At 38.0% G+C, this 135980-nt stretch overlaps 18 protein-coding genes, 2 long non-coding RNA genes, 9 other non-coding genes and 2 pseudogenes across 40 annotated transcripts; 21 read left to right on the top strand and 10 right to left on the bottom strand.

Annotated features, from left to right (window-relative positions):
* Positions 1–6095: 6095 nt before the first annotated feature.
* Positions 6096–9021, bottom strand: LOC110770093 (uncharacterized). Its single transcript, XR_015833148.1, has 5 exons — positions 8748–9021; positions 7479–7565; positions 6627–6694; positions 6458–6542; positions 6096–6312 (listed from the first exon to the last, which is right to left on the bottom strand). It is a non-coding gene; the product is annotated as an uncharacterized LOC110770093 (long non-coding RNA).
* Positions 9022–9798: 777 nt separating this feature from the next.
* Positions 9799–15281, top strand: EMB2004 (RNI-like superfamily protein). The gene is made up of 18 exons (XM_088250453.1): positions 9799–10023; positions 10099–10396; positions 10773–10985; positions 11343–11401; positions 11528–11665; positions 11900–11974; positions 12101–12184; positions 12291–12352; positions 12534–12603; positions 12999–13074; positions 13164–13294; positions 13658–13717; positions 13844–13918; positions 14008–14112; positions 14223–14318; positions 14419–14499; positions 14585–14686; positions 14798–15281. Exons 1-18 carry the CDS (start codon positions 9982–9984, stop codon positions 14864–14866), a joined length of 1836 nt encoding a protein of 611 aa, XP_088106579.1. The 5' UTR covers positions 9799–9981; the 3' UTR covers positions 14867–15281.
* A 783-nt stretch (positions 15282–16064) lies between these two features.
* LOC110770090 (snakin-2-like) lies at positions 16065–17372 on the top strand. 2 transcript variants are annotated; one of them, XM_021974180.2, is made up of 4 exons: positions 16065–16307; positions 16605–16643; positions 16761–16800; positions 16950–17372. In XM_021974180.2, exons 1-4 carry the CDS (start codon positions 16296–16298, stop codon positions 17132–17134), a joined length of 276 nt encoding a protein of 91 aa, XP_021829872.2. In that variant the 5' UTR covers positions 16065–16295; the 3' UTR covers positions 17135–17372. The 2 variants fall into 2 exon arrangements, with proteins under 2 accessions (XP_021829872.2, XP_021829871.2); XM_021974179.2 differs by lacking the exon at positions 16065–16307 and adding an exon at positions 16364–16495.
* Positions 17373–26585: 9213 nt separating this feature from the next.
* On the top strand, positions 26586–29314 carry UGT74B1 (UDP-glucosyl transferase 74B1). Its single transcript, XM_021974176.2, has 2 exons — positions 26586–27367; positions 27995–29314. Exons 1-2 carry the CDS (start codon positions 26729–26731, stop codon positions 28748–28750), a joined length of 1395 nt encoding a protein of 464 aa, XP_021829868.2. The 5' UTR covers positions 26586–26728; the 3' UTR covers positions 28751–29314.
* Positions 29315–29442: 128 nt separating this feature from the next.
* On the bottom strand, positions 29443–32906 carry EMB3108 (DEA(D/H)-box RNA helicase family protein). 4 transcript variants are annotated; one of them, XM_021974170.2, is made up of 9 exons: positions 32413–32906; positions 31997–32287; positions 31729–31842; positions 31186–31607; positions 30751–31069; positions 30249–30401; positions 30020–30071; positions 29746–29807; positions 29443–29648 (listed from the first exon to the last, which is right to left on the bottom strand). In XM_021974170.2, exons 1-8 carry the CDS (start codon positions 32719–32721, stop codon positions 29755–29757), a joined length of 1713 nt encoding a protein of 570 aa, XP_021829862.2. In that variant the 5' UTR covers positions 32722–32906; the 3' UTR covers positions 29443–29648; positions 29746–29754. The 4 variants fall into 4 exon arrangements, with proteins under 4 accessions (XP_021829862.2, XP_021829861.2, XP_021829860.2 ...); XM_021974169.2 differs by having other exon boundaries at positions 29443–29645; positions 32413–32905; XM_021974168.2 differs by having other exon boundaries at positions 29746–29810; positions 32413–32904.
* Positions 32907–42394: 9488 nt separating this feature from the next.
* LOC110770091 (uncharacterized) lies at positions 42395–43480 on the bottom strand. The gene is made up of 2 exons (XR_002528685.2): positions 43249–43480; positions 42395–42562 (listed from the first exon to the last, which is right to left on the bottom strand). It is a non-coding gene; the product is annotated as an uncharacterized LOC110770091 (long non-coding RNA).
* A 455-nt stretch (positions 43481–43935) lies between these two features.
* POL{LAMBDA} (DNA polymerase lambda (POLL)) lies at positions 43936–48510 on the top strand. 4 transcript variants are annotated; one of them, XR_002528684.2, is made up of 13 exons: positions 43936–44237; positions 44330–44467; positions 44584–44896; positions 44989–45119; positions 45521–45583; positions 45836–46015; positions 46113–46166; positions 46472–46560; positions 46871–46961; positions 47341–47428; positions 47637–47704; positions 48065–48152; positions 48242–48294. XR_002528684.2 is itself a non-coding variant. In XM_021974171.2 (13 exons), exons 1-13 carry the CDS (start codon positions 44127–44129, stop codon positions 48338–48340), a joined length of 1506 nt encoding a protein of 501 aa, XP_021829863.1. In that variant the 5' UTR covers positions 43940–44126; the 3' UTR covers positions 48341–48510. The 4 variants fall into 4 exon arrangements, 3 of the variants coding, with proteins under 3 accessions (XP_088107846.1, XP_021829863.1, XP_021829864.1); XM_021974171.2 differs by having other exon boundaries at positions 43940–44237; positions 47341–47421; positions 48242–48510; XM_021974172.2 differs by having other exon boundaries at positions 44098–44237; positions 44323–44467; positions 47341–47421; positions 48242–48510.
* A 449-nt stretch (positions 48511–48959) lies between these two features.
* PRIN2 (Serine/Threonine-kinase) lies at positions 48960–50551 on the top strand. The gene is made up of 3 exons (XM_021974177.2): positions 48960–49337; positions 49420–49515; positions 50101–50551. The coding sequence occupies exons 1-3, from the start codon at positions 49086–49088 to the stop codon at positions 50290–50292; spliced, it is 540 nt and encodes a 179-aa protein (XP_021829869.2). The 5' UTR covers positions 48960–49085; the 3' UTR covers positions 50293–50551.
* Positions 50552–51218: 667 nt separating this feature from the next.
* Positions 51219–51338, top strand: LOC148297818 (U5 spliceosomal RNA). Its single transcript, XR_015833351.1, has one exon. It is a non-coding gene; the product is annotated as a U5 spliceosomal RNA (small nuclear RNA).
* A 1677-nt stretch (positions 51339–53015) lies between these two features.
* On the top strand, positions 53016–53134 carry LOC148297817 (U5 spliceosomal RNA). Its single transcript, XR_015833352.1, has one exon. It is a non-coding gene; the product is annotated as a U5 spliceosomal RNA (small nuclear RNA).
* An 831-nt stretch (positions 53135–53965) lies between these two features.
* LOC148297816 (U5 spliceosomal RNA) lies at positions 53966–54080 on the top strand. Its single transcript, XR_015833350.1, has one exon. It is a non-coding gene; the product is annotated as a U5 spliceosomal RNA (small nuclear RNA).
* Positions 54081–54617: 537 nt separating this feature from the next.
* LOC148297815 (U5 spliceosomal RNA) lies at positions 54618–54737 on the top strand. Its single transcript, XR_015833349.1, has one exon. It is a non-coding gene; the product is annotated as a U5 spliceosomal RNA (small nuclear RNA).
* Positions 54738–54862: 125 nt separating this feature from the next.
* LOC148297814 (Putative thiol-disulfide oxidoreductase DCC) lies at positions 54863–57218 on the bottom strand. The gene is made up of 3 exons (XM_088247219.1): positions 56828–57218; positions 56506–56673; positions 54863–55233 (listed from the first exon to the last, which is right to left on the bottom strand). Exons 1-3 carry the CDS (start codon positions 57123–57125, stop codon positions 55010–55012), a joined length of 690 nt encoding a protein of 229 aa, XP_088103345.1. The 5' UTR covers positions 57126–57218; the 3' UTR covers positions 54863–55009.
* A 220-nt stretch (positions 57219–57438) lies between these two features.
* Positions 57439–61140, bottom strand: LOC110770085 (uncharacterized). 2 transcript variants are annotated; one of them, XM_021974174.2, is made up of 10 exons: positions 60730–61140; positions 60476–60634; positions 59915–59998; positions 59448–59537; positions 59109–59201; positions 58888–59031; positions 58383–58490; positions 58179–58230; positions 58022–58079; positions 57439–57932 (listed from the first exon to the last, which is right to left on the bottom strand). In XM_021974174.2, the coding sequence occupies exons 1-9, from the start codon at positions 61084–61086 to the stop codon at positions 58045–58047; spliced, it is 1122 nt and encodes a 373-aa protein (XP_021829866.2). In that variant the 5' UTR covers positions 61087–61140; the 3' UTR covers positions 57439–57932; positions 58022–58044. The 2 variants fall into 2 exon arrangements, with proteins under 2 accessions (XP_021829866.2, XP_088103344.1); XM_088247218.1 differs by having other exon boundaries at positions 58179–58490.
* Positions 61141–62881: 1741 nt separating this feature from the next.
* On the bottom strand, positions 62882–65128 carry LOC110770100 (RNA-binding (RRM/RBD/RNP motifs) family protein). The gene is made up of 4 exons (XM_021974186.2): positions 64468–65128; positions 64165–64372; positions 63191–63850; positions 62882–63100 (listed from the first exon to the last, which is right to left on the bottom strand). The coding sequence occupies exons 1-4, from the start codon at positions 65063–65065 to the stop codon at positions 63013–63015; spliced, it is 1554 nt and encodes a 517-aa protein (XP_021829878.2). The 5' UTR covers positions 65066–65128; the 3' UTR covers positions 62882–63012.
* A 78-nt stretch (positions 65129–65206) lies between these two features.
* TRNAV-AAC (transfer RNA valine (anticodon AAC)) lies at positions 65207–65280 on the top strand. The gene has a single exon. It is a non-coding gene; the product is annotated as a tRNA-Val (tRNA).
* A 264-nt stretch (positions 65281–65544) lies between these two features.
* TRNAV-AAC (transfer RNA valine (anticodon AAC)) lies at positions 65545–65618 on the top strand. Its single transcript has one exon. It is a non-coding gene; the product is annotated as a tRNA-Val (tRNA).
* Positions 65619–66018: 400 nt separating this feature from the next.
* TRNAV-AAC (transfer RNA valine (anticodon AAC)) lies at positions 66019–66092 on the top strand. Its single transcript has one exon. It is a non-coding gene; the product is annotated as a tRNA-Val (tRNA).
* A 103-nt stretch (positions 66093–66195) lies between these two features.
* Positions 66196–66269, top strand: TRNAV-AAC (transfer RNA valine (anticodon AAC)). Its single transcript has one exon. It is a non-coding gene; the product is annotated as a tRNA-Val (tRNA).
* A 102-nt stretch (positions 66270–66371) lies between these two features.
* Positions 66372–66445, top strand: TRNAV-AAC (transfer RNA valine (anticodon AAC)). The gene has a single exon. It is a non-coding gene; the product is annotated as a tRNA-Val (tRNA).
* A 5658-nt stretch (positions 66446–72103) lies between these two features.
* On the top strand, positions 72104–75366 carry CYCD1;1 (CYCLIN D1;1). The gene is made up of 6 exons (XM_021974185.2): positions 72104–72581; positions 72863–72949; positions 73432–73530; positions 73627–73828; positions 73960–74090; positions 74173–75366. The coding sequence occupies exons 1-6, from the start codon at positions 72330–72332 to the stop codon at positions 74410–74412; spliced, it is 1011 nt and encodes a 336-aa protein (XP_021829877.1). The 5' UTR covers positions 72104–72329; the 3' UTR covers positions 74413–75366.
* Positions 75367–80344: 4978 nt separating this feature from the next.
* On the top strand, positions 80345–82464 carry LOC110770078 (putative amino-acid acetyltransferase NAGS2, chloroplastic pseudogene; annotated as a pseudogene).
* A 451-nt stretch (positions 82465–82915) lies between these two features.
* Positions 82916–84809, top strand: LOC110770074 (protein PLASTID REDOX INSENSITIVE 2, chloroplastic). Its single transcript, XM_021974155.2, has 3 exons — positions 82916–83182; positions 83295–83393; positions 84459–84809. Exons 1-3 carry the CDS (start codon positions 82952–82954, stop codon positions 84651–84653), a joined length of 525 nt encoding a protein of 174 aa, XP_021829847.1. The 5' UTR covers positions 82916–82951; the 3' UTR covers positions 84654–84809.
* Positions 84764–86133, bottom strand: LOC110770072 (uncharacterized). The gene is made up of 3 exons (XM_021974154.2): positions 85607–86133; positions 85358–85509; positions 84764–85167 (listed from the first exon to the last, which is right to left on the bottom strand). The coding sequence occupies exons 1-3, from the start codon at positions 85884–85886 to the stop codon at positions 85048–85050; spliced, it is 552 nt and encodes a 183-aa protein (XP_021829846.2). The 5' UTR covers positions 85887–86133; the 3' UTR covers positions 84764–85047.
* Positions 86134–90422: 4289 nt separating this feature from the next.
* Positions 90423–95458, bottom strand: LOC110770096 (nucleobase-ascorbate transporter 6). 2 transcript variants are annotated; one of them, XM_021974183.2, is made up of 15 exons: positions 95332–95458; positions 94287–94430; positions 93807–93904; positions 93503–93679; positions 93309–93409; positions 92893–92968; positions 92732–92791; positions 92416–92600; positions 92035–92131; positions 91811–91897; positions 91567–91625; positions 91366–91457; positions 91213–91290; positions 90962–91122; positions 90423–90846 (listed from the first exon to the last, which is right to left on the bottom strand). In XM_021974183.2, the coding sequence occupies exons 2-15, from the start codon at positions 94396–94398 to the stop codon at positions 90628–90630; spliced, it is 1602 nt and encodes a 533-aa protein (XP_021829875.2). In that variant the 5' UTR covers positions 94399–94430; positions 95332–95458; the 3' UTR covers positions 90423–90627. The 2 variants fall into 2 exon arrangements, with proteins under 2 accessions (XP_021829875.2, XP_021829874.2); XM_021974182.2 differs by lacking the exon at positions 95332–95458 and adding an exon at positions 94704–95007.
* A 919-nt stretch (positions 95459–96377) lies between these two features.
* On the top strand, positions 96378–99056 carry LOC148297813 (uncharacterized; annotated as a pseudogene).
* An 8554-nt stretch (positions 99057–107610) lies between these two features.
* On the bottom strand, positions 107611–109505 carry LOC110770098 (uncharacterized). The gene is made up of 5 exons (XM_088251186.1): positions 109327–109505; positions 109038–109198; positions 108845–108925; positions 108224–108347; positions 107611–108058 (listed from the first exon to the last, which is right to left on the bottom strand). The coding sequence occupies exons 1-5, from the start codon at positions 109453–109455 to the stop codon at positions 108011–108013; spliced, it is 543 nt and encodes a 180-aa protein (XP_088107312.1). The 5' UTR covers positions 109456–109505; the 3' UTR covers positions 107611–108010.
* Positions 109506–112082: 2577 nt separating this feature from the next.
* On the top strand, positions 112083–114312 carry TBL27 (TRICHOME BIREFRINGENCE-LIKE 27). Its single transcript, XM_021974162.2, has 2 exons — positions 112083–112615; positions 112752–114312. Exons 1-2 carry the CDS (start codon positions 112381–112383, stop codon positions 113849–113851), a joined length of 1335 nt encoding a protein of 444 aa, XP_021829854.1. The 5' UTR covers positions 112083–112380; the 3' UTR covers positions 113852–114312.
* Positions 114313–114443: 131 nt separating this feature from the next.
* Positions 114444–117973, top strand: LOC110770082 (Acyl-CoA N-acyltransferases (NAT) superfamily protein). 3 transcript variants are annotated; one of them, XR_002528683.2, is made up of 4 exons: positions 114444–115629; positions 115989–116294; positions 116471–116609; positions 117330–117973. XR_002528683.2 is itself a non-coding variant. In XM_021974165.2 (3 exons), the coding sequence occupies exons 1-2, from the start codon at positions 114854–114856 to the stop codon at positions 116257–116259; spliced, it is 1047 nt and encodes a 348-aa protein (XP_021829857.2). In that variant the 5' UTR covers positions 114444–114853; the 3' UTR covers positions 116260–116294; positions 116471–117973. The 3 variants fall into 3 exon arrangements, 1 of the variants encoding a protein (XP_021829857.2); XR_002528682.2 differs by having other exon boundaries at positions 117323–117973; XM_021974165.2 differs by having other exon boundaries at positions 116471–117973.
* On the bottom strand, positions 117374–119765 carry LOC110770081 (Protein kinase superfamily protein). The gene is made up of 8 exons (XM_021974164.2): positions 119602–119765; positions 119281–119377; positions 119001–119191; positions 118707–118905; positions 118451–118614; positions 118236–118340; positions 117744–117866; positions 117374–117655 (listed from the first exon to the last, which is right to left on the bottom strand). Exons 2-8 carry the CDS (start codon positions 119348–119350, stop codon positions 117416–117418), a joined length of 1092 nt encoding a protein of 363 aa, XP_021829856.1. The 5' UTR covers positions 119351–119377; positions 119602–119765; the 3' UTR covers positions 117374–117415.
* Positions 119766–122871: 3106 nt separating this feature from the next.
* On the top strand, positions 122872–123708 carry MLP423 (MLP-like protein 423). Its single transcript, XM_021974156.2, has 2 exons — positions 122872–123146; positions 123249–123708. Exons 1-2 carry the CDS (start codon positions 122957–122959, stop codon positions 123518–123520), a joined length of 462 nt encoding a protein of 153 aa, XP_021829848.1. The 5' UTR covers positions 122872–122956; the 3' UTR covers positions 123521–123708.
* The last annotated feature ends 12272 nt before the right edge of the window (positions 123709–135980 follow it).

Raw genomic sequence — 135980 nt, 5'->3', positions numbered from 1 at the left:
TGGGCTTCGCCTGCCGTTGAGCCATTCGGTGCAGAAGATCCTGGCAGCGCTTGGATATGCACCGGAGCAATATAATCCGAACTTTTGGAATACATTGCTCAGGACGATCGCTGCGTTCGGCATAGCTGATGAGGGAGAGCCGAGCTATCTGCAGTTCGCCCAACTGTATAGCGTGACGAGGGTGAAGAGTGCCGATCAATGGAGTGGGTTCAATCCAACTGTCTTTCGGTAGGGCAGCATGGACATTTTGTAGTAGGGGTGCCGAGCTCCCAAAAGACCTGGTGCAAGCGTCGAGTGATTGTGTCTGGTGCTTGGGAATCGGCGCCAGGGGTGATCGTGGAGAGGGCGATCCCTACGACTTTTCAAACAGTCAGTAGGTTAAAACCAGCCATTCGGCATGATTTTTTTTTTTTTTTTTTGGACCTTTGGCGGATCTGTTTCAGTGTCTTTGAAACGGCCTGCTGCGCCGATCAGAGAAGTGGAAGCGATCGAGCGTGTCCAAGTGAAAATCACTGAAGAAGATCATTTTTTTAAGACTCTGCTGGCCTTCCGGAATCTGTACAAGGCGGGCTTGATCGGCAAGGCGGAACACGACCGAAGAGTGAAGGAGGAAGAGGAAGAAGAAAAAAGACAAAGTAAGTGATGCCGTTCGGCAGCTTTCATTTTGTTTGTCTGACTGCCGTTTCGTATCTAACTTGTGTGCGTATGCAGTGACAGGAGGGAGGCCCATGAGCGAGGCGACGAGACGGCGTCTGGAGGGCCATGGGGCGCCGAAGCAGAAGAAGGGTGAGTCCCCTCGACCGAAGAAGAAGAAGGCTGCAGGGGCGTCCGGAGGGGCTTCGGCAAACGAGACGACGATGGCCGATCGTCGCCGGGAGAAGAGGGTGGCTGAAGCCGAGGCCATTCTGGAGGTCCACCTCCAGGTGACGGGGAAAAGGCAAATCAAAGGTCCCCTCGATGTGACGCCGTTGCCGAAAAGGCCTAGGGGGCCAAATGAGGGGACCTCCGTACTGATCCCCGATGACGGAGAGGGGGAGGAGGGGCCGGTAAACATAGCATGCCCTTGGAACACGGTGCCGTTCATCAACTCAATGATCGATGGCGCCCAAATGGAGCTTTCCAAGATAGAGCAGCTGTCGATGAAGACGGTGCGTGAACAGACCGGTCGGACCTTCCGACTTCAGGCTGCGGTAAGTTTGTAGAAGTTTTTGTTTTCAAGTGTTTGTGGGTTCGGCATGTACTAAACTTTTGATGTGTTACAGGCTGATCGGTTGGTGCTGGTTTGCTTGGCGGTGCCGAAGCTGTTCCTCTGGAGTTGAAATGTTCGGCTTTGGCGTAGATAGCCGCCTGTTTTATCAGCTCGGCATAGGTGGTCCAGTTGCTGCTGTGAACTAGATAGCGAAACTGAGATGACCGAAGGCCACTTTTGAAGGCGCCGAAGGCCGCCCTATCGTCAGTTTCAGGGCATCGGGAATATTCATGGCTGAACCTAGCTACATATTCTCTTAAGAGCTCATCGTCTTGTTACCGAACGGTATAGAGGTCATCGGCAGAATACAGGCGATCGGTTTGAATCATAAAATGGTTGAGGAAAGTTTGTTTCAACTGATCGAAAGAATCAACCGTACCTGGCTCCAATCGGTAGTACCAATTCAAAGCGGCTCCGGCCAGTGTGGAGGGGAATAGTAAGCATTGGCCTTCATCGATGAGCCCTTTGCAACCCAAGGCCGATTGAAAAGTGTGGATGTGAGTTACGAGGTCTTCCACCCCTGAGTAGAACGATATTCGGAGTGCTTGGACCTCTTTTTCGTGTATGAACGTTCGGATGCGACTGGTGAATGGTCTCGGTTGTACATTTCCCCACGTTGGTGTCCGGGCTTGATTCTATTCTTCCTCAATGCGGTTCATCTTCTGGAGGAGAAGACTAATTGTGGGATCGGTGGAGGGGAGATCGTCACCGAAGGGTTCTATTGTTCGGTCACCAATGTGTCGGCCAGCATTGTGGCCTTGAGTCTGTTGGTCTGCCGTTCGGCTGGAGTTTCTCTCGTAGCCTCCATTATGCCGATCGTTTTCTTTATTCTATCGGAGGCTATCGTGATCTTTTGAAGGTCCTGCCGATCGGTGGGAGATTGTAGTTCCTGGTGATGTTGGAACGTAATCTGATTCATCCGTTTCCTCCAGGCCGATTGCATCGTACCTTCGGTATATGGGGGATTTTGGTCCGAGTGCTTCCAGACGTCGATCGTTTAAGTTTGGCTTGGATCGGAATGGGCGAATGCTGCCGCTCTTTACGCCGATCGTTGATCCTATAGCGGCAATCGGAGTAAACTTGGTATTCTGAGCGATGCTCCCTTGGGGAGGGTACGAATAGCTTTCGGGTGGCAGATGGCTTGCCGACGGCCTTGAGTGCTAGGCTTCTGCACGCTTTTAAATGAATTCTCTTGCCGAAGCTGCATGTTCCGATCCAGACCGTCCTGTAGCTGGGTCGAGTGCGTTTACTGATCATGCAGTTGCCTCTGGGTGTCATCAAGTTTAGAGGCGAGGATATTGTTGTGCTCCTGCATTCTTGTCATTTCCCGTTGTAGAGTTTCCACGCGGGCTTCCAAGGTATTTGGCCGAACAGGCGTCTCTGTCCGCGGTGTGTGAAGCAGGGGAGCAGGGCTTGGCTCGCAGCCGATGCCGAGGATGAGGCCATCGGCAGGGAGGGATGAAGGTGGATTCATTTTTTGGTCTCAGAGTTTTGAGATATGGGTTGATTGATAAGCACTTCCCACAGACGGCGCCAATCTGTTGGCACTAAAACTGAACAGATAGAGATGAGTGCAACTTACTAGTGATGTGAACGATCTAGAGATCGATTGAGTGTTAGACGCAGATTCTTCCTGTCCATGGATGCTGATCCTGAATAGAAGGAAGTCGAGGCTTGTGAGGTCTATGGAACCGGTGTGGAACCAGCCTAAGACCCTCCGATGCCCAAGTAAGTTTGTTTCTAAGAGCTTTTGCTACTGACAATGTATTTAGCATAAAAGTCAAGCTGAAAAGTCTTACCCTTCTATTGTAGTGAAGATGCCTTTTTATAGAGGGCATTTGGTATGCTCTTAGTACTTAATTTCGATGTGGGACTCGTGGGAGGGCCCTACGAGGTTGACACGAGTCTTTAGATATTTCGGGCGGGCCCTTCGAGGTTGATTTTGCAGAATCGGTAGGGGGTACCAATTGTTCGGAGCCTTGGGCGCTTGGGGAGTTTCATCAATCCACGTGTCACTGAATGAGTGAAGGGTCAGATATGGTACAAACAGATTTAGTGATGCGATAACTTATTAGTATGCGAAAGACTTGAAAGCCAGTGTTTTGTTTCACCCTTTTGAACTGCAAAGTTTTCAATGTGGCTGGGTCTATCCATATGGACTACTGGGAGGCTAATTAATCTCAACCCATGATGTGTATGTTAGTATGTTACTTTGGCTGGAGCTAAGAAGATTGGTGATGTCTCTGTTACATTTGTGGAATGTTTATCTCTTAGAGATGGGTTAGCTTATGCTATTTCTATGGGTTGGTGGAAGATTTTGGTTGAAGGGTATTCTAAGCTTGTCATTGACTCAGTCCTGCAACGCTGCTCCATCCCTTGGTGCATCGTTCGACTTGTCCAAGACATTATGCCCCTTGCAACTAGTTGTTGATGCGAAGCCAGTGTTGATGCCTTAGCTTCGCTTGGGCATTCCCTCTCGCCTTCAAAGCTATGGGAAGACTATCTTCCTCTCTTGGTTGTTTCACTTTTATCTAGACCTTTTTGTGCCTGCGTGCCCTGGAGGGTCTCGCCTTTGTTCGTTCTTCTTTTTCGCATTAAAAAAAAGGATTACAATATTCTTGAGATGTAAGAAAATCGAGCTACTGTTACAAATAAAATAACTTGGATCTTCCAGCCAAATGCTGCATATGTTACAAACTCATCTTATGTTTATCCAGGCAACTAGAAATTTATCCATGGCCACTCATTGCTGTTGCAATGGCATACTTAATAAATCATAGCTAGTTCATATGTACAGAACAATGACTAGGTATGAGGAGGGTTATGTTGTATCATTTCACTGGCCATTTTGGTAGGCTTCTGATATTACATATTCTATTTCATATAGATATTCAAGGAAGAAGAGGATGGATATGAGAGTTGTTTGTACAATATCTGGCCAAGCACTCCCCAAACACTCCCAAGCCAAAGGGAAGGGAGTCCCACATCGACAAAACACAAGAGGAGGGGACTCTCCCTTCTTTATAAAAGGAGACCTCTCCCTTTCAAGAAGGAGGGAGTTAGGGCAGGCTACTTGGGCCTCATGGGCTTACCCATGAGCCCATTTACAAGCCCACGGATTATTGGCCTTCAGCCAGATCCTCAGCCTTCGGCCATCAGCCTTCGGCCTTCGGCGCCATCAGCCTTCAGCCTTCAACTATTAGCCATCGGCCATCAGCCTTCGGCCATCAGCCATAGGCCATCAGCCTTCGGTACTCTTCCTCTTCTCCTTGGGTCAAATCCTATGTGCATTGTATACAACATTATCGTAATGAGAACATACTTCTCCGTGGACGTAGCCCATTATTCGGGTGAACCACGTACATTTGTCTTCTGTATGCATGTCCATTTATCTACCGAATGCTCTTACATACTAAGGGTCCTCACCTTCAATATCCACCTCATCTTTAAATTGGCCTAATTACTACCCGTCTAGTTTTAGCGCTAACAAAGTGTGTCACAAACCGCAGCTGATCCACAATTACCATCATCTCCAGCTTTGACTAATCAGGGTGGGAAGGTCTCTAAAATACATATTCCATGCAGAACCTAGTTGCATATCAGAAAAAGACCACACTCAGCAATAACATCAATGAAAAATACCTTCTTCAGGTGTAGCTTGCTGCTTAGCATTCATTAACTATAGGATTGTAGTAGTTTAGATCTTTTTAATCTCCTTTAGATTAGCTGTGCATGGAGTTTTTCAGTTTCCCAAACCATAAACTCAACCAGTGACCCACGAAATCGTTCCACCGAGAAGGCATCATGGTCGTATGTGTCTGCATTATAACAATACTGAACCATCCCAAAGGCTAAATATTATGCTACCCCCTTGTCGAATTAAAGAGTCTTATACTTTCTAGAGTTAATGTTTCACTCTTGTTAGCGCTAAAACTAGACGGGTAGTAATTAGGCCAACTTAAAGATGAGATGGATGTTGAAGGTGAGGACCCTCAATATGTAAGAGCATTCGGTAGATAAATGGACATGCATACAGAAGACAAATGTACGTGGTTCACCCGAATAATGGGCTACGTCCACGGAGAAGTATGTTCTCATTACGATAATGTTGTATACAATGCACATAGGATTTGACCCAAGGAGAAGAGGAAGAGTACCGAAGGCTGATGGCTGAAGTCTGAAGGCTGATGGCGCCGAAGGCCGAAGGCTGAGGATCTGGCTGAAGGCCAATAATCCGTGGGCTTGTAAATGGGCTCATGGGTAAGCCCATGAGGCCCAAGTAGCCTACCCTAACTCCCTCCTTCTTGAAGGGGAGAGGTCTCCTTTTATAAAGAAGGGAGAGTCCCCTCCTCTTGTGTTTTGTCGATGTGGGACTCCTTTCCCTTTGGCTTGGGAGTGTTTGGAGAGTGCTTGGCCAGATATTGTACAAACACACTTTGTTTGCAGGTAAGCCATTCAGCTACTCTTAACTGAATTGTGTAGATCTTCGCGCTGACTTGTGTAAATTTACTTTTTAAACACAGGATACGATAAAAACTACTACAAGAAAAACACCCTTTAGTGACGGCTAAAAAGTGTCAGGAAACATAATACTTGACGGCTCATAAAATGTCAAGGATGTCACTGTTAGGAAAGGGGTACCCAATTTATTGACACCTTTGAACCATCAAGTAATCGTTCCCCTTGACAGCTTTTAACCATCAACTAATCTCTCTTTTCTTGACATAGTTTAGCCATCAAGAAACAAAAGACTAATAATAAATAAATAAAAATTAAATAAGCTTCTTGACCAAAAAGGCTGGAAATTGTACACTTACTGTAATAATATGAAATGAATGTTACAACATTCAAGTTATATAGTAAATACTATTACAATTACTATATGAATTAAAATTCAAATTAAATATGCTAAAAATAAACAAGTTATCTAGTAATATAGTCTCAAATCTCAATTATAAGGACTTCATCCCTTAGAAGCTTTACTTTCCTCATAACACTTCCAAGTAAGCCCATTACCAGCCTAACACTTCCTTCACGGTTGGAGCCACCCAAATCATACCAATCTAAGAACATATGACTTTATGGATCAAAGAGTTATCAAGGCAAAATCAATTGACTAAATGAATTTGATGAACAACCTATTTTCAATTAGTAGTCCCTTGCTTCAAACATGTTGTACACAATAAGAAAGAAGACAACCCATATTACCTTGATCAACATATATCACATGAAAATTGCATCCTCTTCATATATGGCTGCAGAAGTTCAAATGGGGCTGCTGATTTCAATTGCCCTATGATTAAATTAACCAAAACAACCATTTCAATAATTTTTCTTTATAAATAAAATACAAAATAAGGAAAAATGGGGAGCTCACCACTCTTTCTGCAGTACAACACCAAGTAAACATCCAATTGTCAGTTAGTTGCTTTTATTTGCCTTGCACTTGATGTACACCAAAAACAGAAAGCACAAGGTTAGCCAAAAATTTCAGAGACTAAAAGGAAACTAAAGAAACTAACAGATTAATTGGGAATTCTCTTGGATAAAGACAAAATGAATTGACTAAAACATAATTTAAAATACAAATAAATATTCATACGCTTACCCAACAAAAAACAGAGAGTTAAATCTGCATAGAGATCATTAGATTTGTGGGAAGAAAATAACAGTCTCTTGACAGAACAAGTCATACTAGCATCTGCATGCTCAAATGAAGCAAGAAAAATAGTTTTAAAGTAAATGTGCAAATCAATCATAGCATGAGAACATTGTACCCGACATAGAAACAAGACAAGAATAACAAGAAATTAACAACTTTAACTCCTGGGTGTATAAGAGTACCAAAATTTGTAGTTTGACTCCTGTTGCAAATGATGATGCATAATTAATTTTAAAAAATTACCCATCATTTTCTTTTACATTTCAAAAGAAGAAAAGGGAAGATGAGCACAAATGCCTCATTAAAGGGTTAGTGGCAGAATATTTGGTTTCTTTGAGTCAGTTTAGATCGTGGTAACAAATACATGATATTTTAAGTAGTTACATGATTAGTGTCATAAAAACATATCCGTTACAATATGGATCATTGAAAAGTTATTCATCTACACAAGGAAAAAGTATTGTTTTAATGGAAAGCAAGGAAATTAACTCATTAAAACATATATGACAATCCAAAATTCAAAGCACTTGAACAAGCTTGAAAGCATTGAAAACAATGTATACCCACTTTTTGGTTTGCTGAAGGTTTAAGATTGATAGCGAGTCGCACTTGTTGTTTGGCTAGCTCAAACTTCATAATCCTCATCATCTAAAACTTGTGAAAAAATCAGAGTAATAAAAATCTTCATTTATTAGTATAAAATCCTCAGCCATACACAAGCTACACCCGAGAATAACTAGTCCACGAGTATTGTATGCTTTCTCTAAATAGAAATTGACAAACTGAAAAATCCGCAAAAATCTCAGCTAGAGACTGAAATCTCATATCAAATTGTAAATTAAAAAAAACTCAAATCCTAAGTGGTAAAAGTTGTAACATGTCATATCATAAATTAAAAAACAATAACATTATAACATGCCTGAACAAAGTTGTCTGACCCCAAACACATAAAAACTCAAATAAGAAGAAGAAACAAAGAATGGCACAATCTCAGTCCCTAATTATTTTTCATCTCCTGCATTATTAATATATAACACAAGGCTCAGAAATAATTTGACTACAAATAACATAGCAAAAACACACATGCAATGGAACAGAGGATTCTCATGACAATATAAGCAAAGTAATATAAAAACCATAAGGGTTTCAGACCTCAATCACAAGAAAGTCAATAGACAAATCTAAGTATGGAAGATGGGACAATGATGTTTAAGCACTCAACTATACAGGTATACAAATCATAACAACCACTAATGTCTGTGTGTCTCTCCAAATGCCAAAACCTTAGTGGATCCAATTTTCATAAACCAAAGGCGCAAGGCTTTTTGTTTTCAACAACCACTGATCACATTCCACCCATGTTCCTACCACAAATTTTCAAAAAAAACAAATGGAAACAAGAGATACTTTGACCGCACAAAAATAAAAGAGGAGTCAGTTTCCAGTGAAAAGGAAAAAATTTAAAGAAATAGAAACAAAAAAGGAGATCCAGTTTTGTGGTGGGCTAAGATGGAACAAACAAAAAACAAAGGGAAAAATAGTTTGATGTGGTCTATTGCATAAGAAAAAGAGGGAAATCAGCCACTGCTCCCATTAAAAGGAAAGGAAAAGCAAACCTAAAATAGAACGAAGCATTTCATACAACCAAGACCCACAACAAAAATAACAAGCAATTATGAGAATACCTGGCCTGAAGTTTCTAGACAATAAAGAACCCAGTTCTACAAGGTAAAAGGGGGTGTTAAAAGTCCCAGATTTTCGCTATTATCAAGACCCTCTAGTTCAATCTTCCTAAATATCTAGAGATTGAGACATATCTGAGGAATGAAGGCTTACCCATAAAGTTGTATGAGATTGAGACAAGAAAAAAGCTAATTGTTGCCATCTAAGAGCAAGAAGCCCCTTAAATTTGTGTGTTAGATCCTCTGCTTTGTGTCTTTAATTTGGGAATTGAACAAATAGTGGAAGAAGTTAGGGATTCTGATATTTAGGTTTGAATTTGAAATGCACGAAATGAAAGAATGATATGAGTGTTTCTGAAGAGAGAATGAAAAGGAGCGACACTTAAAAATATTTGGATCAAAATAGAGAGATGTCGCGCACAGCTCTAGCCTCCATAGTTGATGGTTACAAATAAACGTCAAGTATAGATAGTGTAAATTGATGTTTTCCTTATAAATGTCAAGTATATATAATGCGAATTGACCTCATAAAAAATAAAAAAAATAATGCGAATTGACGTTTTCTTATAAATGTCACCATAACATGATGTATAGTTGATGCTTTTTAAAAAGCGTCAAAGCATAGTAACAAAGTTGATGGTTTTGACAAAAACGTCACTAATGAAGTGTCAACTAAAGCATGTTTTCTTGTAGTAGTTAAACACACATATAATAGTTTAGAGAGTTTAGTGTCGCATTTTAAGAGGCTTCTTTACATAAACACTCCCAAATTGGCATTAATGTTTTGGTTCACGTTGACACCACGTGGAGCTTCTATAACACTAGGGCTACGTTGAGGAGGTGTGTTGAGAATTTTAATCTAGTTGGCTGTCCAATAATATGAAGGAATTATTGAACTTAATTATTTTCATTAATCGTCTCTATAAAAATAAATAAATTTTTTTTAAAAAAGGAAATATTTTCATTGATCGGTGAATATTAAAGATCCCCTCATTGTAGTATCATTTGACACGTGTCATCTATACATTGTTTGGAAAATAACATAAATGAGAGAAATTAGCAAGGCCCAATTGGAGACTGTTGGTTTTGGGCCTCAAAGGCAAACAGTCCAATAAAATTCAGATAAGCCCTACAATGTATGTATCCAATAATAGCAAGGCCCAAGAGAGCTGTGACTGAACAGGGGAAGCAAATTTTGGACAGTGTCTTGGTAGTTGATACTTGATAGACTGATCGCCTGCTGCTGGTTTGTTCGATAACAATCTCAGAGACCCCGCCGCTGCAGAATACTATCAACTCTGCAACACAAACCTCCATAGCCATATCCGTACATACGTCGCCAAGAACAACCCTCTCTATGCCCTTCTAACTTCTATCTCACTCACCCTATGGGCTCCGCTTCCGCCATCTCTCTCTGCTCTCATCCCAAGGTACTCTTTCTCTCCCTCTCTCTCTCTCTGTTATCCTCTTTTACTTGAATAATGAAATTCCTGTTGGGTTCTCAGATTCTGCTGCGGCCCCTCACGAACAAGCAGAGGCTGCAATCTCAATGCCAATCCCAAGGTTCGGGGAGTGCTTGGCTGGGCTATCGTACGCAGGGTGTGTTTTTACCTCCTATCCTTCCGCGAAGGAGGAGATGCTTGGTGGTAAGAGCGGCTGCGGCTGAGGGAGGTTCTAGAAGGCCCGCCAGTGCTCGGAGAGTGTATAGAGAATCACAGAGCGCGAGCTCGTTGCCTGTTGCTCCAGTCAGGCAGCTCGCTTCCTTCGTCGTTCCCGCCGCCTCATTCTTTGCCGTCACTTTCGGTACTGAATTTGCTTTCAATTCCTCCTTTTCTTTTTTTTTTTTCTTTTTTTTTTTTTTTTTTTGTGTGTTTCTTCTTGAAAAACTCTAACTTGGTTGAAATGTGGGTTAGAAATCAGAAAGTAGAAGCCTTTATAATTGATTATTAGCAAATTTCAACTGGCAAAAAGCATTGTTCTTTCTCTGTTTCTGTCTTAATCTGGTCCATATATAAATGCCGAATGTAGATGGGGATGACACTCCCCCTACCTGTCGATAAATACCCTTTATTGCGCTTGAGATAATCAAAGTCATTTTTTTGTTCCGGCATTATAATTTCATCTTTATATTTACCGTGCCTCCCAAATTGGTGCACTAATTTATGTCTTCAGCTGACAGTTTTGTGGAAATTGGTGGAGAAAATCCTTGTTCCAAAGCGGCAGAGGACTTCATCTGTTGAAAACAAAACGCCTGCCGAAGGAATGAAGTGGTCTTTTGCCGCCGGTTCAAATTTGCTTACAGGTTTTGGTGCAAAGATTGAAAGAGAGTCCAAGCTGAAGCTCAATGACTTCGCCAAGGAACTTAGGTCATTCAGAAGTGTCGACTTGTCAGGTAGTTCTAGATGCTTTAGTGCTCGTGCATGCAGCTTCTCTATTTTTACGGACTTTTAGGAAAAACACTGGCTAAAATTTATATTCTACTTTACGTTCTTATTTTCCATTATTCGTATCGATTTCATTTAGATGCCAATTTCATTCGTGTTAATTTCTGTAACAATTCATATTTCAAGTTATATGTTTTCATAAGAGGTTTGTTATTGTTTGTTAACTTTCTCACTTGATTGTATCTTTCTTTCTTTCTTTTGAATACAAACTTGGGTTTATTGTTCAATCAATGTAATGATTGTACTGTACTTCCAAACAAAATGTAAAAACTCATGTATATTTTGGCAACACTTTATTTTGACAGGGCGTAATTTTGGAGATGAAGGATTATTTTTTCTTTCCGAGAGTTTAGGTTACAATCAGGTTTGAGTTCTTTAGTCAAATATTTCCACTATCTGTTTTTATTATATATATAATAAAAAATTCATCTTATTAATTATCAAATATTGTGACTTTGGACAATTATTGTGTGCTTTTATTGTGTTTCAGACTGCTGAAGAAGTGAGTCTTGCTGCAAATGGAATAACTGGAACTGGAATGAAAGCCTTTGACGGTGTTCTTCAATCTAACATTATGTTAAAGACTCTTAATCTTTCTGGAAACCCCATTGGAGATGAAGGCGTTAAGGTCAGTCCAAATTCCACCTGTTTATGATAAAGTTGTCTTGTTAGTTTGCTTGCAAGATTGAGGTGTCAGAAATTTTTTCTTTTGAACATCAAATGCTCCCTGCTCCCTGTGCAAAATAACATTTTTCAACCATGGGAGTGCAAAGACAAAGTTTGTAGCTCAGTTGCATGTGTATATTATTGCTTATTCTTGAATCTGAGAGCTTAATGTTGTGTGATGTACTCTTCTTCACAGTGCCTATGTGATATATTGGTGAATAATAATGGTATTCAAAAGCTCCAGCTCAACAGTACTGACTTAGGGGATGAGGTTAGCTTACTTCTTTTTATCAAAGCTGGTGCCCTGATGAGTACAGACACGTGCCTTCAAAATCTGCAAGAGGAAAGGATTGTCCATGAATGATATGCCTAACAAGCTGACGGCTTCACTGTGCAGGGTGCAAAGGCTATTGCAGAAATGTTGAAGAATAATTCAAGCTTGCGTGCTCTCGAACTTAACAACAATATGATCGACTACTCTGTAAGTAGTTGCCTCCAGATATTCTAAGATTGTAGGTTTTAATGACTTCAATCACAGTTGAATAACTGGTTCTATTTATGATTTGTTCTTTGCAAAATGGAGGTAGGGATTTACAAGTCTTGCTGGAGCTCTTGTTGAGAACAACACAATACGGAATATACATCTGAAGTTAGTGCACCCTCCTCTTTTTTCTTATATAATACAATTTCTTGTTTATATGTACCGTTGGTTTGTTTGTATTGCTTGTCTATGGCTATTCTTGAGCACACTAAGTTAAAAATTCTATTGTAGCGGTACTTAACTTTTATTCTTTTTAGAAATTCTGATGTCAATTTATTATTTTTTATAGTGGCAATTATGGTGGTGCCCTGGGGGCCAATGCTTTAGCGAAAGGACTTGAGGGGAACAAGTCTTTAAGGGTACATGTTTCGTCACTTCCACTCTTTTTCTGTTTTGCATTGAGACAAATTAATTTACCACTCTATGTTGATGATCCCTCAGAATTTTGTATAAATTTGGAAGGTATTTTACATCCTCTGTTAACTGGAAAATACAAGTAGTTAGATAGCTGAACTGACTATGTAATAAGAAGCCTTAAAAAGACATTCAGTCACAATGGATTCACAAAATCTGCTCTTCATCAGCACTTTTAGAGATTGACAAAACCCTATTTAGTGTTGCCAAGAAATGGTGATCATTGTTCTTCTTTGATATGTCACAATATTGCTGCATATAAATATATGAGCTCTCAACAGAATGGATTAAGTTCTTCATTGTAAAGGATCTGAGGTTAATAGCTATGTTTTATATGCAGGAACTTCATTTGCATGGAAATTCTATCGGAGATGAAGGAGTGGCTGCTTTGATGTCAGGTTTATCATTACATAAAGGTTTGCATTTCACCATATCAATTGCCAACGTTAGTGAGCTATTTTATTTTATTTTTTCAGCTATTGATCTGATATGCATATTTGCTCAGGTAAACTTACACTTCTAGATATTGGCAACAATTCTTTTAGTGCAAAAGGCTCCTTTCATGTTGGTGGATATGTCAAAAAGACCAAGAGCTTGTTATGGTTGAACGTTTACATGAATGATATAGGTGATGAGGTATAGTATTTTCAAGTTGTTAACCATTTCTGCCGCACTCTTATGCGAACTCGTACTTTTATTTGGTTCCCTGTTCATTGGTTAAAATCACTTAACATAGAATGTTTAGGATTTTTGTATATGAAATTAGATTGATGGATCAAGTCCTCCATTAAGTGTCGTTTCAAGGTTGTCAGCTTGCTTTGAACTACTGCTACTGCGACAGCTATCACTGTTTAGATGTTTCTGGCATTTGACAATCTTAAGACATAAAAGAGAATTGAAAACTAATTTTGATCTACTTACTTATTTTGGAACTTAGTTCATTGTTTGTGCTAAAACTTAGGTCATCCTTGCTGATGTGTAAATCCTGTTCATGTTTAGGGAGCTGAAAACATTGCAGATGCTTTGAAGCAAAACCGGACAATAACAACCATAGACCTGGTGAGAGGAGCATGCTTCTTTGTTAGCATAACTTTTTATGTACATGTTTTATTCTATTTTATTTAAAAACGAAAAAAGAGAGGTCCTGAACATACTAATTTAAAAAACATTGGGTCGCTCTCAAAGGGAGGAAATAACATCCATGCCAAGGGAGTCACTGCCATAGCTGAAGCATTGAAAGATAATTCTGTCATTACATTTGTAAGTCTCTAATCTGTACCCTTTTCCTTTTTTTTCTTTTTTCATTTCTATTCATGAATGTAATGGCAGAAACTTCTCTGTTCTCTCAGTTGGAGCTTGGTTATAATCCCATGGGACCTGATGGGGTGAAGGCTTTATCCGAAGTTCTCAAGTTTCACGGAAACATAGAAACCCTTAAGCTTGGCTGGTGCCAGGTAATCTATAGTTTTTCACACATGCTTATCTATTTCTAGATCTTTGATCTGGGTTTTCTGTATCCATTTGAGAGGATCTTGTAACAATGTAATATAAAAATCTTTTGCAGATTGGTGCAAAGGGTGCAGAGTTCATTGCGGATATGTTAAAATATAATACTACAATACGCGTTCTGGACTTGCGGGCAAATGGACTTCGAAATGAAGTTAGTTCCTGTAGATAAGCAATGTCTTTATACTCCATTTGGGTCGTTTTGATCTCTCCAATCTAATGTTATTTTCCTTTTTATGCATTGGAAAATGCAGGGTGCATCCTGCCTGGCTCGTAGCTTAAAAGTGGTTAATGAAGCTTTAAGTTCATTAGACTTAGGGTTCAATGAAATCAGGGTATGTATTGACTTTGTGTTTTCGGTATGCTTTTTTTCACATTTTAGCAGTATTTTGCACAATTTGAAAATGGTTTTGTATTCAGGATGACGGGGCGTTTGCAATTGCTCAAGCACTGAAGGCCAATGAAGATGTGACAGTCACATCTCTGAACCTTGCGAGTAATTTCCTCACCAAATTTGGGCAGGTAACCTTCTCATCCTCTTAAGGGTTTTTTTTTCTCTCTTTCACTATTTTGGCATTTTATTTTGTGCTGCTTGTTTTCACATGTGGCTTAATGAACTTTTGCATGATGCAGAGTGCTTTGACAGATGCAAGAGACCATGTATATGAGATGAGTGAAAAAGAAATCAACATTTTTTTCTAGAAGGCTTACTTATTAGACTAGAAATGTGGGTGGTATGTGGGAAACAAATCAACATCTTTTGGTTTATTCTTTTTCCCAGGAAGCATGGGTAAGAACTCCAATATCCAAACTTCTGGTTGAAAATTTTGAGTTCTTATCGACTTCCACTTACTGAGGAACAAATTGGAAATTTTGACATTGAGAAATCATAGTTAGCTCTTCAGTGATAGATAGGTACTGTTCTTAAGGCTTTTCTTTTTCATTTCATGGTTGGGGGTTGGGGGTGGTGTTATTCACTAGAGAGTTGAAATATAAGTCTACAAAGCTTTGTATCTTTCAATGTACTGATAAATTCAGAGAAGTTTTTGTAATGATTTATTATTAGTCTTTATACCAATACCAACCAAGAAAAGATGAGTGGTGGTGCCTTTATAAATTAGAGAAGTGAGTTTTGAGGGTGCCGATGCAATGCAATGCCATATAGCCTTGGATGGATGATTTTATTGAACTGTTAAGCGGTGTAGCGTGTGCGTGTCTCACTTTGGAAACAACATTCATGTCGTGGCTGGGACCATGGACTTTTGTGTCACCGCTCCACCGCCTCATCGTCTAGTGAGCTAGCTGGTCCTTTTGGAAATTTAAGTGCTGGCCACACCCACCGTTTCAATTTCTGTGCCGAGGCCAACTTTTTTATTTTTGTTCTGCACTCGTGGTTAGTCCAGTTGGCGAAAGCAGTGCGTCAACTCTTTGCACTCGAGTTCCATCACTTTCTTTGTACATTAGAGTAATTTAAAATATCACTTTGTTTGAAAGGAAAAAAAATGACACAATAATTCAGACGTGTTCGACATTATTGATTCAAAATCCGTCTTGTAACAAAAGATTGATTCAAAACCCATCCTGTAACAAAATATGGATTATGACGTTCTCTTATATGATACATGCATGCATTATGCATACAATACAACTAGAGCTGAGCTGTCTCCTGTGTACATGCATACTTCCAATCCATACATCCAGCCAGCTTGGCAGCCTGCCTCCTGCATCCTGCTGCCCATCACCATTTTTATTTCAAATTCCTTTTTTATGATCTTATCTTATCCTAAGTAGTTATGTTATGCATGCATGCTGTTACTGGTTTACATCCAAAAAGGAGAGAGAGAGAGAGAGAGAGAGAGAGAGAGAGAGAGAGAGAGAGAGAGAGAGAGAGAGAGAGAGAGAGAGAGAGAGAGAGAGAAGAGCATATCTACTTCTTGTAAGATATCATATGTTTGTATTATAAAACATAGTCAGCTAATGCCAAAATGGGGTCTGTCATGGTTTCAGACCCCGATGGCGTCGTACTTAGTTGAAAACAAAATCACAAAATAAAACGACACTGTTGTGTTCATCATCTAATTAAACGCAGAAGAGTAGAAGACAAAGACATGCGCAATATGGGAGAGGATACATGGGCAATAAGGTAACTATATTATTAAGAGGCAACTGCTATGCTATATATATATATATATATATATATATATATATATATCAAGAGCTTTGCCTTTCAGTTTCGGATATATACAACACTGCTTCTGCTTGTGTTTAAATTAAATGGCTTTACGCTTGCTTCTTGTTATGGCGGTTTTGCTCTTCTGCATGGCGACGCAGGTAAGAATAAAAGCCTTAAAAGTTCCACTCCCTTCCCTTTATTACTCACTCTTTTCCTCTGGAGATCATGCCTTCACCAAAATATTTACATGTTTTTCCATACATACAGGTTTCATCTGATTCGAATATACAAGACCATGAAACCCAGGTTTAGACTAATCACCACGACCTTTCTCTTTTCTTTTTTTTTCTTTTTTTCTTTTTTTTTGGGGGTTTGTTTTGTGTGCTGGATATTTAATTAATTAATTCTTACCGATTACTCTAGGTGGTGAAAGGAGCAAACAGAAGGCTTTTACCCTACCTGAGTATGCCCTTTTCTCATTCCCTTGCCCTTGTTGATGATGCATGCATGTAGTTCATTTAGAGTTTAATAAATAACATAAGTTAACACAGCGGTGTGCGTTAATTAAATGTGTTTTGTTTTGTATTAATTTGATAATTAATAATAATGCAGATTGTGATGAGTTATGCAACTCGGGGTGCAGGTTGCACTCAAGGCCAAACGTGTGCACAAGGGCATGCGGTACCTGCTGCGTGAGGTGCAAGTGTGTTCCTCCGGGTACCTCCGGCAACCGGGAGGCCTGTGGAAGGTGCTACACTGATATGACCACCCATGGCAATCGCCTCAAGTGCCCGTAATTACTACTATATTTCCACTTAAGGCCAATTACTGAAAAAACCAAAACAAAAAAAAAAATCACAGTAGGAAATAAATTTCGGATATTTAATCAGTGAGTGTTGTGTTTTGTATGATGTTGTTGTATATGTGTCTCCTCTACTATTTTCTTTCTTTGTATCAATGTTGAGTTCAGTTTCTGAGTCTTGTGTTATTTGTTGTAAGTTGTAGCGAACAATAATAAACTAAATATTGCAGACTTGTGTATCTGTATGATTGTATCTCCTCCTCTCACGTCCAATGCTCTTAAAACCCAACTCTTTTTGTTCTTTTTTCAATCATAAAACCCAACCTTTTTGGCCCATTTCATTACTGGCCACAGAACAACCGATACACCATTTAGGAAATATATATATCTCGGGTTTTATCCACAGTGGGTCAAAAATCTAAAATTATTCTCATTTCAACAAGTGGAGGAAAATAAAAGATTTGTAGCTTGATTGACTAAGAAGTATTTATTTTTGCACTCGAGATCTTATAATTGAATGTGATGCTCCTCTCCTCTACCCCGATAGTGCTTGTAAGAAAGAAAAAAAAACCTGGTGGAGGGAAATTCTTCATACCAATCGTATCCCTTCCTTTCACGTTCACGAGAACGGCTTTACATCTTTGGTTAAAGGTCACTCAAAGTTGATCTGACATGTCCTTTCCAAAGGAGCAGAACCTGTCCATCAACGCCCCCCTATTGTTTTTGCTGCTGCACAGCACTAAGATCAACTATTATTTGTTCTCCTCCTGGGTTCACATGACAGGACTGCCATGGAAATATGGATGTGTATAACGTGAGCAATTTACTATAATATTGGGTTGGGTAAATTTACTATAACAAAATTTTCAACTGTATCTAGCAACTGCTCTTGTTTTACCCTTTTAATGGGTAAACTCAACCTTGCACATCAAATTACCTTTTGTAAAACACACAATTTGGACCACCCCATCTATTTAGTTTTATAACTATCGTTATAATTAGAATGATACATGTTGTGACAAATGCACTTTTGTCCACATTTTTCATCATTATTATTGGCCTTTTATAAAAATACAAACCTAAAAACAAAAATAACAAACCAAAGCCCTCCTATTGTTTTTGCTACTGCACAATCTCTACCACCCAATTTGCTCACGTTATACACATCCATATTTCCATGGCAGTCCTGTCATGTGAACCCAGGAGGAGAACAAATAATAGTTGATCTTAGTGCTGTGCAAGATTCAAATCAATTCGCTAAAACCGACCAATCCAATTCAATTTTATTGGTTTTGACGACATTGGCGAGATTTGATTGGATCAGAAAAATAGAAATCCAATTGGATCGGTTCGGAACAAAAATTGAACATCCAACCTAAATTGAACCAATCCAATATACACATTAATATACATTCATATTGTGTAGATAATATCTACACGTTCATTTTGTTTCTCATTGATATATTAATCTTACTTTCAAAAAAATTAAAACATTAACATATTAAATATATTATTATATTAATTTATATTAAAATTAATATATTAATGTCATATCTTTGATTATATTAAAGAGTGCTGCTAAACGAACCCTAAAATTAACTGAGTACACCCTATGGTCTAAGTACACCCTAATATTTTAAACAAAATGTAAAATTAACTAAGTACACCTTATTTAACTACAAAAAATACCCTTGGTACACCATAATCCTAAACTTTTACATAAATTCGTATCCTCTTTTTAGATTTTGGATTTGCATCAAAATCTATAATTTTGTAAGCTGCTGTGAGAATAAATTTGTTAACTCCTTCAATTCAAAGCTTAATTCTTGTAAATTCTTGTAACTCTCCACTTGAAGTAGGAACCAAATTTGAACGCGCCTGATTCTTAATTCTATCAAGTTGAATAATGTTGGCCATTTCAACACCACTGTCAAAAATTTCTGATACGTCAGAGCAAGTCCACCCATGAAGGCAAAGGCAAGGCTAAGGCAAGGCAAGGGCTGCCACTATTCATGTGAATAGTGTCAGCCTTGCCTTAGTTGGTTCCACCCATTGAAGGCTAGGGCAAGGGCAAATACTATTCATTGTACTTTATTTTCAATTTTTTAATACTTTAAACCATTAATTAATTTTGTCAGATAATATTTTCGGTTGCCACGTGTCACTATTTATTATAAAATTATCACCTCAAATTTCAGATAACATTTTTAGATAAAATTTTCGGATAATATATTTGGTTGCCACGTGTCCATGTCAGATAAGATTTTAAGTTTTTTTTTTAAAGATTATAATCTCATATTTCAGATGAGATTTTGACCCTATAAAATTACGCCATGTGTCCCATGTCAGATAAGATTTTCAAATTTATTTAAAAAATTATAATCTCATATTTTAGATAGATTTTCACCCTCTAAAATTGCGCCACGTGTCCCATGTCAGATAAGGTTTTCAAATTTTTTTAAAAAAATCATAATGTCATATTTCAGATAAGATTTCCATCCTATAAAATTGCGCCACGTGTCATCTCTATCTTCTCAATCCTTCTATATAACTACATCATCAACTCATACATCTCACACCACATCTTCTCTTTTCCTTCAATTCTCAGATTTTACAATACATATTTTACTCTCAATGTCAAACTTGAGGAGGTTGTTGGAGAGGCAAGAGAGAGAAGAGGAAGAAATCCGGCGGAGACGTGCTGAGGAAGATCAGGAGGCCGATGAAGAAGAGGACGAAATGCTTGTAGCCTTCGCTATGCTTAATGAATCAAGGCAACACCACCGTCGTCGTGCCCATAATGTGGATAGACGCAGGCAATCTCGGGGTAAGAATCTCATGGAAGATTACTTTATCCCAAATTCCTTATATCCTGTTTCTAAGTTTCGAGAGAGATATAGAATGCAGCCACATTTGTTCCAAAAAATCATGCATGATATTTGTAATTACGACACATACTTCATTCAAAAGAATGATGCTTGTGGAGTTTTGGGTCTTCTCCCGGAGCAAAAACTTACAGCTGCTTTGCGGATGCTTGCTTATGGGGCATCTGCAGAGCAGGTGGATGAGATTGCAAGGATGGGAAAATCAACTATCCTAGAGTGCTTGGTGAGATTTTGTGATGCAGTAGAAAATCTCTACACAAGGGAGTACCTTCGCAGACCTTCTCCAAGGGACCTCCAAAGGCTTCTACAAAAAGCTGAGACTCGAGGTTTCCCAGGAATGATTGGAAGCATCGATTGCATGCATTGGCAGTGGAAGAATTGCCCAACAGCTTGGCAAGGAGATTATGGGAATCGAAAGGGCCAAAAAAGTATAATTCTGGAGGCCGTAGCTTCATTCGACACTTGGGTTTTGCATGCCTTCTTCGGAGTGGCCGGATCTCAAAATGACCTCAATGTGCTTGGTCAATCTCCAGTGTTTAATGATGTATTGCGAGGTCATTCTCCCCAGATCACGTACCAAATCAACAACATTGTATACTCTGGTGCGTACTACCTTGCCGACGGAATTTATCCTAGGTGGACGACATTCGTGAAAACAATTCCGAATCCTCAATCCCAGAAGGAAAAAAGCTTTGCTGCTTTTCAAGAAGGTTACAGGAAAGACGTGGAAAGGTGTTTCGGTATCTTGCAAGCTCGTTGGGCTATTATTAGGGGCGCTGCTCGGATGTATGATGAAGAGGTGCTGCGAAGCATTATGATGACTTGCATCATCCTCCATAACATGATTGTGGAGGATGAGTATGATTATGAAGCTCCAGAGGAGCACGAACCGGATCCCATGAACACGGCCTTGACAAGAATTTATGAAAGGCCGATGGGACCAAATGGACATCCATTGGAGCACGAACCGTTAGTTCGAGATGGTCGATTCAACAACCCCATGATTGATCGTTACCAAGCAATGCAATCTTCGTATGTTCATGAGAGGCGTCATATTGACTTGATCGAGCACTTGTGGGAGATGAAAGGCAATCACAATGGATGAAGACAAGATTAGTGCTTTGTTTGGAATTATGCTTTGTTTTTAATTATGCTTTATTTTGTGTGTGGTGTGTTTTGGAATTATGCTTGTTTTAATTATTATGCTTTTATGTATGGTTTGTTTTGTGTGTTGTTTCCAATAAATTAAGGTGTGTTTTTAATTAATCTTTGTGTTGATGCTCAAAGGTTTTTAATAAATAGTAATATTATTTAATGCTTTGTTTATTGAATAAAAAGGAAACAATACAACAAATTAAAGGATAATACAACAATACAACAAATTAAAGGATAATACAACAATACAACAAATTAAAGGATAATCCAACAATACAACAATACAACAATACAACATATGGCAAAGGTGTTTCAATACAACCTAATGGTTTTCATCATTTAACCAATCCGTATTGCTAGGTCCGTCGTCTTGGAAAAGTTTTCTTCTCATCACATCCCTTCGTTTTATTTTCCAGTATGACTTTGTGTCAGGAGACATATGGGTGGTATCCATGGACATGATTTTCATCTCTCTATCCTCCATGTCTTGTTCTTCTGCCTTCGCCCTTTGAATTGAAAATGCTTCTTGTCGTGCCTTGTCCATTTCTTCTCGTTTCAACTCTCTCTCAAGTCTCAGTGCACTATTCTTAGCCATTTGCTCCAAAAATTGTGCACATTCATTGTTCGAAGTGCTCCCTCTCTTTGCCTTTGCCGCCTTTCTCCCAATAGGTCTTGGCGCACGTGGGAGTGGTGAGTCTTGATCCATTGGGGAGTCCAATGGCGAATCGGTTGTCGACGAATCGTGAAGCGGCGTCTCATTCAACATAACCGGCGGAGTAGTGCAAATGATTTTGAATCTCGAACAATTCTTCACAATTTCCCAACATTCGTGACTATGGAAAGTTTTTTTGCCTTGCCCCGTCGCTCCGAACCACATTTGTGCTTGTACGATCTATTAAAAATAAATAGTTGCAAATGCAACAAAAAAAAATGAATATAGAAGAAAATATAAATAATTTGGAAATGCAAGAAAATAATTGATTATGCAACAAATTATAAACATTTTATAAATGCAATAAATAAAATGATTATACAACAAAACAATAAATATGTAAGAAAATATAAAGCATTTACAAATGCAAGCAAAAAAATTATTATGCAACAAAATATAAATAAATTAGAAATGCAAGAAAAAAAAATTATAATATGCAAGAAAAAAAATTGATACATTAAATTAAATAAAACGAGAATTATAAATATTTTACCTCATCGGTAAGATTTTGACCGCTTCTATGGTTCTCCCTAGCTTTTGCCAAGGCATCCCTCCATTTGCCTAACTCTTTATTCAAAATTTTCCACCTGGAGGCTAAGGCCATTTCCGTGCGCCCCGAACCAAATCTTTCAACAAATTCTTCATGAATTTTTTTCCACATTTGAGAAAACTTCATCTCATTGCCGGATATAGGGCAATGACTAACTTTCACCCAACACTCACACAACACAACATCTTCAACAGTACTCCAAGAGCCTCGGGCTTCGACAGAAGAGGCCATTTGTTTTTTTGATACAAATGGAAACTTGTAGAAAAATGTGAGTGGAATGGAAAAAATATTGCAAGGAGAAGAGTTGGTATGAAGATTTGGTGTGGAAGGTAAGTTAAATTGATAGGTATTTATAGGGAAAAAATACATAATTTTTTGGTATTTTTTAAAAAAAAATTTGAATTTTTTTCGATTTTTTTTGCAATTTTTTTGGCGGAAAAAATGAGGATCGTCGGATTTCTGCAAAAAAAATGATCGGAGAGCTGGGGAATCGCCACGTGGCTTCTGCCCGTTGGGACCTGCAGGCGCTGACGTCACGCTGACGTCAGCGAGCGGAAGTGAAATTTTTTTACTGTTGGCGCGTGAAATTCACGCGCCAACGGTAAAAAAAATTTGAATTGGTGAGGGCTGACGTCAGCGTGACGTCACGCATGACGTCAGCGTGACGTCACGCATGACGTCAGCGTGACGTCACGCATGACGTCAGCGCCTTCGGGCTTCAGCCCAGGCAAGATCTGCCCGTGGGCTTGCCCAGGTACGTAGGACCCACCACTTGCCCAGGCTTCATTTCTTCCGCTGGAGCTGCAATGGGCTAGCCCGAGGGGCCTTTTGCCCGGTTTTGGTGCATGGCTGGAGGAGCTCTCAGTGACTTGTTGGGGCTTTCTTCCCAAGTTGATACGTCTAATGATATGCTGGTCTTTTTGGTGGTGTTGCACTTTTATTTAAATCTTCTCTTTGATTGATATAGCCAGCTGTCTTCTAATGTTCATCATTTGTTTCCTGCACTAACTTTGTAGCTATCCCTAGGTTTTCTTCCCTTTAATTTGTGTGGGTCTCTACTGGGACCAGGAAGTTGTTTCAACATCTTTTCTACAAATCTCTAATATTTCGATGGAGGTTGATAAGTGTTTGTTTGCATTTTTTCCTCATGGCTTCGCCATTTCGTTCTCCACTTGTTTCTTTCGGTGGCCTTTTTTTATATATTTAAAACTAGAGTCTATTTATTAAAATTACATTTGTTTCATAATTTAATATATATTTTTTGGTAATTTAATATTAGGGTACATTAGTAATTCAATAAATAGTTTGGTAATAGAGTGTACTCAGTTAATTTTAGGGTTTGTTTAGCGGCATTCATATTGAATTTTGTATTATATGTAATGAAAGATTATAAAGTTTTTTGTGATGATTATTTTTTCATACAAACCGATCATTCAATTTAATCTAATCCAATGTATATTAGATCAGATTGGATGGATCTTGACATCTGACCATATTGGATTGAATTATAAAATTTATAATCCAATAAAAGATTGGATTTAATTGAATTGGTAAAAAACCACTGGTTTTGAACCGATAGGGGTTAATCTCAACTAAATCTCAACTACTCCTTTTAAGTTTCTTTCCCGTTTCGTGTTGTACGTGTCTCTTTTTGAAGCCGCAATAATATGAATGGCCTGAGTGCTTTCATGCGTCAGCAGCAGCTACCAGCTTCTTTAATAATTATATGGCACTTTTCTCCTGTCGATGACCTAGAGGTGTCAAACAGGCCGTGCCGGGCCGGCCCGTCCCATTTAAACTCGTGCTTTTAATATTTTTGTGGCGTGCCGGGCCGGCCCATTTAATTTATCGGGCCATGCCGTGCCGGCCCATTTAATAAAATCATTGATCCCGGCCCGGCCCAAAGCCCATGTCCATATTCAAACGGGCCGGGCCGGGCTCGTGCCGTGCCCTTGCTCGTGCTCGTGCTCGTGCCGTGCTCGGGCCCAAGAACCAACCCATTTAATTTGATTTTCTTTCACTTGATTTTTTTTTTCCACTAGATAATTCAAATTATAAACATTAAAAATATAATTAGAGGCAAGAAATTATGAACTATTTGAAAACATTAATCAATCAAACATCCAAACAATATGAAGGGGCGGAGGACAAAAAGTGTCCAACTCCACAAAGTCCACTTGAACTTTTCATCTTTAAACAACTTATTATTTTATATGTGAAGAAATGTTTTGCTTTGATTATAAGAGAAGCATATATGTCATATGTATTGATTAGATATCAAGTACAATGTTGTTTAATTAATTTGTAGTTGATATGTTTAATTAACTAAGGACCCAAGTAATTTCCATAAAATGAAAGACATCAAATATATGTTTATGATTTTTTTTTATTTTAAAAACATATAAACAATGACATTAGATGTCAAATTATTGCATTTTGACTTTTTGAGAAGAAAAAAAGCTAAATGGGCCGTGCTTGGGCTCGTGCCGTGCTTGAAGCGGGCTCGGGCCATGGGCCGGCCCGGTCCATTGGACCTATTTTTGAATCCCGGCCCAGCCCAAGTTTTCGTGCCGTGCTGGGCACGGCCCATTAATATTTGTGCTCGTGCCATGCCGTGCCTCATTTAAACGGGCTGGGCTCGTGCCGTGCTGTGCTGGGCCGGCCCGTCCTGTTTGACACCTCTACGATGACCCCATGGGCAATCATGGAGTTTTCATATGAAAGTACAACCCTTATAATCCATGCAATTGCAATATCCCACACTAACATTTTATCGCTTTAGAGCATTTCCACCCCTCTTTTGTTATTGCAAGAACACCCCCTCGAAAGGAAAGTCCATGATAAAAAGTGGGCCCCGAAATTGAACAAGCTCTGAGGCAAGGCTTGTCTAAGCAAGCTGACGTCATATTGATATCAACGATCAATTTAAATACTAAAAATAAAATATCAAAAATTTCAGAATTTTTTTTTTATAAATGCCTAGCCACATATCTCATGTAAATAGCTATTGCCCTTAAATTGCCATGGCAATGAGTGGGAATTAGGCCTGTAAAACAGGCCGGGCCGGGCCAGCCCGGCCCTAAGAAGTGTGAGCCCAGGCCCTAACTAGTAACGGGCCTTTTCAGCCCTAAGGAGTTATCGGGCCGGGCCGGGCTAGCCCTATATCAAATATACAAAGCCCAGGCCTTGCCCATGGGCCTAACATTTTCGGGCTTATGATCGGGCCAATGAGTCGGGCCTATTTAGCCCTATAAAACACACGGGAACCGCTGTTCTTCGGTGTCTACAGTTTCTGATCAGAGCTTGAATTTCCTGAACTGGTTGGTGATTCAAGGTCCAAAGGAAGCTTCATTTTTGCCAAAGACTCGGTAAATTGCTGCATGCTTTTCATGTACATGTCTACAAAATCCTGCTGCACCACCTGCTGCTCAGGAACGGTGACAGTGACAGTAGGTTTTGCAAAAGAGGGAGAAGAGAGAGCGATGGAAAAAAAGAGAGAGCGATGGAAAAAAATAGAAAAAAGAGAGAGATATGGAAGATGACGCAAAAGAGGGAGAAGAGAAAAAAAAATTGCAGAGACTAACAGAGGAAGAAGGAGGAAAAATAGAAAGAGAGAGGGAGAGAAGAAGAAGGAAAAAAGAAATAAAAGAGAGGGAGAGATGGAAAGCAACGGAAGGAAGAAGAAGATGGGAAAAAATAAAAAATGAAGGTGTTGAGAGAGATGAGATATGGGAAGAAGAAAAGGAATAAAAATTAGAAAAGAAAGAAAAAGAGGCGTTGGTTTCGGTGCATCTTCAGATGCAAGTGCATGCTCTCTACATTTTCAGTTTCATCATAAGCTTTTGATGAGACAAAGCATGCTTTCAACTTTCAAGAAAGAAAGTTGCCGACAAACTATTAATATTATATATAATATAACTATATTAATTCAATTAAATAATTATAATCGGGCCGGGCCGGGCTTTGAAAGGGCTTAAAAATGAGGCCCAAGCCCTACTCATTAGACTTCGGGCCGGGCCAAGCCCGCCCATTACTTCGGGCCGGGTAAGCCCATGCATTAAAAAATAGGGCCGGATTCGGGCCGGATTCGGGCCAGCCCATCGGGCCCGGGCTTTATTTACAGGCCTAGTGGGAATGCATCAAAAAGTAGCTAGAGTAGTTACTATTCACATGAATAGTATTTGCCCTTATTCTTTACCGTGCCACAATGGGATGGAAGTTCTCGTAGCTTATAAATAAACAGCGCCAGTTTTAGAAGAAACCAAGCACAGAACAGAAGCAAAAGAAATGCATAACGAATATAGAGGTCATGTTGTGGTGCTTCCATATCCAAGCCAAGGCCACATCAACCCTCTCCTTCAGTTTGCAAAACGCCTGGCCTCTAAAGGCGTTAAGGCCACATTGGCCACAACCAGTTCAACTGTCAACTCCATTTGTGTCCCGAACGTTGGGATCGAGCCCATCTCCGATGGGTTCGGCCAGGCCGGCTTTGCTCAAGCCGCAGATGAGGACACTTTCCTTCAATCATTCAAAACCAATGGCTCAAGAACCCTATCTCAAGTCTTGGATAAATACCAAAACTCCGACTTTCCTGTCAATTGTGTAGTTTATGATTCTTTTTTGCCATGGGCTCTTGATGTGGCCAAGAAACATCGCATATATGGAGCTTCATTCTTTACCAATTCGGCCACGGTGTGCAGCCTCTTTTTCCGCGTTCATCATGGCTTGCTTTCTCTTCCATGTAAGCTGGAAGATATGCCCTTGTTGGTTCCTGGCCTGCCTCCACTCAACTTTCCTGACCTGCCTAGTTTTCTTAAGAAGCCAGATAGCTACCCAGCTTACTTGAAGATGAAGCTGAACCAGTATCCTGACTTGGACAAGGCTGATTGGGTCTTTGTAAACACATTCGAGGCGCTAGAAGGCCAGGTACGAATGCTAATCTAGACAACTGTACATGTTATGTTGTAAGTGGAGGAGGGAGGCCCAGGGTGGGCATGTGCCCCCTCTCAAATTCTATTTTAGGCTATTGTATTATTAATATAATCATACTTTTCTAACCAAAATTTGAAATGCCCATGTATTTCTTTCTTTGTATTTTTCTAATTTTCCTTTTCTCATTATCATTGCTACCCTTTCACATTTTTTATAGTCGTACTTCGATTTGTAGTGATAAATTACCGTTCAAATTTTCTTACTGTGTATTTTTAATAAATTACATTTCATTTGATTTTTTTCTAGGATCGATGTTGAGTAGATAGTTAATATAATATGTAAAATAATGGAGTACAAAAATTAGGGATTTTGTATCAAGTAAAAAATTAGTTTAATTGTCACCCTAAAGAAAAATATATTTCAATATATGAGGTGCCCCTCTGTGAAAATTTTCTGGCTCTGTTGTTCAACTATCAATCTCTTTCCATTAATCAAGTACAATATGCTAGGCATTTGGTGTCCATAGGCGAGCTTTCTTATCAGCATTGCATGCATTTGTGCAAGCTGATCAATTAAATATCATGTTGCCAAATTCCAATTCTAATTTTAGTTCAATAAAAGGCTGCAAACGGATTATCAAAGCTGTTCTCTGGGAAGTTGATTGGCCCCATGGTCCCTTCAGCTTATTTGGATGGGCAGATTACGGGAGATAGAGGATATGGAGCAAGCCTATGGAAGCCTCTTGGCGAAGAATGCAACAAATGGTTAGAAGCAAAGCCACCCAAATCGGTTGTTTATGTCTCCTTCGGAAGTATGGTGTCTTTGACAGAAAAGCAGATGGAAGAGTTAGCATTGGGGTTGAAAGAAAGTGGGGTGCATTTCTTGTGGGTGGTGAGAGAATCTGAACGCAGCAAGTTGCCCAAAGAAATCTCTGACTCAGCAAAGGAAAAGGGTCTGTTTGTGAAATGGTGCAACCAGCTAGAAGCACTTGCACACGAAGCTATTGGGTGCTTTGTGACTCATTGTGGCTGGAACTCAATACTTGAAGGGCTCAGCCTCGGAGTGCCTATGGTGGCAGTGTCGCAGTGGGCCGACCAGCTCACTAATGCTAAGTTCGTGGAGGAGATATGGGAGGTTGGGGTCAGAGCCAAGGAAGATGAGCAGGGTGTTGTGAGGAAAGAAGAGTTTGTTGGGTGTTTGAAGAAAGTAATGGAGGGAGAGAGAAGCCAAGAGATTAGGAAGAATTCAAGTAAGTGGAGGGAGTTGGCTAAGAAAGAATTTAGTGAAGGGGGGAGCTCTGAAAAGAATATTACTGGATTTGTAGAGCATTTGAGGCTTGCTAACAAGAAAGGAGAGGCAAATTTATGGTCTACCTAACTATTGCAATTGAGAATTTATTTTTTCTCTCAAACCCTAGCGCTGCAACCTCTCTCTCAAACCCTCAGTCTTTCAACGCAGCAAGGGGGAGGTGGTCACTACCTCTCCTTCCCTCCCCCCTTATACCTCTTTCAATTTCCAATTTCCAATTTCCATCTTCCGTCTTCCTCTTCATTCCATCTCGGTTATCTTCTTCTTCATTCCATTTCAAATTTGTAGTTTTTGTATTTGTTTTGTGTGTTTTGGTGTGTTTGCAGTTATTTCACTCATCATTAGTCCTGGTGGCGACGTCTCGGTCTTCATAGAAGCTATGGCAGCGGTACTTTGGCTTTTGGTGGTGTTTCTGCTTTTGGTTGGCTCTGGCTTTATGCCAGTTGTAAACTTTATGCCTATTTGAGTTTTATTTCTAGTGGGCTTTTACTATTGCATTTGTTTGGACTCATTTTTATGAGTTTCACTATCTTGTAATTCTATCAAGGAAACTCGATTCCGGCCCTGAAAAAAAAAAAAAAGAAAGGAGATGCAAAGCAATTCTTGAATGGCACAGATTAAACTTTATTATGACTGCTATGTGTGAGAAAGTCAAGCATAAAGTGGTAGATTGTGTTCGTTGTCGTGTGTTTAGCTCCTATTTTTATATGTAAAAGACTTGTTCTTCAACTTAAATTTCTTACCTTGTTTTTATGAGAGTGTGACAGATTCACCTTGTGTCATTTCCGTATTAATAATCAAATGCAATTGAGATGTTACTGAAGCACAAAATCATTGTTGAAAAAAGTAAAAAATCTATAAAGATCAACAGTGTATGCTTCTTTATACATAAATATCATCAGAACCTGCTTTTTTATGCTAGAACATCCTCATCAACATATAATGAGCTTGATTTTCGTAAAACCTGCTAAAATATAAAAATGATAGTCAGTCCCGTATATCATATAACCAACATGAAATCTATCATAACGAAATTATTCAAGATGTAAGTTTGTTCCACTAACCTAGCCCTTCTATGCTAGAACACGCTCTTCATCAGCTCGTGAATCTGTGATCCTTTGCAAAGCTGCTGAAAGAACAAAAATGATAGAATCAGGCCCCCTGTATATCATAACCAATCTGTCCCCAATCATAACAAAACCATTGAAGACGCAAGTGAACCAAAACTCAAATTCTGCTTTACTACAGATTTTTCAGGGTGTAGGCTTGATTTATTTTTTATTTTTTCATCTTGACTTTTGATTTTGAATTTTACGCAGTTGAAGATCTGAACTTTACCTCTTTTCTTAAGCTTATTTCGAAAGCTTCTTTTCCTGCTAAATGCTGTCTCCTGTAATAAGAAAGCAAACTAGTTACCAAGGTGCAACTAAAAGATTCCATCGTCAACCAGAACACTAGAAACATAAACATATGCAATTCATTATCTAAAATCCAGGACTAGGAGGTTTCAAAACTGTTGAATCACAACCAGGCATATCTCGTTGGAAATAGCAAGTTCAATAGTTACCACAGGCTGACTAAGTTCCCCCGCTCGACGAACTGCAGCAACCAGATCTCGGTTGGATTCAGTATACATGCTAGTTACAAGTCCGTATTGACCAGCTCTGGCTGTGCGACCAACCCTGTGTATAAAATCCACAGCAGAAGTAGCAAAATCTGCCTGGATAAGTAAACAATGCCAAGTGTTAGCTCCTGTTCATACTACTAATAAATAGCATCACAGCGGCCAATGAATAAATAGATCACAACTAGAAAGAAAAAAAAAAAAAAAAAATCTTAAGAATGCATGCTAGATAAAATAGTGTCAGAGAGCACATAATGAAAGAGGAAAAAAATCATCCAGAGTTCCATCTAGAGTCTCAAGCGGCCTGCAGCAAGTAAATGGGGAATTCATTTGTCCCTTCCCAACACCAAACCAACTCCCCCCCTACCCCCACCTCCCCACCCCAAAACCAAAACTAATGTTTTTTGTTGGTCTTCAAGCTAATTATTTAAAAACTAACACGCACCTGGATAACATGTGATACGTTTGGAATGTCAATGCCACGTGCAGCAGCATCTGTGCACACAAGAATACCACCTTTCTCTTGGAAATCAGCCAATGTCTTTGCTCGGTCTTCCAAGGAGAAATCTTTATGGTAATGGTAGCATTCAATGCCACCTCTCATCAATATCTTTGCCACTGATTCCACAGCCTCCACAGTATTTGCAAATACCATTGTTCGGCACTGACCAGAAACTGATCTCGACTCAAATCCATGCTTCACAGCCTTTATAAGTTCATCCACTTGAGTATCAAAAGTAACTTCAATCCACCTTTGCTTTAATCTGAAATATAACAGAAGCAACCAAAAAATGTTGTGAAATGAACACAACACAACAGTTGACTAGTGAGGAGGTAAAGAAAATTACAAACAGTAACTGGTAGCTAAAACATGGTGTACCTGGGGTTGTGACAATGGAGGTAGTTTCCACTAACCCAATTGGCCTCGGGAAACATCTTTTTCAACACTGCCCCGGCAGTTCTCTTTCCATTTACTGGAAGAGTGGCTGCAACAAAAATGTATTGTTTGCTGCGCTTATAAACTTTTCTCACTCTCCTCCAGTCTGTACTTTTGACATGCCCTGCCTCAAGCTCCTCATCTAAGTCATCATTTTCCACAGCATCTCCCTCTTCTTCCGACAAATCTTCATCCTGCAGATTCTCTTCATCTTCTGAACTGAAATGTGATGAAGTTTCAGATTCTGGTAGATTTTGTTCATTTGACCGTGACAATAGCTTTTCGTCAAAGCGGAGCATGTGTATGAGACGGATAACCTTATTCTGGTAGCCCCCAGAGAGAAGCATATCCGCTTCATCAAACACCTGCAAATGCCATATTAGTCATAAATCATGTGATTTTTCTATTTATATGCATGCAATTTCACATATGCGATTTTGAAAACAAAAAATAATCATACAGAGTATGAATGAAACTAAAACATACCACATATTTTACACTCCGTATAAAATCCGTTCGACGGAAATTTTTTGGGTCAATATTATTCAGAAGAGCGGCTGGTGTTGAAACAATAATATCAGGTTCATTAACCGGCCATCCCTGCAGTCAAAGTTTCTTATTTGTGAGAACCTCATTACAAAAAATTAATACGCAAAGCCAAAGAGAAAGAGAATTGCATCCTTCAGTAATAGAAGTAACACCATATAAATACAGAATTCTATACCCAGAACAGAATAATAAGAACAATCAATACCTGTCTCCCACATAGGGATACAACACTTAGAAGTGGTTTGCCATTTTCGTCACAAAGACCGTCCGCCATCCGAACCACTTGCTCAGACAGTGTTACATTTGGACACAAAACAAGAGAAATCTTACGGGGTTGGGAGACTCCTTGATCAGAAGAAGCAATATTCGCAGAGTCGTTCTGTTCATTGCATAGCTTATCAATTAGAGGGACAAGGAAGCTATGCGTTTTGCCACTACCAGTTTCAGCTGCAACCACCACATCCTTTTCTGAAAGTATAGATGGTATGCTAGCAGCCTAAAATGCAAAAAACAAAAACAAACGTTTCAATAAAAAGTTCAAACTTTTTAAATGATTTGAGAAATCGAACCAATACATCGAGAAATTAAAGAGTATATTAGGGTTAGGACTGAACTTGGCACCTGAACCAGAGATGGTTGGCCGAGGCCGGCATTGTAGAGAGCCTGAGAAACCTTATCGGATACGCCAAGGGAAGTCCATGAAACGCTTTCTTCAGTGAAAAACGTATCTCCTCCTTCTTTCCGATACGCAGCGGTAGTGACGGTTCCGAAACGGCGGGGGTGGCTCAGCCAAAGCAAGTTAATCCGGAACGAAGATGAAGAATTGGAGAGAACAGAGTAGGAATATCTGAATTGAGAGAAGAGTGTAGGGGGAGATGACGATAGTTTGTAGAGTGGAAGCATTGTTGTTGCTGAGCGATGGAGTATCATTTGGGATTTTGTGTTAGGGTTTATGGGATATGGATAAACCCTTTGCTGTAAGAAGATTGGGTTTAGGGATGGAGGGAGAGGTTTATGAAGATGATAGAGCGACAGCGATAGTGAAAGCAATTCCTGACTGACGCATTTGAGTCCGTTGGATAATTCCTGGATTAAGGAACGCTAATCTTGTAATTCCTTTCTTCTTCTGTTTTTTTTTCAATTCTTTGGAATTTACCTCCAAACTGTAAATATAAGCAGAAAACGAATATGAATATTGGGAAAACGTTTTCCATCACAAAAGGCTTTATACATACATGAGGATGATGGTATCATGGTAGTATGATTTTTATTTTTATTTTCAGTAAAGATGGTGCATAGTATGATTTTTTATTCAAGGAAAAAGGATATTCGAGTCTTCTTGTGTTACAAGTGAGAAATATCTAATGAAAATGCTACGTTAGTAGTAGTGCGTAGATATGCAAGAGTGTGTGTGTCTAGGTTAGATCCTTAAGTCAAAGACAATTTAAATCTCAACTTAAAAATGTGAAACCACAAATAAATTTGCATATAATAGGCTCCGTATGTACTTGTAATAGACTCTTCAATATTCTTTTACTTTTCAATATACTTATTCATGTATTATAGACATATATAGTTTACTAATTTGGAAAATAGGAATACAATTTCATCTAATTAGCATAAGGCCAAAGACCAAAATGTAGTACCTAATTTTACAAAAATATCAAAATTACACACAATATCACTCCTTTTAAGGCAAGTATACTATGCCACATGTCCATATCTAGCCAACGCGGGGCACCTGCCACCGTCTACAAGGGACCAACTCCGTTGCCTTTATTCACCTTTAAAAAAATTGGTGAGGTTGAAGGCCAAGGAAAGAACAAAAACAATGCAGTTTCCAAAAGTTCAATTTTGAGTTCCCTTGCTCTTGGGTAGTTCTACTCTTCTCTTACCCACCCAATTCCTCATATGGGTAGCCTCTACTCTTCAAATTGGTGAGGTTGAATGCCAATGAAAGAGCAAAAATCCAATTGTCATTACCAAAACTGCAATGCATAACCTGTATAAGAAGTTGCAACTAAATTAGATCATTGCCTAACATACATGCATACATATATTTGATCACAAACTCTCACATACCAAAGAACCCTAAGATTAAAGTCATCCTTTCACTTTAGAAATATACAGTAACAAAAAGAAAACTAATTTATTAAGCTGCACTAGAGGTTATAGAGATGTAAAAACTATATCTGAACACTACTATTTAGCATATTCAAATGTTTGAAAGTAAATCACAACATTGGCTTAAACTAACCACTAAGGGTCCTCATTCTTTTCCCACCCCATGTGCATTATTGTATACTTCAGGAAGAAAAATAAAACAAAAAACAAGAGAAAGAGTTCATCAAAAAAAATGCTCGGAGAGTGGTATTTCATGGAAATCACAATCCCCAACCATCATATGCCTCCAACGCTTCTTAAAATGAACAAGCAAACCTTATGCATATTTTTCAGCAGTAGAGAAACAACATAGGTTAACGATTAAATTTCACAAGAACCAGTGAAGGCAAAATAAGCAAATGGTAATCCCAAAAATTGAATAAAGAAGATTGCAAAGGATATATTACCCAAGCCACAAAGAAATAATCTGAGCAATTGCAATCTTCAAATAACCAGAACCAAATGGATAAACTTGCCATTTTAGATATTCAAACTATGCACTTGATATTGAAATGCTAGTATGCCCAACCAGAAAAGAAACTAATGTCGAAGTAGTAATCGTACAAATACTTGTATTAGTACTAGTAGTAGCATGCTATAACAAAATGATCTAAGCATGCACTAAAAATGACAGAAGATACCATATTTATGTTGTTATTGGCTCATCGTTTCAATTGAAAACAGAAGCTTAACAAACACTTACCGACAAGGGATAAAACAATCAAAACGCATGTGTAATACCCCGAAAAAATTCAAGGTGGATTTTCATATTTTAGTGAAAAATAATATAATTGTGAAGAATGATTATGGGAATTTTATCAAGAGATTTTGGATTGAGATTACTAAATTAAGTGTGTTTAATTTCAAGTTGGACAAACATGACCAAAATACCCCTATGTGTGAAAGATTACCAAAATACCCTTGTAGAAAGAAAGTAGGAGGCAACGTGTAAGCCAAGCATTTCTTCCCTCCTTCATTCTTCCCCCCTTCCCACTTACATTCTCTTCAAAAAAAAATCTAATTTTGGGGTTGAGTTGTAAACCTATGTTGGATGAGTCACCTAGTCTAAAAATGGTGACTCACCTAGCCTAACCTAAGATTCCTTATTATTCTCTTCCTTCCCAATCATTGTATTATCACCATCTTCTAAATGGATGACTCACCTAGTCTAATTAAGGCTCTTCAATCATGAATTTTACTCTTATCCTCATCATTCATTGTATCATCTTTTTCTTCCTCATTCATCTTAGTTTCATCCTTATTTTTCTTTTGTTCCTCTTCAAAAATCCAAAATTCGTCACTTCCTTGGAGCAGCCGAGAACTCAAATTTCGGAAGCTCAAATGAGAAAACTTTCTTCATAAAAGTTGTTCATTTACGTGATTCCTATAACATACTCAAATATCAGCTCAATCTGACTCGTATAGGCTCTGAAACGTTGGTATGATCACAATGAGTTTACCATTTCCTGATTTCACAGCAGTATGCTCGGTTTCAGTTTGTTTCTGTGATTTCCTGTACTCAAATGACTTTGGTTCCTTCATCAAAGTTGTTTGAAATGCTGTCTATTATAACATATCAAAATTGCAGATTGATCGGACTTCTCTAGCCACCTTGGGAAAGTTTAGAGTGGAACTTGTTTATAGTCTTCAACCTTAGGTCCTTCCCTCGTTTTCAGTCCAAAACACTCATTTCAAAAGCTCAAAATTCTATGGTTTCTTCATGATAGTTACTCCAAATTCTCCTCTTTATAACATATCCAAAGATCATCCAAACGCAATCATTATAACTCTCTAAAAATTGGTGTGAACAAAACTTGTTATTATGTTGAATTTCTTGTTATAGATATGTACTTTCTCTCAAATGGCTTATCATTCAATTGCTCAAATTAGCCACTATCATCTCAAGTAAATGATTCTTTGAAGGGTTGAAGCTCATCTTTTTATTGTCTCTTTGAGTACTAATTTTAAACCAAGTGTTGGTTAGAATGCCTCAAGTATATATATATATATATCTTTCAAAGGGTGTTTTTGTGAAGTTCTAGATTATTTCGATGTGATTTTTGTTCAAATTTCATTTTGGGGTTTTGTTACATCAAAATGGATATCTCAAGGGTTATTTCAAAGTTGTTTTTGTGCCATTTGAATTTAAATTGATTTTTTTGTGAAATTTCAAAGTACAGACTATCCTGCCGGAATTGTTTTGATTATGCTGCATACCATGTTTTGAAGTAAGTGTTTAAAAACGTCCTAAACTTGGATTTTCATGAAATTTTAGTATGTTTTATTTTCTCGTATTTTCTTCAGATCTGGAAAGTTTTATCCAGTTTGGTTGTAAATTGTAATTTTGGTGATTTTTCAAAATAAAGTGTACAAACCTGAAAAAAAAAAAAAAAAAGGAACGTTATGCAGCCTAGTCTGTTTTGGTTTCTATTTTGACATGCTTCCTTAACCCTAATTTTTATCAAATTTTGACATCTTTAATGTTTCTATGTCTAGTTGTGATCTGGAAAGTTTTACATTATTTTGATATAAACTCAATATTTAGTGAATTTTCACAGTTAACGTGTTCCAACCCAAACGTTCAGCAAAACTGAAATTTTAGTTTTAAATTGATGTTTTAAATTTTCTTTATGAGTCTAGAGCCGAACCACCTGATTTTAAACATCCCAAAGAGTAGAACTATTATAGGAGGGGAATAGATTAGTTTTTCCTTAACGCTTGGTTCTATGCTTGCTTGGATGTGAGGTTAAGGGAGTAACAATCGGGTCAAACAACTTGTCAAGTGTATTTTGGGATTTTAGGTCTACGTGCGCTAGTAGGACACTCAACTTTGTTTCCTTATTTCCAATGAATTTTAATCAGTAAATTATCTTAACTAGGTGTTCTACTCTATGTACTTTCGAGAACGAAACCGCACAAGGTTTTAAGCTAGCTGGACTTGAGGTAGGGTTTCCTGATTTCCCAATGATTGGGCTATGTCACTTCTAATCTTGGTGCTTATATATAGTATTATAAATATGAATATTATTGTTGCTTTGCTCGATGAATATTATTTGATGTTATGTGAATGTTATTATTGATGTTTTTCCGTGAATATTATTTGATGTTATGTAAATATTATTATTGATTTTTTCCATGGATATTATTTGATGTTTTGTGAATATTATTATTCATGTGATTAAGCCTGATATATTATTGTTATTATCTGTGGCATTATTCAGCAGAAATAAATGATGGTTGTGCTGCACTACATATGCATCAGAAATACAGTAGTGTTTGGAGTGTGTGTGTGTGTCGTTTGAGATATATTTAAGGGGTGGGAGAAGGCTTTAGATATATCTGAATAAAATGTGGAATATATTCAGGTGACGAGAGCAGAGCTTGAATATATTGAGGTGATGGAAGCAGGGCCTCTAATGATAAGTGAAAGTTGAGAAATTCGTAAACAAAAGAAAAATGGGTTAAGGGACGGATGGGCGCTAGTTCATATTTTAGGGTATTCGGAGCCACAGTGGTAAAACGCATGGTATGGGACATGCAGGCTTGTTGCCCTAGGATATGAATTAGTGGGATTAGAAGGGAGTGAGTTTATGACATCATCGCATATGTAAATTTATTTATCTGGTCTGATTACATAATTATCATATACCTTGTGTTGCTTGATGTATGACACTTTGATTAATTGTGATAGCTGACTTTGAGGGGTTTAACGGTACTCTACTGGGCATTAGAATGCTCATACCCTAATGGATTGTGCAGGATTAAAGAAGAAATTTGAGGAAGCGGGTTCAACTAAGCTGCTGGGCTTTTATTGTTGATTTGTGTAATTAATATTTGTAAGTAGTCAACCGTTTGTTAAAGATCCTAGTGTTTAGTTAACTACAAGCTACTGCGACTCTGATTTTGTAATGTTAAGTAAATTTGTAATTATTTGTGGCTCTATTTTTCATCATATCATGGTTGTAGGATTTTATTCTTATGACTATGGTATGACTCACACCATGGTTCGGGAATATTCCTTATTTTCTAATCGGGTCGTGACAGCATGCGTCCAATTCAACAGCTCTACGGCTTCCCATCTTAGTGACAACTAGTGTGCGCACATTTTCAGTTAAACATGTGGAGCCTGTTCCTAATCAGTTCATAATTGTATATCAGTTTGTACCCCTCTAGCTTATGATTTGGTTATGTTATTGAGTTAAACTTGTGCTTTTAATCCATTTTCTGTTTATCATTCAGTTCATTGGGCCTTAGGTAGCAATGGTGGCTTTGGATAGGAAAAGATGGTGCAAAAACGAGCAGACTGAGTTAGCAATTTGTTTCGGCCTTATCTTCCTCCTCCCAACTTGTATTGGCCCAATTTATATGTGGTTGGAAAGAAGAGATTCTGAACTGCAAGATGGACTGCTAAAACTTATCAATTGATGAAGTCAAGCCCAATCCGTGGGCCCATCAAAATGCACACCATACATTCCAGTCTATTTTCGGCAGTCAACTTGCAAGGCCCAAAACGTACACTTGTACTGCTCAGATGGGAATGCATTCTTCATACAAGTTGTTCCAATGGGTGTCTATTATGACATATCCAAATTTGAGCCCCATTGGATACATATTGAAACCTCAGGGCTTCCTACACCAAGCCTGGTTCAGAAGAATCTTTTATTTCCAGCAACCAAAAGAAAACCCACATGGGTTGGCAGCAAAAGGCAGCCACAATTGAACACCTTTGAACACCCATGTGAAGAAAGCTTGAGGTGCAGCAAAAGAAGTATGGGATGGGATTGATTCCAACCACACTAACATAGACAAGATAAAGTGGGAGTTATGGATTGTATTAAAGGAGGAATGGTGGTGTTGGATTTCATCATGATGTTCCTCCCTCTTAGCCCTATAAATAGAGAAGTCTTCAAGCTACAAAATTCACTTCAGCCATCCTCCACACTTCCATCATTCCTTCAACATATCTAGAAATCATCCTCATACATTCCCACAACCCTAAACACTCCAGCAATCAACACAATACTCTAAACTGCCCCAAAATCACCAAAACAGCTCCAGAAAACCTCCCTTCCATTTCCCTACGAATTTCCTCTTTCTCAACCATCACCACTCACCCGAACTCATCCCAAATCACCTAATAGCTGTCATACATCATTCTAGACGTGGGGAAGCTCTTGGAGAAGCATTAGACGTGGAGAAGCACTTGAAGAAGTCTTGGACACCACAAGAACTTCAGAAAAGGGGTTTTTCTACTCTTATTGCATTCCTTATGTTTTCTCATTTCTATCTAAGTTTATTTTTCATTATGAGCAGCTAATTTCATAACTAGAGCTTCGATGTAACCTAACATGAATATTCTGGGTTTATAAGTTTGAAGTTTGGAGTTTCAAGTTTGATTCATGATTCATGTTTTTATTCATTATGCTTATCAGTTAATATACTTGTTTGAATGATTGATCACCATTAGAACTTGTATGTTAGCTATCTTGGTTTGAATCAAGAGTAGACACCATGCTTTGATTCAAATTGAACTATGAATAGGAAGAGTATGTATGGACATTCGACAACAGGGATTAGATACATGCTTGGTTGTTTAAATTATTCTTCTAGGCTTAATGGGTTCCTAATACTTAATTTAGGTTAGACAACAAATGATCAAATTAGGGATTAGATACGTTAGCTATAATCAATCTTTGAATATGAATTAGACTTGTTACTTGACTCCTTATAACCCAGAATTGAATAGTTATAGTGATTCGAATGCCCTAGTCTCCAAATCTGTTTTTCAACTCTTAAAACCACTCTTTGTTACATTTGTTTACTTGTTTTTGTTTGCAATTTCATTTTGCTTCTTTTGTTCAACAATCACAACCACTCTTACTTTAAATTCTGTTTTAGATATAACCTCCTACTTTCTTGAATTTGGTAATCTAAGTACATAACTAGTTTTAACTTCTCAGTCTTCGTGGGTACGACCTCGTACTTGTCTTGCTATACTATTAATTGCCCTGTACAATTGCGAGTTAACATAATATTAACAACAGTTCCAGTACCCCATTGACCAGCCAAGACACTAGAAAGACCTTCCAGGCCAATCCATCAACTAAGAACACCAGGTGTTAGATAAAAAATGTAATAAAGTAATTAAAATTTCACCCAACATAATCTCACTCTTATTTACAAATAAGAGTTTTTATTATTAATTGAGTATGACCCATTCAAGATGAAAATATCTCTTAATTATAATCTCTTTGGAAAGAGAAAACCCTTTGATTCCAATATGAAGAATGAAATAAATAATGGAACTTGATTTGATGTTATGGCTACATCCAGGAAACCCTAGACTGCCTACATACCCCCTGTTGGGGATCAAGCCTTTTGTAGTTCACTGGAGAATTTGATTGGACTTTCAAGGAATGAATGACCCCTTTGAAAGAATTTGTAGTGTGAGAAATATTTTATGGAATTTATATGAATGTGGTTGGACCAGGGATTCAATTTCATTTTTGTGGTTGGAAAAGTGTTTGGGGTGAATTTGGTTAAGGTAAACCAGGGATTCTGTTTGGGCTTGCGGTTGTATTTGGATTGAATTTCCAAATTGCCTACGTATCCTTGGTGGAATCAAACCGAACGTAGTTCAGAAAATTTGATTGGACTTTCAAGGAATGAATGACTCCTTGAAAGAATTTGTGGTGTGAGAAATTTGAATTTGATCTCATTAAAATTTGCGTGGGTGGATGACCCATGAGAAAATTTGGAATGGTTTTGTACCATTTGGGTTTTGGCGTGGTTTTGTACCATTTGAGAAATTTGGGATTTTCGTATCAATTATTTGCTAATTGATACATTTTTATTTTGAAGGGAATTTTGGACGGACCAATTTTGATTTGAGGAAAAGGTCCATCAAATTTTATTTGATGGTTATACCAATTATTTGTTAACTGGTATTTTCTAGCACTTGAGAATTGTCAATGGTTGGCTCCGTTAAACATGTGGGAGTTGTTATACTGTTTAAACACTTGAATTTGGAAGATGAACCACTTGCCCTTCATCCTTCTTTGACAATTTTTTTGGGGGAATTGCCCTTGTCCCACTGATTAAGCATTATTTTATTTTATGCTTCCCAGATAGATCAAATTGGCGTTTCAGGAGTTAAGACTTCTTCTTGGATATTTGGCTAGGAACATGCGAGTCTCTGCATGTCCAGCAAAACCAATTGGTTGGGCTTTGGGTTTGCTATTATCACATCTTCACCAAACAACAAACTCTCCACCCCACTTTCTTCCTTTACATTTTTACTAAGCAACAGCAGTGCATTCTTTCTTTGATTTGTGACTGGAGCTTTTGCTGGGGCAAAGTCCCATTTAGCTTGGCCTGCAGGACACCAGAGAAAGGCTTGCCCACTTGTGTCTTCATTTTATTCTTTATTTGTTAAAGACTCCAAGGCTCCAGGGAAATTGAGGGGTGCAAATTAATTCTCTTGTGCTTGACTTGGAGAAGTTTTGGTCTGACAAGAAAACAGTTTTCTTTTTGTACAGAAACCTCTTGAATATCTTTGTCTTTCTATTTGTTACTCAAAAGCACTGCATTATTTTCATCGAGTATGTCTATAAACACCTGCAAGGTGCTCATAGCACTTAATACAGTGGAGTTCTTGCAGAAGCCCATCTGAATATTTTCACAGAAAAGAGATCCTTGCTTGCGAGAGCTCTCTTTGTGTAAGTTGTGCTGCCATCACCAATTTGGAAGGATTAATACAGTGGAGTTCTTGCAGAAGTCCTCTGTATATTTTCACAGAAAAGAGGTCCTTGCGAGAGGTCTTTCTATGCAATGTTGCAGTGACACCACCATTTTATGTTTGGGAGGGATCTAATCCTTTCCCTTGCAATTTCTTGAGATCTCTGTGACAAATTGACAGCAAGGGCATGGAGGAATTTCGCACTGCACATTCTCAAAGCCTTGACTTGCTGCTGTCTTGACGTCATTATGGTGGCTGCAATTGTTGACAACCAAAGCTCTTTTTGCTCGCAAGTTAAATTAACAACAAAGAGCACAGAACCTACAAATATATTGATACCTTGCCAATGATGCTTTTGATTTGCTTTTCTGGTAACCTTTGGAGCACTTAGTTCCTTCTTTTATTTTCTGGCGTTTTAGAATTTCAGCAACCTGACTCTTTCTTCTTTGCAGCACTTTGGATTTTCTCCTTTTGCTTCTTGCCTTCAATTTCTGCAGCCCTTCGTTCCTCCTTCAGATTTCTCGCCTCTGCTTTTTTTTCCCCCCCTTTGCCTCTGTACGTTCATGACTTTTATAGGCAAAAGATCAATAGCAGTTGGGGAAGCACGTTTGCTAAGTAAGCGGCCTCTGTGCTGAATGGATTTGCAGAGGATAAACACGATCTCTTCCCACCTTTTATTTTTTTATTTGTTTGATTTTCTATTTCTTTTGAAAACTGACCTTAAGGGACAATCAGCAGCCTTAAAGATCAACCTTCATGTCTTGGGCTTTTATCCTGGGCCCCTTTCCTTATCATGTAATTTTTTGTGTTCAACACCAGGGGTTAGAGGTCTGGAAGCCACCAATAACGAAATGCATGATAGGAGCCAACCTGACATGTTCATACACAAGGCAAATTCAGCAACCCAAGGAATCAAACAGCATTGCATGACAAATCAAATAAGCAGCTTGATGGAACAGAGAATAATGCCTAATGTTGTAACTAATAATTTAGTATTAGTTCAATATTTCCGTTACACAAGTGTAGAGGGCACTCTCAAGGAGGAATTTTCATACAGTGATGTAATTGGGATCTTTAAAGAGTATTATATGCAATTGAACTGATGCTTCTCTAAGAGGAAAATTCAGAACATGGAACAATAGTTTTTCACCTTAAAAAAAACAACTAGTACGGAGTTTCTGTTAGCTTACATTCCTACCAACTACATTGTTACAATTTGCAATCTCTTCAATCTCAAAAGTTCTATGAGACCAATATTAGACTAATGAAGATGAAAAATGACCAAGAATTAGTCTAGAACTAGTATGTATGTCCAAACCTTCCATTTAGGCAATCAAGCAGAGTTCAAAACTTATTTATAAATGTGAATTAAAGCCAAATCATTTCACCCCACACTAATGACAAGGCTAGCCTAACGGATCTATTGTTAGATCCATATAGTCTTAATAAATCAATAGATACAGAAACTGAACTTCGCATGAGAAGAATCTGATCTAGAAAATTGAAATAACGGATCTAGAAAATTGAAATAAGAATTTGATGTAGAAAACACATACCTCACCAGATGAAAAACAGAGCTTCGCGTGAGAAGAAGGAAGATGAGAGAGAGGGTGTCGTTGTCGATGGAGCAAATAAGGAAGAGGAGAGAGAGCGGGTGTTGTCATCATTGATTGAGTGAAGAAGGAAGAGGAGAAAGAGAGGGCATCGTATCGTCGATGGAGAGAAGTGGGAAGATGAGAGAGAGGGCGTCGTCATTGATGGAGTGAATAAGGAAGAGGAGAGAGAGAGAGAGACTGAGATCTGGTTTTAAACAAAAGGGTAAAATTGTATTTTTACCTTTATAATTTAAACAGGCCCAACGAATCTAGGCCTCCTGCCTAATCCAAAATAACAATCTTTCCTAGGTATTAAAACCCAAACAAAAATGCCCAATGTCTCAAATACTAATTAGTAAAGTTAATTATGTCTAATACCTATTTTTTTTTACTAATTATGTCTAATACCTAATTTTTCTTATAATAAAATACATGTTGTTCTTGTACTATTGAAAATAACTAAAAATACTTTTACCAAAAAAAAATAACTAAAAATATTTAAATTTTGATATAATTGCCAAATTTGTTATCGTATATTTTTTAAATATCTACAGAATAATACGCATCGTTCCAACAAAAAAAAATTCACATCGCATATTTTATCTGTTACGTATTTGATTGTCACCCATCAAAAGGAAAAAACGGTGTTTGATCTTCCTCGAAACACACGTGTCCTCCAACGATCAGGATTGAGAATTTGACAGCATTGATTGCGGTTGCACGCAAAGCTCGCAGATGACGAGCTCGCCCAATTCAAACGTAAAACTGTAAAAAGCCCTCCTCGGCTAGTTGTAGAAGGCCCCCGACACACCCAGAATAAACGAAACCCGGTCAAAGTAATGGCGCCAAAGGCAACCAGAAATCAAAGTCCACCGTCCGATCCTCAGGGAATGTTCGCTGGATTGGTCGTCTTCTTAGTCGAAAAACGAGTTCAGAGCCGTCGTTTACAGGTAAAACACTCATAGCTTCTCGACTCCATGGCCCATGCGTTTTTATTGTAGCTTCTTCTTCATATTTTGAGCATTGGTGCCTAAGTTTTCAGATTTGGAAGCAAAAATTGGTCCAAATGGGGGCTAGAATCGAAGACAGCCTAACCAAAAGGGTCACTCATATACTTGCTATGGACCCAGAAGCCCTCTTACAACAACTGGGTAGTGAGCGCTTGGCTCACTTTAAAGGAGTGAGTTTTCATTCACCATTTCATTTTCTTTAAGGCTTTGATTAATTGAATAAGATTCAATTCAGTGTTAGAATGGACTATAATCTTCCAAGTTTCAAACTTGTGGTGGTTTGCAGACAGTTGTAGTTTATCAGTGGCTGGAGGATAGTTTGAGCTCAGGAGAGAAGGTATCTGAGGATATGTACCATCTAAAATTGGAAGCAGACAAGTCCTCCAATGATTACATTTCTAGCGATGATGAACTACCAAAACCCAAAAAGACAAGATCATCTTCTCCAGATGACTTGGCTCACACTTCAATACCCAAAACCCCTGAATCTCCAAATAAGGATCAGGTCACTGCATTGCAATCGGCTGTGCCCTACAGCCCACCTGACTTGAATAAGAACATAACCCAGATATTCGGCAAACTTATCAATATTTATAGAGGTGGGATTTCTTTAACATCTGTTTGTTCACTTTGCACTTTTGATTTCCAGAATTCTGATGTTTGGTGGTAATCTTGTGCGTTTCAATTAAAGCATTGGGTGATGACCGAAGATCATTTAGCTATTACAAGGCTATACCAGTTATAGAGAAGTTGCCTTTCAAGATTCAAAGTGTGGACCAAGTTAAAAACCTACCCAACATTGGAAAGTCTATGCAAGATCATGTAAGACACACATGCCTAAGTTTAAATTTTGTATTGGGAGGATTCTGTTCTGATATGGGTTTGTATATAGAGGAGGATTTGCTAGTTCTCTGAATATGTTTTGTGTCAAGTACATGTTACTAGGTGCACTTTGTGAAGCCACAAGCCTTATGATATTATTCTTACTATTTATCAGTGTTTTGAAATTTAGTATGGTCTATGCTTCCATCATGAAAGGATAGTCGATTAGGAATTGTTTTCAGTTACTTAAACTATAATTAGATATCAGTCAGCTACGTGAGAGATTATATTTCATTTGGAGCTTCCTATTCTGAAAGTTTGCATATTCCTCTCTGTGAGGAATGGTGAATTCTTCCTACTTTGTCCACCTGATAACAGAAGCTTTTGATCTGTGATTGCAGATTCATGAGATCGTGACTACTGGGAAGTTATCCAAGTTGGAGCACTTTGAAACAGATGAAAAGGTGTTGGAAAGGTTCTCAGTAAATCTATGGTTTCAGTATTCTGCTGCTAATTTGAAATTTGAATTCTTCTTTTTGTTAAACTCATGCTCCAGTAGTTGTTTCCTTTTTTTAAAGTGTAAAGACACTGATTCACTTATGATTTATGTTTGTGTGTGCAAGGGGAATGCACTATTTTATCAAATTCTAAGGCTATAACTTCATATCTTTATTGTTTGACGGTTCTGGTTTCTTCATTTGGTTAATGAATTGCAGGTACGAACAATCGCCTTATTTGAGGAAATTTGGGGTGTTGGTCCAGCTACTGCACTGAAATTATATGAGAAAGGACACCGCACATTAGATGATTTGAAGAATGAAGATTCATTAACAAATTCGCAAAAGTTGGGGTTAAGATATTATGACGATATCAAACAGAGGATCCCACGCCATGAGGTCTAATTATAATATTTGTTTTCCCGATTTCTATGCTAACCTGATTCCTTTGCATCTACTTACCCACAACAAACTGGTTTTTTTTAAAATTCAATAGGCTGAAGAGATGGAACATCTTCTACAGAAAGTCGGAGAGAATGTTTTGCCTGGGGTGAGCATATAATAATGTTTGAACTAACTGCCATGTGAGGCAAAAAAGAACTGGTGTATTTAGGGGAAATGTGCTTAACTTGGGTTTGCATGTTCACACTGGCATGGCACTACTACTATATACTGGATTTAATTGAGCCAAATTGAACGCATGCTTTTTCTAATTCCTTGTTTAAGTATGACCTTTTAGAGGAATGAATGTGGATCAATGTAACATTCAGTGACCCATTCTTTAAAAGAATTAGTCTTGCTCTTCTCTTCTAGTGTGTAGCTTGATATTTGTATGTGGGCTATATCTACCTGTAGGTGGTCATTGTATGTGGTGGATCATATAGACGCGGGAAAGCTTCTTGTGGGGATCTAGACATTGTAATTACACATCCTGATGGAACGAGGTATGAAGCCATTGTTTCTCATCCCTATTTGAAAAAAACTAAAAAATACATGTATTCTGGAATAATGATGTATACCAGCTAAAGGGAGCTCTCATTATATCCTGGGCTCAATTTGGTTAGATGCTACTTAATTTTCCTGTAATTTTCCTTGTGGATAGCTTGCATTTTTCTTTTTTATCCATGTTTTTCATCATTGTCTCAGATCCCATTATTTGATACTACTACTATAGTTGTGTTCTTGCTATTTACCAGTAAAATTCCTACTGGTTTTAGTTTTGAAAGGATTACTTACTTTGGTCTGTGTTTTCAGTCATAAAGGTTTTCTACCAAAATATGTAAAGCAGTTAAAGGATATGAAGTTCCTACGAGAGGATTTGATTTTCAGTACGCATAGTGAGGAGGTAACGTGATATATATGTATAAAAAAAAAATTTCTCTGTTTTAGCATACATATATATTTTTTTCTCTGTTTTAGCCATTTCTTCTCATGATTTTTGTAGTGTACATATGTCAGTGTTACACACATGCTGTCATAAATTGAACTCAGGTTTTCGTTAACTAGTTGAGTGGTGATAATTTTAAGACGCATTTGGTTTGTGTCAAGTTAGAATGCTGCAAAATGTATTACACACTCGTTGAACATTAGAGTCATCTGACTTCTTAAAATATCTTTTAATGTTCTCTTAATATTTTTCTTGTTTATGATGCTATGATATTATTATTCACTTGCCATGACATAAATTTGCTTGCATTAAGTTCTTTTTTCAATAACATGAGCAGGGTACTGATTCTGGCGTTGACACATATTTCGGACTTTGCACATATCCAGGAAGAGAGTTGCGACATCGCATAGATCTTAAGGTTTTTGGTGATCTCTCTATCATTTTTTATTATATCAGACAAAGTTAGCAGAAAGTCTTTATTTTTTGATTTTTCATTTCATACTTGTGTAGTTTGTCCCTCCTCCCAGGCAGGGACACTATGGCCTGCTTTTTGTGATTGTTTATGGGAGAGTCACATTAATATATAGGATCAATTTTCTGATATATTCTAATGTCTTTGGTTTGTTTTTATAGGTTTACCCATTGGAGATATATGCATTTGGACTAATAGCTTGGACAGGGAATGATGTATTGAATAGGAGGTTCGTTTTCTTTATTGACTTCTATACTATGTTAGGCATAGTATCATATTTTTGAAGCATCCTCTCAATTTAGAGGGAAAAAGCAAGGCTCTTAATTTCTCAGTCTTGTAGTTTCTATAAACATCATGACTCGATGATCCGTGTTACTTGAACATTCTCCATATCTACTTTTTCCCTCATACCAATTAGAATCTGTACATAGTTATCATTCACTTCTTTACTTTCTGATATGCTATTGGGGTAAAGTGTTATTCACCCAAATGCTAAGTCGAAAAGTTTGTAAAATTTTATCTATTTTGTTCCTTTTGTTGGTGAGAAATTCAATACACCATCTTTAAGTTTGTCACAATCTAAATGCAGGTTGAGATTACTAGCTGAATCTAAAGGATTCCGGCTTGATGATACGGGGCTGTTTCCAGCTACTCATGGCTCTTCCGGCAGTAAACGGGTAATGGCTTGTTGGTTTTTGTACCTTTTCCCCCACTTTGTATCTCTTCATGGTTCACTGAATGCATGCTTGTATCTTTTATGTTACAGGGGGTGAGAGCTAGCGCAAGCTTGAAATTTGACACAGAAAAGGAGGTGTTTGATTTCCTTGGGTTTCCTTGGCTTGAACCACATGAGAGAAATCTGTGACGTGTGAATGTTTTGTATGAGTAATGTGTACATGTGAACTAACAAACTCGGCCTTGTAAGGGAAACACACTTCAGTTCCAATTTTGCAGACAAGGAGAGAGGGAAAGTCTTGTTCACATACAAACCCTTTCAATTTTTTTGCGAATTCAAATGTATATTACTTTAGTACACTCTGTCACAATTCTTCTCAACCTTGAATTTAACTTCGTATCGCCACCAAAAAAAAAAAAAACCCTTGATTTTAACTTTTTTCCTTATTACAACTCGAAGATTTGCCCTGAGTCTGTCGAATGATATTGTTATGATTATCTTTCGACAAAAAAAAAGAAGATATTGTTATGATTATCTTCAATTAATCCGAAGAACTATTTAAATACAGTGTAATGATCCGAATGATGAGCTTCTCATTTTTTTAGGGACACAAATCACAACTGCTAGATGAAAAAAAAATATATTCAAATGGGACATAAAAATGAAAATTACTGTTAAAATTCAATAAAATGCGAAAATAAAAAAAGTTCAGAGTCTACAATTTTTGCTGTCGTTCGCATTGGCACGATATGGATAATGGATAATACATTCTCTTGTCCTAAATTGTGAAAATGGCAGGTCTCTCCTCCCTGGGGCAGGGGTGAAATTGTAATATCAGAATAGTGAGGCTATCAGCCTTATAATAAAATCCCATAATTCCAAGAGCAGACATTGTTAAGATTTTGAGGAGGTTTTAGATAAGAGAAGGAAAGAGATGAGCTGGAGTAGTGTAGCTCCGCTTCTATCTGTAACTCCTTCAAAACTTGACTCATCCTCTTCCTTCCTGCCTTCTTCTTCCTCTTCGGTTTCAAGTGTTAGGGTTTCATTAAGCTTGTCATGGAGATTTAGACCAACTAGTATCAGATACCTTTCTTCACCTTCGTCATCTTTGTCGTTAAGAAAGCAAATATGCAGAGCAGCAGCAGAATACAAATTTCCGGACCCAATTCCTGAATTTGCTGATGAGGTGAGTCTCTTACAACTCACCATCTTTTCCTTCTCTAAAAAGAATTGATTTTTATTCGATTTATGGTTTTTTGGGGGTCCAGGAGACAGAAAAGTTTAGGACCCATCTCCTGAATAAGCTTTCCAAGAAAGATTTGTATGAAGACTTTGTTGAAGAGGTCGTTGGGATCTGCACTGAGGTACTGAGTTAACTTCCCTTGTAATTGTATGCCTCATTTTGTAATTGTAAGAGAGAGACTGGAGCTTAAAACGACTTTGCCTGCTTAACACCAAATATTTTGCTTAGGCTGTTTAAAGTTTATCAGTTTATGTTTTGGAATTTACTCAGGGCAAGCGACTAAGTAGCTTGGAGAACAAAAAATCCTTGCTTGAATTAAGTTTGGCATTGTATATCCATAAACTTGATATTTCTTTTGTAATGACAAATTTGCGTTGGGAGTTCTCAATCGTTGCCAGATATGTTGGTAATCATAATGTTCTTCACATTGCATCATTGTCTAGCACGTTCTTTGCCGTTATATTCGGCCTACAATAGTGTACAATTTTATCAATGATTCCTTATTTTCCTATTTGAAGCTGTTCATAGAAATGCTTCTGCACTGAAATGTTGTCATTTCAGAGCTTCTACTTTCAAAGCCACTTCTTTTGTGTATGGATTTGGATACTTTGTGTTATATACCGTCTCATTGGGGATAAGATTCTTGTTGATTTGAATGGAAGTATATGGGCACTAAACTGTTTTCCCTAATGATTCTTTGCCACAGATATTCAGTACTTTCTTGCACACCGAGTATGGTGGTCCTGGGACACTCTTGGTAGTTCCTTTCATTGATATGGCTGATACTCTGAATGAGCGTGGATTACCTGGTGGACAGCAAGCTGCGCGTGCAGCAATCAAATGGGCACAAAATCATGTTGACAAGGACTGGAATGAATGGACTGGTGACGAAAATTAACAGAAAGCTCATGTTCTGCAAGATTGTTTCTCTGTAGTTTGCTAGTGTAAGCATAGGTTATATATAGAGTTAGCCAAGCAGTTTTGATTCCTGTTATGCTTGTAAAACTGATGACGAGGGAAAAATTCGAAAGTCAATTAGTTGCCCTTTGTTGTAATGTTATGCAGTGAAAATGTACTCCTAGGTCCTGGGGGATGGGAGTGTCTACTTGAAGGCTTTTGGTCCAAGCGTCAATGAAAAGCTGTTCTTTTTGCCTTAAGATCTCATCTTCTGCTTCTTGTCTTTGAGTTTTATCTTTGTCCAATAGTCAAAGTACTCAGGGTTGCAAATTTGAAAGGCGACTAAGTTTTCTCATTGTTGGTCTTCTATGCAAATATCATACTGACCACCCTGGGATCCAGTCATGAGGGAATATCATTCAAATTCTGCGTTCTTGTTTTGAATCAATTTTCTTAAACCCAAAGGCTTAATCCGATTTCATGGAAATTGTCCAATTTTGGTATCTGACCCTAACCTTGGCGTGCAAGGGGATGGAAAGCTACTGCTCAGTTTAACACATTCGTGGTGAGGCTGGATAGCTTCATAATATAAATATAAAGATTAAAGACAGGCCATGAGACCTCCAAAGGACAAAAAGGAAAGGAAAGAAGGATATTGAAAGATGGTTTTAAAGTCTTACAGAATAGACCCCAATTTGATATAGGTTGGTTTCTGATATAAACAAGTTGAATTTTGAACCACCCAATCAATGTATCAAACATCCCATGAGGTTTTCGAATGCAATCTATAGAAACTCGTATAGGACAAGACAAATGTAAGGTGTTGAAAGATAATTGCAACGAAAGTCCCACATCGACTAGGGGAGTTGCACAACCTACCACAGAGCTACTACATTATGCTTCTTGAGCTGACGCCGAAAAGGCACGGAGCCGTGCGGTGAGCACAAAGCGAACTATTCTTTCGCCTTTTACTAAAGAATACCGTGTGCTCGCCGCTAATATTGGCATACGCCTATTTTTTCAAGGGTGCATCATTCTTGTGGTGCCCTACAAGAAGAGTCTAATCTTGTAATTGAAATGTTATAACTTTAATGCGATCAAAATTGCTTCGAGCCTTTTTCATATTCTTATGTCATGGTTTTTCAAGTGAAAATCTAACTTCTAGTTGTAGAAGTGCTTTATCAATCAACACGAAATTAAGTACATCTCGGAGTGAAGAAGCTTATAGACATTGTAAGTCAAATAATTGGTTTTATATGAGAAGCAGTGAGCAACATTTTAACTAATATTATATTCCTGCCTTTTTGAAATCAGCTTTTAAGTGCTACAAAAAATATAGTCGCACTCTGGTGGTCCCTTTTTTTTTTTTGTTGACAACCAACTGCAAGGAAGTCCCTTCCTCTCCTCATCTCCCCTTCTTTTTCTCCCATCTTTTCCCTTCCTCTTATCCCCTCTTCTCCTCCTCCCATCTCCAGATAGTCTAGATCTGTTTGTCTATTTGTTTTGTTTGATTGTTTTTGCAGTGTTCTAGGTGGCTAGTGTTGTCTTTGTCTCAACGGAGGCTACAGTAGTGATGCTAAATTGTGTCTCTCCTCGGGAGAGTTGTGATACCTGGTGGCTGATGTTTTGTCTTTGTTTCAACAGTGGCGGCAGTAGCGACACTGGTGGTAGTTGTTGGGATGTAGTGCTATTCTCTACTCTACACCGACCAAATAACTATTTTTGGTCATAGGAGGTTTTCTTTGTTCGGTTATGAGTTGAAGTGGAGTGCTTCTTAGGGGTCCTTTTATCGTTGTTTATGTGGTGACACTGGATTGTGTCTCTCCTCAGGAGAGTTGTGATATCTGGTGGCTGATGTTTTGTCTTTGTTTCAACGATAGCGGTAGCAGCGACGCTAGTGGTAGTTGTTGGGATGTGGTGCTCTTCTCTACTCTGCACCGATCAAAGAATTATACTTGGTCATATGAGGTTTTCTTTGTCTGGTTCTGAGTTGAATTGGAGTGCTTCTCAGGGGTCCTTTTACTGTTGTTTATATGTTCCTCCTGCATATTCTCTCCTAGTTTCTGCTATGATATGTCTTGCAGTTTGTGTGGATGTCAAAGAACTATGATTTTGCTCATAGAAGGCTTCTTTTGACCGTTGGAATGTTCTGCGGTCCTCTTATGTGGGTTTACTGTGTTGGTCTATAGTTGCAATTCTCGTTGGAGGTCTATGTGTGAGTTTTCATTTTTTATTTGTTCTTTTATTGTAATGGTCCAAAGTGACTTGAATCTGACTCTCTTATTAGTCCATAACATATGTGGTACTTTTTCCTCTCCTGGGGTTTATCCCATGAGGTTGTCCTAGGAAGGTTTTAACGAGCCCACTGTATCATGGCGTTCTTTGTACGTCTTTGGTTCTATGAATGAATTCTATTTCTTAAAAAAAAATATTTAAAAAAAACTATCATCACAGACGTAGAGAAAGTTTCAACACACCACCTGATTCACCCATATATATATTATTTCAAAATTTATATAGTTTTTCTTCGATTATCTGTGAGAAAAGTGATGGTCGTTACGAAATACAGAGGAAAGGTTTCCAAATGAAAATGCTCTTAAAGTCCGATTAGGTAGGAAGTGAAGATAGGGATGGTTTAACAAAGTCCCACATCGGAAAGAACGACAAGCCAACGACTGAGAAGCTAATATATTAAGCAGCTTGAGGTTCGAGTAAAAATCACGGAGCCGTGCAGTGAGCACAAAGCGAACTATTCTTTCGCCTTTTACTAAAGAATACCGTGTGAGCACTGCGATTAGCGGCATACGCCCATTTTTGGAGGACTTGGCCGTTATTGGCTGAGCCCTATAATTCAAGTTCTAAAATTGTAGTTTGAACGAGCAACAGCAATTTACGTCATTCTCTGTCCATGCACTGTGTAGGCAACCTAATGCGTGTTTCTGTCAAATTCGAAAAGTATCTACCAATGATATTTATACTATCTTAACTCTGTCTTAACGAGAGAAAAATAGGATATAGTGAGGCTGGAAAACGAAAGAAAATTAGACCAATTGAGACATTGTCTCTCAGTTTTTTTTTTTTTTTTTTTTAAATACATACCGGATTCAAATCAGCAAGAACTTGAATAAATGGACTAATGTAGACAGTAGTTAAGATAAATTTCCAAGGAGTGAAATATCTACTTTGTTTGGTTCATTTTGAATCAGTGTACTGCGAACTTGTAGTGTTGTATGAAAATGGCTTCGAGACTGTTGCATCTTCTTCCGTGAAAACCAGAAATGGCTCTGTGCCAAGTCTACCAATTTGCCAAAGGGAAAGAATGTGAAGTTTGTTTTTGAAGTGAAAATCATGTAATCTTTCAAACCATTTGTAGTGGTGGTAGAAGGGCTTTATCAATCAACATGGAATTCATGGTTCATAGTATGTACTGAAATATTGATATTGCCAAGAATTTGAATCGATTAACGAAGATTTTGAGGGAATAAGTTCATCTCGAGTGAAGTACAGACATTCCACAAGTTTCTGCTCGATTATCTAAGAGAAAGGTAATGGCCTAATAGGCATGGAAGTGAAGATGAGAATGATGTACAAAAATCCCACATCAAAAAGAAGGACAAACCAACAACTCAGAAGCTAATATATTAAGCAGCTTGAGCTTCACTTAGAAACCACGGAGCCGTGCAGTGGGCACAGAGCGAACTATTCTTTCGCCTTTTACTAAAGAATACCGTGTGCTCGCTGCAATTAGCGGCATACGCCCATTTTTGGAGGACTTAGTCATCTTTGGCTGAGCCCTATAATTCAAGTTCCAAGGTTGATAATGTGAACGAGCAAGAACGTTCCATGGCATTCTCTTTGCCTTGCATTCTGTGTAATGGGTGATTCAGTTTTAATTCGATAGCTTCTTCTATGATATTCAAGGTTCGTTAATGAAATAGGATATAGTGAGGCTGGAAGAGGTAAAAGGTTTCCTGCGGGTATTTTTATTACGGATTTTAATCAGCAAGAACTTGAATGAATGGACTAATGGAGACAGTTGTTGAGAGAAGTTTCAAAGGAGAAATATGAACCTGGTCTGGTTCATTTTGAATCAGTGTTTAACTCACCTTTCAATACTTTCTATGACCTGAATGGACTAACGAAGACAGTTGTTGGGCATAAAATGTATTTTTTATTCCTTTCAAGGAGAAAAAGTTGAGAACTATGCTTCTGAAGTCCAGCTGGCGGGATGATGGAAACCTTAAATCCCACATCGCCGGAGAAAGACAAAACTAGCATCGAAGAGCAAGTATATATGCGTACTGAGCCCTCTCTTGTAAACCACGGAGCCCTGCGGTGAGCACAAAGCGAACTATTCTTTCGCCTTTTACTAAAGAATACCGTGTGCGCGCCGCATATTGGGGCATACGCCTATTTTTGGAGGGCTCCTCATTCTTTGTTGAGCCCTATAACACCAGTAGAAGCGTTTTTTGTTTGCATATGCTTTTTCTGTTAAAACGTTCGAGGCTTTCTTATGGACTCTGCCCAAACCAAGATTTTTATCTAGCTTATAAACGATCAGAATGCAGAAATGCCACACCTCAAAGCTGCAATCTATGACTGAACTGTTGTAATCAAAATAGCCACATTGTATACAGAATGATATATTTTATTTCATTTCTTTACATCAACCATATAACCAAAACTTAGGTGATGATAGCTAGCTCTATGGGAGCTAATTAAAAATCTGATCGAGCTCGATACATTATCTCTTCCCTATCAATGAAACGCTCCAGCAACTCTTTCTCTTGCAAGACTAAGCAATCTTCAGATTTGCCGAAGAAGTCATAGCGCCGTTTGGCAACATAATCATAGACAATCTCTCTCAGAGGAGTTGGGATGACCATGAATGCGCTTAAAGCAGAGTAAGGGAGAGGCAAGTATGACAATACTTTCAGTGCAGCTGCAGAAACATATAAACTGAGGAATTTAGACCACATTTTCAAAAGCTTACAAGCGAAAAATATGAGATGCAGGCTAAAAGGAAAAGCATTTGCAACTGACATGATTTGCATTCATACATTCATATGCATAAAAATCTGCCCAAAATCTATTAGTTTATCATGATTAAAGTCTTGTTCACTCGAAGCCAAGAGCCAAAAGTTTCTCTCAAACAACAAAGTTTAGAACTGGAACTACGCACAGAATAATGAGTCAAGTTTGAAACTAAGTTTCTTGCTACGATTTTTATCAGAAAAAGAAAGAAGAATCCCTAGAATCTTAAAGACATCCATCCTGAGGAACCTAATGGTATCAACCTTCAGAAATGGTGTGGACGTAAGGTTCAAAAGTTTTCCTCTGCGTTTTCAATTATTATGGCCAAAGAAAGTCTACTAAAGGGAAACTAAAACCGAGTTCCTTTGATTTGGAAAGATGGGCTATGGAATGGTTGCAGTAAGACTATTACTTTTACAAGGATCAAGGATGTCTACCTAACCCCAAACCCAAACCCAAATATCTGGGAAGTTACTTAGTTCATTCCTGTTTTAATCATAGCTGTAAAACAAAAATCCAACATGTTTATTATAAAGCGCATGCAAAGAGCCATGACTAACAGATCTAAATTCAAAGTGTATAAATTGTGTCCTTTGATTTGGAAAGATGGGCTTTTCTAATCTTGTGTCTGTCTCTCTCATATACAATTTTCATTTTCCCTCAAAGTTTTCATAATTGGTTTTATTTACCGAACAGCATTGACAGAATTATGGGTGCAAATAAAACAGGGTTAGTTTACAAAAGCAAAATATCAAAATCCCCATGTACAATCCAGAATCAAACACTGAAAGAATGTGGAATGTCTAGTATGGGTTATAGTCTTTACTCAGATTTTGCAATTTCATTCAATATTATTCCTTGTCACACCATACTAAGAAAACCAACCCTTCTGTGCTTCCTATCTAGGAGATGTCTAAAACAGAAGAGTTACAGATACCAAGTCCCACATTATTATTAGTACCCATTTTTAGTTTTGTTACTTTACTAAGACTGGTAACTAAGCAATGAATTAATTTTTCAAACAAGGGCAAGCCCATGAATAAAGATGTGAACTTGAGGTGAGTGTCATGAGAATACATAGAAACCCAAAACCAACCTCAATGCAAAGTACTAGTAACAGGCAAATCCATCATCTAAAGCATACGAATTGCAAAGTTGAAGAATGGTGAGAGGTACTAACCAGTAGAGCCTTGATGGTATAGCCCCGGGCCTTCAACAAACAAAAAGCGACGAAGAACATCCTCTCGATCAAGACCACACAATCTCAAATAAGGCTCAGCAGTCTCCGATTGAAGGCAACAGAATTTGATCTTCCTGTACTTGTCTGCTTTAATCACCCACTTCACCCCTGTTTATCAGTTTTTCGGGGAGAGAAGGAAAGAAAGAAAACCACTTTAGACAGAACAGAACCCATCTGACAAATTGGACCGAAATGAAAACCTAGAAATTCAGAGCCCAAAATACACAAGAAAAGGGTGAAGAGAAAAAGGGATTTCTGAAACCTCCATGGCAGAGATGGCAGACCCCATCGTAGACCACAACGCGTGGCTGAAGAAGAGTGGGTATCACGGGCTTAACCCCCGAAGTAGCAGTTGGGTTAGAGTAGATGGGTACATCATCTTCTTCTTCATCACCAAGATCAACAGCATCAGCAGCAGTGCTCGAAACGACGTCGGACGAAGACGGTGATGATGATGATTTGGAAGAAAATACACATTTTAATGGAAAAGATGAAGAAGCAAGCGAGGGTCTTGTCGTTGTTAGTTTTGGCAGCAATCTCATTAACCTTGTCACCGTCATCTTTAGCAGTAGCGCCGACTAGCGACCGCTGTATTTCAAGAGTTATATTTTCCAACTCAACTTAAGAAGAAAGTTTAATGGGATCGCATCATTTAAACAATTGCCTTTTGCTTGGTTTCCAAGTATTCGGCTTTTAAAACTTCAAATGAATTTTAATTTGATTGTTTCAAGTAAAAAGTTTTAATTTCATTGTTTTTTTCGCCACTTGTTTGTATAATTCTATTGATGAAATTTATCACCATTGAACCTAATGTGTGGCATTGAGATAGTATCAAATTCAATCGAATTTGCGAGAAACAATTTAGACATCAAATTATGACAATTAAATGGTAAGAAAATCACATTGTATATGCTTTATCGCTTCATTTTTATCATTGTATACACAGTAAGTTACAACATTAAGATTTCTCCTAACTGTTCGTAAAATGCATAAAAACTATAAGAATATTGAAACAATTATTACCTAATGCTATAATAACACATTTCTCCTATGCATTTTTCCTTTTCTGTATGCTGAGGCTTGCAAATCCCAATGTTTGCCGGATCAGAGTTTGTGAAACTGAGTCTCCTTTCTATCATGAATTATTTCACCCCGGTGCCAAACCCTGGCTCCACCTCAAAGATTGATTAACAGAAACGCTACGAGTCAGACACAGTTTCACAGCTGAAATCATGGCTGTGCTGCTAATTCATGCCCAATGAACCACATAATAGCAAACCACCAAGCCACAGTGCTCATCGTACACTCAGCTGGAAGCCCAAATATCCTGAACTTATCAGGGTCTAACCCTCAAAAACTCAGGTCACCTGCATTAGCATTCAACTTTAGGCCAAAGAATAAGAAAACTTTGTGATTATTGTCTTAACTTTCTGTTTAATACCAACCCAAAACATACCCAGCAGTAGACTATCATTTAACCTACTTCCTGAACTCCTCCTCCTGGACTTGACCATCTGCATAGCGAACAGGCCCCATAGACATTGATAAATTAGATTGACCATAGACAGAATCCAGAAACTGCATAAACGCAAACTCAGATTTGAAAGCCTCACCCATAAGACGGACTGCCAAGTTTGCTTGAGCATCTGCCTCAGAATTGAGTTCCTTTTGGGTATACAACAAAGTCTCAGAATGTTATAAGCAGCCCAAATGAGGTGGTGGATTAATGGGATGGACGAGCATTTAACAAGAATTGTAATACAAACCCACAAAAGTATCGTAGAGCACAAATTATAAACAGAATCGACTTTACCCACCCTGAGAACATGACTGATCTCAAAGGAGAGAAATTTATCCTTCAGTTCCTTCACCTCTTCACACAAATCAGACATGTTCTGGTTTCTGACCCTCCATAACCCCTGCACCTGTTCCAGTAACATCACAGTTACAGAGTTGCAGAAAAGGAAATAACAAATACAGAACGCCTGAAGCATCAAACACCATAAACACTGGATGGAAGGAAAGGCCCTTTGAGAAATTACAACACTGCACACAGTGTTTTAAGCTTAAAGACCCTAACAGAGCATATGTCAAATCAAATTTTCTTTTTCAAAATCAATAAGGACAACTTAAAGATGGTGGCATTGGCATCTAAAAACATTAACCAGTACCAAAATAATGACTGAAGGTGCAGCAGAGATCCCTGGAGTTTGATTAAAACCATTTTAAACAGAAAAAGAAGTTCAAAATATAAGAATCCAAGACAGAAACAGATATAAGGTAAACCACCCTTAGCAGAAGATAACAAAAATAATAACATACCTGCATACAGATGAGTTTGGAGTCACCTTTGACACGAATCTTAGTAAAACCTTTCTTAAGAGCATATTTTAGCCCCAGAATCAGAGCTCGGTACTCAGCAACATTATTGGTTCTAACACCCAGACCTTCATGAAGTTTACAGATCTACAGAAGAAGCATGGTCAAGGAGAAGATTCTTCGTGTGTTTTAAAATATGCAAACCCCGAAGCTAAAATGCATACCAAACTTCCATCATCAGCTCGCAGCACAGCTCCAGCACCAGCTAGTCCAGGATTTCCTTTTGATGCACCATCAAACTCAAGAGTACAGAAGCCCTAAAAATATAAGATGACCACCAAATCATTTTCCATTTCTTTTTTTTTCTTTTTTTTTTGGTTATACAACACAAGTGCAAAGAAATGATAATAATGTACAGAACTCCAGAATGTGAAAGATCACTAGAGAGACACCAAAAAGTGGGCAAAGGGGTTTATATTTATAGTATCTTTAAAAAAATAAAAAAATAAAAGCTTGTTTTCCAATCATCAGACATCATTGGCATTACAACGAATTCAACTTACAGAATCTAAGGGTGATGATTGAGTGGAATGATCTATCTTGACATGCTTTCTCAATGGATCATCTGCTATGGAAGGTGAACAAATTACTTCCTGCAAAGCATTGAAACAAGTAGAAATTAAAGCAGCAAAATCAAAATGCATCTGACGCACAAGGCACAGAATATAATCAACCTACAACGTCTTTAAGTTGTAGTTATATCATATTATACACAAACCAAAACAATTAACAATACAGAATAATCTGAACATTTGAATAGGGATAAACATGAAACAAAATAGAAAATGCCCAGAAACACACGAGATAAAGTATCTTTATTGTCTATATAGAAATAGAAACACTCAAGAATACAACAAATTTTACTAGTAGATAGTCGGAAATAAGAAAGTTAGCATTTCCAAGACAATTGTTCTTCATTTTCTCCAATGAGGGTATTCCAGTCCAGAGATAGCCATGATTATGAACTCACCAAATTATCTGATGCAGGCACTTCATGGGATCTCTTTTTGAGCGCATCTGTGACAGATGCTCCACCTTGCAAAGATGCTGGATCCTGAAGTGAAAAAGAAATAAATTATACTCCCAATCTATAGATAATTAGTACGAGATGCATGGAGAAGCAACTCAAATTAATTCAAAAACATATGTCCAAAAAAGCTTGAGCTCAGAATAATTATTACATTCTTCAACCTCAAAGTTAAAAGTGTCTCTGTTGCGCATAGTACATTGTTTATCTTACTCCAGAACATGCAAAGGAGCTGACAATTACTAAAAATAATCTATAATACAAGATACAAGCACAATCAACTGCTATGCCATAAAGGATAAATCTCACTGGTCCATTGGAAGCATAATTAGGAGTTGAATTTCAAATGGGGACTTTTGAAATTGAAATTGGAAGCCTAAATCTCACTAGTCCATTGGAAGCCTAATTAGGAGTTTAATTCCAAATGGGCACACAGTAAAAAATTTGCCTTTCTGAAATCGAAATCGGAAAACGAAATGCAGAGGGTAGCAAGTGAACTCTTACTTGAAAAGGGCAATGCATAAGCTTGCCAAAAATATCATCCTTCAAATCTGCAGCCGCGATTGTGTAAATGGCATTCGTAAGTCCACATGAACCAAGATACTCTTCAGTGTCCTTAGGCAAAGAGTATCCTTTGTACACACTAACCGGAGGATCAAATATCTACCACAATTCCAAACAAAAAAGAAAGAGTGAAGTGAAGTGAAGTTCAAGCACATTAACCCATTTAACCCAGAAAAAGAAAAATGTAAAATTACCGAAGAACTAAGCTGAGCCTGACAATCGCTGAAACTCTTATAAACACCAACAATATCTCCTTTGCGCACTACATAGAAGGCATCTTTTTCCAGCTCCACAACCGGTTCAGCTTCTGACTTCCTCTGTGAACGAGACGACGTCGTCTTGCTGCTGATGCTGCTGCTGGCTTTGCTTCGAGACGAGTAGAGCTGAACATGGAATCTCGTTGATTCTAAGTTGATGCACTTAACCCCACACGAAAGGTCCAATTTTCTTTTCCACGAGCAAGGTCTGTACAGAAAACTCGTCGCCACGAAACGACCCTTCCTCCTGAAAATGGCGGTTGTGTATGACGAAACGTGCGACAAGCAGTTCATCACACACGCAGCGTCAGGATGGATTGTCCAGGTTTCTGAAACAGAGCCAGAAACCCAGAGACAGAGAGATAGAAAAGGATTTGGGTTTGACTGGGCCGGCAAACTATCGGTTGTGGGCCACGGCCCATATGACAATACGACATCATTTAACGTTTTTCTTTCTTTTTCTCTTTTTATACGATAGATATTGGGAGGAGAGAATCGAACATATAGGAATCTCCTCTATAATTTCTGTCTGCTACGCTTAGGAAAGAATAAGGAAATAACGCAAAACCATTAACAAATTTAGGAGAATTTAGTATGATATTTAGATTCGAACTAATCGAATGGCATGTGTCTTTCATTGTGAGACAATTTGACATGTTATATTATAAAACTGTAATAATATTTGATTGAATTAACTGCTATGCAGGGTCTTGTACAGAAAGCCGGCAGCGAAGGGAGGATGTTTTGCCTATAATAATGTTTGAATTAACTGCTATATCTGGCCAAAAACAAGTGGTGTATTATTAGGGAGAATAATGAGCTTAACTTGGGTTTCCATGTTCACAGTGGCACGGCACAACTACCGTATACTGGATCTAATTGAGCCAAATTGAATTCAATTATGCTTTTGTAATTCCTTGTTTAAGTATGACTATTAGAGGAAATTGAATTTATAAAATAAAAACATAAACACAACATGACAATGCTGAAAAGAGAACATCCCGAATGAAATAAGGAAGATTGCCACAAAAGGTTAATAAGTTTCAGGAAAGAATTTATTAGTATTGAAGCACTTTGTAGTGTTAAAACCGTCGCAGCCATTGCCATCAACAGATGTTCCAGAAGTAGTCAAAAGAACCAACAACTTGCAGAGGATGCCAATCTTATTACTTATGCCCTTGAATGACATGCCGTATCTAGCCTTCACCCGAAGAGCAAGCTGCAAGTCAATACTATAGACACCAGCAACCAGGGGCGAATCCACATAGGGGCAAGAGGGGTTGACCCCTGCAACCCCGGAATCCATCATTGGAGGCGAAGATGTTGACCGCTGCAAATTGCCCATAAACTACTTAATGAAATGCTCCAGAGAGCGCAACACACTAGCACAGCTGGCAAATTACCTTATTTCCATTTTCAACATTTAAGTAAATGAAGTAATATAAAATAAATGATTACTTAAGTTTACAATGTAAATAAGGAAGTACCCTCCATTTGGATTCAAATTAAAATACTAGAAAATCAAATTCCCACCAAATCAAAATATGAAAAATCAGTTTTAGCGCAAAATACGATTTAGGCTAAAAATGATGGCTCATTAAGTCAATATATACTTCATACTAAAATCCCATAAAATCAAGTTTTTTTATTTGATGTGTAAGGAATAAAAGCCGCCAAAAATTATCTTGAGAAAATAATTATTCTGAAAAATCATTTTTCATACTTAGCCAATATTTTTACATAAAACAATTACAATACTACTATACAAACAGGCAACATAGAAGAATAGGTAATTTTCTGACTTTTCTTACTCAATTAGAAAAAAAGGCCCATACGACAATACAACATCAATTATTTATGTTCTCAACGTCCACGTTTAAAGAACATCTACCGGGCTAACCAACTTTTGCGTAGAAATAGAAAGATAAGAAAATAAGGCAAAACCATTAGCATCATGTACTGATTCGAACCGAATGAATGACATGTGTTTTGTTGTGACTCATGAGACAATTTGACATGTTATATTATAAGACTGTAAACGGAAGCGTAACCTAAGGTTTCTAGAGAAGATAATCAACTATAACATGGATGGCAAGAAGGGGGAGGAGCATATTTCATTCATGAATTTTCACTTTCCAGTTTACAGTTACACATCATACTCATAGTTATGGTTTCCTTTTCTCGATCAAAAAGATTTACAATAGCCTCGTTACTGGTTGGTTAGCTATCTTCCTTTGTAGCCAAAGTAGCTTTTGCCCCATATTTTGAGAACACATCGTTAAGCACAGCCTTCTCCTTGACCTTTAACCTGCAACATGATCAACAAACTTAATGTAATTTTTCCATTAAAAGAAGAAATAAGAACAAATGAAAACTTCGGCAAAAAGTAGTTGATTACCTCTTGGCAGATCCCCCCACAGTCAATTTTGGAACCTTCACTGTTTTTTCTTTCACAGTTAGTTTCTTCTTAGGAGACCTTTCTGCCTTCCCTTTCACAACCGGCTTTCGGCGAGGAAGCTTCTCTTCTTTACTCTTGGAAAGTAGCTGCTTTGAGGAAGATGAATGTGCTAATAAGGATTCAGATTCTGTCCTTAATTCCATGCTATCTCTATCTCCACTATTTAGGTCTGACCTACTGGTAGAGTCCAGATTCTCTATGGCATCTTCCAGTTCTGGTCCCACGACCTCAACATCAGAGCCTTCATATTCATCAAGTATGGTCTCCTCCCATGTGTCCAGGGAAGAATCATCAAAGTCAGAATCAGCTCTCTGCATATTATCTATGGCATCAACCAGTTCTGGTCCAACAAGTTCCACATCAGAGCCGTCATATTCATCAGGTATGGTCTCCTCCCATGTATCCAGGGAAGAAACATCCAATTCAGCAACAGCTTTCTGACGTCCTCCCAGTCCAGAAACAGCTAGTCGAGGAGCAGTATGGTTATCTCTTGATTTTTCCTGCTCAGAATTCAGGGCTTGCAAATCTACAAACTCGCATTTTATCTGTTTCTGAATTTTACCAAATTGAACACTCTGAGAAGAGAACATTTCTACAAACCTGCCATGAGAGGAATGCCAATCATTTCAGATAATAGAATGCCAGCAAAACAATAAGATTTATCCCACTATGCCTAAGATCAAAAGGCAAATGTTAATATGCATGCTTGATAGCGTTCTCAAATCTCAATATGCATACTTGGAAGTGTGCCCTGTAACCTGTTCTACATTCATATACCACACCTATCCACATTCGTAGAACAAAACTTTTTGCACTTTCTTATCAATCACTGCCTTTTTTCATATTCTTATAATTGTTACCAGCAAAAGTTTTAAAATTTGAATTCCATTTCATAACTTTAAACATAAACATACCTAGTTGCATCCTGCTCAGACTTAAAATGAACAAAAGCAAAACCCTTGCAAATGGGGTCCTTAGTTTTCTTGTTTCCAGAAACCGCGGGGTTTATGCTAAGCAAACCAGGGACTAATTTGAAAGCTGCGCTCAAATCCCTATGTATGTTCTTCTTCTTCGGAAGGTTGAGCACACGAACTCTAACTCCAGCTGGAACCACTTCTTGAGCTGCAAATGCAGTAAAATTGAAGTAAAACATTCAATCGTAAATTAGAGAGCGAGTGGCTGAGTGTGATTTAGAGCCAATGAAGACAGAAGCAGACCTTTGTTCTTGTTCTTGCTTTGGTCTTGCTTGGAATTAAGGTTTTCAGGGTCGTCTGAGAGCTTAGTGAGATTCTCAGCCTGCGCTTGTCTACTCTTCTCCATTTCTTCGAGCAGCTTCTCTTCAATTGAAATGTCGTACTCTTTGCCTTCGCCAAACCCACGGGGCTTCTTCTCCAGCCACTTCTTCATCTTCCCAAACGGCACAAACGTATCTTCTTCGTCGTCACCGTCGCCACCCAACTCATCATCCGAGCCGTCCAAGTCCAAGTCCAACTCCTCATCATCATCATCATCAGAGTCGTCCATTTCTAAGAGCTCAACGCCGCCTTTTCGCTGCTTTTTTCTCGCAGAGACTCCGGAACCTCTACTTCTCTGGCCATGGACGCCGTGAAAGCCGAGAATTGTGCGTTGGGTTTGTTGAATGGGAGAGAGGAACAAGCTGGTTTTGAAAATAGTGGTGAGGAGCGAAGAGGTTGAAGATGCGTGTGGGAAGAAGGGCAAGCCCAAATGGGTTTTGTATGGTGAGAATGAGAGGCCGGTGGTGGAAAGAGACTTGTAATTGCAGGAAGGTGAAAACCTACCGGTGCTTATCATCATTGTCGCCCAGCCTCTTCCTGTTCCCCTGTGCTTTCTGCGCTACTGAGCAAAATGAGTCAGTTCCTCCCCCTTTGATATTCGTCAATAATTCAGTTGTCTGCTTAGTATTAAAAATTAAATTTTGAAGAGACATAACAACAAGGTTTCGTGGTGTAGTTGGTTATCACGTCAGTCTAACACACTGAAGGTCCCCAGTTCGAGATTGGGCGAAGCCATATGTCTTTCCTTTTTTATTTTTTCGTTGGGATTTTCACTTTAGTGTTAGGAACATATTTGCATCATTCCCTTATAAGTAGAAGCTCCTGCAATTTTGTCAATAACAGTTTCATATGTGTCTAAATTTTGATTTGTAAGTATGAATTTCCACATTCTTGTCGATAACAATTTGACATGTATAAAAGTTTTTCTTCATTTTTTATGAATTTCTTTAGTTGAATTGTTGCTATTTAAGCCGAACTATTGTGTAAACAAAACATCAAGGTTTCGTGGTGTAGTTGGTTATCACGTCAGTCTAACACACTGAAGGTCCCCAGTTCGAGCCTGGGCGAAGCCATATGTTTTTCGAATTTATTTTTTTTTCCGTTGAGATTTTCATTTTAGTGTTAGGAACATACTTGCATCCTTCCCTTAAAAGTAGAAACTCCTGCATTTTTGCCAATAACAGTTTCATATGTGTAAAAGTTTTTTTTATATTTTTTATGAATTACTTTTGTACGTGTCTAAATTTTAATTTGTAAGTATGAATTTCCACATTCTTGTTGATAACAATTTAACATGTATTAAAAAAAAAAATTATTTTTAATGAATTAATTTTGCACATATGTCAAACCATAATTTATATGAACGAGGAATATCACCTTCCATGAAAGGAGGTGAGCAATATTTGGTGTTATGAATTTCTTTGGTTTAATTGTTGCTATGTAAGCCGAACTATTGGGAAAACATAACATCAGGGTTTCGTGGTGTAGTTGGTTATCACGTCAGTCTAACACACTGAAGGTCCCCAGTTCGAACCTGGGCGAAGCCATTTTTGTTGGACAAACTGTTTTTGAGATTTCACTTTGGTTTTATGGATTCTCTTCAATTGAGTCAGACTTTAAAATTAAAGTATTGCGTGAACTCAACAACATGGTTTCGTGGTGTAGTTGGTTATCACGTCAGTCTAACACACTGAAGGTCCCCAGTTCGAGCCTGGGCGAAGCCATTTTTGTCGGACAAACTGTTTTTGAGATTTCACTTTGGTTTTATGGATTCTCTTCAATTGAGTTAGTATTTAAAATTAAAATATTGGTGAACTTAACAACATGGTTTCGTGGTGTAGTTGGTTATCACGTCAGTCTAACACACTGAAGGTCCCCAGTTCGAGCCTGGGCGAAGCCATATGTTGAATTTTTTTGTGATTTTTTTGGAGCTGAAGAAATACAGCGGAGGCAATGATTTTTCACTGGGCTTGGTTTGGTTGGTCTTTCCTTCCTAACCAACCAATTGAAATTCAAGCCCCATTCACTTTTGCTGTTTTGAAAAGTTCATCCTTTTTTATACATAAATCCCATCAAAGTGCTTCTTCTTGTTCTACATTTTTGGTCAGACTTTTCCACAACCATTCACTAAAGGCCCAGCTCCTTTTCTAGGTTTGTCATTTCTCAATCCATCCGAGCCCAGATTCATCCTTGTTTGACAGGTTATTGAAGATCATATCTTAAAAATATATGCTAACGGAATCTAGCTCAATAAAAAAATGTCTTAATTTGCAGAATTTTTATGCGTGTGCACTTATAATTGAGATGGGTTAATATCACAAAACGTCCCTAAGATTTACGAAACTATCAAATTACATTCTTAATGTTTTTTTGTGTCACTCGTGATCCTCAAAATTAGTATGTGTGATCACAAATGGTCTATGCCGTTGGATTCCGTCAAAAGCTCCGTTAGTTTGTTGGCGTGGCATATATATATATATATATCACAAAATATCAATGAGGTTCATATATCACAAATGATTTTTTAATTTATTGATTTAAAATTCATAAATTTTTGATTTCTTTTTTAAATCATTTATAAATGAAAAAACCATTTATAGAAGGATTTTAATCTTGAGGACCAGTTATGAACCCTAAACCCTTAGTTTTTTCATTTTTAAATTTTATGAATTTTAAATTATTTTTTAAAAACTCAATTAGTTTGTTGATGTGGCATATATATGGAGCCCACATCTACAATAATATAGTGTCACATGTATTTAAAATATAATATATATTTTTAAATTAAAAAATTAAAAAATTTGGCAGGGACCATTTGTGATAAGTGCTTGAACCTCCGGAATGTTTTGTGATATATGTTTATGCCACATCATCAAACTAATGGATTTTTTTACAGAACCTAACGGCACGGACCATTTGTGATCACACATACTAACCTTGAGGACCATGAATAACACAAAAAAACATTAATAAATGCAATCTTATAGTTTCGTAAATCTTAGGGACGTTTTGTGATAATAAGCCAAATTTAGATTAACGTTTGTATTAAAAAAATAATACTAATAATGCATTATTTTACACAGCACAAAAGTCAGCATCAGCTCATGGACCTGGGAATAGAAAAATAGAGCAACAGGCTCCGGAACAGAGGGGGCAAGCAATCAGTGCATGGTTTCCAATTCCAAGCATGTTTGTTGGCATTAGGCATTAGGTGAGTGAGAGCTATCCATCAAGTCTATAATCTGTAGTTATCATTTGATTGACATTTCAGTTCAACATATAATTATGAAAACCACATTTATATTTTATATATATATATATATATGAATATGACTGACACTCCAAAATACCAAATACTAACAACTCATTTGGCTTCAGTCCCAGATTCCTGCTTTTCTGTTTTGATTTTCTTTTCTTCTTCTTTTACAGATCTCTGTTTGGTCTTCCTTATCCTCTATATCCACCAAACAAGTTAGCAACTAGTTTTAATAATTGTCTGCTATCAAACATGAGAAGAACTCAAACCAGAGACAAGCCGGTTTTGTCAGTTGCATAAGAAATATAAGCAAATTCTGAAAATCCATTGTCTTTTCGGCTTGTAAATTTGGGATTATATTTAAGTTAAACTTAATTAAACACTACTTAATTAACTTGATAGGATGGGAATGAGCAATTGGGGTTTGTTAATTAATTTTGAGAGTCATTATAAAATGATTTACTGATTGAAGATGCATATTCCCCAAAATCATGATCAGCTGCACAACCTAATATATTCAAAAGCTCAATCTCAATCTCAATCTACCCATTGACCAAAATGGCAAAAGGGGAGTTATGGGTCCTATTATTTATACATACTGTTTTTGAGAGTCTAATAATGATAAAAGTATATGGATAGGAACTGATACCAGAATTCATTTCAGCATCAATGGGTGGGAGTCTATTATTCATGAAAAACTCTACCTTCTTCTTCACTCTGTCTAACAAAAAGAAAGAAAATTAAAAGCAACTCTCTCCAATTGTCTTGTCTGAGAGTGGCAGATAATACAAGGAGAGCAAATTATCAGAAGCTAAAAAAACAGTGCTGATCCCACTTCATCTTTTAACTAGCAATTAAATTATCATGATTCATGTCATGGGGCAGAGCTGGACAGACACAGCTAGCCCATCTCCTCCTCCACACATTGTTTTTTTTTTTTTTTATATTTAAATTTCTTCTTAATTAACACATTGACAAATTTATATAGCAAGTCATAGTTTTACTTTCAGGGTGAAGTCTTCTGACCTGTTGGATCATATAATATACAAGTATAATTTGTTAAGCAAATGCTGAACTGGGTTGAGTTGAGTGGGCTTCACCTTTATTAAAGAAGCGATATGGTATAAAAATGTGATAAGTTTAGCTTTATCCTTTTACGAACTGTGCCTCTTTAGTTTCTATTCTCACGTGGCAAATAGGGATGAGAATTCTACCTGCCATTCGAAGGCGTGCAGTATACTGAGACTGACCACCTAACAGTCCTCATACTAAATTTCATCTCTTCTATCCAAAAATAAAAGTGAAAAATGATTGCTTTTAATTTGGATTGCGATGTTCAATTAAAATATGAATAAATTAACTCCAAAGTTTCTTGGGATTTTATTGAATTTAATGTCCCTTGAATTTTCTTATGAATAATGAAAGATAGAGATCCATCGACATATATAATCACATTCACTTGGAACAACCAACAAAATTCCCTCCACACATCAAAATTCAAATCCCAACTTTAAGCGCCAACATCTCCCCAAATCTGAACGAGGAAATACAGGACATGCGGAACACAAACTAGTACTATATATATGTCATATGAATCAATTAAATGTCCCGAGCTACCACCCAATGTTGAATGTGCAGGGAGTCAAATCACTCATAATGTGTAGTTGAGGAACACGGCACACCCCAACCACTCCGATGCAGTTTATGTCCTCTCTATGCTATAGTCATTTTCCACAGCGAATGCACCAAAAATTTGTAGCATTAATGAAAAGGGTTCACTTGACGAGTGTGCTTTTTTCGGTCATTTGATGCATTATGAAACTCATATACATCAATAATTGAAAACTTTCTGTTCGCATAAAAGTAAACAATTCCTAATCGAATCGTTGATGCATGCATTGTGAATCAAATATACATCAACAATTCAAGACCTTCCCTATAATGATGGTCAACGACATTTTATTTCAAACATTTCACATTCATGTGCCAACCCGCAGGCTAACGTTTGAGCCCCCTTTATTTTCTTATTGTTGTTGTTGGTTTGCAACTGGCAAGTAGGGTCGATGATCATACATTATATTTTTTGACTGTCAGTACTTCCCACCAGTCCATCCATTGACCAGTCAATAACCACATAACTGGGCTGACAAGAGATACCCGGCCCAACAATTTAATTACATTGGATTTTACCAGAAAGCAGCCCTCCGTTTTATTTATTTATTTATTTACTGGAAAAAGTAGCCTCCCTCCGTTAAGCCACTAGAATTATTCACATACACGGATTTGAACGGGACAGCTTTGTCATCATCAAGATGAAAAGGTTATTTAATAATTTCACCTCTAATTGGAAAATTATAGTCATTTTTTTGTTGTCATGGCAGTCCGAGAATGGCTACTTTAATTATTCACATTCTATTCTATGCAAACTGTATGCAACTTTTAAGAGTTCAAAATGTTAAATCATCATGTCACAGAGAAAGAGATAGCTTACTTTCCACTTTTTTTTCTTTTTTTTTCTTTTTTTCTCTCTGTACCAATAAAACGAAAAATCCCACAATCTTTTCGTACGTTAAATCGTCAAGCTCCACAAAAGTTAACAATTAGATCACTACACTTTCCCCTCTAAAGCAAAACAAAATTTTGTTTGTGCTACTTTATATGTAAATTACATCATATATTTATTCGAATTTATGTATTAAAATAAATAATTAAAAGAATAAAAATTCGAATTTAGTTGTAAGAGGACGAATTCACTGTTCTGGCAAACAGACCTAACCGGGCAGGTCTACAATCTATGTATTATTTAAGAATCCAATGTCTAATATTGTAGGTAAAAGTTTATGGTTGATCCAAAGTCTACTTTGTGTAGTCTTCTCCTTTTACTTTTGGGAGTGCCACCCGACCCATTTTGCCTTTCATTGACGCAGTTTGCTTCTTTTTTTCTTTGTATCCAGATTTCTTATAATTATTTGATTAGATTAAGCAGGAAATGAGAGTGCCCCATATTCATAATCAATGATGCCATGTCCCCAAACAAAAGCAAAGCCCCAAAATCAAACGATAAAGCCATTTACGTATTTAATATATATATATATATATATATATATATATATATATATATATGTATGTATGTGTGAAATGGTATTAAGTAAACTGTGACATCCAAACAAGGTCCACCAATGTAATTATATGTCATGTCAATGCAGATGCATCGACATACAAGACTACACGTTGTAGGTCTATGCATTGTTGAAACCTCAAATTAATGGAGGAGGATAAATATATATATATATAGAAAAGTATATTGCCCTAAGGTCGATAATGAGGGCAGCTGCATATACAAATCAACTGGTTGGGACTTTTCTAATGTCTCCATTTGTTTCCCTCGAAACCAATTTTGTAAACAAACAAAATGTTTTCCTGGAATTTATTTATTAATTTTACTCGTAAAAACAAATAATTAATACCAATCAATGAATATGTGGATGATTTAAAAAGGTGGACAACATTGTTAAGAGCCAGAATTAGCAAAATGTTGACCCCTAAAACGTAAAATCTGTTTAGAAAAACCCTTGACAACAACAACTAGAGAAAAGAACCATGTTAGGCACGCACATCAACAGTTTTGTTTTTAAGTGCGAAAAGAATTGCCATACTTTATTATATTTTGATAAAATAAATTACATTATGACATGACATGACATTATTAATTAAGAACCTACAAAATGATGATTTTGAAATGGGATAAAACAAAATAAGAGGAGACCAACAACTAACTATTAGTTTTGTTTTAAGGACATTTTCTATTAAATAAAATAAAAAGCGATGATATATTAAATTTACACATATTACGTGAATGCTAGGACTCGAATTTATGATCTTTTATAGAAGCATAATTGCTCCGGCCACTATATTAGTGAGTTCTTTACGCACAATTAACTATTAGTTTAGTGACACTTGGTGTTTCAAAAATTATACAATTCCTAAGTTTGAATCACTCGTTATCTTGAATTTGAAAAGAAAAAAATAGACATCTTACCAAATAATTAAAAAAGATAATATCAGTAAATCCTATGGGCCACGTGGCATCACCATGCTATTGTGTAAGTTGACGTGATGGAACTCCAGTAGCCATCACGCATTGTTTACGTAATATTTCCCCCCTAAAAACGGAAAATTATATTTTCCCGGGAAAATCAAATTTCCTTTTCCAGTCTCGAAATTTCACCTCCAACAAAAACAAAAATAAATTCATAAAATAAATAAATAAATACAGCACCTCATATTTATTTATATCCAACGAAACAGATAGAATCTTCAAATCAAAATCTCGACTCGTCTCCCTCACACACACAAGCACACACACACACAAACACTCTCCCCCCCTATCTCTAAACACACACAGAGACAAGCATTCCGGCGACTTCTCCGATCAAATTCGACGGTCACCAAGCGATGGCGAGAGAATGAAGGAGAGTATCGATCGGAGACGGCGGCGATCATCATCATCATTATCATCATCACCATCATGTCATCGGTTTGGAGCTCCGACTGCTTCTCCGACCTACTGTGCTGCGAGGACTCCTCCGGAATTCTGTCCGGAGAGTCGCCGGAATGCTCGTCGGACTTGGAATCTCCGGCGTGTAGCGAAGAATCCATCGCTGGATTCATAGAGGACGAGCGCAACTACGTCCCCGGCTTCGACTACTTGTCTCGCTTCCACTCCGATCACTCCCTCGACATCTCCGCCCGAGCCGACTCCGTTGCATGGATTCTCAAGGTAATTAACCAATCAAATTCCAGATTTTCATAATCGGATACTAACTTCGCACTTATTACATGATTGCCATGCCATGCGCGTGCGCTCGTTAGATCTATTGACCGTAGCGTCTCCGGCTTTTCTAACGTTCGCCGGGGGTGCGCACTGTTTGGCTGAAGTGAAGAATTTCTTTATCAGCCGCCGGATCTTAACTATAAAGCTCGCTGGCGGTTCACATTAGACCGGTTCACTTATGATTATTAGTGTAATTAATATTACGTCATGTATGGATGGTTTTGCAGGTCCAGAGTTACCACGGGTTTCACCCGCTGACGGCGTATCTCTCCGTTAACTACTTGGATCGGTTCTTGTACTCCCGCCGGTTGCCGGTAAACTCAGTCTCCGTTAACTCTTGGATGATTATGTGAAGAAAGCTGGATAATGTTGAAGATTAATTATCTTAATTATTGGTGAAAAACCTTTAATTATGTATTAGTAATTATATTTGACTTTTCAAACGTATGTGGAAATCTGTACAGTAGGTGATTGGGCGTACGTACTGTTTCATTATAAAGTTCATGAGATGACGAGGCAATTACGATCCTCTAAAACTCCCAACATAGTGATTATGTTTAATTGGACTTTATAATAACTACAGTATAAAAGTACAACCATACTAATTATTACATGCCTTTTTTTTATTATCATAATTTGCTTTTTTCTAGTCACGTGCATTGCACGTGAAAATACTCGTAGCATAAAATCTCAAGTAATAAACTCCATCACAGAGCAATAGTCTAATGCGTTTAATTATTATATATGTGATGACGATAAAAACTTTTGCTAACAGTATTCGTTTTGTTTGTTTCAGCAAGCAAATGGGTGGCCAATGCAACTTTTAAGCGTTGCTTGCTTGTCCTTAGCTGCTAAGATGGAGGAACCTCTGGTTCCTTCTCTGTTGGATTTACAGGTACATATGCAATACACAACCAACACTAAATTCTTCTTAATCTAATATTTTGTCAATTTGTTTAAAGGTTTTGGACATAATAATTATGTGTCGTAGGTGGAAGGTACCAAATTTATCTTCGAACCGAGAACAATCCGTAGGATGGAGCTCCTTGTGCTGGGCGTTTTGGATTGGAGGCTACGATCCATAACACCCTTCAGCTTCGTCGCTTTCTTTGCATGCAAGCTCGACCCAACGGAAACTTTCATCGGATTTCTGATTTCACGGGCCACGGAAATCATATTATCGAATATCAAAGGTACGTGTACGTGTACGTAGCGAAATACATATACATGCAGTGCGTCTACGTAGAAAAGGCTGCTTTACACTAGAGTACATATTATTATAATATATAATTGGTGGTTCTTTGTTGATTGATTATGTCAACAGAAGCTAGCTTTCTTGAATATTGGCCATCATGCATTGCTGCGGCAGCCATACTTTCCGCAGCCAATGAAATCCCAAATTTGTCGCTTGAAAATCCGGAACATGCTGAATCATGGTGTGGTGGACTGAGCAAAGTAAGCACATGGGACTCTGATGATTTCAATTGGGATTTTAAAATAATTATTATATATGTATTCATTTTTAATGAATTTGCAGGAGAAAATCATCGGATGCTATCGATTAATGCAAGAAGTTGTGATTGAAAATAGTGGGATAAAGAAGTCATCACCCGATGTTTTGCCACAGCTTCGAGTTACAGTTCGGGGCAGAGCGAGGTCCAGTTCTGAGTCATCGTCCTCGTCAGTCTCCTTATCATCATCATCACCAATATCATATAAAAGGAGGAAATTGAATAACTGCTTATGGGTAGATGATGACAAAGGAAACTCCGAGTAAGAGGAGAGAGAGAGAGAGAGAGATGGGGAAAGGGAAACTATAAATAAAAGAAAGGAAAATGGTGGTCCAAAAAGTTGTCTAGAAACCTCAATATTTTTTTTAGGAGGGTTTTGGGATTAAAATTGACCTGATCATGGGTTTTGTGTAGATTATAGTGTCTATATAGATATATATAAGTGTATGTATGTATGAGAGAGAGTTTGGTGAGTCTGGAGATTTTATTATTTGTTTTGTTGGTGGCAATGCCATTATTTCATTATTAATAATGGCTTTGCAGATTCCCAAGGCAGAAGGGGATTTGTTTGGTAATGTTTTGTTGTGTGATGAGAAAGCGAAGGGGAAAAAGAGATATATATATATTTTTAAATATAGTGGAGTCATGGAAGCGTGAGAGAAGTGGGGGATTAAATTCAAAGGCCGCATTGATTATTGAATGAAGAAAACGATGAAGCTGGTGGGGCATCAAAAGAAAAAAAAGAAGAGAAAGAGAGATTAGGGTTGGCAAAATTAGGGGAGTGAGCTTTGAAGTTTGAGCTTCATGGGGATCAATTTACAAGTCAAGACTTCTCTGCCTCTTTTGATTTTGACGGGGAAAACCAGCGTGAATGCGATCGGTGGCTCCACCCCCATTTTAGACTTTTTGAGTGGTTTGTGTGCTCTCTTAGCACTGCTTGGTGGCACACATCTGTGTATGTGAGTGCATTTTTGGCGGGAATTGCCTCTTTTATTGGCCATGAGGTGGGCCTAACCATACTGTAACTCTTTTTGATTTGGGTGTTTCGCTCGGGTGTGCATGGCCACACGTGTGTTTACACTTTTTTTTGGTTGATTTTTTTATTGTTAAAGGAGGGAAGAAGAAAAAAAAAAATTACAAAAGGTCTTTGGGGCCTTTCATGCGTGTTTGTTGTATTTGATTCATCATCAATAAAATAATATAAAGACAGGTTTCTTTTATCTCTCTCTCTCTCTCTCTCTGCATGGAGAAAAACCTTCACTCTCGGTTGGATTGCCCTCTTCTTCTTATCTCTCATCATCATGTCACTTACAAAAAAAGAAGAAAGATAAAAAGAATAGGACAATACAACGGGAGATAAAAAAGTATTTCTCCTGTGGATAGCACATGATTGACATTACGAACTTTGTAGCTTGGTGCTTTGTTTTATTATATTACTGTGTGGAAGTTTGTGAGTGATAATAATTATCTCCTCTTATCTCTCTGAGGCCTCTCGTGACCAAACCCCATGGCTGTTGTATCAGCTCCCCCAGATATCAGACAGCTCTGCCTGATATAGCGATATTTCATCTTAATTATTGCGTTTTATTGATCACCCAAACGAGCAGGGATTTAGTTTTTTTATTTTTTCTATGAAAAATTAATAAGTGGGCACAGTGAGTGTGAGATATGGTGGGAAAAAGCCAATACCTGGAAAAGTTGCTTTTAGTATAAGTACTTACCAGCTTATTACACTACAAATAGTAAAACGCCAACTACGAGCCTGTCATTTAGCCATCGATCCCCGACATGGGGTATATTATTTTTGCATGTAGCTTAGTGCAAAGGGCAACCATGCATTTAAAACACCACCTGCATTTCATTGCATGCACAACAGGTCATGCAAATCTTATCAACTCCTCCTTCATTTCACAGGTGGCATTACAGAAACCTGTCCAGCATCCATCACCTCATTTTACTTTTTACTCACACGTCTAATTTAATATCAAATGGACCACCCGATAGTGATAATTGTTGGAAAGAAAGTTCCCTTTTTCTCTAATTTCTCTCTTGGATGGGCTCTGCCTTTTACAGTAAGACTCATGCCATGCTTTCCACCAACGACATTCAGAGAAAAACACCAGCTAACTTCTACTAATTAATTACTTTTCCGCACATGTGAATTAGGTTAATTCATCATGTAGTGCGCGCTGCCTCTTTGCATTGAGTTTGAATCTATATATTTATCCAATTGGTGAGCTATCTAGTGCCTTAATGGCAGGATTCGAAACCCGTTGAAAGCACTTTGTAGTTAGAAGCAAGCCGAATCCCACCTTTCAAGTGTGGGGTGTTTACCAAAAAAATATCATTTTGTTTATAATTAAAAAAAAAAACTAATTAACTAGTTTCTGCTTTATGAAGGATTTAATTAGATTAGTTCCAACAATGTGGATCCCATGATCGATGCTGTCGGAATCCACTTGGTAATTAGTTTAATTAAACAGAATTAAATGAAATTCTCAGCTTGCTAATCAATTAATGCAACCTGGAATTAGCTGATTTGGCCAGCTATGGCCTTGGTGGGAGCCATGAAATGAAAGTTTAATCTGGACCACATCGATATCGATCGATCCATCACCAAATGCCAATCGGATCCACCCCCACTAAAAAGGTGAACCCATTAGACAAAATGCAGGTCCGCAGGTTTGGTGATCAACAACTGATGAAGTTAATTTAATCACCATAGCCCACCTCCTAGCCCTATGGATCATATGTGACAAAAGCTTAGGTTAAATAAGAATAAAAAAAATAAAATAAAAGTGACAGGAAATAGGACAAAATGTGGAGCGCAATGACATTGCCATCAGCACAATTTGATCATCTTTACTTTATGCAAAGATGGTATGTTTTTTTTCCATAGCAGCCATACATGGTGCTGTTTACACAAAAGATTTATCATATGCTTTTTTCTATAATTATTTATTGGCCCTAGTCACATGAGAAACGCGTTCAGGGTCCCTTGAGTATAATTTGATGGCAGTATATATATCCAACCCGCAAATTGGGGCAGGATAGTGACGTGACGCCATCCCATTGGATATTAAAAGGTGGATCGTTTTGTTTTTATCTTTATACTTTCTTTTTCGGAATTGAAATAGAGGAAGGTGGTGCCGATGTGAATTTGGATTTTGTAGGCAATTTCTTCCCACCATTATTAATCCCCTCCTCCACCCACGATGTTGAGGATTAAAATGTTTCTATCATTCCCCTGTTATATGTGTGTTCAAAGATTGAGTGGTAATTGACAATTATGCATAAAATGACTAAGTGTTGAGAAGTTGAGATATATAACTTCAATAATTACAAGATCCAATTTTCAATAATTACTTCTTCTTTATGCACAAATATCTTAAAGCGACGGAACATGGAACATGATGAGTTGAGCTCGAGAGAATATGAGAGTGATTAGTGCATTACCGTTACCATTGAAGTTATAAACTGATCAAACATTCATTTAAGCCTAAGTACTCTACCAACCTTGAGAGAATTGCAAGGGCCCAACCCCTCTTATTTTTCAGTGATGAAAACTTGTTCACACACACGCTTCCTTTTTCTACAAACAAATTTTGGTTTCAAAGTGAGGTATCCTAAGTATAAACCCAAAAGCCAAAATTTCTTTTTGCTCTCATAGTGAAGAAAAGTAAGACGGGGTTTGGGAGTGTAGGGAACAGAATCTAGCTCTTTACCTACTCCTTTTCCTGCGGAAATTTCAACTTTTAGAGGCCAATGACAAAGATAGAGGACCCTAATATTCAGCTTTTAAAGATGATTTTTCGTTGTAAAACCATATGCTCGTGGGGTTGCTGCAAAAGTCCATAGGTCCCTTGGACTAAAGGGTTCAAAAGCTAGAATGATGCTGAATATTTCAGACACCAGATATGGGTTTTGATTTTATGCTGAATGCAAGACAGCACCACTCTCAAGTCCTTCAACTACTCATTGTCCCCATCTCCTGTATAAAATTTACATTAAATCATTATAAAAAGAAAATTTGATCATAATCATAAAATTCATATGAGGGGAGGAGTCCTAGGTATAGCTATAGGTAGTGCATGTGTTGGCTTTAATTTTACAACTCAAATTGAGTATCTTTGGATGCCATGAAAAGAAGATGAATTGAAAGTGCAGATGACATGAGGAGGGCCGGTTGGCTATTCTCGAGGGAGCGTCCTGATCGTCTTTATTTGCTTTTTTGATAGTGCCTGGAACTGGACCTCCATTCCCAAGAGTGGAGACAAAAGAGTCGTCTGTTTAATCATCAATATTCAACAGCCACCATCTCTTCATTTAGATCATATCATACATTGCATATATATCAATGTTAACTATATATATATGTTTGTTTTCTTGTCATAATAATTTCTTCAAATGCAAACAAAATGTCCTTTGCTAGCTAGAATCACCTTAAATGTGTTATCCGATTATTGTCACATTTCCAATCAAACACGTTTTAGTAACAATTTGACAATACGAAACTAGTTCCTACGATCATGGTAAATAAATTAGACGCGGACAAGTAACTTGCATAAAGAAGACAACAAACAACAATTGATGAATGGGACTTGATTTTACTAAGTCGTCGAAAAGGAAGTTTTACTCTGCCGAAAGCTCCAACTCAGACTGCATTAAAAGAATAATCAGGACAAAGAAAATGATTAGAAAAATACCCCTAATATGGGGTGAGCCATAGACCCCTATATCTAGGGTGCAAATCCTCTTTTTTGGCCTCAAAACATTTCCTAACCCAAATAATTGGTGTTCATTTAGGACAATTATATCTTGCACTCATTCAAGTGCAATTCCTTTATTCAAAGAGAACTCCATCCATGAATAGTGTGTATGAATAGTGTGTATGTATAAGTTTGTTTGTGTGATGAACATGTCTAGTTCTCCCCTGTGTCTTTGTCTGTGTTTGCATGTGAGAACTGCTATGCCAAAAAGAAAAAAGGAAACAATTGATTCCATCTAAGTGCATTCCACATCAATAACCCACAATTGAGAGAAACAATACAAATAACATCCTCAAACCGTCAATTGAACATATTTTACAGAAGATTTTCACACAAGAGTAGGGGCTGGGCTGATGCCTGATGATGCTTTTGTTTAGCAAAAAGCTTCGTCCTTAATCTTGATTTATTAAACTCTAGTTGAGGAGGAATGTTTAATTAATTAGGATAGGAGACACACTTTACACTTGACTTTAGAAATTAGTACAAATTTAGCACACTTTTCTCTCTCTCTTTTTTTTTTGGGGGTGAAGATTTAGCACTTTTCTTTCGTTTTGCCTTTTTCCAATTAACTTTTTCCCTCCCTCCCCTGTGCTGTGGCAGTAAAGTAAAATAGTAATTTAATTATGATATAGGTAAAGTACAAAAACATGTAGGATCTTTGGGGTTAAACAAAATATTGTCTATAAATGCTCAAATGATCAAATCTCACTTCCACTTTTTAGTTTTATTTCTGTTTAAGATTTTGGAGTTTCTATTTGCCATCCATACTTTTTCTCACTTTACCCAAACTCACACATATCTTAATTTTTGTCACAACAGTATAATTACACCCAATCTCATAAATACTTGCGAAATTCTATGTGCCATATCTGAACTTTTTATGTGGACCTTCATATTTGTCGTAAGATCATTTTATTAAACTTAAGTAAACTATTCAGATGAATCCTGTTGCTAATATAAAGGTCCACATCTACGGTCTATATATGACACCCTCACCGTATATCGACTTATAAACACTACTTTCATTGATGTCATGGCATAGTTACCTTACCTTCCTTCTAAACAAGACCCAACACCCATCCAACAAGGATCAATCTGGTATGGTCTCCAAGGCCCAATCTCATTTCGAGCCCAGCAGCCTGATCCATCAATTGGATATTGTTTACAGCACAATCTCTCTACTTTTCTTTCTTCCAGCCTGATCCATCATGCATGTCTTTGTTGACATACCACCAAATTTATTATCAAAAGCAAAAAAACCCAAATTTCGATTTCTGGTTTAGTCCCATTTAAAATAGGTCTGTTTTATAGTTTAAAGAAGTGGGTTATCTCAAATTATGGGGAAGAATTTTGTTCCAATTATTTCCAATTCGAGTATTATTCTATATATTATAATCAGTTCACTAATTTTAAGAAATTAAAACTTGCCCCTTGCCACCACTCACAAAGTTAAGCCATAGCTCTTTGAATTAGGGTTTATTCTCATCTCCGTGTGTAGCCCATGGCCGCAGCGAGCTTTCTAGGAACCCACCTAACAATTACTGTCATAGCAACCAAGCTGCACTCTCCTACTCGCCATTGTTCTCTAACTAGAACCCCAAAACCCTCGCGCCTGCTGCCGATGGTAAATAACGGAAGAGCCAAGGGCAAGATGGGAGCGTCGTCGACATTATTCAAGTGCAACAATAGAGATCACACCCACATGGAGATCTATGATTCTGCCGAGGAGGAGAAGGAGGAGGAGGAGGAGCACGAGAAGTTCGTGCGGTGGTTTCGTGAGGCTTGGCCCTACTTGTGGGCCCACCGCGGCGGCACTTTCGTCATCATCATATCCGGCGAAGTTGCGTCAAACCCTAATTACTTAAACCCTCTTCTCAAGGACATTGCCTTTCTCCATCATTTGGGGATCAGGTTTGTTCTTGTTCCAGCCACCAACGTAGAGATCCATAAACTTCTGGCAGGCAGAGGAAAGAAGCCACAGTTCGTCGGTCCTTACATAGTCACCGACCCGGAAACCCTAGAGGCCGCAAAGGAGGCGGCCGGGCGGATTTGTTCTAACATAGAGGCAGTTCTTTCCGCAGCGCCCTCCATATCCAACATCCGACGACGGCATGGCAGCGACAGCAGCCGTCTTCATGACGTCGGCGTGAGCGTTGCGAGCGGCAACTTTGTTGCGGCCAAAAGAAGAGGAGTTGTTGCCGGTGTTGATTATGGGGAAACCGGCGAGGTTAAGAAAGTGGACGTCCGTCGGATCCGTGAGAGGCTCGACGGTGGCGATTGCATTGTGTTGTTGCGCAACATAGGCTATTCCAGTTCCGGCGAATCTTTGAATTGCAACACTTATGAGGTTGGAACGGCTTGCTCCCTTGCTATTGAAGCAGACAAGCTCATCTGCATAATGGACGGCCCGATTCTCGACGACAAGCGTCTCGTTCGGTTCCTCACTCTTGGAGAGGCGGAGGCAGGGGCAGACATGTTGATTCGAAAGCGAAAGCAAGAGCACCACCAAGGTTTAGGTTTTGCTGTTGGGGGTTATGAGAGGCAGCAACAAAGCCATCAGCTAAATGGCTACGTTTCAGAACTGGCTGCCGCAGCCTTTGTTTGCAGGGGAGGGGTTGAGAGAGTTCATCTCTTAGATGGAACTAAAGGCGGGGTTTTGTTGTTGGAGTTGTTTAAAAGAGATGGGGTGGGGACGATGGTTGCAAGCGACGTTTACCAAGGAACCCGAATGGCCACAGAGTCAGATTTCTCTCGAGTGAGAGAACTTATACAAGCTTCTGAAGAACTGGTTAGGAGAAATGATGAGGAGCTGCTTGAGATGATATTGCTGGATTGCTTCGCTGTTGTTGAAAGAGAAGGTCAAATCGTTGCGTGTGCTGCTCTAGTTTCTTTCTTGGAAGAAAAATGTGGGGAGGTTGCTTCTTTTGCAGTTTCTAGTGACTGCCGTCGACAGGGGCAGGGACATAAGCTTCATGATTACATTGAGAAGAAGGCATCTTGTCTCGGATTGGACAAGCTCTTCTTGCTTACAACTAGAGCTGAGGATTGGTTCAAGAGACGGGGGTATTTTGAATGTTCAATTGAATCAATCCCCGAGAAGAGGAGGGGAAAGATTAATCTGTCCCGTGGATCCAAGTATTATATGAAGCAGCTATAGTTTACGAAATGCTTTTGACACGTGAACTGGAGTGAAATCACGTTCACATGATATTATTATATCAAGTTTCCGATGTCATTGATCAACATTAACAATATTAACAATTATTATTATACTAGAACCAGTGGCGGACACATTAAAGGACAAGAGGGGTCGCACGACCTCATGGGAGGTCTGAAATCTGGTTGTGGAGGTCTGATATGACCCTATGGACAGCAGCAGCCAAACCCCATGGATGCACAGATGGTGCTCGATGAAAGGTCCAAAGGCCTTGCAGGCAGCTGTTGTGCAGCGCGAGGTTCTTTTTTTGGGTCCAGGCGCATTCAAATTACCTTCAATGACCTGGATCGTTTTGAGCCAGGCTTTGAAGCCGAAAAAACAGAAACCCACCCCCATGTTTACCCGACTCCGGCAGCACCACCCCCCCCCCCCCCCCCCCAAAAAACCCTCAATTCCCATATTATCTCACTAAGATCTACACTGGAATATATAGGCTTGTTCCTTGCAAGAGCTTTTAAGATGAAACCACGATCATCTTTACTGGGCAGGGGAACATAAAATATGCTTACCAACGTGTTGGAATGCATGCATAATCATAATCATCATTCATCATCATGAAAACTGAACAAGAATGAACAATGACTTTCGTTTAATTTTTCAATGTTATTTTGTTCACTTAGATTAGATACTGAACTGGCCCGCAACACCCCCCCCCCCCCCCCCAAACCAGAAAAAAAGGCAAATTACAAAGCATTGGCTTGAGGCCCAATCAAATAATTAGCTGAGTCGGCGGCCCTTAGATACTGAACTGGCCCAATTGAAACGATATTACTGCTGTCGTTTAATTTCGTTAGTATTCTGATTTTCCACAGAGAGCGTATGCAATCTTATCCTAGACCCTCAATGGCGCTCTACAGGTCCTGTGGCGTTCTCATTTCGAGCCCAGCACTCGCTCCCTCCAAAACACCAATCTCAACCATTCATCTTCAACGTTTCCCAACAATTTCCTCAAAGCCCATATTCAAAAACATCACCGCAAAGCCACTAAGAGCCACGAAGACACCCCAGAAGTACGCGTACCCTGACCCAATCCCCCAATTTGCAGAATCTGTAAGTACGTTTCAAAATCAGTGCACTTTCAAAAAAAAAAAAAAAAAAAGTCTGAAATTGAATGCATGTTTGTGTAATTCTTGACTTGTTTGTTGTGGCCTTGTGGTTGCAGGAGACCCAGAAGTTCAGGGCTGAGCTTTCCAGGAAGCTGTTGAAGGACAAGGAGACTTTTGGGGATGACCTCCATAGCGTCATAGACGTTTGTTCACAGGTATGTTTCTCTCCTTTCTTCCTATAAATGGTGAAGATGACAAAATTATAAAATGATGCTCTGTGTTTTCGCAAGTTCAGAGTTATAAGAATTATGAAGAATGAACAGATTACAAGCTAGCCCATCAAAAGTAATGGGCTTGGGCTTGGGCTTGTAGACATTTTTGTTTATTTTCCGACTTCCCAAGCTGATGTTTTGTTAAGGTGATGAGAACATTCAAGTTCTGCCTAAGAAGAAGGTACCATAATAAAGAGCTGGTGCAAGTGGGTTGTTCATGTTTGGTTTACATTTATTATTCTGAACTTGTGGTGACTCAGAATTGGTTGCCAATGTGACATGTGGTCCTAGCATTCATGGTATCTCTGTGTGTTGGATTTTATTTCTGACTCATTTATTTGCCTACCCTGGAAAAAACAGGTTTGAAAATACCATGTGAAGGGTGATTGATTCTATTGGCACCCAAAATGTTGTTCTACAAACCTTACTCACTTTTTAATTCCAAGTTCAAGCCATGGCCGGCTGGAGGGGGAAAGGGATATGAGAGATTTCCTTTTCAATTTTTTAACTAAACTACGGGGAGGGAGATTCTTACTTGGGTGCACATCGGCTCTAACCAACTTGGCTAAGCCCATATTTGCTTCCATTTTCAAAGTTTTAATTTCTTTTTTCCATTTATATTATAAAGATTAAGATTGAGGTTATAAAGTCATTGAAAGAATTAATAATTGGGGTCTCAGGGTGCAACTTTTTTGGTGCGAGCCACACTTATTTGAATCAGCAAAGATTTGTTTCCTTTCTTTTCTGTGGTGAGGTTTGAGTTTGCCCTGACCTGTAAACCGTACAATAATTGAGCCCCTAGACAAATATCAGACCTGACTCCATTGTACTATTTTCCAGACAGCTTCCATCAAAATGTTCTAACTTTCTGTGCACGTTTACCTTCACGCTGGCAATGTTTTGACTTATTACGACCTATATGCGGTGCATGAAGCTAAAATTAGATCTGCATAACTATTTGAACTATTCAGAATCAACTCATTTAACATGTTGGTTTAATCAAACCAGATATTCAGTGAGTTCTTGCTCAAGGAGTATGGAGGACCTGGGACATTATTGGTGGAGCCTTTCACTGATATGCTGGTTGCTCTCAAGGAGAAGGAATTACCAGGAGCACCTTTGGCAGCAAGGGCATCACTGTTATGGGCTCAAAGCTATTTAGATCAAGACTGGGAAATTTGGAACTCAAAATCACCAAACTGATGTTTCTTCATTTACAATCCACACAAGTCTGAATTTTTCATTTGGTGTTGTATTTCTCCAGATCATTTATATATTTATATCAAAAACAAAAAGTTGTAAAGACCCAAAACTCACACTTCTAATACAATGTCAGATTCATTGGTTTTTGTGTTGCTATACATGATGATGATGTCTTATTGCTTTGAACATGGGTTGAATTGGGGATCTGTGGTTGTGGTTGACATTGGATTAGAAAACTTGGTGCCCAAACTCCATGAATTTTTGGTTTTCAATCTATTTTTCCACGCTCCAGGATTGTGTGCACCTGGATATGATGAAACTGAAGGAGCCAGTCCATTTTACACTCACTCTACTGCCTACTCTGCATTTTGCTACTGAAACTTTGAACCATTGATCAGCTCACACCCTCAGAGATGCTCTGCAATGAGGGGCGCCAAGACTTTGACCTCAGTGCGGCAGCAGCAGCAGCAGCAGCATTCGCCGTCCTGGGTCGGTGCCTTTCGCGTTTTGTTGCCTGAAATTTTTTGACATGGTGAAAGCATTAGTATTTCTGACTTATAACCAGTAGTTCAGAATCAAAGATTAAAAGTGTTGTTTTGGGTGATTGCGCTTGTTCAATTTCTCATCACAGATGAAGATGACCAAAAAGAAAGTACAGAAAACAAACTAAGATGACAATTGCTTTATGAAATGAAACGACATACATGGTTGATATTCTCCTTCTCAGACTTCCCTTCTTCTGCCTCATCACGACCTGAACTCTGTTTCTCTTGCCCTGCTTGCAACTTCTCAAGTGTTTCCAGCTGCTGCTTCTTTGTTTTTGCGTACTTCTTTGCCCTCAGCACCTTCACAACCTCTACAACCACAAACAAAAACCAAACATCAATTAAAGACTCTTCAAACCCAACAGCCTCATACTCCAAAATATATTTACACACAAAACAGAAGTATACCTTGAGTTGTGACCAGCCGATAGGCATGGCCAAGAGCAAGAGTTTCGTTGGGTCTAAGAAGCTTAACACGAGTGAAACGCACAGTCTTGTTGTGCTCCTGGCTCTCTACCTCTTCCTGATGTTGATCAGAAACCGGCAATGGAATGATCAAAGAAACATAGTGACCAGGGTTCAATCTCATCACCTCGCTTGCACTGATGGGCCAATACATCCTCTCTATCTTCCCACTTGGATGTTGTACCACCAGAGCTGCAGCATCAATAGCCTGACAGTTTCCCATCTATCTGAATCTCTCTCTCTCTCTCTCTCTCTCTCTCTCTCTCTCTCTCTAGAAACCAATGAAAGATGAAGAAGAAGTAGACGAAGGTAGAGATAAGGAAGAAGAAGAATGAATAGGAGAGGTGGAAGAAGCACAAGTCACTTTCTATACAGCTCCTCTCAGCCCAAACCCCACACCCAATGATTTAAGTAAAAATGGGTTAAGCTTAAAAGTGTCTAAAAATTCAAGCAAGGGCCGTCCTTCCCCAACTAACTCATGCTACGTGCATCAATTTAAACCAAATTGACATTAAAACATCATGTCCAAAATAAAAATCCCAATAGTACTAATGACTGTGAGATTAACCAAAGATAACAAGGACTATTATTAGTAATGTATTTATATATGACACATTGTCAATCACCGGCATGGGATTTGGAAGCGGGTTTGGTGCCACGTGGAGAGATGTCAGAAGGTAGTGATTTGGAAGGACATGCTCGGCGCTGTCGACGGGGTCAAGGTTTTCAGACTTGGGAAAAATCGAAGTTCCTAATTAATGTAAAAATGATTAAATTATGTGACCAACTATTTCTGACCAAAACGGCAAGACGGGCACAGCGTGCGTGCGTACGTGTGGTGAAGATTCTTTTGCTTTGATCAGACACCATGGACAACGACAACCTACCCCCTCATCTCATCACGATTCACACACACTTTGGTTCCTTTGCTAGGCTCTAGCTTTTTGTACTGTTTGGTTGATGAGAAAATGGTGGGAAAAAGACAAGTTCCAAATATGAATTAGCCAGTTCAATTCTCTAGTTTTTGAATTTATCTATGAGTATAGTATTGATAGTACTGCTCATTGGAGATGGGAGCTAATATGCATATAAAGCAAAGCAACCCACTAATATGTCTTTTCTTTGTGTGGAATATTTAACACACCATGCACAACTTTTCGTACAAGCTTCAAGTCCAATGCAATGCAATTTGAGCAGGATCCAAGGGATATCTCAAAGTATTTAATTAGGATATTTCAGTGTTTTCAATCTAAATCTAATTATGTGTGTATTTCTTTCATCACGTTATCAGTGATATAAAATTTTCATCGAATCGGCTAGTTGCCATCCTTATTAATAAGTTTAGGGTTTCGCTATTCTTAAAAAAAGAATGAGAATTTAGGATGTGGACAAGCACATACAACAAAAACAATCGTTTTAATCCACTTATATATAACTCCTTTTTAAAAAAATAAAAATAAAAATTTAAGGACTGAGGTTGAGAATATCAATCTTACCCCCAAAAAAGAAAAAGTGAGAAAATCACTGAAGTGGACTGCCAGAGTCAATCTTGTATAAATTTTTGGGAGCAAACCCTGCTGACTCTTCAACATCTCTGGTCACACAGTCGATTTTCGAACCCCAGATTTTAGACAAGGTGAACATAAAAATTGACCAAATGAAGAATGAAAATCTTAAAATTTTCTGTTCTATCTTAAAAAAATATTTATCATTGGATAATGAGCAAAAGCTTGACCAAGTTAAGAGAGAGGTGGAAATCTTGCTGACAATCTTTGACTACTGTAAATCTGGTTTAACTTAAACTAATTATATATATTATATATATCTGAGTTTAATTAAAAACCATCTAAACATGTAAACATCCCATGGTTAATGTCAGTGTGTGTAAGCCATGTGAGGTGTTGCAGATTTTTTGGCTCGCATATTTAATGAGAATGGACTATTTCTTGTTCAAACACCCAATAATTTTATATACACGAAACGGCCCTTATGGCATTGGTTGTGACAGTCATTAATATTTAATAAAATTATTATAAGCCTATCACTTTTATTAATATTAGGACAGCTTTAAATATAAGAAGTGGATGGGGATTCAATTTCAAATAATAATTGTTCATAGATTGCAGCCTGTGGGGGCGGCAAGATTAGGTCTTGAATGTCTGTTCCTTGCTTCCTCTGGCCTTTTAAACATTCTTGAAATCTAATTAAAACCTTTGCCAACAACCAATTGACTCTCTGAAAGGGTCTTGTTTAATTAGTGGGGTTGTTCTTATTGTTCTTTTCTTCTTGTTTTGGACACATGGTTTTCAATGTGTCTTTCTCCACATTCTTCCCCCCACCCCATAATACTAAACACAAACTATCCATTCTCTTCTTTTCTTTAAACAATGGAATGAATCAGATTGTCGAAGATCCCGACGACACAAGAGCAAAAATAAAATTTAGGAAACAAGAGGAAGCTGTTACTGATGTCACTTGCTGTTAATGATGTTCATGCATTAGTCTTGAAGATCTACTTCGGATTTAGGTTTCAGTACAACTGGTACAGAGGAACTAGATTAATGGTATTTTTAGGGCATGTTGGAATATAATAAACTCTGTGTGACTTGTGAGTGAGGCATATACAGTTCACATGGGGAACCATGTGAGTCTTATATAAGGACAGTTGAGATTTTAAGGACCACTGTGAGGTCTTTTTCTTACTGGGGAGCCCTTCAATTTAGAGGTCGAAAAAGATGGTCAGTGGTCACATTGCATATTTACTGCGTACGGTAAATGGAAACCAAACATTACAGTAAACTAGACTTGAAATTTGATCTTTTAGGCCAAACTAGCCTGTTGATCTGTTTGTAATTTTTGACAACAGTTTAGATTAAGAGGGAGGTTATTGTAATTTGTCCTGCTTTGAGAAGAGTCATCCAAGCCAACATGTATATATAAAACCTTAGAAGATGCTTCTTTTTATGCTAATCTTCTCTCTCTTAAAGCCAAATTTTAGTGCTTCTTTGTCATTGTTTCCCTAGGCTACTCTTCAAGAACACATTATTGAAAAGCATGATATCATAATCAATAATCGTATATTCTTTATTTCAAATAAAGCATCTAATGGTTCTTAACTAGACATTGCAGCATCTCCATTGCACTACAGTTAGTGGAAGAACCCTTTTTTTTTGTCTTTCTAAAATAAGGGTTTTATTTAATTCATAGTGGAAATAACTTTTAACAAGAAAAGATCATTAATCTTTTTTGAGTACAAGCGATAGTCTAAACTAAAAGGGAGAGAGATTTCTTACACACAATTAAGATGTCATGGAGATTCAAACCTGAGACCTCTTGTCTGCAGCCCTTTTCCTCTTGTTCGAACTTGAGATCATCAATCTTTAGCACTGAGGATGAGATTTTTGTTATAAAGGTGGTCATACATATCAAAACACTATCAAAGATGTAGCACTAATGTTAATTAGGCACCAGGCGCTTCACTAATATTTTAAGTTAAAGGGAAATCTCTTTTCTTCAGAGATTAAGCCTTTTTCTTTTGATATGTTAGAATCAGACTCAGGATATGATTTTGTATTATCATTTTGACAACTTTCTAAAATCATAATGGGTCAACAACAATGGTTGATCAGCTCGAGAAATTCTTGTAATAATATGTCTTAATTATTAACAGATTATAGAACTTCATATTCAACAGAAGAAAAGATTGAACAGTGATGATTGTTTAGCCAAAAAAACAAAAAAAAAAACTATCAAAATGTTTACTTTATTTTCTCTCTCAAAGAACATTAGATAATTGGCTCTAAACAAATTTATGTTTTCTGACTTATCAGGAACAGTCTTGCTGTATACATCTTTCTTTGATGTTTACCGGCAAATTCATGCATGATAAAAGTTATTTAACACTTTATAAAACTTTTACGATTTATGATTGCAATGGTTCCTTGGCATAATCTGCGCATCAGACAGAACAAATGGGACTTGAGAGTTGAATTATTGATTAGGCAGAAAGATACCCTCATCCATCCATGGCCTTGAAGAAATCTGAAATGGACACAAGCATTTGTGGTGGTCACCATGTCACCCCTATGATTCTTGGTTAAATCACATCAAAATTGGCCTGCTTTGGTTTTTGGAGACACATTAACAACATAATAGGCTAATTCCTTGCCTTAATAGTAACAAACTCCTTATCTGTTCCACCTAATAAATCTTGGTGGTGTTTTCTTTTTTCTTCTAATCTATGCTTTTTGAAGTAAATAGAGCAATTAGGGGGCCAAAACCTATTTTCTTTTGCTTTTACAAAATGGGCCTCTGTCTGTACCCAGCTGAGCTTTTTCTAGAAAGCTTAGAGCCCAAGATACAGCTGGGTTTTCTTAGTTCTTACACTACCTTGAGAAATGTGGCAAAATTATTGCTGTCAAAAACCACACACCATGGCTGGCTCATGAGAGAGCTGTTAGAGATAATAAAAGAAAGTGATCAAAGAGATTAGAGAAGAGAGGGGTTGTTGGTATGGCCAATGCAGCAATGCTGAAGGCCCCTCATCCTTATTTGCTGTGGTGTGTCCCTTTACCTTATTTGCTGCCTAACCTTCCCAAAATAAAGGTGGAAATGGAACCAATCCAGGACGGCTTGTTGTTTTTAAATTCTAGTTGTTGCCAATCTGAAGTTTCTGTGAGGTCCTAATTGTAAGGTGGTAGGAGCCATGTGGCTCAACAAATGAAGTTTCTCATGCACAATCCAGTCATGCAAATGCAGGAAAGTAAAACTCCCAGTGGGTATTTGGAGAAAGGGGACTTGCTAGAACAAAGATTTTTCGTTTATAGTACTATTGTGTTCTTCCTTGGAGTTAATAAAAAGATTAGGAGGAAACAAAACATTCATGTTCTCTAGTGTGTTGCACACATTTTTGAGATACTGTGCGACCATTCGACTCTGTTCACTGAAGCACCTCAATTTGACGATCACACCGAGGGGAAGAACTTGTTGAGGTTGAAAGGCAGGGAATAGAATTCCTCACTTCTTGTATCCGTCTTAAATGATCTGAATCTATCCCACCAATGCATGCCGCGATCTTTCCTCGTTGCAGTGTCATTGCGATGCAGCGTGATGTCCAGGAATAGGCCTAGGAAACCGGCAACAAATGCTTCCGATGAGAAAGGAACATTCACCATATCATTGAACTGCAAAAACATAAGGAAAAAAGAGTGATTAAGTCTCTTGCATGAGACATGGGACTGAAACAAGAAAATATAATAGCGTTAAGAAGTTTAAAAGAGGATAGGAATGGTTTCATACCCATCTTGCGCCAGTGTGCACCGGGCCGTAGCCTTTAACAAGGGTGTATTCATTGAAGTATTGTGGTATTGACAAGCCCATGTAAATAGAGAAGCCTAAAATAAATTTCGTCCTAAAACTGTTCAGATTGCAAAACTGAAGCAAGGTAAGACCTGCTGAACCTGCTCGTGCACACAATTATGGAGAAATGCATTAATTGACCTTCAACTGAGGTTTATAATCAAAACCTGACTCATCAGTTGACAACATACCAACATAAGCGAAGAAAAAGCAATACAATGCTGCGATGATCGGTGCAGGAATTGAGGCAAAGACAGCTCCAAATTTTCCTGAAAATCCATGTTTTGTTTAAGCACACCTATAAGAAGATAGATCACACAAAAATCCTAACATAAATCACTTACCGAGTATGGAAAAGAATATCATGAAACTGGCTGAAATCTGAACAACTCTTCTGCTGCCAACCCGTGTTAATGCTAACAAACCAGCATTTTCACTGGAGATAAATTCAAGAATGGTTATCAGGCCAATTGGTGAAAATAGGTAGTAATATAATAACTTGAAATGTTATTTCTAGATATCCGTTAGCTGCAAAAGAATCTTACACAGATACTGATGAACCACTCCCAGTGCCGAATATACCACAGAAAAGAATGCCCACTCCCTAGAATCAGAATACAAAGAATAAATAATGTTAAGCTAGGTTTATAAAGAATAAACTGAAGTATTTTATGTTTTAGGCTTGAAAATGTGTTTTTGCTTTCAGTTTGTCTGTAGAAGATTGTTTGTAGCAGGTGAAATTGATCCACATAAGAGAAAAGTATAAAAGATGCAACCATATGTAATTACCTGCCAACCAACACCACGGCTTAAAATAGAAGGTGGCAGCGGAGTTGCACTTGCATACCTTGACACAGCAATAAAGCCGCCGGTGGACTGTTCAATCATAAAACTTGCATCAGAATAATTAAATCAAACATCAATTTGATCTGCCATATATTTAATAGAATCCAAAACAGATACTGCATTAAGTTATAAAAACTTAAGAATGAGAACAAGAGGAGTACGCAAACCTCTACAAGAGCAACAAATGAAGCAGCCATCATTGCAAAAGCTTCTCCAGCATCAAAAGTGGGAGCTCCCCATTGAAAAGGATATGGAACTCTTATCCTGAGAAAGTGTAAAACAATCAGCATCCAAAGTGGGAGCTTCATATTTTAACAGGATATTGATCTCTTATCCAGTGAAGTGTTAAACAATGAGAAGCAGTATGGACCAAACTAACTCGCCTCTCTGTCATGTCATTCTTATTTGAATAGAAAACAACTGAGACTAACATCTATCTCTAACACCACATGAGAGCATTCCTTCTAGAGTTGCTGGTATTTAGTATACTAAAATGAATACATGAATTATCATAACCCTATAAGAAGGAAGCACCACAAGAGAATTACCATGGAGCAGCACCTATAATGCCAGCACGATCAGTTCGACAGGTCAATTGAGTTGTGGGTCCTGTGTTCTTATAGGCCCCACCCACAGTGAGCAGATGAGCATAAACCCACACAATCGCCACCGAAAATAAAACCGCAAAGCGATCAAAGAAGAGCGTCTCACTGCGCATCAAATGAGGTATGTACTGGAAAAATTCATTAGATTAATACACTTCCATACAAATGTTTCAACTGAGGGGATACAGCTGATATTGTTTAATACTGTTGTGAATGCCGTACCAAGGAAGGAGCAAAATATCAAATGATTGAAGATTACCTGTGAAAATATCAGTAGAATGATGAGTTGTGGTAGCCCAATCTCCACACATTTTGCAAACTACACATCCAAAGACATAGTTAATAACCTGGTAAGAAGGGTGGGGGAGGAACAATTTATTAGGCAATCTCATCTCAACAAACGAACGTGTATACACATACCACAGGAAAACCAAACTCATAGAGCCCAAAGCCTGACAAAGCAACCAAAGGAACAGCAGAAAGTGGACTTATGAACCTGGACAAGCAGAAAGAAATAATGATTAACCAACAACATAGGTTAAAAAGGCTTAACATATTATAAAACACAAATAAAAGTTCCAACTCAGATGAACTTTCAGTTGGAAACCATTTAAGTCCCAATCCATATAATTTTGAATGCTTCTGGGACAAAATTTAATTGTAGTTGAAGTAAGTCGGCATTTGCAGTGAAAACTTCAAAGAGACGCAATAAATGCCAGGTGCTAACCAAAACATGTATTAAAAACCTCATGAAGAAAGCTTAACCAGGACAAAATACCAGAATGCAACTGAAAAGAATTTATTAAGTCTCGTCATATGGCAGAGTTTTAACAAACCTCGCCACATTGCGCCAAAGACCACTGAAGCCAACAACAATCTGCAGAGTTGATGCTACAATAAGTGCACCCTGGGTTCCGCGCATTATCTTCTCAAATTTCTGCATACCCATTGTAGAACATGACAGACACTGTTATGTTTACATAAAAGATAACAGTAACTGAAAACGTAAGTGAGATTACAATTAAACAACCTCCTCGGGGTTCAAAACATCACTATATCGACCAGCCAAGATGATTGAAATGGTTGTTGGCACATAGGTATAAGATGCTCCAATCACTGCTGGTAAACGAGTCCCAAAGAATGTTTGAAGCAAGGTGTTTAATCCAGCAACAAACAGGATAGTCTGAATCATTTTTGCTTTCTCCCCCTAAAAGGATGGTGGAAAACTTACTTAGATAGCAAAAGAGTCATATAACTTGTGAATAGATCAGCATATCAGAGAGAAGATGATCAAGAATTGTTAATTGCTTGCTACTATACTTGTAAAGGCTTACATGTCCTCCTCCCATCTGGGGAACGAGAAAGGTAGGAATGAGAACAGTTGTGCCAAGCATCACCAAGTAATGTTGGAAGCCAAGTAGGATAGCTTCAGCTGCATAGAGAAAAAAATTCACAATTACACACAAAATCACATTGAGAAACAAATGCTGATGTAAGTGAAAATAGATAAATACCAAGGAAGGTGAAATAGTTTCATTTGTCATTTTCCAAACAAACAGAACATAAATATACACAAGCAAAGATTTAAAGTTTCCACAGATTAGAAAAAATAATAGTAACTAACTGGGGTTTTAAAACTCAACAAGGACTAACATCACTATTGGCATAACAACGTATCAAAAAAACAAAAAGTAATGAAGGTGGTTAAATTGGTTACACAAGTCTGAACCAAACGACTCCGAATTGCAATGTAAATCTTTATATAGTATAGCAGTGAAAATGTGAACAATAGGGAAAGGGAATTATGCACTCACGCCAAGGAGGAGGACTGGTAATGCAGTAGGAAACGTTTGGTAGCTGATCTTTGACTGGATGAGGCTGTAGCTCCTCCTGTTTTGGCGGTGGTGCATGTCCACCTCCTGCCATTTTCCTTTCCTGTTTTCTTCTTCTCCTTCTCTCTGTAAGACATCCAGAGTTCAGTTAACTATTGGTTTATTTACTCAGCATAATAACCGAATTTCCTGATAATACCCATATACTCAAATCACCCAAAAGAAAAAGAAATAAAAATAAGTGTTTGATAAAACCAAGAGGTCTCAATCCTCAACAAACAACTCTGCCACCATCCTAAGCAAACACCCAATAGACCAGCTTAAATCCCACAGTCCCAAATATTTATAATTTACAAAGAAAGGAAATCAAAAAACAAGGATGACAGCAAAGATTCTTACTTTTGATTTTGAAGAAGCTAAAGTAGCAACTACAGAAGGCAAGCTCTTGCAGTGAGAAAACTCTCTTACTCTGGTCTCGAAAAGTTTGCTCAAGCTAAAACTCAGGGTCAGGGGTGAGTGTGCATTGTAATGAAAATGTGGCATAGAGAAAGATTTACAACCCAAAACCCACTTGGAGCCCAAGGAACATAAAGTGAGTGTGAAGATGTGGAGAAAAAGCAAAAGGAGGAAAGAAACTGAGACCCTTCCCCTCCTAAAGCGAGAAAGAAATTAAACCAAAACACCTCTCTGACCCAAAAGAATCTCCAACTCCATATCTTTATCATTATCAAATGCATATCTTTAATTTTTGCAATGTGGGTCGTCCTGCTTTTCCTCAATCACGTAAGGATGAAGCTTTGTATAAAAGCAGCTCCACCGTCACCACCTTTACTAATCTTATTATGACCAACTACAGTTTCGTTAATAGTAAAAAAAATTCAAAGGTGTAAACTTTGAAGCTCTTTGGAAGTAAAAGAAGTCTCTTTAATTTTCTTATTTATTTATTTGGCAAGTAAAGGAAGCCTCTTTTTTGCAGAGAGCAGAGACTACAATATTAAAAATTGCAGAGAAGAGGCCATTTTCATACCTTGTTTGCAGGGCTCCTAAGACCGATGAAGCGATCAGTCCCTTTCTTTTCAAGTATGGTGTCAAACCGTATACACAATATATCTCCGTTTTGTCTCAGTGATCTTTTTGATTCAGAGCTTTGCATGACACTTGGGCACTGAGCTGTCTGTCTGTCAAAGGGACAGTGGGGCCACTTCCCAAACAAAGCTTGTTAAGAAAACAATTTGTATAATATTAATTAATATCAATCCTGTTTTTTTAAAGAGAATTTATTCATATAACTAAAAACTTACAAAGAGCAACATGATATAGTGGCCTCATTAAAACCTTCTTAGGACAACCTCATGGGACAAATCCTAGGGGAGGAAAGAGTACAACAAGTGTCATGGATTAATAAGAGAGTCCTATTCAAGTCATTTTGGACCATTACCAAAAAAAAAAAAAAAAAAAAAAAACGAAAACTAACACAAAGACCTCCGACGAGAACGGCAATTAGAGATCAACACAGTAAACCCACATGAGAGGACCACAAAACAGCCCACCTGTCAAAAGAAGCCTTTTATGAGCAAAATCATAGTCCTTTGACACCCACAAAAACTGCAAGGCATACCATAGCAGAAACTATGAAAGAACACGGATGAGGAACACAGAAACAATAGTAAAATGACCCCTAAGAAGCACTCCACTTCAACTCAAAACCTGACAAAGAAAACCTCCTATGACCAAACATAGTTCTTTAGTCGGCCCAGAGTAGAGAATAGCACCACATCCCAACAACTACCACCAGTGTCACTATTGTAGTCATCGTTAAAACAAAGACAAAACATCAGCCATCAGGTATCACAACTCTCCTGAGGAGAGACATAATCCAGCGTCTCTACTGTTGCCTCCACCGAGACAAAGACAACAGCAACCACCTAGAACACTGCAAAAACAACCAGACAAACAAACTTAGATCCAAATAGATCTAGACTATCTGGGGAAGGGAAGGGGAGGAGATAAGGGGATAAGAGGAAGGGAAAATATGGGAGAAAAAGAAGGGGATCTGAGGAGAGGAAGGGGAAGATGGGCGGAGGGGAGAAAGGGGAGAAAGGGGAGTGGCCACCTCCCTCCTTAGCTTCCTTGCCCAGGTGTCGGCAAGGAGAAAGGAGACTAGGGTGCGGCTAGGTTTTTTTTTTTCTTAATATCAATCATGTTGTAATTAGGATTTTGCTTTCCCTGACGCATTGAAACTTGAACCTTCAAGCCCTTATTATCTCAGTGATTCGGATAATCCGGGTTTGATAATTGTGCCAAAGCCCTTGAATGGAGATAATTATGTGACATGGCGTAGATTTGTTGCTTCGATTCAGCTGCACCAAAATGGATTCAGCTGCATCCTCAACTTGTGATACTCGCAAGTGCACGAGCCGTTTGGTAGTATAGCATATGTAAGTGCGAGGTCGATCCCACGAGGATTGGTGATTGAATGATCCAATTCATTTTCCCTACACAAAACAGAAATGAAAAAGAAAATAAATAAAACAAGAAAAATGAAATAACTCAAGCAAATAAGTTCCCAAGTTCAATTAGATTAACGGATTGATTCTAGCTAAAGTATGATTAAGCCATGGTGTTTGGTCATAACCTTGTGTTCCTAATTCCCTAATTTGATCATTTGTTGTCTAACCTAAAACTAAGCATTAGGAACCCATTAAGCATAGAAGAACAATTTAAACAACCAAGCATGTATCTAATCCCTGTTGTCGAATGTCCATACATACTCTTCCTATTCATAGTTCAATTCGAATTAAAGCATGGTGTCTACTCTTAATTCAAACCAAGATAGCTAACATGCAAGCCTAAATGGTGATCAATCATTCAAACTAGCATATTAACTTATAAGCATAATGAATAAGAACAAAAATCATAATTGAAACTTGGAAACTAATTAAACTTGAATACTTAAGAAAGAATGTACATTACAAATAAAAGTAAAGTAGAACTTGAAAAACTTAAGGAGAATTTCAGCACAAATATTTCATTACAACAATTGAAAACTAGAAAGGAAACTAAGAGAATTTGAGGGAGAGAAGGGAAGGGAGCTCTAGAGAAGTGTTTGAGAGCTCCCCCCCCTTGGGGTGTGTTTTGAAGCTTGAAGGCTTCTCTATTTATAGGGCTAAGAGGGAGGAACAACATGATGAAATCCAACACCACCATTCCTCTTTTAATACAACCCATAACTCACACTTCATCTTGTCTATGTTAGTGTGGTTGGAATCAATCTCATCCCATACTTCTTTTGCTGCACCTCAAGCTTTCTTCACATGGGATCAAAGGTGATCAATTGTGGCTGCCTTTTGCTGCCAACCCATGTGGTTGCCTTTTGGTTGCTGAAAAACGAGTTTTCTGAACCAGTCTTGGTGTAGGAAGGCCAGAGGTTTCAAAACGTATCCAATGGTGCTCAAATTTGGATATGTTGTAGTAGACACCCATTGGAACAAGTTTCATGAAGATCTTCACCTCATACGAGCCCCATAGCATGCTGATCCAAGGCCAAGAAGTTGACCTACGAAATTGGGCTGGAAAGGGGTTGTAGCCAAAATGTGTTTGTCTTTAAGCTCATATTCCTCATATGCCAATCAGCCCTTAACATGCATGGATTGCATCAAATGTGATCTCTTGCTATATTAACCTAAAAAACACACAAATAGAGGTAAGTGACTCAAAATAAAGAGAAACTAAGCAAAATCACTAAGTAAAGAAGGCAAGCAAGTGTATGAAATTATGGACTTATCAAAACAGAAAATGGATTAAAAGCACAAGTTTAACTCAATAACATAACCAAATCATAAGCTAGAAGGGTACAAATGATATACAATTATGAACCGATCAAGATTCATGAAAGTTTCATTGAACGCCAAGAATAAATTGAGTTTTGTTGATGGAACCCTTAAAGGGCCATCATCGAAATCCAAACCTGATGAACACGCAACATGGATGCGTTGTACCGACATGGTCTTCTCCTAGATTGTCAACACACTTGATCCCGAAATCAGCGATAGTGTAATTTACTGCACCACAACCCGATAAATTTGGGAAGATCTTCGTGAACGGTTCTCTCAAAGCAACGCTCCTCGTATCTTCCAACTTCAACGAGAGATTTCATCTTTGACACAAGATCAATTGTCAGTTGCTGCCTATTACACCAAGTTGAAAGGCTTATGGGATGAACTAGCCTCTTACACCGATTATTCTGCATGCACCTGTGCAGTCCATGGCCATCGTAACAAACTCATGCAATTCCTTATAGGATTAAATGAGTCTTACAGTGCTGTTTGTGGCCAAATTCTCTTGATGAATCCCTTGCTGTCTGTTTGCCAAGCATACGCTTCTGTCAACCAAGAAGAGAAGCAATGCATGCTTGGAGCCTAACGAGCCGCTGGAACCTCCAATACTGCAACCATGGCTGTTAGAACTGGACGACCCAATCAGAATTGGTCCACTAGCCGTGATGATCGTCACACTGATCAGTCAGACCAAAATTGTTCTGAGACCTCCAACCGTGATGACCGCCTCGCCGGATCTTCCAAAAATTGGCCTCATTGCACTAACTATGATGATGATGGTCATCACATCGATACCTGTTGGAAGCTTCATGGGTATCCAGAAGGTCATCCACGCCACAAACTGAAGAAAAATCGTGGTGGTCCATCTTCAAATTATGTTTGGGAAGCAGGGTTGGCCATTGGCCAGGGCAATTAGGACTACCGCTCGGGGCCCACAATTGAGAGGGGCACCCAAAAAAAATAAAAAATAAAAAATAAAAAATATATATATATATATATATTTAATAAAATTACAAGTCCTCATTGAAAAATAAAATAAAAACTAAAAGTAAAGGGGCATGTGTGATAATTATTGAGAGTCTTACTTGGTAGTATAAAACAATAATAAATAAAAGCACACATACGCTAACAAATCTAGAAGCAAAGCGAGCCTACATTATTGTTTTCCCAAGAACCAGACAGAGACTCTTGAAATCAATCGAATTTAATTTTTGTTCTCTCTAAAACTAAGTGTGAAAACAAAGCCATTTTGAGTTGGAAATTGATTGTTCTCTCCAAAATTGGGAGCACCAACACCAGAGCACAACATACAGGACCCAAAATACAGGTTTTATTGTTCTTTCTAAATTAAAATTATTAAAATTTTAATTGCGGACTATCATGGCTCAAGATAGATTGAATGGACTGACAATATTATGCTTTGAAAGAGATATGTTGGAAAACCTTAAATATGATAATATAATTGATGATTTTGCTTCTAAAACTGCAACAAGAAGACATTTTAAATGATCTTTTGTGATTGAGATTTCATTGCTATTTTTATTTAGTAGGTGCATATGAAAGTGAAGCAACTGGACACATGCAAGTTAATTTGTTGTTGAATGTAATGTTTTCAATTGGGTACTCTTTTTCCTTCGTTTGAGGTTTTGTTCCCATTGGGTTTTTCTTAAACAAGATTTTAATGAGGCTCTAAGTATTCTATATTATTGGTTTTTGTACTCTTATAATTTTAATAAAATTTATTATTTGATATAAAATTGTAATTTTATTTATTTATTTATTTATAAAGGGCACATTCTTAGACTTTGGCCCAAGTCCTTAAATCACCCAGGGTCGTCCCTGTTTGGAAGGCCTAACCAAGGATGAGATGCAATATGTTATGTCCGGCCTTTCGGATCTTCAATTTCAGCAAATGTTGGCTATCATGAATGAAAAAGGAGTGACTGACAAGAAATCCCCAGTCAACGCCGCTGCCACCAATAAAGGTTTGTACAAATTAAAATTTAAGCGATGGATTATCGACAGTGGCGCGACAGATCACATTGTTTTGTCTCCCAAATTGTTAGTTCATCATAATGTTGATCATTCTCTGCAACCTGTCTGTAAGCCCAGTGAGGAAAAGGCCTCAATTACCACCACATGATCATTCCCTCTCAATTCTACTTATACTTTATGTGATGTGCTATGTGTTCCTACTTTCACAGTAGATTTTTGATGTCTGTGAGTAGAGTTACAAAATTTGAATTGTTGAGTGACTTTTTTCCCGTATTGGTGTATTTTGCAGGACCTTATTACGAGGAAGACGATTGGTTGAGGTAAGCAACATGGAGGGTTTTATTATTTGGTGGCACTATCGGCTGAGAAACCCTAAAACACAACCAACCACTCTACCCCTCACCGTCTATCATGCAATCTTACTGTCACCTCAATTGATCTTTGGCATCTTCGTCTTGGCCATGTTTCTTCATCTAGATTAAATTTTATGTCTAAGCATTTAATAGATTTCCCTTTTTGTCCCTTGGCAAAGCAGAGTTATTCCTTGAATTGAACTTGTTCCAATAATAATCCTTGCCATGTTTGTCCCTTGGCAAAGCAGAGTTGTCTCCTTGATGCGCGTGACTCCATGGCATTATCTCTATCGGTTGAACCTGCACCCAGTCCAGCCGCAACCAGTCCACCTACACCCACACCTAAACCATCCCATCTCCGCCGGTCTGACTGTCTCTCTGTGTCATCCTTTGCTTACGTGACTACGTCTGTAATCAGGTCATGTTGCCCATCCCTGATCAATTGTCTTCTTTGCTGTCGGGTCCTACTAAAGGTACACGTTTTCCGCTCTGCAACTACCTCTCCTATCGTCATTATACCCCGACTCACCTCTCTTTCATTACACAAGTCAATAAAATGATTGAACCAAGTTTTTATGAGGAAGCCGCTCCCTACTCTCATTGGCACGAAGCCATGCAATTTGAATTACAGGCTTTGTCCGATAATTACATTTGGAGTATTACTGTGCTACCTACTGGAAAGAACCCCATTAGTTGTCAATGGGTGTAAAAAATTAAGCTCAAATCCGATGGGTCTGTCGAACGGTATAAAGCCCATTTGGTTGCTAAAGGTTTTACTCAGATGGAAGGTGTCGATTATGATGACACTTTTTCTCCTACTACCAAGATGCCTACAATTCGATGTTTACTTGCTCTTGCCGCAGCCATCATTAGCCTCTCCATCAGCTTGACGTCAACAATGTCTTTCTTCATGGTGATCTCCATGAGGAAATCTACATGATCCCTCTTCTTGGTTGTTTGTGCCTAGAAATCTCGGCCTATGAGGCCGACCGAAGAAGCAATCTCTTGGCCGAAGCACCTACCTAGAAGAAGAAGGGGCCGAGCGCGTCGAGTTGTGGTTCATTTCTCTCGTAGGATAAAGGTTGAGCCGTGAAGGCAAAACCGTCACGGCCACGGCCACGATGAACATAAACGAACACAGCCAAAGCGGAAAAGATCAAGTGGCGTTGCCACGTGGCATCAAGACCCCACACTTCATTTAATGAAGTAACGTCTTTGACTACAACAGAGGGCCCACGGTCCACGTAAGAGCATTTAATGCACAAGAAAAGAGAGGAAGTGATTGAAGTCAGGATATGGCGAGTAAAATCAGGACCGTTAGGTGTAAAAATCTCACGACTTGTAAGATTGAGTCACCAACCACCAGACCAGGGCATTAAATGCTCCTCCAAGGCCCAAGACGCAGAGCCCACCATCAGGGCGACGGCTGGGATTTATGGGGGTCACACCACCATACTTCATATCCCCAAACGTCAGTTTGACTACCCGCTATCTCTTATCAGCCTCATCATGCATATTTTCAACCTGATTGTCTTCTCAGGACCTCCCCTATAAATACCGGGCTCCAACTACGTTTAAAGGGTTCAAACACCAAACACAAGCCTCCCACGGAGCAGACTATATTTTCCTGTCATTTATCTTCTGTCATTTATCTTCTTGTAATGCATTTTCAATACTTTTACTAGCTTTCTTAGGAGTAGTGACAGTTTGTAGGAAAATCCATTCATCAATATATCATACGACCCTTGGTTTTCAAGGCGCCGGAGCACCATCCTTGTTATCTTTCAGTTTATCTCATATATCATACGGCCGTCGCAACCCATCAACGCGCCGGAGCACCACCTAAAAACTCACCATCAACACCATCATTCAATGGCCTTGTAGCTCAAGCCGTGAACCTAACGGCCGATATCAGTTCCTCTCTCGGCCATAGTCGCTCTGATTATAAGTCAGACTCAAACAGGTGCACAACTCATCTATTCACCCAATCACATCATCCTCAAACGCATGGTAAACCGTGCTGGCACGCTCGGGCACAACCGCACCGCACCAAAGAAGTACGACCTGTGTTGGCGCAGATCCCTTCGGCCCGGAGCACCAGGCCGTGAGATTCGCGTTGGTCAACACTAGTCTTCAGCGACAAAGGGAGAACTTGGTATGTTGCCTTCATAAATCTCTTCATGGATTAAAGCAAGCTTCTCGTTAATGGTTTGCTAAGTTTTCTCAGGCCTTTTGTTCCACTCGTTACGTTCAGTCTAAAGCTGACTATTCCTTTTTTACTCACAATAAAGAGAAATCTTTCACAGCATTATTAATTTATGTTGATGACATTGTAATTACGAGTAATGACCCTACATATATCTCTGCACTCAAGGATTTTTTGCACAGTCATTTTGGTATTAAAGATCTTGGAGATTTGAAATATTTTTTGGGGATTGAAGTATCAAGATCAAAGAAAGGTATTATCTTATCCCAGCACAAGTATGCATTGGAAATTTTGAAGGATGCAAAGCTCCTATGTGCCACACCTGTTGATTTTCCTATGGAAAAAGGTCTTAAGCTTTCTAATAAGGGTGAATTGCTTAAAGACCCAGCTTATTATAGAAGACTTGTTGGTCATTTGATTTATCTGACCATCACGAGGCCAAATACTACTTATTATGTTCATGTCTTAAGCATGTTTATGCATGCCCCATGTAAACCTCACATGGAGGCCACGCTTCGCATTCTTTGTTATTTGAAGAACACGCCAGGTTAAGGGATATTGTTGTCTTCTCAGAGTGACTTGACTTTGTGTGCATTCTGTGATTCTGATTGGCCAGGTTGTCCTAATACTAGAAGGTCTACTACAGGATATTGTGTGTTTTTGGGATCTTCTTTAATTTCATGGAAGTCGAAGTGAATCGTATCTTTGTCTTCAGCAGAAGCCAAATATAAATCTATGGCAGAGGCATGTTGTGAGTTGTCTTGGCTTAAATCTCTTCTCAAGGATTTGCGCATCCTTCATTGCCAATTTGCTTTGTTGTATTGTGACAACAAGGCAACTTTACATATTGCCACTAATCTAGTATTTCATGAGAGAACAAGACATATTGAAATGGATTGCTATTTTATTCGGGATAAAATTCAGGAAGGTTTGATTGCTACACAACAACATGTGAGTTCGTCCTCTTAGTTGGCCAACATCCTTACCAAAGCATTGGGAAAAGAAGAATTCAACAATCTTTTTCACAAGTTGAGAGTTTTTAATATCCACTCGCCAACTTGAGGGAGAGGGGGAATGATAAGAAATCAATTTGTATAATATCCATTAGTATCAAATATCAATCATGTTGTAATTAGGATTTTGCTTTCTAATTGGTTTCCTAAATTACATGACTAGTTTCCTTGTACATTAATATACTCTTGTATAAATCAATTGTACCTATCAATGAAAAGATCATTCTAGTCAAATATCAAATTCTCAAAGCTTGCCTTTGCCACCATCTTCCTCTCTCACATATAAACAGAGGCGGAGCCACAGTGGGGTCAATGGGGTCGCGCGACCTCTTGGAAGCCATGGAATTAAGCTTAGAGGTCCCTTGGAGCTACTGGTGCGACCTCTTAGAGCTGCACGCCAAGTGGTCGACGAAATGACTGAAATAAGAAGGGTCTGCAAGCTGAAGAAGAAGGCCTGCGCGCGGGACTGTTTGTTTTTTAAAAACAGCCTGGGTAAAACGACATCGTTTTGGCCCAGGGAATTTTTTTAAATGACCTGGCCAAAACGACGTCGTTTTGGACCAGGTCTGAAATTTAAAAAAATTAAAAAAAGGTGCCAGCATCCTTCTCTAGCCACTGCTTCTCTCCAGACTCGATTCCTCCATTCTAACCCCCAAAGACTAGCCAATTACCATAGTCAAGAGAGCACAACTTTGAGAACTCTGGCCAACCCTTGTCAAACCAAACCCAACCATCGTTGTATCTTCTGAGTTCTATTTCCATTTCTGCACCAAAGACTAGCTAATAATTTCAATCAACTAAACAGTCACTACTTTATTGGTTTTATTCATTTATTTTATTCATGTTTTTATAGTTATCTCTTCATTTTCTTTTCTCTTTTGAGATATAGTTATTTCTTTCATTTATCAGTTCATTAATCGAGATACCATTGAGGCAAAATAAAATGTAATCTCAGACTAGAGTTAATCAAATTTCAAGACCGAAATCAAGTGATTGTCTTGTTTGGGAAGAGCACAGCACATTATTCTCCAACCATGTCCATGGATGCCCACAAATTATTTCAAAGTTACAATACTTTTCAATCTTCTAGGCTTTTCAAAAATAATGCCAGCATTAATTAATTCCCTACTTTTCCAATCCTCAATTTGACAGGAAACATCACAAACATCTATGTATGTGAAAAAACCATCCAAATCCATCACCCTCTCTGTCAAAAACTCAAATGGTCCTATGTTCACTTTTCCATTCGCCGGCTCAAACGGAAAATCGATGGTCCTATACTTGTTGTCCGCCAATTTACACGCCGGATCACAATAAGGGTTGACATGAATGGTATAGAATAAACCTCACAAGTTACAAACCATAAATCTAGTCACACACCATGAAGCAATAGTAATCGGAACAATAAAATAATTTTTATTTTATATCTCCAATGTTGTCTTTCCATGTACAACTACCCAACAAAATTTTTTTTGGAACTTTTACACTAAGACCCCGTGTGGTAAGATTCCTGGCTCCGCCACTGCATATAAACTCAAAACAAATATTACTTTTCAAAATCCAATACCAAAACCATGATTTTTTTTTGTTTATCAAGTTTGTCTTTTTATCAAAATTGTAAACGAACATTTAAGACTTGTAAATTTGATAAAGCTTAAAGATTTAACCGTCTTCAAGAAATGGTACCATGAGGGTGCTACTTTTGAACTGTGAGACTCTTGTTAATCTATCAACTTTGGGCCCAAGTGGGTCAGGGAAGTGAAGGATGCTGGTAATTTTCGTTGAACAATGACCAAGTTTTAAGAACAAGATGCCAAAGAAGATGCTTTATTTTAGCGTCCCAAATAGTGGGTGTCGTAGTTACTTGTTGCATTGTATATGAAAATGATTTCTTTCGGGTTGAAACTTGACGTTATTTCCATTGGGATAAAAGAGTGAAATTGTCTTTTTATCAAGTTTTGAGTGTGGTTGGTGTCACTTCATTAATTGATGACTAAGTACTTAACTAGAACTTTCCATGATTCTGACGTTCCTTCCAAGTAAATGAAGTAAACATCAAAAGGTTTATTCCATGCCCCCACAAAAGACCCCCCCTTACCTTCTTTTCCCTAAACCAACCCCCCACCCCACCCCAAAAAAAAACATTATATAAATATAAATATATCAAGTAACCAACTTTATAAAAGAAAAGAAGAAAAGAAGAAAAGAAGAAAAGAAGAAAGAGAAATAGCTATAAACTATAGAAAGCTTTATCAGGTATGCAAAAGAGAGGGAGGCAATTGATTCTCAAGTAATTGAGTGCCCTATCACTCTACCAACTAATAGAATTTGACTGATCATATTCATAGTTTAAGTAGTATGATTGCAAATGCTGCTTAGTTAAATTCCCATCATTCTCCTTAGATCCTCATCCTCTGGTTATGAGAAAATAATGGTATGGATGAGTCCTCTTTTGGAGAAAAACTTACTTATACTGGGGGATATAACTGTGGTGCTATCCCAAACCAATCATCTATTGCTATATATTTTGACTTTCTGATATGATAATACGTAATATGTTTAGAATGGCACCATGATAACATTTCAAGTTCTTCTCCCTTTTTGTGCTTGAAGGCTGTATCCTGTTGGCTAACATACTTCAATCTTTTTCAAATAGTCATTTCTTCTTTGACCTTTCACATCGGTGGCCACTGTCTAAACAAATAGTAATCTTCTTACTCTTAGAACCAACGATATTGGTGGCAATGTTGGTCGATGAGGGCCACTTCATGAATGATTTGAGTGAATCCTCGTACTGGCAAAATCATACGTTAATTTTTCCTTTTAATATAAGAACTCCAAGATTAACCATCAAATCTACCAGGTGGAGATTATTAGCCAATTAAGATAACCCCCTACTCTTACCTTACCTGTCTCATGTGTAACATCAATTGGAACATGCGTTCTTTCCCTTTCTTTTTACTTTTCCTTGTCTGGTTAGTTGGCAAGTGCCATTTGACGAAAACCCATTTACCTTTTTTTTTTTCCTTTCTGGTCGGAAGTAAATCCCATTCAAAATTGGAATGGAGTGGCCACAGTTGGGTGGGGCCTGGTTAAACATGTCCTTTCTATGACGGTTCCGGTTACGTGTTAAAATTGCTCTACGAATGCTAGCCTGTTTCAAATTGTAAATTGTAGCCTTAGTTAATTTCATTTAATGGTATTCCAGTTGCTTACAAATCACGCACCATTTTACATTCTAAATTTTAAATCCTTCTTAACTTCTTAGAATTCAAAACCCTGTACTTTACCTATATACTTGAAAGAATTCAAACAAGAAATCTCCAAATACAAATGATGCATTGGAAAATTGGTCTTCTTGGGTGCATCGAGAATCCAGATATCTAGAAACCTCCCTCAAAAGGAGCAACTTTATTTTAATTTAGGCTCTAAGTAAACAGATCTTACAACCAGTTTGACCTCTCTTGTTTATCCCAACCACACCTTACACTCCTCTGTCCTCACCATTTCCTCCCCACCACCTCAGTCTGTCTCTACACACCACAAGAGATAAAGCACACCGACCCACAAACATTTTGCGACTTTCATATGAACAAGGATGCTGTTTGACCAACACTCGAGAGAACAATAACTAGCAAACACTGGACAAATGCAATTTTCCCTCAACTGTCTACCCTATTTCTAAACCAAAGATAAATTGACATCTCTTCTCCTATTCAACCTTAGGAGACAGGTCAGTCTACCGGAATAGATCAAATTGACTATTCTTTTCATTTCAAAATCAATTTTGAAGTAAAATTGTTAACCTATCGTGCTAATCTTGAAGTTGTGTGGAAAGTCCATAACTTAAAATTTAACAGTACTCTGGTATACAACGCAGCATACAACATAAATGCCAAACAATTCAGAATCATTAACTTTTCGAAGTCTTATCAGATTACTTGCCCCTGTTGTGACATCGGCGAGAAATGCACAATTAATTAGCAATTCCCCAAATATTCAACAGGGGTATAGCCATGGTGTAAAACTCAATCTCTTAATAGCATACAAACCGTCTCAAACTCAAGTCAAGAGCAATAGCAAACACAACAGAAGAGCCAATTGTTGGCAAGACCAAAGAACTACAGATCGAATTATAAGCAAGTATTGGATTGATTCTTTGATCCAGGCGTTCAAATGTCTCTAGAGAATAGATAACATGTTCCCCTCAGAGAAGGTTGAGTGTACCTACATACCCATCATGATTTATCCCTCGAGGGAAAAGTCTTTTCCTATTGGCCAACCAGGTGCAAACCTGAATCCATCATTGACCACTGCCACGAGTTTGCAACCTTTTCCTCTCAAGCTCAAGCTAAAAGCAAATTTTGAATATGTTAGCACAAGTATATATATATGTATGCAGTTGGCTTGGCCAATCGCATCTCACGTGCTTAGATTGTGTTTGTGCATTTGTGGTTTAAGTTTCCCTGATAAAAATCAGCCTAAGATAAATAATGTGATAATTTAAGTATCTTACCACTTTCTTCACCCGCTCATTGGCAGCAGGTGTTCCTCCACTGACAGACTCCGGAGTATATGGACTGCTTACACGCACCGCATTCATCACAACTATTACAGTCTTGTCCCAGCGCACTGGAAGCCTGATCATCATCATCACCAATTACACTCAGTCCAGGAAATGTAAACTTTCCAAACTTGAAAATTATAAACTTTCCATAAGTCCCAACCATGGAATGATCTACATTGTAACTAAAGCCTTGAAATTTTACATTTTGCATCTGTGTTCATGTAAGAATCATCAATCTATCAAATTCAAAATCTCTCCAACCGGTGAAAATATTGAAAAAATGTTTGGTTTCACCTCATGCATACACATGCATACCTAAAATCTCATAAATTTCAAATCTTTAAGCTACTTCAAAAGAACAAGTCTTGTAGAGTTAAGTTATTCTATCTCAACAAATTTTAAAGTCCACTTCTAATTAAGAAATTCAGTACAATCGGCTTCATGCAACAACATTTTCATTTTACAGGGAAATGGGTTGCTTTTGCGGAAAACCATGATGCAGATTCATTATCCTCATCGTTTTTCAGCTACGAACTCGATTAGCAAGCAATAATTGGATAAAGCACTCACGTCTTAGACAAGGCGTCGAAAATGTTCTGGGCCTGGCTGGTGACCCCAACACCAATCCTCTCGGACTCTGCCTCTGCTTGTCTGCAATCATCAAACGCAACCAAACACTTCATTAATTCTTTTTCCAAAACATAAAAAAAAAAAACTTCATTAACTATTCAACAAAATTCCAATTGAGTAGCTCATGAATTACCTAATGGCCAATTCCTCTCTGGCGCGGAGACTGTTGAGATCAAGGTAACAGTTTTTGACATCAAGTGGGTCTTCGGCTTGACCCAAATACGACAACTCCTTTATATAGTTCGCCTTCAGCAGCCTTATGTTTCGCCGAGACCCTCCTTTCGAACCCTCTTGTAATCTCAAAAGTTAAAGAAAAATAACTTGCAAGATCAAATTTTTTTCTCTTCAATTTCTCTAGGGTTAGTAAAAATGAAAGGAAAAACGATTAAATCAACTGATAATAGCGATCAGTGAAGGATATGAATGACGACGATGTTGGAGGGGCGATCGAAGGTGATGACTTGCCCCTGAAACTCGTCACTCAAGGTGGTCTTGATAGAGACGAAGCACCCAATGGCCAACTCCTCCGCGTTGCTGCCATCCATGGCCATGCCCCTTATTTTTTTTGTTTTTCCCCAAATTGGAGTGTTCTGATTTGTGATACAAAGCCCTAGTTATTTTCGCTGCAGCTGATGTGCTAGTGGGCTTTAGTTGGAATTGGCCCAAATCTTAAAATCCAAGCAAGCCTTGGCCTTTATTGTTCCTTTCAACTTTTTTACTTTGGGCCAGTGTCCTTAACCCAAATCAAACTTCTCTATTGTTTCGATTTGAAGCAAAATATGCCTTGTCTTGTCTTGTCATACTCTTCTGTGCATGAGCACAGGGGTCCTTCTTCTTCTATTCTTCCAGATTTCTTGTTCAGACTGTGGGGCCAACAGAACATCATGTTGTCATTTTCGTTTCCCCATCGTGGGAGGTGAGCTGGCCACCACTCTGTATCGGGGCATGGCGTTTAAATGTTCATTCATTAGACTATATAGTATATAATATTTTGGCTTATTTATACCAATGTTCTTTGAAATTACAGTTAAATCTTACATTGCTCTTTCAAATTCAAAGTGGCCCATTTATCCCGTTTGACCATGGTTTGATGAGCCAGTTTGCCCCATGCCATCAATTTCGTCCAAAAATTTGTTAACTTTGATGATGTGGCAATAGTGTTTTTGTAATTTTGTACATATGAATCATTATCCACCAATTAAATGGGTGATGTGGCAAGTGGAGCTCTACTTGCCACATCACCCATTTTATTGGTCATGTATATAAGATTACAAAAATACCATTGTCAAGTCATCATAGTTAACAATTTTTTGGATTGAATTGATAGCATGAGGTAAAGTGGGTCACTAAGCCACAGTCAAGTGAGATAAGTGGGTCACTTTAAGTTTGAGAGGGCAATGTGAAATTTAACAGTAGTTTTAGGAGGCATTATTGTAAATAAGCCTAATATTTGTGTGAGAATGAGATTGAGAGGGTAGGGTAGGTAATTCATTAAATGTTTGTATATACGGACCTAGACATTAAGTAACATGATTGATGTACTCTTGCAAGTTCACAATGACTACGATTGATGGATGCCTATACAATGTTTCTTTTTTCCTTCGTCGTACCACAACGTGCATCCATGTATATATGTGTTTACACACACACACATATATATATATATATATATTATATTTTGTTTCTATGTATATACGTACGTATATATAATATATTATATAAATATTTTGTTACATACTAATATATATTGTATATGATGCCCTGGATCTGCTTATGTGTCACATGTTTAGATTAAAAGGTGTCATTAATTTAATCATTGTTGGAGACCCACCCTCCCCCACCCCCTCTCCCAACCCAACAAACAAAGTAAGATGAAAGTCAATTGTGGTTGGCACGATTAATGAGCGGCAGCATTTTATACGTGTACCATTTCAAATTTCAATACCAAACTTGTTCTTAATACTCCTAACCCTATATACACGTGTTTTATTCTGGAATTTATCTGCGTTGCCTAGATTGGATCTGAATCTTTCACATTATTTTTCATTACAAGCTTATTGCTCTCTACTTTTAATTCTAAATAAGAAAAAATAAAATAAAAGATGTATAAACTACTCCACCGACTCCAATGGCTTGATATGAAAACAATGACACAGCCTTTTTTTGTTGTTGTTTCACATTATTATTATGAGTGGTTTTTGTTTTATTACTTTACACGATGCAGCTTGGCTTTTTATAAGTAGTTGGGGGAGTCATCATGTATTGTAGCTAGACATCTACATCTATGGCACTTCACTCAACTAATATATAATTAATTTATGGCAACTTAACTCAGCATGCCAAGAGTCGATATCATGGAGTTTGCTCCATGAAAGATCTAGAAGAAGAAGCTTAAGCAAGGCAGGGCGAAAAAGCAGCGATGGTGGGGAGACATGGCAAACAGTAAAGCTCTATTTTCAAAATTAGAATAAGCTGGATGGACCCCAATTATGGGTGGCACCTTTAAGCCTTAACTACAACCCAGACTAATCCCCACTCACATCGGATCGGCCCGTAAGGGATAAAGTATTGGCCAAAGTGGTGACTCCGTACGAGAGCAGGGATCGAACCCCTGACCTCTCTTAAGGAATGAGAATGCCGAACCACTCACACCAACCACCTTGGTTACACTTTTGGGGTTTCAAGTATATATATTGCAATAATAAGTGACAATTTTGATAAGAGTAAATGGTTGAAATATCCTTTTAAGTCAAATTTAATTTGTTTTTATAAATTAAAAAAAAAAATTAAGAATACGAACTACTCGAGGGCAGATTAAAGATGTGGTACAAAATAGTTGGTATCATGATTTGAAATTGCCCTTAATCCTCAAGACAAGGACATCTATAATTGCAATGATCAAAGACAATCACATCCTTTCCCCAAACCAAATGGTTAAAGAATATCCCCACTACTAGTACAATGGCAATTTGAGACTCCCAAAGTACACATTACATTACAGGAACTTTACCAATTATGTAGGTGGCTACCATGTCACAGCCTAGACAAAAAAAACCAAGGAGCAAATAATTGTTTTCTCTTCTACCCATATACGGGACAAGAAAGCCAACCCAAATAAAAAATGTACAAAAATACCAAAGAAGAGGAGACGTGCCAAAAGAAAATTTATCTGAAAAAGTTAAGGAAAAGCACAAGCAGAGTACCACATGTTTCCCACAGCGCGAGAAGACAACAACAATCACAACGCCAATGGTTTGGAATTAGTTGGCAAACCAGAGAGAAAATGGGATTCTCAGTGCTTCTTTGACTGAATCACCCCACAAACAAGCATCTCTCTCTCTCTCTCTCTCTCTCTCTAGAAGCTTAAGCCAACCCAAGAAAACAACACTTTCTTCCTCTCAGCTTTCCCATCAGATAGCATTCTAGAAAAAGGGTAACAGAGCCGGAGAAAAAGAAGAAAGAAAGAGGGTTTTGAGATGGGTACAATTACAAGCCCATTCAAAGACCCATCTCATCACTCTCTTGCCAGAAAGCTCTTACCTTATACCATCTATGTCATCCTCCCCATTGCTGTCCTTCGCTTATACTTGTACACCCCCTCTCTCCCTCAATCCACAGATCAGCTCCCTCATTCCACTGCCATTACCATCAGCACCACCTCATCATCTTCTTCTTCTCCTTCTTCATTGCCTCCTTTTCCTTCTTCTCAAGGTACTCATAATTACACACGTATATGCTCTCTGTGTCATAGATTTCTTTAATTTGCTAACTTGGGTTTTTTTTAGATACTTGAACTTGTTAATTTCTCATAGCTAACAAGGATTTTGTATGTCGGTGTTTTGTGCAGAAGTAGAAACAGGTGAAGAAACTCCATGTGACTACACCAGTGGGAATTGGGTCCAAGACAAGCTGGGCCCTTTGTACAATGGCACCACCTGTGCTACAATCAAGAAAGGACAGAATTGCATCACCCATGGGAGACCTGATTTGGGCTATCTCTTTTGGAGGTGGAAACCCAAGCAATGCCACATACCAAGGTTTGAACCCAACACTTTTCTCCAAATCCTTAGGAACAAACACATAGCATTTGTGGGTGACTCCATGGCCAGGAACCAATTGGAGTCTCTTCTTTGCATGCTAGCCACTGTCTCTCCTCCCAACCTTGTTTATACTGATGGTGAGGAGAACAAGTTTAGAAGATGGCATTTTTCTTCTCACAATGTCAGTGTGTCAGTTTATTGGTCACCATTTCTTGTGAAAGGTATTGAGAAATCACAAGATGGTCCAAATTACAACAAGTTGTATTTGGATCAAGTTAATGAAAGGTGGGCAGCAGATATGGGTCAAATGGACATGATTGTGTTGTCTGTTGGGCATTGGTTTTTACATCCAGCAGTTTATTTTGAGGGTGATTCAGTTCTTGGCTGCCATTACTGCCCTGGTCTTAATCACAGTGAGATTGGTTTCTATGATGTGCTCAGAAAAGCCATAAAGACTACCCTCAAGGCCATAATTGAAAGGAGAGTTGCTAATGCTAATGGCAATGGGGTTAATGTAATTGTGACAACATTTTCACCTGCACATTTTGAAGGTGAGTGGGACAAGGCAGGGGCTTGCGCCAAGACCAAGCCTTACATGGAGGGAGAGAAGCAGCTTGAAGGAATGGATGCTGAGATGAGGCAACTTGAGGTTGAAGAAGTAGAAGCTGCTAAGGCAAATGGTAAAAAATTTGCAGGGTTTAGGCTGCAAGCATTGGATGTGACCAAATTATCACTGATGAGGCCAGATGGTCACCCAGGGCCTTATATGAATCCATTTCCATTTGCTGATAGGGTTCAAGAGAGGGTCCAAAATGATTGTGTTCATTGGTGCTTGCCAGGGCCTATAGACACATGGAATGAGATAATGCTAGAGGTTCTGAACAAATGGAATAATCAGGGTCGGTGAATTAAGGATGAGCAAAATGAGTTGATGCAGTATCAGATCGGTGGGTCTGTTTCTTTCAAACTTATTCTCAATTTGGGTGGTGGTGGTTAATAGCTCTGAGAGAAAGCCAAAAGAAGAGGAAGACAAACAGGTATTGAGTTGAGTGGTTTTGTTTGGGCTCTCTCCTGCAATGGAAGAAAACAAGAAGATTTAAAAGATCAATGGCACGTATTATAATCTATATATGTTTTGGAAGGTAGTTCCATTGTGGTCTATATATTGTACAAATGAATTCGTTTGGAAGAAGTGGGATAGAATTCTTAAAAGATCAATGGCAGTTCCTGAGAATCCATAATGTAAACCTTGCCACGTTGCCTACAATTTATCCAGCCTTCAAATATCCTTTTCAGGAATTTGTGTGGATGCAAATTTGTGTCTTTGTTATATCTTTTGCTTCAATTTTGATCCTTGTGTTTCCTCTTTGTTCATAAATTTCAGTGAGATGAGAATCTAATTTCTTAGGAGGATGGAAATTTCTAAACTCAACATGGATTAGCTTCCATTCTCATGCATACACATGATGCATGCATTCCAACAAGGATCAATAAACAAGTTTGTGGTTTGTGAAACTGTCTTCAAATTCAATAAAAGAAACTCCCTTTACGTACTAATTGACATATAGACTTCAAAATATTACCAAGATCCATAAATATTTTTCTATTCTCTTCTTGCCCACCTGGGCCATCCCTAGTTGTTGGGTCATCATTTGGGCCTTTGTTGCTCGTTCTCACAAAAATACCAAAGAGTTTCTCAAAGCTCCATGAATCCATATGGAAGAAGCTCTTTCTCTTCTGTGAAATTTATTAGCGAAACTCGGAGGGGTCAGGACAAGTATCAACAAGATAGGGGGAGAAGAATCAATAGAAACCAGAAAGAAAAAGAGATTTGGAACCAAACCAATTAACAAAGTAAAGAGTAATTGTTGTGTTCTCATCCACTCGCTCACTGCAATCAATCAAATCTATGGCTGCAACAGTTTCACTCTCTTTTTCCTTAGATCCACAGCACCACCATCTCTTTTCCAAAACAACCCAATTCAAGCCTCACCAAACTCCCCTTCCCTTCTCTCCCCCAACCTCAACTCTTTGCCCCAAATACCCACTTGCTATTTTCCATAAATCACACCCTTCCTCTTTCAAATCTTCCTCCTCTCCATCTCATTCTTCAACAACAACAACAACAACTGCTTCTGATACAACTGCTACTGATACAGCTACAACTACAAGCACAACTACAACATCTTCGTCATTTCTTGAATACCCACTTAGAACAGGTCGATTTCTGAGCAGTGAAGAGCTCGAGCAACTCAAATTGCTTGAGAATTTCAGGTATTATCAGGAATTGGAATCTGGGTCGATGTGGGTTCGGGTGATGAGGCCGGAGGAAATGGACATCACTGTTGGGTTGCTGGCTGAGTCGTTTGCAGAGTCGATGCTTTTGCCTTCTGGATATGTCTCTGTGTTGGGCTACTTGGTCAAGCAATACTTGTTTGAGCGGATGGAGCTATCGCCACACACGGCCACGCTTATTGGGTTTTACAGAAGACGTAAAGAAGAGGGTGAAGAACAACAAGAAAAAAACACAGAAGATGAAGAAGAAGTTGATGAAGTTGAATTTTTGGCGGGGACTGTGGAAGTTTGCTTTGACAAAAAGGGTGCCAACGCTTCTCCTCCTACACCCACTCCTCCCAAGAACTCGCCTTATATAAGCAACATGGCGGTGAAGAAGTCGCTTAGGAGGTTCGTTTTGCTTGTCCAATTAAGGCTTTTCTTACTCATAACCATCAATGCTTTTATTTCTTTATCAACTGTTTGTTCTGCTTATATCCTTGTCTGTTAAATGTTACTTAGGACTATAAAACTTGGGCATGTTAACTTATAGCTTGTAATTGGCAAATTTGGGTACTTGTGAGCTTGTCATAATGTATTTTTGTTATGATGGTAGATTGAATGTGGTTATTCATAATTGACACTCTTTTACGAACTATGACTGATCACAAAACTTCTCAGCATATATCACTAGATTCAAAAGAGAGAGGATTTCTTCACAATGTCTTGAATGAGACCAGATTTAAGACTATGGGTTTTTCAATTTTCAGGAGGGGCATCGGCTGGCATCTTTTGAAGGCAAGCGAGGAACTTATATCTCAGATGAGTTCCTCAAGAGAGGTGTACTTGCATTGCAGAATGATTGATACAGCTCCATTCAACATGTACAAAAGAGCAGGTTACGACATTGTAAAGACGGATAACATTTTGGTTATGTTGCTGTTGCAGAGGCGCAAGCACTTAATGTGCAAGAAACTTCCAGTCTTAACCAGCTTTTCAGAATCAGATACATTCTGTTCTGATGAGGAATTAACATCATAAATGTATATGTGAAAATCATAATACGTGTTTATGAGGTACGTGCAGTTACTGCTACACAGAGTACTTCATCCTTTTCTGTTACTGTCTCTAATTCTCTCTCTCTATTTTATTTGTCAATGATCTTTTTTGTAAGTTGTTGCAGTCAAATCTCACTCTGTTTCCTTGTTCCTCAAATCCTTTTTTGTTTTTGTTTTTGTTTTTTGTCGTTCAGGATAGATGAATAGGGAGACCTTTGAGGTTGTGAAGATTATCCAGCTGGGTTGAATTTTGCCAAGAATGCTTGATCCTATGTGCCAGCAACTGTTGCTTGCATTTTGTTATGTGTATGGTAGAGACTTGCTTTGTTGCAGGTAAACTCATCAGGCATTTGCATTTCTTGTATATCATATGTAGTCCTAGACTCCTAATGTTATTGCAATTTGCAAACGTAATGACCAGATCAACTCCAGTTTTGATACATGTGATTTAGATATTGGATATATTTGATCCTGAAGTTATCATATAAAGAATTATTTTCCTAAGCTTCCAATGTACAGAATTGTAGTAGCATATAATCAACTCTGTTTTTTAACTTATAGGTCTTATAAAAGGTCAAAAGATATCATTTAATCCTGAAAAATGGAACTTCTTTTCTTCCTGTATATCACCAGTTGAGTTGAAAGATTCAAACTAGAATACACAGTCATCAAAGAGTACATATATATAATTTGCTCCAAATAAACCTCCCTTTCCTTGTCCGGCTTTGGCGTTTGTTGTATCAGTGTTGTGCTTTTTTTCTTGGAGAATTCTAGCGGAAATAGATTAAAGAACTGTAGAGATGTATGAACTATAATATGGCCCTTTCTGCCTTGTAAACTCAAAAGGGAAATGTATTACATTAAAAATTATGTATTCCCGGAATTAACAGTGTATAATTTAGATTCCCTGAAATAACAAAATGATACAAGAAAATCAACTTCAATTTGATCATTTTTGGGATGATGTTTTTATCTTATATCTTCACTAATTGCATTGTGTTTTTCTCAATCCTTATCAAATGCTCTTCTTGGGTCTTGTTTCTAAGATCATAGGTCCACAAGCTTTGAAGCTTCAACAACTCTTTTATTAGAAGAAGTAAAGGATCTCTATTTTGTTGTACATAGTCTTCACCCTCCAATTAGAACATGGCTTTATTAGGAGCCATGGCTGCTCCCAAGCCTTTCGCATTTGTATAGATAATCAGCTGGAGCTCTTTAACACATTCTGCCATGGAGGGTCTCTCACTGCTCTCACGACGTACGCATCGTGATGCCAGGTTTGCGAACATAGCTATAGATTCCATGGTGTATGAACTTCGACCCAGCTCAGAATCTATCACCTTACGCAGTTTCTTCCGATCATTCAGTATGTGCCTTACCTGAAACAAATGAACTTGGGTCATATTTATAACGACCTAATGTACTTAACCAGTATAATAAGTAGGAAGGAGAAAGGATATGTCCTACCTGTACCACTAGGTTTTGATCGTTTGGTCCCAGGTTAATGTCAACGGCTTGACGTCCAGTCAGAAGTTCAAGAAGAACCACCCCAAATGCATAAACATCACTTTGTAAAGTGAGTTTTCCAGTCTGTTTCCAAATACACTTCTTGTTATATGAGTGTGACATTGTTTTCTATTTAATAGTAAGATCAAAGTATCCCGAAAATATTCATTTGAGACGGGTTGTGGTGAGTTTGATGATAAAAGTGTACATTACAGGAAGCAGCATGCCATGCATCACACGAAATGTCTAGAAATACTCATTTGCTAATGTGTTCTTTTTATTCCCCTACTTTCTTAGTTTTTAACAGGACCAAACAAAGAGATGTTGGAGAATGCATGAGTTTTGATAGATTATATATCCAAATAAGAAAGAAAATTTCAATGCAGCTATATTTACTGGTGAGACATATATAATGTACAACAATGAAAACCATTGATCTTCAAATATGCGTACCGATGTATACTCGGGATCAAAATAGCCGAATGTACCAAGTACTCTAGCAGTCACATATGTTTCCTGGCCCTCTGGCATCATCTTGGCAAGCCCAAAATCGGATACCTATACGAAATAGTGCTCGAGTTTCAGCTATATATAAATATATACGTTTTGCTCAGAGTTCAAAAGCAGGAGACAAAATTTCAGTGAAAGTAAGTTTGTTTAACTCTTACCTTCGCTTCAAAGTCGGCACTTAAAAGAATGTTGGTGGATTTGAAATCTCTGTGAACAATAGGTATCCCAACATCAGAACTGGAATGGAGGTATGCTAGGCCCCTTGCCGCTCCAAGTGCCACTTTGAGCCTTTGAGGCCAATCCATTTTTCCTTCCCCAATCCCTATTATTATACCATTAAAGATTAATTTGAAGATTAGCAAACTGATTATTTTACATGGGAATTATTTGATGCATATTGAGTTGAAATTCAACCATTTAGGTGATCTTGTAGGTTCCCTTTCTGCATATATTCATACACTAGAAACCGTTGCTTCCCATCAGCACAGTAGCCTATCAAAGAAACTAGATTTGGGTGATCAAGTCTGCTCAAGATATCAACTTCTACTCGAAATTCTCGTTCCCCCTCGGCTGCTTTAAAAGGTGGCAGCTCCATTTTTTTGATTGCTACAACCTGCAAATTCCCAAACAGACAGGGTCTGCATCAGAATGTGCTGGGAAACTGGATTCTTCATAATGTTTCAAAGATAATTATAGAACGAAATATACCTCCCCTGACTGCAAAGTTCCTCGGTATACGCGACCAAATCCTCCTTTTCCGAGCAAATTCTCTTCACTGAATGAACATGTTGCCTCTTCCATTTCTTTGAGTGTGAAAATTGATGAACCATGATGGTGTCTTTTTGGGGGTTGTGGGGCTTGATCATCAAGTTGCCAATACTCCACCGGTTTATAAATCCCTGAAAGGTGTGAAAAAGTTGGTGAGCACCACCCTGCAAAACAAAGTTGCAGAGAAAGAGGAGAAGAAGAGGAAGAAGAAAGAACATACAAGGGTCTGTGTGGTCATGTGACTTGGACCTCCGGCGCTTGTTCCATGCTGAGACTAAATTGAAAGGCATAATGGTTCTTAAATTTGGTGTGGTTCTCTGTTTTCAGATAATTGGATGGAGAAAGTGAATTGGTTACATTCATCCACGACACTCATCACAGAATGCATGGCAGAGCAGAAAAGAAAAGAAAATTTCCCATAATGTGCTAGCGTGTTGCTGATCAAATAAGAAATACAGAAAAAAACAGAAGAAAAAAAAAGATTATATTAAGTTGAAACTGAGATTGGATGGTATGAGAATTGTCTCAAGTGTGTACGTACAGAGCAAGTGAAGTTAGATTAGGAGAGTACCCAACAAATCATCCGCCAACAACCTAAACAGTAGTTTTCTCACAGAAAAGAGCTACTTGAAGAAAAAGAAAAAGAAAAAGAAAAAGAAAGAAAAGGGAAAAAGGTTGGTATTGCTTGCTTAACATTGGATGGGAAGTTGTTTGATAAGGAAATGGAAGCTGCTGCTACATCTCTCTCTCTCTCTCTCTTCTTAGTTACATTTTTTCAATTTCTCAAAGCCACCCAAAAAAAAAAAAGGAGGTTGCCGTTGAGGGGGAGTTTTCATCTGTTTATGTGATCATTTTGTTGTTGTTTGATTTGTGACCATTTTTCTGTGGTTGAAATGGACAATGTAATGAGACGGTCAATATGGGACCCAAGCTTGATATTATTCCAATCTTCCATTTTCAAGTTACTTCCTTCATATCATTTTTGAAAAGCATCACATATCCATGGGGGGGTGCTAAAAAGTAAAAAGGCTCTGCAAGATCGCACAAGCACAATTCTTTATGGTTGTATGAAATGAGGCGGGGACGAGTGGTTGTTGCTACAAACATGTATATGAATGAATGCTGGTACGGTTAGCTTAGCAAGGTTTTTCTCTCTTGATTGGGGATCATGACCCAAATGAAATCTTGGTCCAAGCTCACCTACTCTTAATGGTTGTGCATTGTGGAGCAACTCGCCTCTAATTTAGGTGAATTTACCTGCTTTCTTAATATCAAATACATCTATAAAACAAGTAAATAATCGTGTAGAGGACCATGTTTTTAAACCACATTATTAATGTACGAAAATAGTATCCATTTATTACAAGTATTACCTTTGACGTGTTAATATTATTAACACATCATCTGTCACATAATGTGATTCATTCCGTATAAAACGATTTAAAAATGTGATGCTTTAGCAGGGACGGACCATAGGCATGGCTAACTTGGGCTACAGCCCAGGTGGCTTTTTTTCTCCCAACTCATAAAAAAATTATAGCCAAGTCAGTGACGGATCTATTAAGGTGCTACCTTATTTATTTTTATATGTCTTTCTCCTTTTACTTTCATTTATTTTTATATTGCGCCATTTAATTAAGTTTACAATGTAAATATGGAAGTACCCCCCATTTGGATTCAAATAAAAATACTAAAAAAATCAAATTCCCACCAAATCAAAATATGAAAAATCGGTTTTAGTACAAATTAAGATTTAGGCTAAAAATGATGGCTCATTAAGTCAATATATACCTCATACTAAAATCCCATAAAATCAAGTTTTCTTATTTGATGTGTAAGGAATAAAAACCGCCAAAAATTATCTTGAGAAAATGATTATTCCGAAAAACTAATTTTTATACTTAGCCAATATTTTTACACAAAACAATTTTTCGTGTATTATTATTTATTGTTATCAATGAAATTACATCATACGGTCGAGTTTTCTATCTACTTAGTATGTTTATATGTAAGTTAAATTTAGCCCAGTCAAGTTTGAAATCCTGGGTCCGTCCCTGTGCTTTAGTATTTTTTTTATTTTATAATCTTTTCATATAGTAAAGCATTGGTATATAAAAAAGAACAAACTACAGTAAACCCCCAACCTATATGGTCATTTACGAGTTCATACCCGATTTTAGGGACATTTACGAGTACATACTCAATGTCGCGGAAAACCTACAATTTGCCCCCTTCATTAGCGAGATCGTTAGAAAATCTGTTATCTATCTACGTGGCATTTGTGGGACCCTTTTTTTAACTGATGTGGACTCCACATAAGAAATAAAATTAATAAAATAAAGGAAAAAACAATAAAAAAATCTATTTAAAATAATAATAATAATAATATTTTTAAATAAATAAATAAATAAATAAAAAAACTCATCTTCTCCCATTTCCCCTGCCTTCCAGCCTGACCTCCAACCCACCCTTCCCACAGCTCCGCCATACCTCCATTAGATCTGACTCTCTCCAACCCAGATCAAGTCGCCATCTCTCTCTCTCTCTCTCTCTCTCTCTTCCCCTTGGTTTCACCTCCATTGGCGTCATGTATGGTCACTCAAGCTTGTGAACTTTGTTCTTTGTTTCAAATTTACAGATCTGCAACTATGCTTGTTCTTTGATTGATTTTTATTTTATTTTATTTTAATGTTTGAGTATCAAGGATTTGGTTGCACGGCCCCAAACCTCTTATTCGAACACGACCTTGTGCCACCCAGATCTAAGCAATAAGTCGAGTCGCGTTTGTACATTGATGAGGTCGAGGAGGGTTTTGTATCGCGATAGCTTCCTCTTCTCCTTCCATCCTCTGCGGTTTGGGTGGTTCAGTAGTTCGAATATTGTGGCGTTCCGCAATGCGAAGGATTCGGCCCTTTTCATTCGGTTGGGGATTGGATTTGATTGGGGAACTTCCCAGAATATGAGTTTCGTGATGATCTGAAGGATTTGATTTGATTGTTGTTTATTGGAGAGATGGATACGTTATCTACAATCAGCAAAGAGCTGGCGGAGATCGATGGCCAAATCACTGACATTTTCCGTGCATTATCGTGAGCATTTTCATTTTATACCTCTGTTTGGATTTGGGTTGATTAAAGGATTGAGTTTCAGAGTGTTTTATGGTTCCTTCTTGGAAATTCAAGTCTAATGCTAGTGTTTGGATTCCTTCCAATTCCAAGCACCCAGAGTAATATGGGGTTGAAGAAATTGGGTGGGGGGGAAGAAATCGGCGGAGAGAGAGAGAATCTAGGTAGGGTTTTTAAATTTTAATTTTTTTTTAAATTTAATATGTTTAATTTATTAAAATAATATAAAAAGTAAATTTTTTATTAATTTTTTGTCCACGTGGAACCCCACGTCAATTAAAAAATGGATCCCACAAATGCCACGTGGACAGATAACGGATTTTCTGATGATATCATTAACGGATAGGGCAAATTATAAGTTTTCCGCGACGTTGAGTATGTACTCTTAAATGCCCCCAAAGTCGAGTATGAACTCGTAAATGACCCTATAGGTTGGGAGGTTTACTGTTGTTTTTCCTATAAAAAAACTTGTAGCTAGGTTTAAGTCTTGTAACACCAAAGAACAACACCAATTAATGTAATTGGGCCCGCCGGCCATCCCAGGCAGTTCCCGATGCATGTGAAAGGTATAAATTTTCGTGGTGTCGCTGAGCGACACTAATAAAGTGGTAGTTGAGCTTATTCCTACTGAATTTAAGACCAGCAAAGCTCTGAAACTACTATAAATAATGCCTGCCTAATTCTCAAACATGTCAAGCAATTCTCTACACAATTGATCAATTTTTCTTTTGTTATACTCTGCGTGCTTATTAGCTACAACATTTTGCAACAATGGCTGCAAATGGTGGAAAGCTTGAGGTCGAAATTGAGGTGAAATCTCCTTCACAAAAGTTCTGGGAAGGCCTTAGGGACTCCACCACTATCTTCCCCAAGGCGTTCCCTCATGACTACAAAAGCATTGATGTCCTCGAAGGCGACGGAAAAGCTGTTGGCTCTGTTCGCCTCATAACATATTCAGAAGGTAACATAAAAAATAATGTGTAATGTTCTTTTGTCAGACTTATGTTACTTATATCTAAATATTTTCCAATAAATGATGTAATTTTTAATTTTTATTACTTAGGTTCTCCAATTGTGAAAGTATCGAAAGAGACGATCGATGCGGTGGATGAAGCAAACAAGTCAGTTGCTTACAAGGTGATCGACGGAGATCTGCTCAAGTACTACACGAGCTTCAAGTGCATCCTAACCGTGACTCCCAAGGGAGACGGGAGCTTGGTGAAATGGTCATCTGTGTTTGAGAAAGCCCATGAACAGATTCCCGATCCAAGTCTCATCAAGGATTTTGCTGTCAAGAACTTCCAGGAGCTCGATGCCTATGTTCTGGCTAATTAATTAGTTAGAAAGCTTAAGCATTGGAGATTGGAGTTTTCCTTAATTATGAGTCATAATCTGATGGCCGAATAAATAAGAGGAGTCGAAGTCGTATGTTTGCATGCCAAGCTGGTTTGATCCATGTCTAGTTTGTAAGCAGTTTGTGCACGTACCGTATGTTTCAAAATAAATGGTTTTTGTTTTGTTTCTGTGCTTGCGGCAACGCCCTTGTTTTATGCCTTGAGGGCTAACAAAGAGTACGATTTTAAAGTAGCAAAAAAACAAAAATAAGTAATTGGACCTAATAATCAATTCCCAAATAGTCAGAGTTCATCATCACCAATTTTTGTATACTTGTATTAACTCTTGTACTAGCTAGTATTTAATTTTAAATTAAAAATTAGAATAGATCTAGGATTCAGCTCCCCTACATAAACCAAAAGAAATTCCAATAATAGGCTCGGAAAATCAAGAACACCTACATTCTTCGCCAATAAATAATGAAGAATGTCAAAATTAGCATAGGTTCATGATTTGACTCCCTTCTCGTACATAATCAAAATATTTCCAATAAATAATTGACATTAAAATAGGCTAAGAAAAGCAAGAACGTCTACATTATTTACCAATAAATAATGAAGAACTAGTTGAGAGGAGGCGTATTATTCTAATTTCTGTATTAGCATTGTCACTCATCATCAATATGATTTTTTTATGTGGGACCTGTTGGTGTAGGTGGCTCGATACAAGCCATGATGTGTAAGTGTCACATCGGAGAATACATGTTGTGATGTTTTAGACAATCTGCAAAACAAAGATTATTTCAAACACACATTATACTTGCAAGTGCACGAACCATTGGCAGTAAGCTTATGTAAGTGTGAGGTCGATCCCACATAGATTGGATCGCTTAATTCCATTCGATTTCCTAGTTGAAATAAGAAGAGAAAAAGAAAGAAAAACACAATTACAAAGTCACACAACTCTAAGGCTAAAATCACACTTTAAACAAACAACACACATGGGGGGTTTGATTTGAAAAACTAAATTCTAGAGACACCTATGAAAAGAAATGCTAACTAAGAAGATTAACAAACCTGAAAAACAAAATGTAATTTAAGAGAACTAACACTAGAACACTTTGAAGCCATCCCTACACTTCTACTCATGTTATTGAATACTCAAAGCAAAAGAACTCTAGACATATTGATGACGATGTTCGCAATCAAGACCCGGTTTAGTGGCTTGAGACGCATTGTTTCTCTCTAAAATAAGTAAGGTGTGTGTCTAGTGCTACAATACTCATGCTTCCCATACACTCGATATATGTGTGCTTAGTACTTCAATTTAACCATATCAGGAAACTCATTGAGATTGAAGAGAATATGAACATCACAAGGACCCTAATAACATTGTGTTTACATTAGTCGTTCAAAAAACCAATTCACATAAAGATCACTTAGAAATGATTCAATCATTTGTTGCTAATTAGAATATGTGTTCTTGGGTATCTTACACAACTTCTCAACTATAGCTAGATGCATACAACCTAAGGTGAGCAATCAAAGGAAGCAAACACATAGCATATGATTAATTTAGTGAAAGGGAATTCATAAAAAATATCTAGAAATTCATAAACTCAAAGCATCAAAACAAGAGTAATCATGTTTAGGGCTTCAACCTAACCCTAGAAAAAGAAGAAGTTACATTGAAACTAAGAAAATACAAGAAAAAAAATCAAATGAAAGAAACTAATAACAAGGAGGAGAAACAGAATTGCATTATCAAACCCTTGGATCCTTGCCTCATGGCTCCCCAAGGTTCTCTCTAATTATCATGTCATTCTCCCCTCTATTTGGTGCCTAAAAACTGCACCTCTACTCTCTTTGGTGCCCAAGAATTGCACACCCTTCCATCTACCGTGCTTACTCTATTATAGCCAAAGGAAGGTATCACTCAATCTTAAAATAATCAAGCAAGTAGCCCACCAATGCATTTCTTTATCATCTTCTTTTCCTTTCTTATTGTATGTGCGACGCTTCCTCCTCTTTTTCGGTGTGGCTGACTTTCATTGATTTTCCTTTCTATCTCCATGTGTTGTTGTCTTCAATCCTTGTCAACTCACATTTGCATATAAAGATACACCTTTTACCTAAAGTCTTTGACTATTGTCTTCTCCTTGTCTTCTTGCCAACATGGGATTTGATTTTTAAATTCATTAAGAGGCTCCCTTTTTTCTCAGCAAATCCCATTTCAACAAGGTAAATCATTGTTACCAAATGGTATGGTAACAAGTAGAAATAATATGACATCAAGTGGAGGTAAAACTGGTCCAAAACAGATTTTCAGAGTTAGCATCAATACTGGATCGGTTGGGGAGGTTATACTTGTTCAATGGAGCTAAATTTCGGATATGTTGTGGTCGATACCCATTGGAACAAGTTTCATGAAGAACTTCACTGCATCCAAGCACCGGATCATGATGATCCATGGTCAAGAAGTTGGCCTACTAAAATGAGTAAAAATAGATTTTATATTTAATAATGCACTTTTAGCTCACATTCATTTCAATCAAGGTAAAATCTATGAAAACACAAAAAGGAAGTAAAAAGCTATAAAATGTCAAGAACTAACTCAAACTATTGGGTGAATCATATGATAAATCATGTATAAAAATGAACCCAACAATACAACAATAATTTACAGTTTAAATATAGCTGGCCCACTCCTAATTGCACGGAGGCCTTTTGTGATAAACCCCCACGCTTAGAGGTCCATTGGGCCTAACCCAACTTAAGGATTGGACCTAAGTGGTTAAGATAGGGACAATATTGGTGCATGGTTTGGATGGGTGTTGTTAATAATATGTTAACTCGCAATTGTACGGGGCAATTAGTAGTATAGCAAGACAAGTACGAGGTCGTACCCACGAAGACTGAGAAGTTCAAATTAGTTATGTACTTTAGATTACCAAATTCAAGAAGTTAGGAAGTTAAATCTAAAACAGAATTTAAAGCAGGAGTAAGTTTGAAAACAAGTGCAGCAAGATTAAAATGAACTTTGAAGTGAGAATGCTTGTGATTATAGAAAGAAATGAACAAACTGAAATTGCAACGGAAAGCAAGTAAACAAAAGTAACAAAGGGTGGTTTTGAAGGTTAAAACACAGGTTTGGAGACTAGGGCATTCGATTCACCATAACAATTCAATTCTGGGTTATAAAGATTCAAGTAACAAGTCTAATTCAGATTCAAAGATTGATTCTAGCTAAAGTATGATTAGGCCATGGTGTTTGGTCCTAACCTTGTGTTCCTAATTCCCTAATTTGATCATTTGTTGTCTAACCTAAAATTAAGCATTAGGAACCCATTAAGCATAGAAGAACATTTTAAACAACCAAGTATGTATCTAATCCCTGTTGTCGAATGTCCATACATACTCTTCCTATTCATAGTTCAATTCGAATTAAAGCATGGTGTATACTCTTAATTCAAACCAAGATAGTTAACAAACAAGTTCTAATGGTGATCAATCATTCAAACAAGCATGTTAACTTATAAGCATAATGAATAAGAACATGAATCATGAATCAAACTTGAAACTCCAAACTTATAAACCCAGAATATTCATGTTAGGTTACATCGAAGCCCTAGTTATGGATTTAGCTACTCATAATGGAAAAGAGACTTGAACAGAAATGAGAAAACATAATGAATGCAATAAGAGTAGAAAAACCCTTTTTCTGAAGTTCTTGTGGTGTCCAAGGCTTCTCCACTTCTAATGCTTCTCCAAGAGCTTCCCCACTTCAAGAAAGATGTATGAAGGATATGGAGGTGATTTGGGATGAGTTTGAGTGAGTGGTGATTGTTAAGCTCATAATTTCATACATATACATGCCCAAATTTACTTACTTCTTTTGCTTAGTTTCCTAGATTTCTATGTTATTTGCCTCTCTTTGTGTGTTTTGTAGGCAAAAAGAGCAAGAGAGCATAATTCATGCAATTCAAGCATGTTAAGGCATAATTTGGATGAATGGATGAAGAGCTTAAAGACAAACTCATTTTGGCTACAGCCCCCTGCCAGTCCAGTTCCGTAGGTCACATTACAAGATTTGTTTCAGCAACCTACACAGCTCGGATGAGGCCGCATTCTTCATGAAAGTTGTTCCAATGGGTGTGTACTATAACATATCCAAAATTCAGCCCCATTGGATAAATATGGAGTCTGTTACCTAGCAAACACAGAGCCATGCTCAGGATGGATTTTATCAGCGCTCAAAATGAGTTAGCAATTTGTTTTGGCCTTAACTTCCTCCTCCGACCTTGGATTGGCCCAAATGATATATGGCTGGAAAGAAGACATTCTGAAATTCAAGTTTGAGTGCTTAAAGTCTTAATTTGCTTAAGAGAAGCCCAATTCGTAAGCCCTTGAAGTTTCTGGTCATGCTGACCTCAGGATGAGCTATTGTTTCTGGTTGGAAGCTTGGTCATGGTGAGCTAGGCATGAGCTATTGAGCTGGTTGGAAGCTTGGTCATGGTGACATGAAGATGAGCTAGGGCTGCTGGTGGGATTTATTGGTGAAGTGCATCAACCAATTCAAATTTTCTAATACAAGTGCATCAACCATTTCAGATTTTATAAAACAAGTGTTGTATGCATTAGCCATATTGAATTCAGATTTTTCACTTCCTTAGGCCTATAAATAGGGAGGTTCTCTAAGCTTGTAAACACACCCCAAGGGGGGGAGCTCTCAAACACTTCTCTAGAGCTCCCTTCCCTTCGCTCCCTCAAATTCTCTTAATTTTGCTTTCTAGTTCTCAATTCTAGCTTTCCTTTTTCTTCTTAGTTGTAATTTATTTTTCTTTGTAATGTAAATTCTTTCCTTAAGTTTTCAAGTTGAATTAGTTTCCAAGTTTCAATTATGGTTTTTGTTCTTATTCATTATGCTTATAAGTTAATATGCTAGTTTGAATGATTGATCACCATTTAGGCTTGCATGTTAGCTATCTTGGTTTGAATTAAGAGTATACACCATGCTTTAATTCGAATTGAACTATGAATAGGAAGAGTATGTATGGACATTCGACAACAGGGATTAGATACATACTTGGTTGTTTAAAATGTTCTTCTATGCTTAATGGGTTCCTAATGCTTAATTTTAGGTTAGACAACAAATGATCAAATTAGGGAATTAGGAACACAAGGTTATGACCACACACCATGGCTTAATCATACTTTAGCTAGAATCAATCCATTAATCTAATTGAACTTGGGAACTTATTTGCTTGAGTTATTTCTTTTTTTTTCTTGTTGTATTTATTTCCTTTCTTTTTCATTTCTGTTTTGTGTAGGGAAAATGAATGGGATCATTCAATCACCAATCCTCGTGGGATCGACCTCGCACTTACATACGCTATATTACCGAACTGCTCGTGCACTTGCGAGTATCACAAGTTGAGGATGCAACTGAATCCATTTTGGTGCAGCTGTATCTACACAACAGTGATGGCTAAGGAAGATGAAATTCGTAGGGAAATGGAAGAGAAGTTTGCTGGAGTTGTTTTGGTGATTGTTGGAGTGTTTGGGATTGTGAGAGTGTTTGAGGATGGTTGGAGTGAATTGTGGGTTTGTGAATCCCAGGATTTGTTGTGTCTTGAATGTGGAATGGATGTGGTATTTATAGGGAGAGGGGAGTGATAAATCTGAATTCAATATGGCTAATGCATACAACACTTGCATTATAAAAGATGAATTGGTTGATGCACTTCACTAATGCATACAACACTTGCATTATAAAATCTGAATTGGTTGATGCACTTCACCAATAAATCCCACCAGCAGCCCTAGCTCATCTTCATGTCACCATGACCAAGCTTCCAACCAGCTACAATAGCTCATGCCTAGCTCACCATGACCAAGCTTCCAACCAGCTCATCCTGAGGTCAGCATGACCAGCAACTTCAAGGGCTTACAACTTGGGCTTCTCTTAAGCAAATGACGACTTTAAGATGTCCATTGTGAAGTTCAGAATGTGTCTGATCCAACCACACAAGTATTGGCCCAATCCAAGCTCGGATGAAGAAGATAAGTCCGAAATGAAATTCTAACTCAGTTTGCTCGCTGACAAAAATCCATCCATAGCATGGATCTGTGTTTGCTAGGTGATGGACTCCAGATTTATCCAATGGGGCTGAATTTTGGATATGTTATAGTACACACCCATTGGAACAACTTTCATGAAGAATGCTGCCTCATCCGAGCTGTGTAGGTTGCTGAAACAAAGCTTGCAATATGACCTACGGAACTGGACTGGCAGGGGGCTGTAGCCAAAATGAGTTTGTCTTTAAGCTCTTCTTCCATTCATCCAAATCAGGCCTAAACATGCTTGAATTGCATGAATTATGCTCTCTTACTCTATTGGCCTACAAAACACACAAATAGAGGCAAATAACTCAGAATTATAGGAAACTAAGCAAAAGAAGTAAGTAAATTGGGCATGTATATGTACGAAATTATGAGCTTAACAATGGGTAGTGGACTCTTATTGGGTTGTTAGTACAACAATTGTTATCAGAACTTGGTTCGGCTAAGACACACTTTGTTCAAGGTGGAGCCATTGACAAGTTCAAGAAGGCGACTCAAGTAAAAATTCCTGGATTGGCAAAGAAAGGTGGAGCGCGCTAGTGGAGCAAGGATCAAGACAATCCTAGGTGTAGGTGGAGCAAGCCTTCCTAGCAAGGCTCAAGAAAACCTTTTCGAAAGAGGTGGAGTTGCGGGGGCTCACTCTTGAAAAATGCAGGAGTTGTGAATGGGCAGGTTAAGGTGGGGACAATGTCGGTGCATGGTTTGGACATGTAGTGGACTCCTATTGGGCCAGTTGGTACAACAAGTGGTGTCAATAGCCTAGGTTGGCATCATGTATTGGTTTATGCCCAAGTTCTTTTACAAATTTAAGAGCGGAGGTGTGTCGACGATAGAGGGCAACATGAAGACATCACAACCAGTTGGGAGTGTGAAGGTCGAGTTGAAGCAGTTCACTGGCAAGGAGAACTTTATGTTTTGGCAAAAGAGGATGAAGTACGTCCTTAAGCAGCAAGGACTCAGCGTAGTCTTGGCAAGCAAGGAAAAGAAGCAGAAAACCATTTGACTTAGATGAGCTTGCTAAAAGATTCATTGAACATCATCTCATGGATGACATGTTCTGTAATTCGATGGAAGACATCGTGAAGCAGACTTGGGAGAAAATTGAAAGAGATGTTTGCTTCAAAATCGTTGTCCAACAAGCTTTTCTTGAAGGATGAGCTTCACTCTCTAAAGATAGAGAAGGGTTCAAACATGATGGAGCATCTTAGCGCCTTTAATAGGTGTATTGCAGACTTGCAAAGGTTGGATGAAATTTATAAGTCGGAAGACAAGGTCGTGATGTTGTTGACATCCGTGCCTTCGTCTTATAAGCACTTCTACACTACGCTTATGTTCGGCAAGAGAACTCTGAAGTATGAAAAAGCGATGCAAGACATTCTAACGCATCACCAGATGGTTCAACATTCCGAAGAAGGCTCTCAAAGTGAAGGTCTCGTGGCAAGGACCAAAGGGCGGGATCATTCAACAAGCGCGGGGGCAAGTCAAGCAATGATGAAAATTCTAGATCTGGGGACAATGAAGGGGATTCGAGTGTGGGTCTAAGGCCGAAAGGTCATGTCACTCCTCAAAATCGAGACAAGTGACAGCATCACGTACCTTGAGGATCTCGAAAATATAACACATATGTCCAAGGGTTATACTCCCAAGATTCCCAAAATACGCTAAGCCGTTTTAATTAAATAAAATGGGTTGGATCAGAGTTTTTAATAACAACAGAAAAATGAATAAAATATTATACAAACTTTATTGATTAGAAACCAACCCTAGAGGTCGAGGAAGAGTACCAGTAACCTTAGAAAGTTATTTTACAAACCATAAAGATTAAATACACACCAACCCATCTAAAATTTATACAGAGGTAGGAAATGAACAAGAAGTACCCTCAGCTCTTAGGAGAGGAAACCACGACCTGTTAAAGATGATGAGGTACAAGAACCAAAGTGTTAACAAATCCATGAATAGCACCAAGTGAAGCTCAAGGACTGTAATCTACATGGAAAAGTAGGGATAAGCATCATATACATTTATCTGCCCAGCAGGGGGCTCCCAGTCAAGTTTGAAAATAGATAGTGAAATAACATAATAGTGTTTAGGAAAAATAGTGAAAAAAATATGTATAACATAAACCATTTTCTATATAAATATAAGATCCAAAATAGTTGGCATGCTCACACAACTTTCGCAAACATTTTTCGGGTGCCCAAATATGCTTGTCTGAAACCGATCCTTAAAGGCCAACTACCCCTACCAAAAATAAAAATATAACCAACTTACCTGATACGGTAGCGAGAGTATCCATTTATTGGCTACACCTCATCAACTAAACCTCACACAAGGGTATTGGTAAAGTCTGTCCATGTAACCCTTCTGGAAGTTAAGGAATTGAAACCCAGGGAAGTCGTTATGCCCTCTTCACCCTCAGATTGTCGAGGATAATGCCCGCACACGTATACCCTCCAAAACTTTGGAAATACAAAGCCAAGCATTCATAAAACCAAACAATATGACATAAAAAAACAATGCATCTGCACATAACAATATTTACTATGTCATACATATACATAAAAAATACGAGTCCGGGAGTGAATCCCTATACTTGGAATCCCAAGCTCAAGCCTGACTTGCCCTTTACACCTTCAAACTTAAACTGGCCACTCTTGAGCAACTGAATCATAATCCAACATTCAGAAACATTACGAAAAATCCTTAATTGCACTTTAGTGGCTTCTTGTCTTTAATTGCATTTTGGTCCTTAGACTTAATCCAAATTACAACTTAGTCCTTATAAGTCCTTAAAATTTCAAGTAATTGCAAAGTAGTCCTTGTACTTTCTGCAAAGTCCAAAAATGTCAAAATAGTCCTTGAAGTTCCATCTTTGGTCCAAAAACAGTAAAAATCACGGTACGGTAAAGTTAAAGTCTAAATACTAACAGGTCATACACATGGACTAGAGGAATATGTATAGTTTGGTTCAAGAATTTTAGTGGAAGGAAAATGAAAAAAAGATTATCCAATTTGATTAGATTTCAAATGGACACAGTAACGACATATGGAGTAAATTTTAGGAATCACTTGAAAATTACCCAATTAATAATATGAATTGAGTATTTGACAAATTGAAATTGAGCAAAGTAACATTTAGGAAATAGAAATATGAAATTAAAAAGAATAGAATACGAGGTAGGGAGTAGAGATGACCTCGGTCGGAGTAACGATGAATAGTGAAATCTGATGTGAATTCGGAAGGGATAAGAAACGGTTGATATTATGTATGGGAAGTGAATAGTAGATTTTGGATGAATATTAACGTGATGGAATAGTATCTTAGGTGAATAGTATTTGGGATGAATAGGAACTCCGAAGAATATCGGAATAGTAACTCTAATAGAGGAGAAGGAGAGCAAGAGAGAAAATCTGAATTTTTGGTATGAAGGAAAATGAGGGATGGGGGGGGGGGGGGGGTGGGAATTTATAGAATTCCTCGACGGAATATTTAATTCAAAGGCCTAGATTAAAAGATGAGTTTTTGATCAGGTGTAGGAAGGTACATGATAGCTTCAAGATGGATGGTCAAGATGCATTCCCAACAACCAATCCAAAGGCATAGATCAAGCCAAAAATCTTTGATTTTGATCTACGGTCCAGATTTGATCTAGAATCACATCAATGGCTTAGATGAGATAAATTCACGGAATAATACCCTACACCCTAGTCAACCTACGAATAGTAGTCTGAGTCAAAGTCTTCCTTTTCGTCCAACCAATCAAGTGTGGACATGTGGCATGGTGATGTGTTCTAACCATAGTCTGAAATATCAATAATATCGATGAAATATTGAGGATATTTCAGTTTTTTCGAATCACGGATATTTCGGAACATGTCCATGTACATATTGTATAAATATCGACAATATCGATGATAATATCGGAAAATATCGATGTCGATAATTTCGCTCACACTTCAGCAATATTTTGTCAAAATATCGGTGTAATATCGCTAAAATATCGAAAATATCGATGTAAAGGAAAAAAAAAAAAAAGAAGAAAAAAAAAAGGGAAAAAAAAAAAACACAAAGGGGATTTGAAACCCTCCCATTTTACTCCTCCAACACCTTAACCACCATATCACTTATGTTTTTGTGATAATATGCTAAAATATTTATATTTATATGGGTGGCATGTTAACAATTACATGCAAAACTATTTTGCGGATTTATCATTTGATGATTACTCTTCACAATACACTTACTCTACACATAGAGATGACGAAGATAGTGAAAAATTTGAACCTCATAGGAACTCTATGTGGTACTAAGTCACTCATATATCTTACCATACAATGTATAAAGTGTAAAATATTGTATATAAATGATTATGGTGTGTTTAATCTTTTTTCATTAATTACTACATATTTTCTACACTCACAGTGTTTCCTAGCTCGCTGTGTAATCAACTTAAATCAGTTAAATCCATCATGCAATGCATTTCCTTCTAAATTTTTGTGATAAACTAATAGATAATTGACTAAATAAACATTCTCCAAAGTTTCAATAAAAATTTTCAAGTTTTTCTTACAATTTCCGTGGTTTTTATTCAATTTTTATTGATATCGATAATATCCTGATATTTCCATTGAAATTTCCGTATTTTTGGACTACCGATATTTCCGATATCATCGATATTTTAGACCTTGGTTCTAACGAATCAGAAAATTCCATGTGTCAAATCTATTTTATTTTCCTATTTTCCAACTTTGAAAATTCACTAAAAATACTTTCGAGTTTCTCAAAATTATCTGAAAAATACCACAAGCTCAAAGCGACGTCTACTAATTTTCTATTAAGTCAGAACACCAAAATTATAACTTCATATTTTTGGAATTAAGTTATTCTCAAACATATGGCAATGTTTACTTGGAAAAAAAAAAAGCCACTTACCTCAAAATGGACCGTGCAATTTTTACTGTGCGCATAAAAATATTATGGAATTTTTCAGGGTCTCACAATTCAGATGCAACAAACGTGTCAACTGGTTGTGACACCGATGACGAACTTTTGATGGTTACGGATGAGGAGTGTAATGGGGAAGTCGTGGCGAATTCTTTAGATAAGTTTTCTACTTCAGTTTGGATCTAGATTCTACTTGTTCATTTCATGTGTGTTGAAATAGGATGAAGTTTGATACATATGAAGAAAGGAAGGGTACGCAAGATTTCGTTGGGAGACAAAACAAGTTGTGATGTATTGGGCGTGAGAATAATGAAGATCAAGATGCAAGATAGTGTAGTTAGGAGCCTTAGTGAGGTAAGGCATGTACCGGCACTAAGAATGAATCTTATTTCCCTTGGCGCTCTAAATAGAGAAGGGTATTCATACAAGGCCAAACAAAAGAAGCTCTTAAGGTACAATAGTATGTTGAGCAGAAAATTCTACCAAGGAGGCATTTTGTACAAAAGAAAAGCGGGTAAGGGATCTTACTGTCAAGGAGCCGGTGCAACAAAATGAAGCTATGAGTTCGCTTAAGACTAGTTGGGTAAGGAAGGGTAATCAAGGTTGTATGATTAACAGTTTATCATCAAAGGTGCTTGATTTCAAAAGTGTAGCGGTGGAAGTATCAGAGGACAAGGTCCACAAAGGTGAAGTCAAGACAAGGGATGATGGGGAGAATGTTGTTGGGTCGGTAGCAACTGAAAAGCTACTTCTTACTAAAGTGGTCATGGAAGGGACTCTAAGGCGAGTGGAGTTTGATACAAGGGTTGAAGAAAATGGGCGTGAACAACAAACTCACAAAGGGGTTCTACTTGAGGTGGAGCCTTCATCACAACCAAAGTTCGAGCCTATGGAATCCATCAAACTGTCCCTAGATTTTGGATGGATGGACAAAGAAGATTCAACTACATTTCAGAGTGTTTTGGGGAGCATGAAGTGGGAAAGTTAGATAGGTGCTTTCATGAAACAAGAGCAAAGTTGGTGGCTACGTGGGAATTTATAGAACAAGGGTTGGTATGCGGTTTGCATATCAAGGCATATCAAGAATTCAAGGTTCCAAGAAGGTGAGGAGTAAGGAGTTCGGCATGGGGGATCTCTTTTCTACACAAGAGGTCTGGGTGGCCCAAGTTTAGCTTGGGTGGAGCACCTTTTCACCTAAGGTGCGTTGAGGCAAGAGGTTTCTTGTCATGGTGAAGCTCCTGAAAATTACTAGAACAGTTTCCAAGAGGTTGAAGAGGTTCTAGGGGTCAAAAATTGTTCATGGGTGATTAATGGTTTGCCAATGTGGAGATTGTTGTGTTTTGGCTCACCATAGATGCGAGATGAGGAAGATGAAACAAAGGGATGCAAG

Source organism: Prunus avium, chromosome 1, assembly GCF_965620075.1.
Source record: "Prunus avium chromosome 1, drPruAviu1.hap1.1, whole genome shotgun sequence".
NCBI lineage: Eukaryota > Viridiplantae > Streptophyta > Magnoliopsida > Rosales > Rosaceae > Prunus > Prunus avium.
This window is presented reverse-complemented; position numbering and strand designations above follow the sequence as displayed.

What these genes read in the sequence shown, in the direction of transcription:
- EMB2004 (XM_088250453.1), top strand. Translation starts at nt 9,982, where the DNA reads ATGGGCTCCGCTTCCGCCATCTCTCTCTGCTCTCATCCCAAG. An exon ending in AGAGTTTAGGTTACAATCAG is followed by an intron (nt 11,402 to 11,527) that starts GTTTGAGTTCTT and finishes ATTGTGTTTCAG; the next exon opens with ACTGCTGAAGAAGTGAGTCT. An exon ending in AGGGGAACAAGTCTTTAAGG is followed by an intron (nt 12,604 to 12,998) that starts GTACATGTTTCG and finishes TTTTATATGCAG; the next exon opens with GAACTTCATTTGCATGGAAA.
- LOC110770090 (XM_021974179.2), top strand. Translation starts at nt 16,439, where the DNA reads ATGGCTTTACGCTTGCTTCTTGTTATGGCGGTTTTGCTCTTCTGCATG. An exon ending in TCTTCTGCATGGCGACGCAG is followed by an intron (nt 16,496 to 16,604) that starts GTAAGAATAAAA and finishes CCATACATACAG; the next exon opens with GTTTCATCTGATTCGAATAT. An exon ending in TACAAGACCATGAAACCCAG is followed by an intron (nt 16,644 to 16,760) that starts GTTTAGACTAAT and finishes CGATTACTCTAG; the next exon opens with GTGGTGAAAGGAGCAAACAG.
- UGT74B1 (XM_021974176.2), top strand. Translation starts at nt 26,729, where the DNA reads ATGCATAACGAATATAGAGGTCATGTTGTGGTGCTTCCATATCCAAGC. An exon ending in TCGAGGCGCTAGAAGGCCAG is followed by an intron (nt 27,368 to 27,994) that starts GTACGAATGCTA and finishes GTTCAATAAAAG; the next exon opens with GCTGCAAACGGATTATCAAA.
- EMB3108 (XM_021974168.2), bottom strand. Translation starts at nt 32,721, where the DNA reads ATGATACTCCATCGCTCAGCAACAACAATGCTTCCACTCTACAAACTA. An exon ending in TACGGAGTGTAAAATATGTG is followed by an intron (nt 31,608 to 31,728) that starts GTATGTTTTAGT and finishes TGGCATTTGCAG; the next exon opens with GTGTTTGATGAAGCGGATAT. An exon ending in GGGAACTTAGTCAGCCTGTG is followed by an intron (nt 30,072 to 30,248) that starts GTAACTATTGAA and finishes TTCTTATTACAG; the next exon opens with GAGACAGCATTTAGCAGGAA.
- PRIN2 (XM_021974177.2), top strand. Translation starts at nt 49,086, where the DNA reads ATGAGCTGGAGTAGTGTAGCTCCGCTTCTATCTGTAACTCCTTCAAAA. An exon ending in TTCCTGAATTTGCTGATGAG is followed by an intron (nt 49,338 to 49,419) that starts GTGAGTCTCTTA and finishes TTGGGGGTCCAG; the next exon opens with GAGACAGAAAAGTTTAGGAC. An exon ending in TCGTTGGGATCTGCACTGAG is followed by an intron (nt 49,516 to 50,100) that starts GTACTGAGTTAA and finishes TCTTTGCCACAG; the next exon opens with ATATTCAGTACTTTCTTGCA.
- LOC148297814 (XM_088247219.1), bottom strand. Translation starts at nt 57,125, where the DNA reads ATGACGGTGACAAGGTTAATGAGATTGCTGCCAAAACTAACAACGACA. An exon ending in CTGCCATCTCTGCCATGGAG is followed by an intron (nt 56,674 to 56,827) that starts GTTTCAGAAATC and finishes ACTGATAAACAG; the next exon opens with GGGTGAAGTGGGTGATTAAA. An exon ending in ATACCATCAAGGCTCTACTG is followed by an intron (nt 55,234 to 56,505) that starts GTTAGTACCTCT and finishes ATGTTTCTGCAG; the next exon opens with CTGCACTGAAAGTATTGTCA.
- LOC110770085 (XM_088247218.1), bottom strand. Translation starts at nt 61,086, where the DNA reads ATGAACTGCTTGTCGCACGTTTCGTCATACACAACCGCCATTTTCAGG. An exon ending in AGGCTCAGCTTAGTTCTTCG is followed by an intron (nt 60,635 to 60,729) that starts GTAATTTTACAT and finishes GAATTGTGGTAG; the next exon opens with ATATTTGATCCTCCGGTTAG. An exon ending in TTATGCATTGCCCTTTTCAA is followed by an intron (nt 59,999 to 60,475) that starts GTAAGAGTTCAC and finishes TTTTCACTTCAG; the next exon opens with GATCCAGCATCTTTGCAAGG.
- LOC110770100 (XM_021974186.2), bottom strand. Translation starts at nt 65,065, where the DNA reads ATGATGATAAGCACCGGTAGGTTTTCACCTTCCTGCAATTACAAGTCT. An exon ending in AAGCAAGAACAAGAACAAAG is followed by an intron (nt 64,373 to 64,467) that starts GTCTGCTTCTGT and finishes CTGCATTTGCAG; the next exon opens with CTCAAGAAGTGGTTCCAGCT. An exon ending in TCTGAGCAGGATGCAACTAG is followed by an intron (nt 63,851 to 64,164) that starts GTATGTTTATGT and finishes CTCTCATGGCAG; the next exon opens with GTTTGTAGAAATGTTCTCTT.
- LOC110770074 (XM_021974155.2), top strand. Translation starts at nt 82,952, where the DNA reads ATGCAATCTTATCCTAGACCCTCAATGGCGCTCTACAGGTCCTGTGGC. An exon ending in TCCCCCAATTTGCAGAATCT is followed by an intron (nt 83,183 to 83,294) that starts GTAAGTACGTTT and finishes TTGTGGTTGCAG; the next exon opens with GAGACCCAGAAGTTCAGGGC. An exon ending in TCATAGACGTTTGTTCACAG is followed by an intron (nt 83,394 to 84,458) that starts GTATGTTTCTCT and finishes TAATCAAACCAG; the next exon opens with ATATTCAGTGAGTTCTTGCT.
- LOC110770072 (XM_021974154.2), bottom strand. Translation starts at nt 85,886, where the DNA reads ATGGGAAACTGTCAGGCTATTGATGCTGCAGCTCTGGTGGTACAACAT. An exon ending in TCGGCTGGTCACAACTCAAG is followed by an intron (nt 85,510 to 85,606) that starts GTATACTTCTGT and finishes TTGTGGTTGTAG; the next exon opens with AGGTTGTGAAGGTGCTGAGG. An exon ending in AGAAGGAGAATATCAACCAT is followed by an intron (nt 85,168 to 85,357) that starts GTATGTCGTTTC and finishes AAAAAATTTCAG; the next exon opens with GCAACAAAACGCGAAAGGCA.
- LOC110770096 (XM_021974183.2), bottom strand. Translation starts at nt 94,398, where the DNA reads ATGGCAGGAGGTGGACATGCACCACCGCCAAAACAGGAGGAGCTACAG. An exon ending in CATTTGTTGCTCTTGTAGAG is followed by an intron (nt 91,898 to 92,034) that starts GTTTGCGTACTC and finishes ATGATTGAACAG; the next exon opens with TCCACCGGCGGCTTTATTGC. An exon ending in GATATTCTTTTCCATACTCG is followed by an intron (nt 91,291 to 91,365) that starts GTAAGTGATTTA and finishes ATGGATTTTCAG; the next exon opens with GAAAATTTGGAGCTGTCTTT.
- LOC110770098 (XM_088251186.1), bottom strand. Translation starts at nt 109,455, where the DNA reads ATGGCCATGGATGGCAGCAACGCGGAGGAGTTGGCCATTGGGTGCTTC. An exon ending in CCTCCAACATCGTCGTCATT is followed by an intron (nt 109,199 to 109,326) that starts CATATCCTTCAC and finishes CTTTTGAGATTA; the next exon opens with CAAGAGGGTTCGAAAGGAGG. An exon ending in AGAGAGGAATTGGCCATTAG is followed by an intron (nt 108,926 to 109,037) that starts GTAATTCATGAG and finishes TGATGATTGCAG; the next exon opens with ACAAGCAGAGGCAGAGTCCG.
- TBL27 (XM_021974162.2), top strand. Translation starts at nt 112,381, where the DNA reads ATGGGTACAATTACAAGCCCATTCAAAGACCCATCTCATCACTCTCTT. An exon ending in TCCTTTTCCTTCTTCTCAAG is followed by an intron (nt 112,616 to 112,751) that starts GTACTCATAATT and finishes TGTTTTGTGCAG; the next exon opens with AAGTAGAAACAGGTGAAGAA.
- LOC110770082 (XM_021974165.2), top strand. Translation starts at nt 114,854, where the DNA reads ATGGCTGCAACAGTTTCACTCTCTTTTTCCTTAGATCCACAGCACCAC. An exon ending in GTGAAGAAGTCGCTTAGGAG is followed by an intron (nt 115,630 to 115,988) that starts GTTCGTTTTGCT and finishes TTCAATTTTCAG; the next exon opens with GAGGGGCATCGGCTGGCATC.
- LOC110770081 (XM_021974164.2), bottom strand. Translation starts at nt 119,350, where the DNA reads ATGCCTTTCAATTTAGTCTCAGCATGGAACAAGCGCCGGAGGTCCAAG. An exon ending in GTGCCGACTTTGAAGCGAAG is followed by an intron (nt 118,341 to 118,450) that starts GTAAGAGTTAAA and finishes TATTTCGTATAG; the next exon opens with GTATCCGATTTTGGGCTTGC. An exon ending in ATCAAAACCTAGTGGTACAG is followed by an intron (nt 117,656 to 117,743) that starts GTAGGACATATC and finishes CATTTGTTTCAG; the next exon opens with GTAAGGCACATACTGAATGA.
- MLP423 (XM_021974156.2), top strand. Translation starts at nt 122,957, where the DNA reads ATGGCTGCAAATGGTGGAAAGCTTGAGGTCGAAATTGAGGTGAAATCT. An exon ending in CCTCATAACATATTCAGAAG is followed by an intron (nt 123,147 to 123,248) that starts GTAACATAAAAA and finishes TTTATTACTTAG; the next exon opens with GTTCTCCAATTGTGAAAGTA.